This window comes from Sebastes umbrosus, chromosome 4 (assembly GCF_015220745.1).
Source record: "Sebastes umbrosus isolate fSebUmb1 chromosome 4, fSebUmb1.pri, whole genome shotgun sequence".
NCBI classification, from domain to species: domain Eukaryota; kingdom Metazoa; phylum Chordata; class Actinopteri; order Perciformes; family Sebastidae; genus Sebastes; species Sebastes umbrosus.
Genome location: NC_051272.1, coordinates 32720536 through 32849673, shown reverse-complemented (window position 1 = coordinate 32849673; position 129138 = coordinate 32720536). Strand labels below are relative to the sequence as shown.

The following is a 129138-nucleotide window of genomic DNA, read 5'->3' as shown; positions in this document are numbered from 1 at the left end:
GAATAAAGTCATAACTTAACAAGATAAAAAAGTCGTAATATTGCGAGAAAAAAGTCATAACTTTAAATGAAAAAAAGAAAAAACACGTAAAATTACTTCTTTATAATATTATGGCTTTATTCTCATAATATTATGACTTTATTCTCGAAATCTCAGATTTTTTTTTTCCCTCAATGTGGCCCTAATACTCTGTCGTACCGTCGTACCATAGACCTACAACAATGATAAATAAAAATGAAAATGTAAACAAAAAACAGTTATTCATTTCCATTTTTAAAAATTCACAGGGAGCCACTGAAGAAGGGCTGAAGAGCTGCATGAGGCTCTGGCGCCACAGGTTGCTGACCCCTGGGCTAGAAGAAGCTAGCCAAGCTCACAGATTGCTGCTGACAGGTTAAAGAACCAATTGTAGATATAAAGATATTTTCCTTTTTATGCTCATTGTGAATCTGAAATACAATCACGTAGAAATACCTGTGAGTATAATGCAATACAATTCAACAGCACTAGTTACCTTCTAAAACAAGGCAAGAGTGAGCATGGCTCACATACCCCCGCGAGCTGCGTGACCCCTACTAAAGTAGGGCCAAAGGTTTTGCCCTTTTTGAAAAATGTAAAAAAATGTGGGCACCCTGGGCTACTATCCCCCAAAAGGCACAACTAGACCACACTGTCAACCATCATACCAAATTTGAAGTTCCTAAGTTAAATAGTTTCCAAGTTCTGTTCCGTAAATGAAAGTGTGACACGCAAATGGACGGAAGGACGGACATGCGGAGCGCTACCCCTGACTACGTTGTTGCAGGGGTATAAAATGATACCGTTATCTGCTTCTGGTCACTGGATAACAGTCAACCCGAATCTATAACAGGTTTGGATTTTTGGGTCCATGTATGAAGTATAATTCATCTGCAAAAGTTCACGTTGTATAATGAAAAATGTCAGTTTAGGGGTATTTTCTAATTTCATTGTCCTACTTGTGCAAAGGTACGTTGATGCGTATGAGCTTCTTCTTCAATAGCTGATGCTGCCTAAACGCTGTTAGAGCGCTGCCTGTGTTATTGTTGCATTCAATGAAGACATGCAATGCAATTCAGCGCACCAAAGTATGAGGGGCCGTACAAGACATTATTCATTCTTGCACTCACACACACATACATTCTCCTTTCACATACATATATTTATATTTTCACTCGCACAAGAATATATGTATGTGTGAGAAGAATATAAGTATGTGTGAGAAGAATATAAGTATGTGTGAGAAGAATATATATATGTGTAGGAAGAATATATGTATGTGTGAGAAAAATATATTTATGTGTAAGAAGAATACAAGTATGTGTGAGAAGAATATATGTATGTGTAAGAAGAATATATGTTTGTGTGAGAAGAATATATGTATGTGTAAGAAGTGTGTTTTCCTGAAAAGTCGCTTACAAATATTGGTAGTTGCGGGTTTTTGTTTCTAAAGTGTAGTTGCTTATTTGGGCCCCCGTCTCTCTCCTGATGCCTCCTCTGTTAAATGGTAAATGGACTTACATTTATATAGCGCTTTTCTAGTCTTCCAACCACTCAAAGCGCTTTACACTACATGTCAGCATTCACCCATTCATACACTGATGGCAGAGGCTGCTAAGGTAACTTTGCCCATCAGGATCTAATCTAAATACTCATTCACACACCGATGGCTCAGCCTTCAGGAGCAATTTGGGGTTAAGTGTCTTGCTCAAGGACACATCGACATGTGACCCGCAGCAGCTGGGGATCGAACCTTCCAATTGGTGGACAACCTGCTCTACCCTCTGAGCCACAGCCACCCTCATGTTGCAGGGCGGTTGTGGCAGGATGTCTGCTACAGGATCCGTACACAACCCTGATACCACACACACAGATGACAGTCGCTCACCGGCGCTCAGACACGCTGCTTTATTTCCTCGTTCATTCAGTCCGTATCAAAGCGTCTGAATTTAAAGATATTAGTTACTCAGTACTATCTAAAGTTACCGCTTTTCTGCGATGTCAGTCTTTTCTGAACAGCTGTTTTTGCCCTCACATTCAAATATCACACAGCATCAAGTCACCGTCATCTCAGAATAAAACCTCTGCTTGTTCTTCTGTTTGCAAAGTTCTTTTTTTTTTTCATTATGTAAGGTGTATATTATCATCTACTATATTTAACCTTTAAATCACCAAACACATTATTACTGGATCAGACTGTGAGTTTACAATCACGTCTCTATGTTTAAATACTGTATATCTTTAAAACTTCAACTTTATTTTTCATCTTCAGTGTCTGCTCCTGTGTTTTGTCCCCATCAGAGCTGAAAACATATATTGTAGATGTAATGTAGGCTACAGTCTAATACACAGTCAGATTCCACCACTTTATTATTAAGGAAATGTAAGTCTGGTAAAAGATGAATTAATGGACAACACTGAATAAAACATATTATATTATTGACACTTTTCCCCGCTCTGACTTTTTTATAGATAAATGTGCACAGTCAGCATATACTGTACGTACATGTGCTACAATCTCTACGTCGACTGGATTTAAATGGAGGTTCTGCCTGTTATTTACTTAAAATTTACTTTTGGGCTTACTGCAGTAAGCCACTGGGGTATTAAGAAATATTTTATCATCCCCTGAAACTGTCGCATCCCTGTCCTCGTTCCTTGAGCGGCAAAGGACAGGCTCATCTGCACCCAGCGCTATACCCACAGCACGGTGGAAAGTGAGGTGAGGGCACTTTGTATAATATATATGACATACAAACATTAGGAACATAAGAGCACATCTACTGTATCAAGCAGCACTGAGCCCAAACATAAAACGGAGGTGCAAGTGCAAAATAAGAGAAATAACTAAATAAAATGACATGACACCGTGGGAGTCACCAGCCACCACTGGTGAGAGTAAAGAATACATATACAGTATGTGTGTAATGTGTACGTGAGAGTGAAACTACATGTATGTGTTGAAAAGTAAAGTGTATATGTGAGTGGAAATATATATATGTGAAAGGAGAATGTATGTGAGTGTGAGTGGCAGAATGAAATCTGGCTTATACTGTACGGCCCCTCATACAAAACACAATGTTTTTCCATAAACTTAACTAAGTTTAGGGATTTTGTTTGCCTAAACCTAATGAAGCCTTTCTGTTTGTGTTTAAAAAGTGACGTTTCATTACTTTCACTTTTGCAACGTAGTAGGCATAGTAGGCCCTTAATGACCCACATCTATGGTGCTTATAGCGACTGATAAAGCCTATTTAATGGCCTGATAACAGTTGAATCGGCTGTGCAGCAGGGTTCTATGGGTAATTAAGTAGCCGTCTGTCTGCTTGGGTTCTGCGTTGTGATGCCTATAAGTTTTCTTCGTCTGATATATATTTCAGTAAAGTTACTGCAACTGTGCTAAACCTTCCACTAGTCTACTATTTGAGACTGACGTGATATTATTCACATCACAGAGGGCAAAACATGGTGGATATTGCTTCTCACACACATTTTTGAATAACAATAGGTCTGTTTGTGCTCACCTGGCTGCAGGACAAATTTTCCCTTGGGAACAAAGTTGAACTGCAGGATATAAATTGTTCTGTGCACGGCAGCCCATTGACAGAGATATGCAAGTAAGTTACAGATGATGATCATGAAAAAGTTGATGGGGTTGCAAATGCACGCACAGAAGTGATCTAAATAGGTCACAGCTGCATTGCTAATGTGTTTGTGTACACGTCTGAAAACAGCTGCGATAAGATCTTGTGAACATCATGCTATCTCCATCACTTCAGTCTGCACCGCATAGATTTGCATGAGAGGGGAACTGACTCATGGTAAACTTACCGTGGAGGAGGCAGAAACCAGAGGTGTTATTTGCTTGTATTTATAATCCCACTGCCATCTGATTAAAAACAATTTTAGGAACAAAACCCTGACTCTTTAAAGGCCAAAGTATTTTAAGCATATAGTTTTATTTTTCATTTATTGTCAGTTTGCTGTGCGCGTGTGTTTTGTATGCACACTGTGTCAGACAGAGAGCTCAATGACATTATGTGTAACTTTAAACAAACGCACACAGTCAAAACATTTCCGTCACAAACAACTAAACTAAAATTGTCTATTCTCAGTGAGAAATCACCTGTACAGTTGCTCCTATTAAAGCAGCAGTGGGTAGAAATGGAGCAAATACGATTAAAAAGAGTTATTCTTATAAAACGGTCACTATATCCTGACAGTAGTGCATGAGACAGGTAATCTGAAAAAAAAATCATGTTCCTCTGTGTCCTCCGGTGCTCCTAACGGCATCTGCAAGATTTCACAGACCGGAGGAAAACAACCAGTCAGAGCTGATCTGGAGTCTGCCATCCAGCTGCCATCTATGAGAGCCGGCTGTCAATAACTCACAAACTCCGACCAAACAGTCAAACTAGGCAGCGCTTATCAAATATGAATCAATATTCTGTTACTGTAATGTCTATTTCTCTCCTCAAATGTTCCCAGAAATATCTTGTAGTGTACTGTTTAGCTGTAAAATGAGAAAGTTTGTGACCTGGCAGCCATGTTGAGATCTGCTGAGGAAATACCAAGCACCGCCCACCAGCCGGAGCATAGCCAATAGGAACGCACAGGCTAGATTTTTTAAAGCCAGAAAACAGAGCCATGAGGAGGAGCAGAAGTCTAGTTTTCTCTCAGAACACTTGAATTACAATTTGCTGAAAGGTTATTATTGGATTTTTGCCCAATGATGCCAAATATATACTGCCTACTGAAGCTTTAATGTACAAACACATCAACCCCCACGCATACAGTACGTATTTCATGGTCATTTTGTCCTGCAGGCCAGTAGGAATCATACTTATTGAGAGGTTGACGTAAACATTTTAGATCATCATACATTACACAAAAGTACTAAGAGAAACGTTAAGAAACTTTAGCTGTAAGATTAAAGATAATCTAAAGCATGTTGTCATGTTCTGTGCAATTCATTGAAGGAGTAGTTAGACGTTTTAGGAAATGCGCATAGATGAGAACTACTCTTGGCCAGAAAACTAAGAAGCATATTTTTCTAACTATTGCTTTAAGGAATGGTTTTGACCAATTTGGCTCTTTTGTGTTATTTGGATTGTGATTAAAGTTGTTCTTTTGCTATATGCTTCTGGAAATGTGAAAGCTGAAATATGTGAATGTGAAAAGAGGAAGATGATGAATTTAAGCTCATTTTATGAGAACATTTTGAACCAAAAGTCCCTTTAACTTGAATATAAGCGTATAATCAACTAAAAATGTGTTCATGTTTGTGTTTTTTTCTGCACTGTTTAAAACTTCTAAATGGTAGTAGTAATAGTATGACAAACTTAAACTCTCATGAGACCTTTACACTCTCTAAAAATGCACCAAGATGTAAAGATAAATGCTCTTCTGTTTTCTGTGGTAGGCGAGTGATTTTAATCTTTACACGATCACTGTGGCCTGTCCCTTCACTGTCACTTCCTTCCCCTAACTAGACTTCAGCAGGCGTTTAATTATTTTTTCGCAGTGGAAGTTCTGACGAGGTGTGGGGGAATTTTGCCTTGATGTCTCATGGCAGGATTAATTTTAGACGGAAAGCCTAACGTCACACATTTCGTTCCCACGATGGACAGGATATATATTGGATGCAGTGCCCAGAGTCGATCACAGCAAAGGGAGAAGAAGAAGAAGAAGAAGAACATCATCAACATCATCATCTTTTCACTGACAGCATCATGAAGACTCTCTGCTTCACTCTGGGGCTGCTGCTTCTCACGGCCTGCTGCTGCAACGCCATGCGTGAGTGATCTGTGTTTGTTCCTCATCATCTTCAGAGTTTTTCTCTCAGACATGTTTGACTTTATCCCTTCACCTTCCTCACAGCTAAAGCCCTGCGGTCCATGGCACCTGGAAACTGTTGCTTCAAAGTGTCCACAAACAGTTTACCATTAAGGCTTGTATCCGACATAACCAAGACCCACAGCTCCTGTCCGAAGAAGGCATTCATGTAAGTTTGTGCCTCGTTCTCCTACTATTTTTGTCTTGTAACCGGTGATGAAATGATGAATAGAAAAAGGTATAACCTACAGTATGACCTCCAGACAGGCATCATCACAAAGCCACAGCATCCATTAGAACTACACTTCCTTTAAAACAAAACTGAGTTTCAGTGGGTCCTACTGAACTACTGATCATCACTGTCCATCAAAGTATTATTAGTACTTCAGTTACGATATTGACTGGTATTTATATCTATCATAGTATAATCCTATGCTGCAGTTTCAGTGGAATGGAGTGGAGATTTCATCAACCAATACATTAACTTTAATTGAAATGGCAGTGCTGATTTTACGTTTCCCTTCTGTATGTTTTGCAGAGTCCAGACTATCAAAGGAAGAAAGATCTGCTACAGTGGAACTTTCCCTTGGGCTCTGGATGTCTACAACCAGCGGCACAACACGGAGGGCAGTGGTCAGAAGCACTGAAGATGTATTATTGTATAGTACTGTGATCAATCAGTGCCTGGTTTTGCAGGCTTAAATATGTGAATTGAGGTGTCTTTTAATAAAAAAAATATTTAATATATTGAACTATATTGCTGGTTATGTGTATTTTCTGAGTACAGTGTGTATTTATCAGAGACAACAAGTCTCCCATGTCCAATTTAGGCCTTTTATGAATTATCAGGTAACAATCGGTCAATGGCTGACTTCACCTAAAGAGATGCAATCTAGAAAACACTGAAGATTCATTTCCACTTCCACATTAAATTATTTGTTAAATTTTGTTTCCCTACTTGAATATATGCGGCCTTATGCATCCCTCTCTATGACATTGAACACACATTTAAATGGTGTTGACCATGATCCAACAGATTAGACCTGATTCTCTTTTTAGATGTGTTTTGGTCTTCACCAAATCTACAGAGAAAAACATATGGCTCTGTCAGCTGCTAGGGCTTTCTGTACTGACCGACTTTGTCTATTTGCTGGTTGAAGCTGGACAGGTAGTGTACTGTGGGTTAACCTCTTAAACCCTAGGGGTGTGGTTCGCCTAGACAGACAGACCCAAAATAAATCAAGAATAGCTTCACAACTACCAGGTCAATATGCATGATCTTGGTCTCTATGGATAGGTAAGACCTCGGAGAATTCATCCTCAGTAAACATTGTGACTGTTACTATGCCTGAGTAAATTGTGATGAACCAAAGGAAATATTTACATTTTTATCCTCTCCTAAAATGTTTTCTAGATTAGACAGTGGATAACACCATTATAGCAATGATGCCTTGCACAGAGATGCCACTGAATTCATTCAGCAACTCCTTTACTACAACTGTGCCAAAACAGATATAAATAACACAAAGCACATAGATTCTACAAAGGTTTTAGTAAGGATAGGAGCAGGAGGACTCTCCATTTGGCCTTTTGGATACCCAAAGTGTGCCAAATGGGTTTTCTACCTCTTGAAAGGGAATCTGGGTATAAAATACTACTGATATCCACTATAGGAGGCTATGTGCACACAATGGAGCCTTTGGCCATGACATTTACCCTGTGCATCATCACATTCTACCATTGTGCACAGTATAAAATCAATAAAAAACAACTAAACTGTATAATTTTGACTCCAAATGGAGTAGTTTTATTATAATAATGAAATATGATGAATTAAAACTTAGATGATAACAAATAAGATCAATAACAATGTAAATAAGATAACAAATCCAAAGTCAAGTATGTACATTAAATATAAAAATGGTCAAAAATATTATAAAGTAAAAATTCAATTTCTCGTGTGTTGATTTTGTAACTAAAATATTGAAATCATAGACAAACAAACATTGTTTGGACAAAATACACTTGGAGTGTACCTCGTCTTTTAGAAATTATTCAGAAAAAAGACCACCACAGCATTTTATGAAGTTTAGTGTGTTTGTGTGTTTTAACACACAGCTCAGCTGAACCCAGTACCAGGTCCGTCTGGTAAAAGAGGTTAAACAGAGTTATTTTACTGGGGAAAAACAATCACATGGGGTTGATGAGAGCAATGACATTGAGCCGTACAGTGAATGTTTGGGCCATTAAACAAAACAATGAGCTAAAAGAGGCCAAAAAGTGCCTTAGAGCTGCAGTTTTAGCTGATAATTCTCTGTTTGTCAGTCACACATTACATGTTATTGAGTCAAAGTTCATCTAAAATATATGTTATATATCTTTAATGCAGCTTTAATCCTTCATCATCACCATGCACAGTCTGCAACTGTATACATATGTACAAGATATATTACTGATAAACATAATTACACACATAAAACATGTGCCTCTGTCCATGTTATTCTTTAGCTGTCTCGATGGACTACTTGTGTCAGATGTGAGTGACTATTGCAACGTCCATGGTTCAAGTCTTACCAGAAGTATGTATACTAATATCAATGTAGTAGTAGTAGTGTACTTGTAAGTGTACCACTTTAATACTTCTTGGGACTATATTGGCCCACTTTTTAGTTTATATAAGAATAATAAACATGGAGTACACAACTAGTTTACACCTACATTTTATTTTGTACTGCAACTACACTATAAGTATACTGATAGTTTACTAGTTTTATACTTGTAGCCCACTTTATAGTTTATGAAAGTGCACTTTAAAGTATACTCTCAGTTATCTACTAGTTTAATAGTTTTTATACTGCAAGTACACTTCTAGCCTACTTTTTAGCAGAGATTCGAGTCTGACACTCAAGAATACTTAATCATACCTTTCTTAGGTATATCTTGATCAATAGATTAAGTACAAGTAAGCATATAAGCCAAATATACTTAGACTTCTCTGTATACTTGTCAGTATGAACCAAGTAGTATACTTTTGTAAAGTATATCTCTGTAGTATACTAATAGCACACATGAAAACAGGGGGTTTAGAGTACTAGTGCCAGGTGTTTATATTTCTGTCTGTCTGTGGACCAATTTTCGTCTTTGATGATGAGGTTGAGAAATATGCAAAATCAGATCTGTTCATCATCAGACTTGCAAATTTGTGATATTATATACAATATAGGCTATCTATTTACACATTTGAACAGAAAATTGCAAATGCACAATGTGCACAGTTCACATCATTTTCTCTAGATGTGCTGTAATGATTATTTTTTTTCTAACATTTAAAAAATCTGCAGCCGTTCTGTCGGCGCTCCTCTGCACGACACTTACACCACAAGCTGTTTTCTTGTTGTGACAAGATCAGTGTGGTTTAAGAATGACTCGCAAACTTATCACAGATCACATTGGTTCATACGCTTAATATCTCACAATCTATTCTTTCTGCCTCTGTGTGACCACACTTGACTTTATGATGTCAACATATGCTAAACCTCTATCTCCTGACAGCATCAGGAGAGGCTGTTGGTCGGTTGGTGGTGCAATGTGCAACTTTATCTGCACGTACCTTCATTTACTGTAGGCAGCAGGGAAACAACACCGCCCCAACCTGGTACTGAAAAGGTGGTCAAATTTGACTATGAAATTTTATTTTTTATGGTAATTCTGATTAGATTTCATTACATTTACTTTGTTCAGGACCGCAGAGTAATGATATGATGATATGATGATATGATGATATCATATAGAATGGCCTAATGTAAAACATTTAGCCTGGCATACAACCTTTAGTGGTTTATTGACACACGTGCGTTTGTCTTCATATACTTGTGGGGACCCTCATGAACCTATTTCTAACCTTAACCTTAATAATGTAACAGTTGTCGGTTGCTGAAGAGAGGGAGCGGCATTAGTGAGAACAAAGAGAAATAAAACGTTACTGCTGACACCCAGAAACGTCCCGAACACAGCAGAATGATAAGAGAAGAGAACATCCAGGCAGAGTTCTGCAGGGTCTCTGTAGATACAGACACAACCACACACTTCTAGTGGGAGAGGGATACACAGAAGGCACACAGAAGGGCCCCAAGCCGGATTCGAACCTACGACCCTCTAGCTGTGAGGCGACAGCGCAAACCACTGCCTTTCAAATAACAATTTCAAATTTGGGAACACAGGCCTTCATAATAACAGCTTCCTTCTCTCTTCACTCTAGTCTTTTTCAATGGAATTCAGTCTAAAGTTACTTATAAGTTAAAGTTGAGTTCTCAGAAGGGATGCACGGATACCGGTAGCGGATCGGATATCGGGCTTGGTATTGACTCAAATAGCTGGATCAGGTATCGGTGACAATGTGGCCGATCCATTCAATTCAATTCAATGTTGATATACTCCATACATTATATGCTCAAATTTTAATTCCTTATTAAGCTTTGACCAATTTGGTGCTGCATTAAAACACACCAGGTTTACACCTGAATTGTAATTCCTGTTAATTTTGAAGATTTTTTTGCGAAGTTGATGTACAATTTATTATTTTAATAGAATAGACATATTTAGAATGGACATCTTTATTGTCCACTTGTGTGGAAATTTGTCTTTGGCTTCACAGAAATACATACACTTAAAAACCTCCTTTGCCATGGGTTAAATTACATGAGATTAAAAAAAAAAGGAGAAAAGAATAAATAACTAAACTTCACTAAATTTATGTTATGTTGTGTATTTATTGGTAACATTTTGTTTTAAGTTAGAAAAGCAGTGTTTAAGTCCAGTCTGATGTTGCCTGACACATAAAAGAATGATCCCAGTCATTTCCACACGGTGAGTCATACAGCTTATTAATTAAACACTGGTATCGGATTGGTACTCAGTATCAGGCGATACCCAAAGCCCAGGTATCGCTATCGGTATTGGGACTGAAAAGGTCAGATCGGTGCATCTCTAGTTCTCAGCTCAATCAAGTAAATGCATATCCTGATTATTATCTGTTGTCTTTTATCAACAGATCAAAATGCAGAACAGTTTGCAGCAGTGTGATTTCTAATCTCTGACCCTCAAACTTCCTGTCACTCAAACTTGTGACAACACCCACCATGTCAGTTTTCTCAGAATTGCTATATATGTGAACATGAGAACATATAAACCACTATAAGTGATCAGAGCAGATCACGTCAGACAGCAAAGACAGAAGAGCGTCATCACGTCTACACTGAGGCCACCATGAAGACTCTCAGCTTCACACTGGGACTCCTGCTGCTGCTCACTGTTTACTGCACTGCCATGCGTAAGTCTGTCACTCTACTTTCTGGACCACACTGAAGATAAATGATCTCTGGATTAGTGATTTTATACTGAGTGTATAGAATACTAGAATCAGCCTATAGAAGTTTTCATTTGTAGAATAATAACCCAAATACTTGTTAAAACCCAGAAAAATACAGAGCACGTCTGTGTCCTTAGTGGTATTATACAGCCCTATACACAATATGACAAAAGGCTGAAATATGAAGCAAATATACTACACATTTTTAAAGGATGTATTTTTAATAACTCAGAGAATGAATATGAATCACATGCATTTAATCTCATGTTGTTGTTTCTTTCTCTCTACTGTACTCAGTTCTCTCCTACAAAAGAGATTTTGATCTCAATGAGATTACCTGATTTAACAAAATTTATATAAAGTCATGTAATTTAAAAGGTTGCACTAATATTGAACAAGTATGTAAAACTATGGAGCCTAATATCACAGTTAATAGCCCTAAACTGACAAAGCTGTCTTATATTTTCTATTAAAATCTGTATTTTGCCATCACTGTTTCAGCAAGGATACCTTGAGCTAAATTTAGTTGACTGAAATTCCTGTAGTAACTAAAGGCAAAAGTTAAAGCACAGAATATATAGTGTTTACTTTAAGGGTGAATACATCAAACATTACATATTCATTTTTATGCCTCTGCGCCGGCAATTTCTAAAGTGCCGTGAACAGAAATGAAAGTTTCATCAACATGTTTCTTAGCTATTCTGATAGATGACAATCTCTCTTGGAGAGCTTTTGTCCACAATACATGTCTGTTAACATTATATTATAGTTTAATTTATCCATATTTAACATACTGTCATATTGTTTGGGCAAGTACTTTTCCAACTTATCTGAGCAAAATATTTTTAAAACAGTTTATTAGATTAGCAACTTTTTCGAATGCTGTTTTACCAAATGCACCACTTCATTTTTTTTATTTGCAGTTATTAACTTTATCTGGCATCAACATTCTTCAGACATGTACATTTGTCTTCAAGGCGAGATATAAGGATGCAGATTTACCTCATTGTTTTAGATTGTTGTTAACGACTCTCAGTTCCATAATTACCAGACAGGCTGGTGATCTTCATCTTCCTCCGTATAAAACATCCCATAGTCAGTTTTCTATCAGATTATCTTATAGAATGAAAATGTCCATTTAATGGATTCCTCTGTGTCATTGTCTGTGTATAAAAAGAGACTTGGAAATGCTCTGAAACACAAAATTATTTGATTTGGGAAAAAAAGATCACTTTAAGAAACTGTAAATATGGCGATTACTGCTGCTTCTTTGTATTATTATTATTATTATTTTTTTTTTAACTTCACTTCTACACTTTACATCTTATATGTGAAATGTCTTGAACACTAACATCTAAATGCACTGGTGGTTTTTGTCATGGTAATATTTGTACCTATTGTTTGTCCTTTGGACACACCCAAACCCTTACATGTATTTTACATTCCTTTCATGTGAGTTGTATTTTACTGTCTTTTTATACATGTGAACAAATGAAATAAACATCCCTAAAAGCCTATACAATGTGATAAATAAATAAATAAATAATAAAATATTACAATAATAATAAATATAAAAATAATGGATAAAAATAATATTACAAACTTTGGAAGCCTGATAAAATGTGTCTCTGTTGTAAAGTTGGAAATTATGAACCACTTTAAATTATTTCATTGAGTTCAGTTCAAGACTCATAGTCACTGACATGATGTTGCCAGCATGCAGCAACACACATGCTGACTTGTTGTGTATTGAGCTCAGTGAATGATAATGTATGGTGTGAAATGATCCTTGTTTTCTTTTGTCTTTCCAGCTCAAGCAGTGAATGCAATAGCACCAGGATCGTGCTGCTTTCAATTCTTTACCGGACAGGTGCCGCAGAAGCAAATTATCTCTGTCGTCAAGACTCACAGCAACTGTCACGAAAAGGGATTTGTGTACGTCTGTGCTTTACTCCTTTACAGCTGACATTTGTTTATGTCACTAGAGTGATCCTCACCAGAGCAATGATGTTTAGCCAGTTTTTGTCTGAACACAAAACAGAAAGAATGAAGAAAATAAGCATTTTATTTCAAGGAAACGTGACGAATGTATTCTCCAGTCTTAACTCTGTTGTTACGGATTTTTTCTGCAGGGTCAGCACCGCCAGAGGGAAGGAGATGTGCGTCAGCCAGAATTTGGACTGGGCACAGAAAGCTTTCAGGACACAACAAGTCATCACTGACTAATGATGGTCCTCATGATCAGACATCTCCAGCTTCTCAACCTGCAGCCACAATAAAGCTCTGTCGCATCATTTTTATGACAAGAAGCTTTGCATTGTGTATTTTCATGCAGCTATTAACCATTTTACTGATAAAGCCTTGTTTTGCTTCATTCTTAATAATTACATTTTCATTTTACAAAATGTATTGATGTATGCATTCATGAAACGAAAAGGAAAAATAAATATATATGAACATTGTGTTGTATATAACTTAATCTGGCTGAGAACTGTCACAGATTTGTGACATATTGAAATGTATCCTATAATGATTATTTTTAAATTAGCAGTGGGTCCAGGAAGTGTAACTTTTCATATCTCACAAAGGAGAGAATCTGCATTCTGTCAAGTGTAACTTTCTATTCATGGTGATTCAATCCTGCAATTATCTTGCTCATGTGAATAAATAAATAAATGAATGAAAGACATGACATTATTTAAAAGAGGTCACAAAACACCAGTCAATCAATGAGGGCCCAGTAAGTCTATAATTGGTCACAGTATATTCAGAAAAGTAACCACAGGAAGTTTGTAATGAGTAAAATGGAAAAAATACACATGCATAATAGTAATACTGCAGTATATTAAAATGTTCCCAGCTTCTTTCTTGGTTTCCATGGTACAACATTTCAGTATGCCAATGAGCCTGAAAAATGTCATGAACGAATTCATATGACACATCCCACCAGGGCAGGACTTTCCATGAGGGCCATGGCCGCCCTCTCCTTCAGTTTGGCCTTCTCGCCTCAAAAACGTACAATATATGCCCTGCGACCACAGTGGCCTTGATGCCTCGCCTGCACTGTCCAAGCTGATTTTGCTGTTTTCTCCTCTGCCTCTTTCCTGTCAATACTGCGTTTGTAGATACTTCACTGGTTGAGGGGATGCTCCTTCTCCTTCTACCCCCCCTTGTTCATAACTGGAATTTTAACGGTATCAACAGTCTAAGCTACAGCACAACAAAGCAGGAAATAACAACACAATTAAAAAAACTAAAAGGAAACCATTTAAAGCTGCAGTGGGTAGAAATGGAGCAAGTCTATTTTTTAAAAACATATTAAAAAAGTTATTTTTATAAAACGGTCACTATATCCTGACAGTAGAACATCATGAAAAAAATCATGTTCCTCTGTGTCCTCCGGTGCTCCTATTGACATCTGCAAGTCAGAGCTGATCTGGAGTCTGCCGTCCAGCTGCCGTCTATGAGAGCCGGCTGTCAATCACTCGTGAACTCCGATCAAAGGCAACACTGATCAAATATGAATCAATATTCTGTTACTGTAATGCCTATTTCGCTCCTCAAATGTTTTCAGAAACATCTTGTAGTGCACGGTTTAGCTGTAAAATAAGACAGTTTGTGACCCGGCAGCCATGTTGAGATCTGTTGAGGAAATACCAAACACCGCCCACCAGCCGGAGCACAGCCAATAGGAACGCTCTCTCTCTCTGAAATGACCTGTGATTGGCCAAAGTCTCCCGTCACTGGCTAGATTTTCTAAAGCCTGAAAACAGAGCCATGAGGAGGTGCAGAAGTCTAGTTTTCTCTCAGAACACTTGAATTACAATATGCTGAGAGGTTATTATGGCATTTCTGCCCAATGATGCCAAAAATATACTGCCTACAGAAGCTTTAATAACAGTATTCAGAAGAGTAAGTGCATTGACTCTGCCAGTCCCGCACAGTAGGAGGCAGTATACACCTTTAGATGTGTTTACAATCTACCATGAGTGGCGACAAAGAAGAAGAGGAGGAAGAGGAAAAGAGGAAAGAAGAAGAAAAGAGGAAAGAAGAAGAGGAGATGGCTTCAGCTGACAGTGGGGCTAAGCCCCTTCAACACGCTATGAAAATGGCAAAAGTAGCGATACAGCTGGACGGAGAGAACAAACACCAGGTAGAGTTTCTCCACGGTGTGACAGCAGGATGAGAGGACAGGAGACAGAGTGTGGTGATGTAAACAGACGGCGGGCAGGGGGCGGGGCGGGACCGTTAGCTAGCTAATCGCTAACCTGTCACTCACTGCTCAAGGCCTATAGAAGGAGGCTGGGACACGCGTCATCAACGCGCCATATCTTCGGGGTACCACACATGCGCAATAGAATCTGGTCTGCACTCGTCTTACACTGCGCATGTGTCGTAGTCCATACCGCATGATCCATGTCCTATCCTCCTTCAGTAGGCCTTGCTGCTGGGTCAGGGCTAGCTATCCGCTAACCTGTCACACACACTGCTGGGTCACACTCAACAACAACAACAGGCTTTCAAAGGCTTTTCATTTGTTTTTTTAAGTTTATTGTACAAATTTCACTTATCATTAAACCTGTACACTTATAACTTTACCTTTTTAACTGACTACTCACTATTCTTGTAGTTAATATCACTAATATCATTTTAGAAAGCTTTGTTATTCCAAAAGCACGAGCGCAGTTTTAATACTAAAACTTAATAATAAAAAATATTTCAGACTATAATAGTGTTAGATCACTATAGATTTGTACAGCTAGTAAGAATACAGACAGATACATATTAACTTCCCTAATAGGCTAACTTCTGTCAGATATAATAGGGTGAGTTGCTGTAAAGTGGTCAGTGTAAAACCCTCATCAACTTCAACCAGTCCACAACAGAAAGCATCTTAACTGGATGCATACTGGTGTTGTTTGGCAACATACATCATATGACCACAAACTCCTGATGAGGACAGTGCAAACAGCATCTAAAATGATTGGATCACCATGACCACAGTTACAGGACATTCACACCACTCACTGCACTTATCTCCCTGAAGGGAGATAAGTGCAGATGAAGCGCCTACAGAGCATTAGAGTTCAGACCTCTTGCCTCAGAGACAGTTTTTACCCCCAGGCAGGCGGTCAGACTACTGAACAGTAGCACTAAATGAATGCAGAGCTGTGGATTGTTTTCTGGATGTTTTTAGGTTGATTTTAATTTTATTCTCAGGTAATATCTTATTTATTGTAGTATTTATCAACTGCACTATTTATAGATTTTAAGGGCTGAGAGAGATTCATTGCATTTCACTGTACACTGTACTTTTAAATGCATATGACAAATAAACTTGAAACTTGAAACCTGAAACTAGTCAAGTAAGTCAAGTAAATTCGTAAATGCAGATCTATACATGAAGAACTGGAAGAACTTGCAAGAACAGTAAAGTCATGACTGGTACCTGAGAGAAGAGTGACTGACTAGTCAGTAAAATTAGATCTGGTGTTGAATTAACTTGTAAAATGTAGGAAATAAATGTTGAAATGGCCAGACATAATCATCAGAGTGTGTTTTAGAAAATCTGGCATTGAGACAATTCAACAAGCAACACAACACAAAAATGTTATCACATTACCATAAGGTTAAAGAACATTGTGGAAATAACAATCAGCCAATTCTAAACTTTGACATTTTATTATACTTATGGGTTGGGAACCAAATTAAACAGAGACCATTATGCCTCTGTAAAAATCTGTTTTGTCAAATGTATTTTCTTTGCTGATAAGTGTCCCGACAACTTTTTGATAAACATGACATTGACGAACCGTTGTCATTATACAAACTACACCTGAACTGATTAATGCATTGCATGAAAATCTCATTTGGTGCTGCATCCTTTATTACTGGCTAATGCTATTTTTAATTCTGACTTGTTACTATTGCAATGTCTCATTGGCAGTAGCTATTGTTATTATGTTGTTTACTCTATACCACAATAATAATAAAATACTACATGCTTATGGTCTTTCTACAGGAAGCTTACTGTGAATACCTCCGGACGATCAACTACATATCGCAGGCACTTTTGGAGGAAGCTGGGTCACAAGGTAAGATCTGAGTAGACTGACGATAACGATATATATTGAGATGCTTTACTATATATTATGATAAATATCTAATCTCATGATTTTTTTCTCTTTAGTATATATCCTCTTTTACCCGATGAACCGGGTTCAGCTGAGCAGTGTGTTAAAACACTGCCTTTAAAAACTTCATAAAATGCTGTGGTGGTCTTTATTCTGAATAGTTTCTAAAAGACGAGGCCTTAACGCTACTAAAACAACACTCCAAGTGGATTTTGTCCAAACAATGTTTGTATGAAAATTATTTCAATATTTTAGTTACAAAATCGACGCACAAGAAATTGTATTTTTACTTTATAATATTTTTGACTGTTTTTATATTGAATGTACATACTTTTGACTCAGGATTATTTTTTGTTATCTTATTTACATTGTTGTTGATCTTATTTGTTAATATCATATATATAAGTATAAAGTTTTACATGACAATTTTTCATTATTATAATAAAACTACTCCATTTGGAGTCAAAATTATACAATTTAGTTGTTTTTTATTGATTTTCTACTGTGCACAATGGTAGAATGTGATGATGCACAGGGTACATGTCATGGCCAAAGGTTCCATTGTGTGCACATAGCCTCCTGTAGTGGATATCAGTAGGATTTTAGAGCCAGATTCCCTTCCAAGAGGTAGAAAACCCATTTGGCACACTTTGGGTATCCAAGAGGCCAAATGGAGAGTCCTCCTGCTCCTATCCTTACTAAAACCTTTATAGAATCTCTATGTACTTTGTGTTATTTATATCTGCTTTGGCACAGTTGTAGTAAAGGAGTTGCTGAATGAATTCAGTGGCATCTCTGTGCATGGCATCATTCGTATAATGGTGTTATCCACTGTCTAATCTAGAAAACATTTTAGGTCAGGATAAAAATGTAAATCTTTCCTTTGGTTTATCACAATTTACTCAGGCATAGTAACAGTTACGATGTTATGGGGGATGAATTCCCTGAGGTCTTACCTATCCATAGAGACCAAGATCATGCATATTGACCTGGTAGTTGTGGAGCTATTCTTGATTTATTTTTGGTATGTCTGTCTAGACGAACCACACCTTCCAGCACCCTGGGGTTTAAGAGGATAAAATACATTTTTCATACTATACTGAATTATCCAATGGGACTTAAATACATGCAACATTTCAGATTAATAAAAAAAACTCACTTTTGAGGGCCCATAACCTGCTTAATTGTGAGTTTATACTGGACTATCATTTGTAGAGACTGTGAAATGGGCCTTTATTTATAGATCACTGCTATAAGTTATAGCTTACATGGGCCCTTTCATTGGATAAGTAGCTTGGACCCCTTTTCAATGGTGCTGATTCACATTTCACATTTGATTGAGTTAGAAAGATGCTGCAAATGCAATAGAGATTATTAGTGGTATTAAACCTGCGTCAAGACTTCTCAGCTCTCTACCAACCCCTAGTGGCAACCAATAGGCACTGTAACATTATAATACTTTTCAAACAGGCACACAGTAGTATGTTCACCTTGAACCTTGATGAAAACATCACTGCTAAACGTGGGTCATTCTGCTGAATTATCTCGCTGACTTTTTGATTCAGTTAAGATGACTTTACCCAAATATACATAAACACTGTATATGCTAGCATATTCATAGATACACACAGTTGTTTTTTTTATTAAACTGTTAAAGAGTTGTTGATCAAACTTTATGATTTGGATTTTGGAGGATGTAATTTGTGGTGCCGTTGAACTGTATTGAATCATACAGAGAGGTGTTTTATGTTATTTGGCTTACTCTCATTGATATAAATGGGGTGCACAAAATAATAGAAACACCTTTCAGTAAAATGCAATACAATTCAACAGCACCACAAACTGCAGCCTCCAAAATGATCATATAGTTGAATCAACAATTCAACCAAAATTGAACATTATAACTTTCAGAAAAGTAAAATTTATGGCAGGGCTGTATTAGTCTGCGTTAGTTTTAGCTAGGTGTACATAAGTGTATGGTATGTACATACATATTAAAAGTACATAGAGTAAAAAAAGGGGGACTGTGAGGGGGTGGGGGAGAGGGGGGAGAATAAAGGGGAAGAAAGGAGCAACTTAAAGCTGCAGTAGGCAGAAATGTTTTGGCATTATTGTGCAAAAATTCCATAATAACCCTTCAGCTTATTGTAATTCAAGTGCTCTGAGAGAAAACTAGACCTCTGCACCTCCTCATGGCTCTGTTTTCAGACTTTAACAAATCTAGCCTGTGACGGGAGACTTTGACCAATCACAAGTCATTTCAGAGAGAGAGCGTTCCTATTGGCTGTGCTCCGGCTGGAGAGCAGTGCTTGGTATTTCCTCAACTGATCTCAACATGGCTGCCGGGTCACAAACTTTCTCATTTTACAGCTAAACAGTACACTACAAGATGTTTCTGAGAACATTTGAGGAGAGAAATAGGCATTACAGTAACAGAATATTGATATTTGATCAGCGCTGCCTAGTTTGACCGTTTGGTCGGAGTTCGCGAGTGACTGACAGCCGGCTCTCAGAGATGGCAGCTGGACGGCAGACTCCAGATCAGCTCTGATTGGTTGCTTTCCTCCAGTTTGTGAAATCTTGCAGATGCCCGGAGGACACAGAGGCACATGATTGTTTTCAGATTACCTGTCTCATGCACTACTGTCAGGTTATAGTGACCGTTTTATAAAAATAACTTTTTTTAATCATATTTGCTCCATATCTGCCCACTGCAGCTTTAACTGTATATATTTGTAATGAAATCTCACATGCCAAATGATCATCTGATATATTGTAATTATGCAGATAACCAGTTATATGCTGTATTTTAGGGTGGGGGTATCTTTAATTGACCTGCAAGTTGTGATATTTAAACTATTCAAATTTGTGCACATGGACCATGAGGCTGATAAGAGATTAATAGACCAAGAGAAAAGCCTATGAGGTTTGAACATACAGTATATCAGTCAATGGATTGGTGGATGGGACCAGTTCAGACAAGCGGAACCCTGCCGACACAGTTCATCTTCTAACCAGACTTGAACTAATCAACTTGAATACAGTAGATTGTTAGCACAAAATTGAATCAGATCTCAAATGTCATATTTGTTTATATAGTAGTATAGTATAGTACATCATTCAGGAGTAACTTTCTCTGTCTTCTCTTTCTTTCTGTCCCAGCCTCAGAGGAGAGGGATACGGTGGCGATGGAGGTGGAGCGGATGTTGAGGCTTGCTGAGCAGTGTCTGGAGCGAGCCAAGTCCTTTATAGGGAAGAGAGCTAACCCCTCTGACCTTTCTGCCTCCGTCTCTGCTTCCTTTTCCTGTTCACCTGGCCAGTCAGAGCTCCATCAGACTGCTGTCCTCCCAGCCGCTGTTGCTGCAAACACTGGTGAATACTTCCATTTCTTTTATTAACATACCGTTCAGTCACTGCTAACTTGGAACCTACCCCAGGGGTCACAAATCATACAGCCACATGATTTTGTTCTTTGAGCCAATCGCCACTTTTTGTCTGTCTGTTTCACCTCTGCTCGCACAGTCTCTCCATCTGATACTCCTGTCGACGCAGGGCGTAAAGCAACCAGCCCAACAAAGACCGGTCACCGCAGGGTGCTGTCAGATGGTAGCGGGAAGCTCTCCCCTTTTCTGCCTCCTGAAGTCTTCCAGAGACTACAAACAGTGGAGTCACAGGACACAAGCAAAAAGTAGGGGCCGTTTTTTTTTCTTTTTTTATCAAGGAGGGCAAATATTGCTCCATTCAATGACAGATATCATCTGAAGTGAGCAACACAGAGATAACAGGGATAACAGAGTTTTCCAAGAACCAGTTACTTCAAGTTTCCATTTAGAGCACAATGTTTTGATCTGACCAACCAGGTCAAAATAGCAAACAGATTCGGCGGCTGTGGCTCTGGCCCTGTTCAGACCTGGTATTAACATGCGTCCTCAGTGATCCGATCACAAGTGGACAGCTCTAAGTACAGGTGTGAATGCATTCAAGACGCATTGAGGACGCATTGAGATCGGATCTTTCAGACCACATTCAGAGGTGGTCTGGGCCACATATGGCCACGTTCTTTTAGCAGTGTGTAGTGAATGTGTCCTGGGCCACATTAAGGACCGCCTACTCGACTGACGTCCTGCTGGGATCTGGGGGTCTCTGCTCTCCTCAGGTGAATAAACAGGCAGACGTGAACTTGTCTGCCTCGCAGCATGGAAACGGTTTCTGTGCTCTACTGTATTCTGTCGGTACAACTGTATTTTATTAGAATATATCTTATCTATAGGCTACATATCTACTGACTATCAGACTAGGCACAGGAAGTGCATTATTATCATACTGTCGGAGACAATAATAATTGCAGGTACAATAACCTTTTATTTTAATAAAATGCAGCCAAATCCACGAATATGTGGGATATTACTTATGACATTCACGTAATGTCACGTCACAACGTCTGCTGTATTAGCCATGTGTTTACTACGTGTTTAGTTGCATATAGAGCGGGGAAGTGAGATCGGATCACAAGTGGCATTCTAATGCCAGGTGTGAACAGACACACTGGAAGCTGTCCACTTGTGTTTGGATCACTCAGGAGTTAGGACGCATGTTGATACCAGGTCTGAACAGGGCCTCAGAGGTAGAGTGGGTCGCCCACCAATTGGAAGGTCGGCAGTTCGATCCCCGGCTCCTCCAGTCCACATGTCAAAGTGTCCTTGAGCAAGATACTGAACCCCAAATAGCTCCCGAAGGCTGAGCCATCAGTGTGTGAATGAGTTTTTAGGTTAGATCATGATGGGCAGGTTGGCACCTTGCATGGCAGCCTCAGCCATCAGTGTATGAATGTGTGTGTGTGACTGGGTGAATGCTGACATGTAGTGCAAAGCGCTTTGAGTGGTCAGAAGACTAGAAAAGCGCTATATATAAATACAATTACCATTTACCATTCTTACACTCATTGATAACTCTTAAATTCAGTTATCTAAATTTTAGACCTTTGGTTGGAAATACAAATGCTAGCTGCTCCCTCTCACTGCCTTCTTCACACTCAGTTCTCTTTATGCCTCGGAATATTTTTTGAGTTATAATCTGTCAAAAAATATTACATTTGATTTACAGAATCTTGTCGTTGCCATACAGTATGTGAATGTTGCTGGTGGTTGTAGGAGCTTTTTATGAGAATGCCAGCCATGTTGATTTGAAATATTCAGCAGTGAAAGCAAGTATCTGAACGGCTAAAGATAATGACACTGTCATGCTGACAGGTGTAAAGACAGATTGTTTTATTTGCCTTTGACACACCCCCTTAAGTGACATATTGCATGTTTGTATGTTGTGTTTGTGTGTGTGTGTGTGTGTGTGTGTATGCTGCAGGGAGCTGACACCCATTGAAGAAGCAGCACGTGTGAACCAGAAGTTGAAAGTCAATTTTGAAGCTCGTCTGGCAAGGCTCACACCTGGTCAGGCCTACCAGAAGACGTCTTTGGTATGTGTGTGTTGATTCACCTACCTCCCGATTCGATACTATCACGATACTTGGGAACCGATTCGATATGTATTGCGATTTTTAAGTATTGCGATTCTACAAGTATTGTGATTCGATATTACGATTTATTGCAAGCTGGACCATGGATGTATAAAGACAACTGGATACAGCGTTGATGGACACGGAAGTTGTAGTACCACCGTTTGGCCCAAGCCCCCGGGAAGAGCGCCGGTCGTTAATCCCAACTTTCGTAGTGGCCAAATGGCGGAACTTAGACTTACATTGGGAGAGAGACGTCTGAAAATCAGCGGATAATTTTTTTTGAGGTGAATCAACTTCCCAGTATGAACACTCTAATAGCCCTTATTTACATCATTAGGTCCTAAAAGTTGTAAAACGCGTAAAACACAAGTTATTTTCCCTCCTCCGTTCATGTGAATTAGACCCAGACCGTGACAACAGCGCAAGCCGTGACGACGAGGTAACGTTAGGACCCCGTGACCGAGCGGACGCTACTGTGCATGTTCCATGTACCCAAGATCCGGGTACTTTTCCAGGTGGAAGTCGAGCCGTTTTGTCTTCATGCGCCACTGAGCAACTTTCATAGGAATGAATGGGGCCCCGCCTCCAACGCTGTATCCAGTTCTCTTAATACATGCATGGTTTGGCCGCTACGGAAATTGGCATCAACGACCGGCGCTCTTCCTGGGGGCTTGAGCTGGACGGCAGACTCCAGATCAGCTCTGACTGCTTGTTTTCCTCCGGTCTGTGAAATCTTGCAGATGCCACTAGGAGCAATGGAGGACACAGAGAACACGGAGGAACATGATTTTTTTCAGATTACCTGTCTCATGCACTACTGTCAGGATATAGGGACCGTTTTATAAAAATAACTTTTTTTAATCATATTTGCTCCATTTCTACCCACTGCTGCTTTAAACCTAGATGTGATGCATGTTTCGCAATAGCGACATCGTGTGTGCTTTTATTTTGTATTTCTCGTAGTACTTCCGGTCTGGTATCTACGTCAGACAGCTTCACACATGTGGTTGATGCTGAATGAGTAGAGTGAAGGAGGGCTGTGTACAGATCTCTGGACAGAGTTATCTCAGCTTAGATAACGTCTCAGTTAAAAAGCTCAACTTGCTCTACTCCTATTCATCTCTCTGGTGAAAACTACCTCCGGTCAGAAAACAAGATGGTAAGCGAGAGACATTTAATTCTGAACGTTAGACATTTTGTAAGACCTATTTTATTCCAATATCAGCTCTGTGTTGTGTTGGAGGTTTTTACATTAATGTTAACTTGTCATTCAGATACGTAAAATGTTTCGGCGGCGTCAGGTGGAGCTCCGAGCTTCCTGGAGGAAACTAAAGATGTATTTAAAGGTAAAGTTAGCAGCTAACGTCACAACCAAGACCTTTAAAAATACTAAAAGTCACTCTGTAGAGGAGAAACGTCAACACCAGCATCCATCAGTGACACGAGCTGTAACGCAACATGCATGTTTTCATATAAGCAGAAGTAAAAGTACAGACTGGAGGAGGCTTAGCCTGTTGAAGTGGTTCTATTTCGTTCTTCCTGACCACCAGAGGCAGTGTTTTAACACTGGATGTTATCCATCTCGCGCACGCGCAGGTCGAGTATTTAATATCAACAAAGTCACATGTGACCTGGGATGACATAGCTTATATAAGCCACGTCATCATCAGAGATGTCCCTTGAATCTTCTCGCGGCAGGTAATCCGCGAATGCAGGTTGATTAAAGAGATAAGCCGTTGACTTTTCGCTGGAAGCCCTGCAACCGCATGGTTGGAGCTACGGTTTCGTCCTCCAAGGGCTGCGATTAGTTAATCACGGCTACACTCTAACACTTTAGACGCTGTAACACCGGTGTTTTCGCCGGTTCAATTCAGCGAGGCTAACGACAGGTGAGCTAGGATAACAAGGTGAGTATATCCTCCCGTCGTTAGAGTTTAAGTTACGTTTGTTGATAGGAGTCTGTTTTCGGTCTCCTTTATTGTTTATTGCCGCCGAGCTAAGTGTTTGCGCTACAGTATCGGCGAGCCTCCGTCGGACAACGAGCCCCGTTGGGCTGTTGTCGGCTAATTCATTTCCTTTTACAGTGTGTATTGCTCAGCGGCGAGAGATTTCGCTCGTTAAAGCAGACATCTCCTTTGTTGATAGATAGAGCGACCGCTCCCCAGTAAGTGATTTCGCTTGTGGGTTAACTTATTTTGTGGCTGCTGTTAAAGGGGAAGTTATTATCTTCCCTGTCTTTTGTATAATAACAGTCCTAGTTCAAAGCTAGTGTCTAGTTACTGAGACAGTTTGCTGTTAAGCAAATTGATGTAATTTTTTTTTTTTCTCTCTGTTACTAGAGAGTGCTTTCACTCCAGTGTAACCAATGATTTGCATAACTAAGTAAACACATTATATAAGTAAGATAAATACATTATTTAATTAAATATAAGAGTATAAAATTAATACTAAGAATTATTATAAATATCAGCAGCACCATGTTAGGAGAGCATGTTTGCTGTGCCTGCATGGCTCCACTGCTAGCTACTGATGGCCATGATGAATGCCCCACATGCCTCGGTGTTGTACACCTGAGGGAGGGGCTGTCCGACAGTCAGTGCATGAATTGTAGTTTTATGCCACGGGAGCTGAAGATAGCTCGATTAGCTGAGCTAGAAGAGCAGCTTGAGTGCCAGTTGCCCCTATCGGGTGTACCTTCAAATGCACGGAGTGGGCGGAGACGCGCCCCACCTGAGGGGGCCCCACCTACAAAAAAGGCACGGAAAGTGGACTGTTTGGCAACTAAGGTCGACACGCTAACATCAGAGTTTGCTGAGATTAAAGCGCTGCTCCTTAACCTTCAGCCAGGCAGGGTGAACGCAACCCAGGGACCGGCCTGGACAGGGAGAGCTAGTAGCCTCCTCCCACGCTTCTGACACCTGTTCCCAGCAGTCAGGAAGTGGGTCCAGGGCAGGCTCAGAGTCTGCTCCAGCGACAGTTAAGCCAGTGGTCCGTATGGCTCTGGCACGCTTAGGCTTGGATGAGGCCCCGACTGCGGGCACCTCATCCAGTGCATTTTTTAGGTGGGCTCCGCCCCTGGCGGGTTTCTCTGTTCCACCCTCCCAGCCATACATTGAGGAGCTCCACAAATGCTGGCCAGACCCGAAATCGCTTTCCCACCACACCACTGACGGCAGGGCCTTAGCTTCAATGCAGAACGCTGACACTTACGGACTGGGTAAGATGCCAGCAGTGGAGCCATCTATTGCCGCCCTTATTGTGTCTCCCAATGAGGTCTTGAGGCCTGATGCTCGCTGTCCCAGGCCCCAGTGTCGCATCACAGACGACTTTCTAGTCAAGGCTTATGAAACAGCGGCACGCATGGGCCGTCTTGGAAACTCTTTCCCACCTGATACTATCCTTGTCCCAGTCCCTGCAAGCTGCTGGCGTGGATGCTTCCGTCCAGAGCCTCAGTGATGCATCCCTGCAGGCGTTCGGTCTTATCACAAGGGAGCTTGGCAGACTAATGTCGACCCTTACGCTGACTCGCCGGCAGGTATGGCTGGCCCAATCTCCGCTTTCGGAGCCGGTGCCTCAAGCGAGAAGGGGTCGGGGGTCAGGGTATCGCCCCCCCCAGGTACCCAAAGGGCCAGAGGGGAAGATCCTGATGCCCCGGGGCCGGCAGTCGGACGCTTCTCCCAGCGGCAACTCAGCTGCTGGGAAAGCAGCACTTCAGACCCTTGGGTGGTGGCTACGCTTTCCCAAGGGTACAATCTCCAATTCCGACGCCGGCCCCCAGTTTTCAGTGGGATCAGACTGACCACGGTCAGAGATCCCACAAAGTCCCAGGCACTCAGACAAGAAATATCCACCCTCCTGGGGAAGGGTGCCATCGAAGAGCTGGGGCAAGAGACACAGCAAGGTGGGTTTTACTCAGTTTATTTTCTGATTCCAAAGAGAGAGGGTGGGTTTCGCCCTATACTGGACTTACGAGGGCTGAACACATTTCTGAAGGTGTTGCCCTTCCACATGCTGAGTACAGCAGATGTGCTCCAAAACGTGACACGGCACAGTTGGTTCACATCCATCGATTTGAAGGACGCATACTTTCACGTCCCAATAGCACTACCTCACAGGCAGTACCTGCGCTTCGCATTCGAAGGCAAGGCCTTCCAATTCAAGGTGCTCCCATTTGGTCTTTCCCTTGCCCCACGGGTCTTCACAAGGTGCATGAGGGCGGCACTCGCCCCGATGCAAGTCAGGGGTATGCTTATCCTCCCATACCTGGACGATTGGCTAATTTGTGCTCTGACCAGGGAACAGGCAGAGCGGGACACTGCGTCCCTTCTGCATCACGTGACGAGGTTGGGCCTTACCGTCAACCATGCCAAGAGTTGTCTCATACCCAGCCAAAGGGTAGTGTTCATTGGTTTAACTCTGGACTCCCGCCATATGCTGGCCTTCCCAACACCAAGACGAGTAAACGCCATACTCCAGCTCCTCCTCCGGTTCCGGAAGAACAGGAGGTTGAGGTACAGCCTGTTTCTCAGGCTGTTAGGTATGTTGACGTCAGTAACATCAGTAGTGCCACTGGGCCTCGTGTACTTACGGCCATTCCAAATTTGGATCAATGGTCTCCAATTAGATCCAAAGTCCCACAGATCCAAGAGAGTCAGGGTGTCCAGCCGATGCCTCCTTGCATTGCGGCCATGGAGAGCCGGGGCATATCTGGCCAGGGGCATCTCATTGGGTTCGATTCCCTCACGTCGCGAGGTGGTGGTGACCGATGCTTCGCCCTCCGGCTGGGGGGCAGTATGGCAGCACAGAGCGATAAGGGGGCTCTGGACAGCACAGGAAGCGGCGGAGCACATAAATGTGCTCGAGCTCCGTGCTATATATTTGGCACTTCGCAAATTCCTACCACATTTGAGAGGCAGGCATGTTGTTGTACGGTCCGACAACAAGTCAGCTGTCTACCATGTAAACCGGCAAGGGGGCACCAGATCAACCTGGGTTGCTACAGGTGGCACGGAGACTTCTGGTATGGATTTTCCCTTGTTTTTCCAGCCTCAGGGCCATGTATCTGCCAGGGCCACAGAATGTGGTGGCAGACTTTCTCTCCCGCCAGAAACCCCCCGCGGGCGAGTGGAGGCTCCACCCAGAGGTGGTAGAGGAGATATGGCGCAGCAGAGGTGGACCTGTTTGCCTCAGAAGCCTCAACGCACTACCCTCTTTGGTTCTCCCTGACGGAGACAGCAAGCCCGTTGGGACAGGATGCCCTGGCACACCCATGGCCAGATTGCCTCCTCTATGCCTTCCCACCATTCCCACTGATAGCAGTAACGCTACACAGAATACAGCACGGCAACAACAGACTCCTGTTGGTCGCCCCAAACTGGCCAGGGAGACCCTGGTTTCCGGGGATGCACAGGCTTCTGGACGGAGTTCCATGGTGCCTGCCCAAGAGGCAAGACTTGCTCTCACAGCTGGGGGGCCGCATCTGGCATCCGAACCCGGATCGCCTACAGCTTTGGGTATGGCCCCTGAGGAGCCGGACCCACTCCTAAGGGTATGTGACTAGGCGGTAATTCAAACCATTTCTGACTCAAGAGCACCCTCCACCAGGGCACTGTATGCCAACAGGTGGAAAATATTCTCAGAGTGGTGTAAAGTTCATGAGGAGGTACCTCAGAGTGCCTCTGTGCCAATAATACTGAGATTTTTGCAGTCTTTGCTGGAGAAGAAACTCTCTCCTTCTACCTTGAAGGTCTATGTAGCTGCTATTTCAGCTGGGCATGTCAGAGTGGATAACCAGACCGTGGGGTCTCACACTCTGGTGACCCGATTTCTTAAAGGAGCCCAGCGGCGGAACCCCCCGCAGGCTGTCAAGGTTCCCTCGTGGGAACTGCCTCTGGTGCTAGAAGCCCTTTGTCTCCCCCCCTTCGAGCCTCTGGAGCAGTCGGGGCTGGAGTGGTCTTCAGTAAAGGTTGCTTTCCTTTTGGCGATGGCATCAGCAAAACGTGTGAGTGAACTTCACGCCTTGTCAGTGAGTGAAACGTGTATTCGCTGGAACTCGGATGGCACAGGGGTAGCACTTTGGCCTAACCCATCATTTTTCCCAAAGAGGTTGGCTCCGGCCCACTCTAATCAGGTCATTGAGCTGGCAGCTTATGACCCTTCATGCCTACAGGGTGAAGATGCTAAGTCAGCAGAACTGCTCTGCCCAGTGAGGGCCTTAAGGCATTATATACAGGTGACTGCGAGCTTTCGCTGCTCTGATAGTCTGTTTGTCTGCTATGGGGGCCATAGGAAAGAGCACACCCAGTCCAAACAGAGGCTTTCCAGGTGGATTGTTCAGGCCATTGAGGAAGCATACAGGTCAAAAGGACTGCCTTTACCTCTTAATATCAAAGGCCACTCCACCAGGAGTGTCTCCACTTCCTGGGCAGCGCTACGGGGGATCCCCCTAAGTGATATCTGCGCTGCGGCCAGCTGGGCTACTCCATGCACCTTTGCCCGTTTTTACAGGGTCAATGTTGCTGCTCCCCATGCAGTAGCATCGGTGGTCTTTCAGGAATCCACAGGCCGTTCCCGGTGAGGTGGGTTTTCCTCGTGACTACGTTGGTAGTCGTCATCCAGTGTTAAACACTGCCTCTGGCAGTCAGGAAGAACGAAATAGAACGAGAGTTACGTATGTAACTACGGTTCTATGAGTTCTGGATGACTGCCAGAGTTGGCTGTCACTCGGAATCTTGGCGAGAAGATTCTGGAGGGACATCTCTGATGATGACGTGGGCTTATATAAACTACGTCATCCCAGGTCACATGTGACTTTGTTGATATTAAATACTCGACCTGCGCGTGCGCGAGATGGATAACATCTGGTGTTAAACACTGCCTCTGGCAGTCATCCAGAACTCATAGAACCGTAGTTACATACGTAACTCTCGATTTAGTGACTCTGAACGGTCACCAAGGGATGAACAACAGTACATGACATGTGTTGCATTCACACTAACCTTTATGTGTGTTATCTGGAAGTTTGGAAACGTTCATGGTGATTCAAACTACTGTAGCAGACATCACTATTGACTTAAAGCAACAGTGGGGAGACTTGGAGCAAATATGATTTAAAAAAAAAAAAAAGTTTTTTTTTTTTTCAATTACTTTTTAAGTTAAAGTGCGATACAAGTGGACAACATGAAAACAAATAGTGCAGTACAAGCAACCTACAAATAGTGCAGTACATGAAAAAACAAAACACACATAAACATCTGATACAGCAAAGGACAAGCCAGTGAACTAGAATCACTCTAGCCAGAAAAGGAAGTGGCAACAATAACTCGAGACAACGACAACAACAACAACAACAACAACAACAACAACAATGGTCATAAACGGTCACTATATCCTGACAGTAGTACATGAAACAGGTAATCTGAAAAAAATCTTGTCCTCCGGTCAACATTTCACAGACCGGAGGAAAACAAGCAGTCAGAGCTGATCTGGAGTCTGCCGTCCAGCTGCCGTCTATGAGAGCCGGCTGTCAATCACTCTCAAACTCTGACCAGACGGTCAAACCAGACAGCTCTGATCAAATATGAATCAATATTCTGAAGACAATGGAGTAGAAGCGCTGCTAGGTCTCTGTGGTAATCACATACAGGTGCTCTTTGGATCCTTCGGGTGTATTGGGCTCATTCAGTCTTGTGAAGCGCTCATTGCATGGGTGGAAAAAAGCACAAAATGAGCAAGCCTAGGCTTTCTCATTGATGGATGGAGAACCACCCTCCCACTCTGCTGATTAGTATACACAATATAGGTATGCAAGCTACTGCTGAATGCTCACAGTGACCCTGATGAAGACCTATGTTGGTCGCAACGCGTTGGTCATTTTAAACAATTATTGCCATGTAAAATAAAGGCATTTTAATTTTGTTCAAACACATACAGTGCGTCTTGGATTATTTTTGAGGGAGACTTGCATTTTGTACTTTTTTCCACCCATGCAATGAGCCCTTCACAAGACTGAATTAATCAATATTCTGTTACTGTAATGCCTATTACTCTCCTCAAATGTTTTTAGAAAGATCTTGTAGTGAACTGTTTAGCTGTAAAATGAGAAAGGCAGCCATGTTGAGATCAGTTGGGGAGATGCCAAACACCGCTCACCAGCCGGAGCACACTTTCTCATTTTACAGCTAAACAGTACACTACAAAATGATTTATAAAACATGTGAGGCGAGAAATAGGCATTACAGTAACAGAATATTGATTCATATATGATCAGTGCTGCCTAGTTTGACCGTTTGATTGGAATTTGTGAGTGATTGACAGCTGCGTCTGTTGAATGAACAGCCAATAGGAACACTCTCTCTCTGAAATGACCTGTGATTGGTCAAAGTCTCCCGTCACTGACTAGATTTTCTAAAGCCTGAAAACAGAGCCATGAGGAGGTGCAGAGGTCTAGTTTTCTCTCAGAACACTTGAATTACAATATGCTGAAAGGTTATTATGGATTTTTAGCCCAATGATGCCAAAAATATTGGATGCAGGTTTAATGCAGTCTTGTAGTAATGGCTGACAGTATGATTTAGGCTTCTGGACCGTGTGTTGTCCCTGTCCATGTTGCAGTGCAGGTTGTAAGATGGCGGCGGTTCTTTTTCAGTGACATAATTTAAAGCATAATTTACTAACTTTGTTAATATATTTTGTACATTTCCTGATGGGAATTGGGATGGGCCATGACATAGTGGCTTCACATTTCACTTCTTTCACTTTTACCTCAGTATGTTGGTGTTAACTGCCTGACTTCTTGTTTCCCCTGGTAATATTCAGAAATTGGTCATAAGATAGTTTCTAAGCATAACAATTCACACTTCAAACTTTACGTAATAGTTTCCTTGGTCATATTTTGCATGTATTTAAAGTAATTTCCTCTTCTGTTCTGCAACGCAGACGCTCTCTCTCCAGCGGCAGATGATGGAGAACCTCATCATAGCCAAAGCCAGGCAGGATGCTGTATCCTTCTAATGTCAGCCTTGTTCTCATTAAGTCTCTGTCTTTGTTGCTGGATCAGTGAAGGGTAGCTTTACAAATCTAAATGTTTTTCTTTAAGGCAACGTGTGATGCATTATTCACATATCGTTTTTGACTTGATTTGTCCTAATCGATAACATTTTCCCAGCTTTCCAAGTCCTGTTAATCAGAGTGATGAGCTGTGTGGAGAATTGGGCATATAGCAAACATTAAACAGGTGATGACCCAGTGACCAGCTTGCAATAACGATTGTAGATGATCATATCTGGCTGTGAAATATTGATATTTACAGAATGGAATGTTTATACTTGCTGGTCCTTTAACTCAAAGGTATCCTCACTTATAGGCAGGGTCTGAAATTAACTTTTTTCACTTCCTGCCACTGTGGCAGTCAAGTATTTTTTTTTTCTGCCACTTTTGAAACATTGAACATTTGAGATCTGGTGTCATTCAATGTTTGATATATTTTACATAGAAAACATTATTTACATGGTAAATTCCAGAGTTCGAATTACACAGTAGCTTCTGGGGGAGCCCTATTTTCGGGGGGAGGGAGGATACTGTACACAGTACTGTACTGTACTTTGTTATTGTCATCTATTCTGGTTATTTGCATAAAAACACAATTAACATGATTATGATAATTAAAAATTTGCTATTTAATATATTTATCTTGACATTAGTAGTTTAAAAGAGGTATTATAAACTGTTTAGAGCTAGTGTTAGGAAGTTAAAACAGGTCATAATTCCCTCTTTAATAATTTATCTATTTTATATTGATGTGAAAACATCCTTCAAACATCTGGATTTATTCGAGTTCCTCGCCAAAAAGCTACATTTTACAAGATTGCATTTGAACACATCATGATAACTTTGTTATTTACCTTAACCCAGCAGTCATTTTTACTGAACAGAGCTTGAACGTATCTTTAATGTAACTCAACGGCATCTCCGTGACTAACGTTACTAACTCTCCTCCTGCTGGTTTCAACATAGATTTGTTGTTCACAGTGAAGCATTATCAGGGACAAAATAGGGTGCGTCCCCTCAGGTTTAGTAGTAGTAACGCCACGCTTTTGAGCGTTTTTTTTTCTCTCCGCCGTGGCTCCGGTCCAAAACAAACTGAAACATGATGAACATGAACATGATTGTGCATGCGTAACTGTCGGAAAACATCAATACAGAGGGCTCGATATTCCCGGAGGCATGAGATGCCAAGGAGTCAGACAGCTAGGGACCGGTTCCATTCCCATCCCCAGCGTTTTCCCTGCCTGCCAAAGTGGCGGATGGCCTGACAATTTGACCCACCACTGCCAACAATTTACCCGCATTTGGCGGGTGGCGGGTGCTAATTTCAGACACTGCTTATAGCTGATCCATGTGAAGACTATGATGTTTGGAGGTTTCCTTAATGTTTGCCGTGACATTAGCTCCAGCGAAAGATGGAGGAGAGAAGACTAAGGCTACAGGAAGAGGCCAACAGGTACATCACAATTTTCAAACAAACACACTGAATTAGGTTAAAACATAAGTTTGTTTTTAGCTTCTGCCTTTATTCTTTAACCAGTTGAGATGTATAATTCTACAAATATTGCAAATGCTGTAGTTATATTCAATCTATAAAAGATCATACAGAATTATCAGGTTCTTTTCCTCTAATTTTTCCTCAAAAGCCTGTCTCAAGTTAGTTCCTCCCAGCGTCTCTTAAACTTTGAAATGAAATTGATGTGCTTACACCCTCTTAGTGTCCCCTACAGACCCGGTGGTATTACCTGTTTGTGTTGTTATCTGAGGGGAAAGCACTCAATAAATTCTTGGAAAGGGTTAAGTCAGTTTTGGAAATCATTTAGAGCCACACAATTTTAAAGATGGTTTACAGTCTCTTTTGGTATTTCACCAAAAAACACACACACGGAGAGAGGGAAAACTCTCTTTGACATCTTCAAATTATGATCGGTATTGTAACAACGACTTAAGTTGGATGTGAAGTGAGATATGATGGTATAGGACATGTACTGTATGTGGCATTTAATTTTGCATCAACACAGATGTGTGAAATAAATCAGCATGTCCTTCCTCTGTTATTTGTGTGTATAGTTCAGTGGTCAAAGCAGTAAACATACTGTATAACTTATAACCAATTTATTAAAAAAATATATATTCAAATTAACCCACGTAGTGATGTAATTTGAGATAAATTGGCTTTCTACACTAAATCAATCCACAAAGATGCAGGTTTCATACTGTGGGTCCTCACTGAAGGCAAAAAAAACATCAGTGACTCTTGATATATTCATACATTTATGAGGGTGATGCTTCCAAGTTTGGCAAATTCAGTGTGCCAGCAAGTATAGATGTACTGTACATACTGTAAATGTGTGTTTGTCATTACAGGAGATTTGCAGCATCTGGGGCAATGACTGCAGACGAACAAGAGCAGCGTATTCTCTATACCAATGTACTGGAATATGAGCAAGACCATGTAAGTTTGCAATGTAAATCCCATAAATATGTCAAAACTAGTGGAAGATGTCATTAGAAGTTACCAGAGCACAAAGTGCTGCCTGGACCTGGAGTATTCAATATATGTTTATATGAAAAAAAGGCGAACAGCTCAATGCTTATGTGCTTCTAATAAATCATGTTCTTGCACAACTGGAGAAAACAATTGTCAAATTTGGTATTGAGCAATTTTATCAGTTGGTTTAAAATGAATCCAATAACCAGCATTGTATGAAATTATAGATATAGTTGCCAACAAGTCATTTATTTATTGTTATTTTTTGTCACTTTAGGATTGGCCCAAACTGTGGAAAGCCAACATGAGGACGAATCCTGATGATGTCACATTAGTGTCAGGTCTAGTCTCCTACCTGCTCAGGTAACTGACTGCAACATGAGCATTTTAAATGGAGTTTAAGGTTATATTTGTGCTTAAAGCTGCAGTGGGTAGAAATGGAGCAAATATGATTTAAAAAAAAGTTATTTTTATAAAACAAATTAATGAATTCATCAATATTCTGTTACTGTAATGCCTATTTCTCTCCTCAAATGTTCTCAGAAACATCTTTTAGTGTACTGTTCAGCTGTAAAATGAGAACGTTTGTGACCCGGCAGCCATGTTGAGATCTGTTGAGGGAATACCAAGCACCGCCCACCAGCCGGAGCAAACCTTCTCATTTTACGGCTAAACAGTACACGATGGTTGTGACCAAAATTCCACACTAACATGCTATTGAGTACGCTAAAACAGAATGTGAGATATTTTAATATGTTCGAAACCTTAGTATGAACCAGTAGTACGCGAATTACATACTATTTCCGGTGAAATATTGCAGTATGCAACGCTGGACACTACGGCGGCGTAAATATCCCACAATGCAATGCGGTGGTGAAGACAACGTTCATAACAGACATGGCAAGCAGCTCTGTAACATCAATAACGCTTTGATTTAACTGTAAGTAAGTACGATTTAACTTTGTTAAGCGTAATTCATTCATTCATTATCCGTAACCGCTTATCCCATTCGGGGTCGCGGGAGCCGATCCCAGCTGACATTGGGTGAAGGCGGGGTACGCCCTGGACAGGTCGCCAGACTACCACAGGACTGACACAGAGAGACAGACAACCATTCACACTCTGAATGAACGTGTAAATGATACTACGACGAACCGAGACTTTCTTGACTTGCATCAAACATCATATGTGTGATTCATGGCACAATTCAAATGGGATCAAAAAAATATTTGTCTCTCGCTGTTGAATATATCGTCCTATGGTGGTCCACCGGAAGGGGGCGGGACTTCCCCTCTGTATATGAAGAGGACTGGAAATTGTTATGATTTACAATATATTATAATAAGCTATCAATTATATATAAATGGGAAAAAACATCAACCTATATCCCCTAAACTGCCCTAATTGTTGTCTCTTACTATACATCTGATTGGAATTTGCATAAAGTAGCTCTGGGATGCTGTCATCACCCTGTCATCACGCTATTTGTAACATTCAACATTTTCAGGCCAAATGAGGATTGACTAATATTTGCACATTGTGACTAACTTGTGTCCTCAGCCGGTCTGACCACCCAGTGGTGAAGCTGCTGAGGAAACATCAGTACCGGGTTTACAACATGCTCTATCCCATCATCAGTAAAGGCCTCTCCCACAGTCCTGCCCTGCCACTGAGGCCGTCTCGCAGCATTCACAGCCTGCTTCATCCAGGTAGGGCCAGAGCCAGGTGTTGTGAGGTGGATTGATCTGCCAGTAGATTGTACCATGACTGAAATGTAGTTATTACCGCTGTTTCCGTTTGGATGTCAAGTGAATATACAATTAGAGCACGGGGGTCCTTCCCCATGAAAAAAGAAAACAATGATGAAGTTTTCACTTAATCAGTTTTTGTAGCTCAGTAATCTCCCATTATTAAGGTAAATACTGTATATTATTTATTGAGTGATTTCCATGTCAATTATTTGTACTGTTATGGTTATTGAAAATGACACTCACTTATTCACTCACTCGTACACTAGCTTCTACAGTGTTGCCACTTTTCTTGAAAAAACTAAATCTTGTCTGCTTCACCCAAACATTTTAAGGGGCATAGATTCACATAAAGAGACTATATCCACAATGCATATTTATTTAGAGAATATAAAAGCCATAAAGCCAGATCACACACACAGATCAGCAACTCTTACTGCCTGATCATCCTCCTCATCATCGTCATCACCATCCTTTGATTGGTCTGATCATCACTATAATGCTCATCTCTTTCACTATCAACCTCCTGATTGAGGACAGGGCTGGAGCTTTCTGTTGTTTTTTTAAAAGAATGATGAGATTTTCCCCTGCATTTTGACCAGAGGCCTGTACTACGAAGGGAGTTCAACATCTATCTCGGTATCTTCTCGTTAAACGGAAGATACCGCTAAACGGTTCTTCCTTCAAGCATGCTGTTATCCAACCTCTGATCAAAAAACCAAACCTAGATCGGACCATACTCAGTAACTTCCAACCAATCTCAAAATCATCATTTGTATATAAGTGCCTGTTGTCTTTTCACATGGCTAGGATTCATGATACTATTGTAAATGCACAAGTAATAGCAAAGGAGCCATGCTGTAGCCATGTGTAGCTATAGATCAAATCACTGAGTGCTACGTTAGCATTATTACATGTGCTTATGTGAAAATGTTATTGATCATACAGAGACCCCGACTAGGCCAACCAGAGGCGGTAGCGTTGGTGGCCAGAGCTTCAGCACGGGCTCGTCGCTCTCCCCCTCACTCTCTCACGACCTCCACTCCAACTACGACGACGAGGATGGGGAGGAGCCTCACGCACAGATGACGGTGGATCGGGAAAACTCGTTTGAGGACCTGGAGCAGTTCCTGACCCAGTTGGACTGGGCCCCGCTCCACGGCAGCACAGACGACCCTGGCTCGGATTCAGAGCTGACCAGTGATCCCTCGATGCAGTCGGAGCAGGACGAGGGAAGCATCCAGGAGCTGGAGATGAGAGCGCTGACGGAACACCTGAAGGCCGTTGTCAAAGACATTCATATTGCAATTGGTGAGCTCGATGATAGAGGACGGTTTGTGTTTGCATGCTTAGAAAATGTCTTACTATGTTGATTTTCAGCAACAATATCCTGCTGTTGAAAATGTTTAAGGCTGAATTTTGCATTTTAACCGATCAAATGTAAAAGTTGTTTCTTTATGTTTCAGATCGACTTTTGTCACTGTGTTTGCTATCCTTTGAGTGTCTAAACACCGCCAACTCTAAAGACCTGTGCCTCGCCAGCATAGAGGAAGCCTTCTTCACACCGCTGTGGAGCGCCCTGGTTGCCCTTTTCAGGTACTGCAGCTTAAATCCTTGTGACCTAAAACATGTCTTCATATTTTTGTGTATGTCTGTTCTACTCCTATTCTATTTCTATGGGAAAAACACACCCAAGTAGTACTGGCTGCAAAATCGGTGAAATACACTTAGCGCAGGTATTAATTTCCAAATAGGCATATTAGTCGCTTGCTTTGACATAACCACTGCGGTCTCTCTCTCTCTCGCTCTCTCTCTGTCTGTCTCTCTCTCTCTCTCTTTCTGTCTCTCTCTTTTGCCGTCTCTCTCTCTCTCTCAAAACCCAACCGGTCGAGGCAGATGGCCTCCCACCCAGAGCCCGGTTCTGCTCGAGGTTTCTACCCGCTAAACGGAGAGTTTTTCCTTGCCACAACGCATTACCATCACAATGCAATGCTCAAGGGGGATCTCTTTTTGGGTCTCTAATTTATAGAATGCGGTTTAGACCTGCTCTATATAAAAACCGTCTCGAGATGACTTCTGTTATGATTTGACGCTTCATAAAAATAAATTGAATTGAATTGAATTACTAGAATGGCACTCGGAGAGCGCAGACCTCCGCCCCCCTCTCCTTTCAGCTTGCACCATCATCCATGTGTATTTTTGTTTATGTTGAGATCAGCTGTTTGTAGCGGACCATCATAAAACACTTCATTCAAACTGGACAGAAACAAAATAAAACTCACCTAAACCGTCGTCGTTACTCTTTCCAACAATCAGCAAGTGTGCTTTGGTCGAACTCAACTGTAATTTCACAGAGTTTAATGTGAAAAAACGCAGATTCTACAGTTGTACCCCCCCTCCCTCCACCCCCCGCTCTCTCTCTGTCTCTCTCTTTCTGAAGGAAAGAGGCTGGGTGACGCGTCATGAACGCGTCATCAGTTACACTGCGCATGTCTTGAAGCCTGTGGTGTTAATGCTCAGGCTGAGCGGAGTTATTAAAAAAAATTCCCGAAGCTGGATCATGATCCGGATTGCAAACAAAATCGAATAGATTGTTCATTGTGCCACACCCCACCCCTCCAAAACATTTCATTCAAATCCATCGTGGACTTTTGGAGTAATCATCCAACCAACAAACCAACGCCGGTGAAAACATAACCTCCTTCCTAGGCGGAGGTAATAAAGTAGTAGAGCATGGATTTAATGAGTGGAGGTGTTTTGCCAGCGGTGAAGTTATGAGTTAGTATGACAAAAACTTTGAGTTGCAATGGCAGGGTGGCACTGTTCCTGTAGGCTATCTGCTCATGCTCATTTGGTTGTAATGTTATCCAGCATCCATGTAGTTTTGGCAATGTATTTCCAGGATCCAGCAGCAAAAGTAAACTGCAGTCAATGAGCTGGTAGTTCACGCTAAAGTCGGTGTCTCCTGGACCACCTTTTGCCGTGATGATCAAACACAGACTCACAAGGTGAAAACAATACCAGGGTCGCTGTCACAGCTGGTTACAAGAATTAAGAAATGAGCTCACACCAGTGGCTGCTGATAGATTGGAAATTAATCTACAGGATGTGGGATGTGTTCAAATAAATTCAAATTAAGTGTGTGTTATGATGACAGCACTAACATATTCATGGTGGACTTCGAGGACGTCAGAGGCTTCAGGCATTTAGTATTACTAAGGTTTCTTTTTTTTTATACTGCATTTAAAGCAAATATTTAGGGTTGTCATGAACTGTTTGCTAGAAATACAGTATGGGTCATGACCAGCATGTGGCAGTGCTACTCCAAGTATGTCAGCCTCTTCCCAGCTTCCATTCAGAGTCCAATTTATTGCCAAGTAAGTTTTCACATACACAGAATTTGCTATGATGTATTGGTGCACGAAATACAAACAGTAAGAGAAATCAAAATTAAGAATAAAATCAAGTATTCAAGACAAAAATCAAGACGCATAAATATAGAATAGAAGAAAATACAATAAAATCTGAAAACATATCTAAATTAAAAATGGAAGAGCTGTGCAGTTTTTAGAAGTGGTGGTTTTGTGCAGGAATGTGCCAAATTGTCCAAGGAATGGGCAAAGGTTCCCAGTACAAAGTATAAAAATAATACGCAATGTACAGAGATATAGACCCAAATATGTGCATTGATGTAACGCATGTAGACAGATGTGATGTAACGTGTAAATATAGAAGATATCTATTTTTTAAATATCCTCCGATCAAATTGCTACGGATGCTTTTTCATCTTGCCAAAAAATAAAATGTGGAATGCTCGACTCCTCTGCACCCACGAAATTCTTCAAAATTAATAGGCCTAGTCAGTCACTGTAAGTTCATCACAAATACCATTCTTCTTCCTAAATGCCTGGTAGGGTTCCTCACTTACAAACGTCCATCGTTGAAATGTTTTCCCTGTCTGGCTTTTCAGTCTGGTAACCTTGTGTCTTTCTTTCTCAGGAGGGTCCACAAGGAAAGGGAGCAAGCCTTTGAGACAAGTATGAAGCTGTACGGGGATGTTTCACCTGCAGATGTTGGTGTTCCCTTGAAACTGTTTACCCAAGACCCTGGCGCACTGCAGGGTTCCTACCCCTACGAGTCTGCTGTTCAAGAGCTTAAGCTACTCATCAAAGACTGCTGTCCACAGAGGAAGTTGGAATGTATTGGTGAGTCAGATTGTGTTGTTTGAGGCTCTGTTCAGACCTGGTATTAACATGCGTCCTCAGTGAGCCGATCACAAGTGGACAGCTCTTAGTACACTCAAGACGCATTGAGATCCGATCACTCAGACCACATTCAGAGGTGGTCTGGGCCACATATGGACACGTTCTTTCAGCAGTGTGTAGTGAATGTGTCCTGGGCCACATTAAGAACTGCCTACTCAACTGACATCCCGCTGAGATCCTTTGGGTCTCACTGAGCTCCTCATGTGAATAGACAGACAGACGTGAGCGCTTGTCAGCCTCGCAGCATGGAAACAGCCTCTGTGCTCTACTGTCTCCTGTCGGTACAACTGTATTTTATTACAATGTATCTTATCTATAGGCTACATATCTACAGACTATTACACTAGGCACAGGAAGTGCATTATTATCATATTGTCGGAGATGTGTCGGTGTTTTTGTTCCGGTGCTCTGCATGGAACTCATAAACGCCCGCCCACCCGCTCGCTCTCTCATCCCCGCCCGCCCGCCCACCCGCTCGCTCTCTCTCGCTCGCCGGTATAATGACCTTTTATTTTGATGTTAATAAAATGTACCCAAATTCACGAACATGTAGGATATTACTACTGACATTCCTGTAATATTACGTCACAACGTCTGCTGTATTAGCCATGTGTTTACTACGTGTTTATTTGCATATAGAGCGGGGAAGTGAGATCCGATCACAAGTGCCCACTGGAGACGCATGTGGAAACGACACAACAGGTCATTTTATACGATGAAGTCAAGGACATACCCAATTTATGCAATTCTAAGACTGTATAGGGACCCCAGTATGCAGAAATATTCAAACACACCATTTTAGAATAAGCGAAAATAGCGCATTAATATTGCATTAAAAAAATGGCATGTTTTGCCACAAACTGCATGTGATTATCATAAAGTGGGCATGTCTGTAAAAGGGAGACTCTTGGGTACCGATAGAACCCATTTTCATTCAGGTTAAGCTGGTTAAGAGGGTTAAGTTGACGTATAACTGCATAGTATCTTAATTACTCAAAATTTAAGATTACTAAAAATGGCAACCATATTTTCAGTTTTGTCAACTAAACCAATTCTGATCCCTAAGTCAGTGTCAACCCCTGCCTTTTCCTTGGATTGCTGATAAAAACGTTTCTGTCTTTGGTGTTCTTTTCTTCGTGGCGGTGGCTGCTTTGTATACAACATTTTAAAAACATTAGCCATCACATCTGGTGCATCCATTCCATGGACCTCTGACTGCTTTAATTTGCCATTTATTGACAAAACATGGATCATTGGTTGGTGTGGGCAGAGAGCAAATGATTCATTTGGTATTTGATTGAACAGATTACCTCAATCAATCCAGTCCTTTCCTCCGTCATTTGGAACCAGTTAATTTTGTAGTAGTGTTTTTAATTACAGCTAGCCATTTTTCTACACTGCTCAGCTGCAGACCATCATTTTTTTGTCTGTATCTGCATATTGTAAATTTGTTTCTTTGGACTGGGGTTTTACATGGTTTGTATTTATTTCTTCTGCTATGTTTTGTTACAGTTAGGACATTACGACTGATCTGTGCCTGCGCTGAGGATTACAGGTGTCTTCATGATTTGGACTCCACACCAAAAACAGCCGCCATGTGAGTAAATCATCAGCTGAAACAAGTGCCAACTCTTTGAGGCTTTGGTGTTTCACACTGCAGCAAATGTAAAATCACTCACTGAGGGATTTTTACTGAGAAATGGAAAAAAAACAGTAAAAATAAGACTCATAACATTAAAACTGATACAATAGAATACAACATTTTGATGATTAAACCTGCAGTAGGCAGTATATTTTTGGCATCATTGGGCAAAAATTCCATAATAACCTTTCAGCATATTGTAATTCAAGTGTTCTGAGAGAAAACTAGACTTCTGTACCTCCTCATGGCTCTGTTTTCAGGCTTTAAAAAAATTGACTAAGGAAACTATTACGTAAAGTTTGAAGTGTGAATTGTTATGCTTAGAAACTATCTTATGACCAATTTCTGAATATTACCAGGGGAAACAAGAAGTCAGGCAGTTAACACCAACATACTGAGGTAAAAGTGAAAGAAGTGAAATGTGAAGCCACTATGTCATGGCCCATCCCAATTCCCATCAGGAAATGTACAAAATATATTAACAAAGTTAGTAAATTATGCTTTAAATTATGTCACTGAAAAAGAACCGCCGCCATCTTACAACCTGCACTGCAACATGGACAGGGACAACACACGGTCCAGAAGCCTAAATCATACTGTCAGCCATTACTACAAGACTGCATTAAACCTGCATCCAATATTTTTGGCATCATTGGGCTAAAAATCCATAATAACCTTTCAGCATATTGTAATTCAAGTGTTCTGAGAGAAAACTAGACCTCTGCACCTCCTCATGGCTCTGTTTTCAGGCTTTAGAAAATCTAGTCAGTGACAGGAGACTTTGACCAATCACAGGTCATTTCAGAGAGAGAGTGTTCCTATTGGCTGTTCATTCAACAGACGCAGCTGTCAATCACTCACAAATTCCAATCAAACGGTCAAACTAGGCAGCACTGATCATATATGAATCAATATTCTGTTACTGTAATGCCTATTTCTCGCCTCACATGTTTTATAAATCATCTTGTAGTGTACTGTTTAGCTGTAAAATGAGAAAGTGTGCTCCGGCTGGTGAGCGGTGTTTGGCATCTCCCCAACTGATCTCAACATGGCTGCCTTTCTCATTTTACAGCTAAACAGTTCACTACAAGATCTTTCTGAAAACATTTGAGGAGAGTAATAGGCATTACAGTAACAGAATATTGATTAATTCAGTCTTGTGAAGGGCTCATTGCATGGGTGGAAAAAAGTACAAAATGCAAGTCTCCCTCAAAAATAATCCAAGACGCACTGTATGTGTTTGAACAAAATTAAAATGCCTTTATTTTACATGGCAATAATTGTTTAAAATGACCAACGCGTTGCGACCAACATAGGTCTTCATCAGGGTCACTGTGAGCATTCAGCAGTAGCTTGCATACCTATATTGTGTATACTAATCAGCAGAGTGGGAGGGTGGTTCTCCATCCATCAATGAGAAAGCCTAGGCTTGCTCATTTTGTGCTTTTTTCCACCCATGCAATGAGCGCTTCACAAGACTGAATGAGCCCAATACACCCGAAGGATCCAAAGAGCACCTGTATGTGATTACCACAGAGACCTAGCAGCGCTTCTACTCCATTGTCTTCAGAATATTGATTCATATTTGATCAGAGCTGTCTGGTTTGACCGTCTGGTCAGAGTTTGAGAGTGATTGACAGCCGGCTCTCATAGACGGCAGCTGGACGGCAGACTCCAGATCAGCTCTGACTGCTTGTTTTCCTCCGGTCTGTGAAATGTTGACCGGAGGACAAGATTTTTTTCAGATTACCTGTCTCATGTACTACTGTCAGGATATAGTGACCGTTTATGACCATTGTTGTTGTTGTTGTTGTTGTTGTTGTTGTTGTTGTCGTTGTCTCGAGTTATTGTTGCCACTTCCTTTTCTGGCTAGAGTGATTCTAGTTCACTGGCTTGTCCTTTGCTGTATCAGATGTTTATGTGTGTTTTGTTTTTTCATGTACTGCACTATTTGTAGGTTGCTTGTACTGCACTATTTGTTTTCATGTTGTCCACTTGTATCGCACTTTAACTTAAAAAGTAATTGAAAAAAAGAAAAAAAAAAAAACTTTTTTTTTTTTTTTTTAAATCATATTTGCTCCAAGTCTCCCCACTGTTGCTTTAAGTCAATAGTGATGTCTGCTACAGTAGTTTGAATCACCATGAACGTTTCCAAACTTCCAGATAACACACATAAAGGTTAGTGTGAATGCAACACATGTCAGCCATTACTACAAGACTGCATTAAACCTGCATCCAATATTTTTGGCATCATTGGGCTTTGGGCTAAAAATCCATAATAACCTTTCAGCATATTGTAATTCAAGTGTTCTGAGAGAAAACTAGACCTCTGCACCTCCTCATGGCTCTGTTTTCAGGCTTTAGAAAATCTAGTCAGTGACGGGAGACTTTGACCAATCACAGGTCATTTCAGAGAGAGAGAGTTCCTATTGGCTGTGCTCCGGCTGGAGAGCGGTGCTTGGTATTTCCTCAACAGATCTCAACATGGCTGCCGGGTCACAAACTTTCTCATTTCACAGCTAAACACTACACTACAAGATGTTTCTGAAAACATCTGAGGAGAGAAATAGGCATTACAGTAACAGAATATTGATTCATATTTGATCAGCGCTGCCTAGTTTGACCGTTCGATCGGAGTTCACGAGTGATTGACAGCCGGCTCTCATAGACGGCAGCTGGACGGCAGACTCCAGATCTGCTCTGATTGGTTGTTTTCCTCCGGTCTGTGAAATCTTGCAGATACCATTAGGAGCACCGGAGGACAAAGGAGGAACATGATTTTTTTCAGATTACCTGTCTCATGTACTACTGTCAGGATATAGTGACCGTTTTATAAAAATAACTTTTTTTAATCATATTTGCTCCATTTCTACCCACTGCAGCTTTAAAGTGTAAGAACATTGTACAGAACAGTGTAGTACTATTAGGGGTTGTGTTATCCTTTTAGTTGAATTCCTCCAAGTACACCTCATTAAACTTCAAAATAAGAGCCCTTTCTCCATTGACTCCATGCTTATAGGGAGGGAAAGACCAGTGGAAGTACACAAACATCATTTAAGGACTCTGCCTTGGTAGCTGCCCTGTCAGGTCTCATCAGTGCTCTGTTAAGTCTGGCACAGCGTGGGCTCTTCTAGGTCTATTGCCCCCCTATAGAGTGCCTCTTCCTGACCAGGCCTAAAAGTGGGTCGTCTGGTCTGGGTTTGGAACAGACCCAGGGCCCAACAAGGGGCTCGGGGAAGAGAAGAAAAGAGATGGAGTTTTGGGGAATACATGATGATGCACGGAGAGTCAGACAAAGGCTCAGTGCGTTGTAGCACCTATTGTGAAGAACATTCAGTACGTTGTGAACTCCGTTTAAATTGGTTTGTGTAGACAACGTTTGACTAAAAACAGTTTCCTCTGCATCCATTTATGTGTGTTCCAATGTGGATCTTCTCGTTGTGGCTTGACAGTATCCTGTGAACCACATCCAGGAGAGAAAGCAGTGATGTGCTTATGATCAACCTCATCACTGTCTAGTTTAACTCTCATCTTTATGTTAGTGGGCGGAAAATACTTTTACATCAATATCGTACAAGCAGAGATCGAGACTTCCAGTAAACATACTAGTAAACAAACTGAGAGACAATATGTTTTCCAAGATGGATGTGGGTTTTAGGTCTAGAATTGTATCTTTTACTGGGTTGTTTGCAGAGCCAGTCTCAAGTTAAGGTAAGACACTTTTTCAATAGGGATTGAAAGAGTTACCATAAAGCAAATGGGATGTGTCACCATCATCAAAGGGTTTTATGTGTGTATATGTGCACATCATTACTGCCCCCCTCCAGCCAGTGTCACTTCCTGTGTTTTGGTTAACGTTCTCTCTCAAACAGAGAATCGGGGTGTGGTTGATAGACAGACGTAATTCATTACCATGATTACATAATTTTTCAACCCAGTTTAGATGAATTTACTGTTTATCAGACCACTAATGAGACCAGAATTAGCGCAACACGCCGACTCTCTCTCACCCGCTCTCTTCTTCACCGTCTCCGAAGAGCCGAAACACCCACAGTGTACCGGAGGACGGTTAGACATGTTACTGAGGTCCGCCGTTTGAAATGCAGTTTTGGGATGTTTTGGAGGTGTACCGTCCACCAGCACCCGCTGCTCTCTACTCAGCTCCAGCACCGACACCGCACCGGGCTGCACTGTGATTCATTTATTTCTCTAACAGGACTTTTCTATGGTTTTCTTTTGAGCTGAAAGTTGCGCTCCCTATCGTTCGGACCTGTTAGAGGCCCGCAAACGTCCGGCATCGGCTGCTTTCTGTTAATTTATCTCCAGCAGGAGGAGACGGTAAAGAAGAGAGCGAGTGAGAGAGACAGTCAGTGTGTTTTGTTAATTCTGTGGGTGGGACTTTGTGTAATTCAATGTGTTTATTGCACCGGTTTACCGTACACACAAATGGCATGGTGAAAATAAACACACTAAACTAAGGTGGAGGAAATTAAACAATAAAAGGAAACCCCTCAGTTAGATAATGCAACACGTTGGGCTAACTAACAACACCTAACTAGCTAACTACACATAACTAGCTAACTAACTAGAAAGACAAACTGACAGATAAACAGATTTATCAGTTTGCTGCTCAGACTCAAACGAGCATGAGAGTGCCTGCAGCTTGGAGGATGACCTTTGACCTGCAGCTTCTACTATAGTCAGATGTCATATTATCACGTTTGAAATATCATAGAAAAGCTAAAATACACTGGAGGGGGGGCTTTAAAGCTTGTAAAAGTCCTCTGTAGTGCAGCCCACAAACACCCAGTATCAGGGAACAAAACATACAGAAAATCCTGTTCCTTCCCCAAAGAGTTCTCTGATATCTGGTCCTTTTTCATAAACTCTTGACCTCATCCCTTTTTCTCTTTTATTGGATCCACTAATCATTTTCAAGAACGGCTGAGGCTATGTCTCCTGCTCCATATCTGTCTCTTTGTATTGGAGTATGTATGAAATGATCAGAGACGGCAGAGTAGAAGAGTTGACCGGGCACTGCTCTTCTCAAAGCTTTCTACCTTTTAGGATTTTTTGTTTGTTCTCTCAGTATGGTTAAAAATAGACGACTCGGTAACAACATCTAGTTCCAAGAAATGAAAACTGAATCACGCTGTGTGGATTTTGTTTCGTTACCTGGAAACATCAGTCAATATACACTGTGGCCAAACCCAGGAAGGAATGCGAGGCGATGCTTCGTTTCTTCTTGTTTATATTGTAGAGACCGAGAATGCAATCATGTCTGACATCTCCGGATCTCATCTGCAATCATCTTTGGTGAAAATCATTGCAGCTTGGCCAGAATTCAAAAGTATTTCAAAGGAACAGCTGTTTTTAAATGGCAAACTCTGGCCAGTAGCCACTGGCAGCTCTAACTCAATACAACTTTCAAAAGCTCATCGGCTCTTAACGAAGTGAACTTAAAATGTTGCCTCTAAACTTGATCCAGGCTCCTTGAAGAGGGTAAATTTGGACCGTGTACTCGCCTGCCTCCAATCTGCCAGTGAACATTTTTTCTCTCCTGATTGTGGCTCATATGTGACTGCTTTTTTTAGTACATCTAAGTACAGGTTTCTGTGTGGCACTGTGACCTACGGAAAGTGATTTTGTGCTACAGTGTTCTGCTGACAGACAAGCCCGTCACATTTGGGCAGGAATTAGTGTATTTTGTATTTACATTGCATATCCAGCTCTCCTTATTTTCTTGCCGCACCCTTTCACTTTAGTTTCTGATTTACAGTCTCACACACACACACAAAACACACTTTATTGTACTCGCTGCCCTCTTTTATTCATTCAACAGCATTTCCATTTTCATCAGTTCTTTGTCCTTGACCAACTGGGAGCTCATTTGTTCTCTTGTGCGCTTTTGTCCATATCCCTTTCTTTTCTCTCTTCTATTGTGCTGCTAAATTGGTCACCACTTTCCCCCTGTATCCTGTTAATTAAGATTCACCCCCCCCCCCTTGCCCATTTCTGCTGTTTTTTGACTTGTTTCATCCTCCACTGAATTGGAATGCATTGCAAACCCACAATGGAGCCTAATCTTCTCACTGAAATCAGTATTTACGTAGTACATTGTATCCTCGGAATGCAGGGACACCAGTTTTAGTGTTTTAGAGGATCAATGTCTGTGTTTACAGCGGTGAACTCAGAAGATTATAATTCAGGGTTGCGATTGTGTGTGTGTGAGGTCCGGCTCTCAGTGGTTACATGAGCCTGTCCACACCTTCCAGAATCCTGCAGGAGGAGAGTATCTAGTTGCATGCGGCCGGGTCAGTCGAGGGCCAGCAACCTGCCTTCTCACGCAAACTAGCAAGCAAGCAGTTGGCCCTGCGTGTGAGTCCTGATAAACAAATGGTCACTGTCTGCACACAGGGAGAATGCTATCAGGCTGTCATCATTTCCAAGACTGCAATTTGTCCTCCCAACAGATCTCAGGGAGAGAAAAAAAAAGCTTTATCATTTCCATCCCTGAACACGCATCCCATTAAGAGCTACATTTTATTTAGTTTCCGTCCAGTCCCCTTGGGAGCACAAGCCATCATACTCTGTAAATGTTACTCTCTATTTTTTCCCCTTTCTGATGTACTTATTTACATCTGTTTTCCTGTTCTACTTGATCTCACTGCCTCCTCCCTTCTTTCTTCTGACAGCGGTGCAGATGACCTGTTGCCCATCCTGTCCTACGTGGCTCTGCGGTCCCAGTGTCCTCAGCTGGTGTCTGAATGCGCTGCTTTGGAGGAGTTCATTCATGAAGGGTGAGTCGTCATGATGGAAAAAAGATGGTGAATGACGATCTTTGTTTGCACCAAATACACAGAAATTTGTCTCGAGTAGATTTGTCACAATTTTGAAGGAATGTGTACCCCCCCCCCCTATGTCGAAGAAGTTTACAAATGGCCTTGTACTGAGAGTGAACATGCGTAAAGTTAAACTAATAGAAGTCTCAGCCAGCTTGCAAAATACAAATTTAGGGGTGACCCCGAATAGTCGACTATTTGATGATTCGATCTGAGGAGCCTGATTTAACTGCCAATCTCACAGTTGAATCGTTGCAGTGGCGATGAAACAAAGGATCATTCCATTCTGGCTATATGGGGGGTGCTGGATGTCTGATTTTACATAGAATTGCGTAGTTTCTCCCAATAAATCATGATATATAGCCTATTTTGGTGTAAATAATCAGACTATTACTGTTAATACAAATTTGAGAATAACTCGTGCTTTCAGTCAACCACCTTATTGTGCTGCAGCAACATCTTGGTGAAAGCCTCAGAAAGGTTAACCCTCTGAGACCCACAATAGACCCGTTTTAGTCTTTTTTTTAGGGGGGTACAGGGGATCCTTCGGGGGGAGATAGCAGGTCAACAGTAAATGTCACATAGAAGTGGTGTACATCATCTGAAAGCTGGGAACCTGAAGATTAACTTCGAAATCCGGTATCTGTGGCTGTCGCAGGACTGTAATAATAAACCTGCTTGTCTGCCTGCAAACAATCTGCTCGTGCACTCATTGCGCATCACCGTAGTCTTCCACAAGCTGCTACCTTGACAGCTGTGGGTACTAACAATAGCCATGTTCGCTGTTCACGTTCATTATACTGTATGTTTATGTTCATAATGATAATTGTGGAGGAGCGGCATTGGAGGGAGGTCTGAAGTGACGGACTGTCAGTATTGCTGACTTGGCGACTTCCTCGCTAGATTTAGCGACTTTTGTAGCTAGTGCTCATTGGAAAAGTTGGCAACACTGAGCTCGGTTTTTCGGTCAGATCATTTTAAAAAATCTAGTATATTCTTGCTAGTTTATCAAAATCACTGCCCCCGTCTCTCTCTGTCTGTGGATTGGGGAGTTCTACTGTATATATACTGTATATATACAGTATATATACAGTATATGCTGTCAAGTAGGACAGTTGGGGAGGGTTGGTGGTCTTGAGTTGAGATACTACATACGGAGTATCGTTGCGTGTGAGTTCAGACCACACCCAAGAAGTCTACTCATGGCCATAAAAACAGTGGGTTGTAAAAGCCAGCTGGTTAGATTGGCAGTGACCAAGGAATGTCAGGACATTTGGGATTTGGTTTTTCGTCTCTATAAAAATACAAATAAAGTCCCACTTGATGTTTATGTAGTTCAGTGGGTTGGAAAGGTTCAAGTGAAGGGAGCGGAGGAACCAAAACCAACCACAAAGCTATGAGAGGGTGGATATGTTCTTATTCACCACAGGCTGTGAATGAGATAGCAAGAGTCTTTAAAATGAGAGGTTGAGTCGCCTGGCAGTCAATGGATTTGGGATTTTATCTCCAAGAATTATAATGTCATGACTACAGTTTGCACATAAACCAGTCAAGGTATAAAGCCTTTAACCCCCACAATAGACCCGTTTTAGTCTTTTTTTTTTAGGGGGGTACAGGGGGTCTTTAGGGGGAGATAGCAGGTCAACAGTAGATGTCACATAGAAGTGGTGTACATCATCTGAAAGCTGGGAACCTGAAGATTAATTTAAGATGCAGTGACATGCTGTGTGTCAAGTTCTTCTAGTCATAAATCAGAAATAAACATGAATGAATTAATACATTTTGAAAGTGTATAAGGGTTTAGAACATTATGATAGAAGTATATGATGGTCATCTTCATGCTCTATTATGTCTCATAAGTTGTTGCTGCAATTTTGGGTTGATACCATTTGTTACACAGATTTGGTGCTAAATGTAACCTTTTTTACCACTTGAGAATTGATTAAAATGATCAATAAAAACCAAAATACCACATTAAGACACCAAGACCTTGAGGAACACCATAGAAAAAGTCATGCTGCGATTTGGGATAAAAAAACTTTTGACATTTGGAGATTTCTGCAAGAATTGCATTTTTCGACGATTGGATGGCGAGCACTTCTGTTGTGTAAACTGCTCAGAAACCCCCTTATTGTCAATCTAGCTAGGAAAGCCATCCATCCTCTGAATGCTCTAGGTCTCTAGTTTGTGGCTGTAAAGTTTCATGAGGCTGTGATTATCCTAGAGGTCACCACAGGTCATTTTATACAGTGAGGTCAAATAAAAAAAAATGGTCTTACTACAATTAAATGTCTACTATGGGGACTAACATCATCACACATGAATACAGTTGGGCTCATTGGATCCACAAGAGTCTCAGCTTTACAGTGATACCCAATTTATTTACCATTTTAGAATAGGAGAAAATGACACATTTATACTGCATGAAAAAAACTGCATGTGATTATCACGGGTCTCAGGGTGTTAAAAAGTACATTAATTAAGTAAGCTAGGACAAAACATTTATTTTAAAAAACTTTATTTGATATGATACAAAATAAATGAACCTAGTGAGATTGAATGGAGTATAACGTTTTATTTTACTTTGATATTCTTTTTTATTCTTATCCTTTGAGTATTATGTCAAATTGAAAGCCCTTCAAATAAAAGCACCTTTTGCTTTTTCTGCTTCTCATTCCTACCATGCTTGGTCAACAAAACTTATGCCAGTAGTGAAATTCACTGTAGATCAACTGAGGTGGACCAGCCGTTGTCAGGCCCCTCAGTACAACATCAAACCACTGTTTATGTTGACACCTGATGTGATTTAGTTTGTCTGTTGATAAAATGTTTATTCATTTAAAGTGGCAGTAGGCAGTATGTTTTTGGCATCATTGTGCAAAAATTCCATAATAACCTTTCAGCATATTGTAATTCAAGTGTTCTGAGAGAAAACTAGACTTCTGCACCTCCTCATGGCTCTGTTTTCAGGCTTTAAAACATCTAGCCTGTGACGGGAGACTTTAACCAATCACAGGTCATTTCAGAGAGAGAGAGCGTTCCTATTGGCTGTGCTCCGGCTGGTGGGTGGTGCTTGGTATTTCCTCAACTGATCTCAACATGGCTGCCAGGTCACAAACTTTCTCATTTTACAGCTAAACAGTACACTACAAGATGTTTCTGAAAACATTTGAGGAGAGAAATAGGCATTACAGTAACAGAATATTGATTCATATTTGATCAGCGCTGCCTAGTTTGACCATTTGGTCGGAGTTCGCGAGTGATTGACAGTTGGCTCTCATACAGTAGACAGCAGCTGGACGGCAGACTCCAGATCAGCTCTGATTGGTTGTTTTCCTCCGGTCTGTGAAATCCTGCAGATGCCATTAGGAGCACCGGAGGACACCGGAGGACACCGGAGGACAGATTACCTGTCTCATACACTACTGTCGTTTTATACAAATAACTTTTTTTAATCAGATTTGCTCCATTTCTACCCTCTGCAGCTTTAATCATTAGTAGAGTTAGATAATTACTTACTTTTAGTCTGGCTTTAACCAACAGAAACAACATTTTAGTCTAGTATGTAAGTATCGTATACTTCAGTGAAATTTTACTCTAATTTTCGTTGTACTTTTTTTTCTTTTTCTTTTTAAGTTTTTGTCATGTTTTTTTAGGGGGGAAGAAATGTTGCCAACAAATATTTTTCGTCATAGTTTTTGTTGATGAAATGAAGATTGTATCAGCGACAATGCTTGATGGTTGCTTGTTTAGGTTTGTAGTAGCATTTTTATATATTAAACTTAGCACAAACATTCTGGTATTGTGCCAAGCTAACACCACATTAGCTGTTTTATTCACAATCTCCAGACCACAGTCAAAGGATAAGCATCTTCTTATCTCCTTTACTTTCTGAATCCCTCACTCTTTGTGTCCATCCGTGCCGTGCAGCATCCTGGCTGCAGTCGCTCTCGTGTCTCGCTCTCGTTAGTCAAGGGTCAGTCGGAGTTGACTTGCTCTCCAGCCCCCTTCTGTCTCTACTTTGCTGTCTCCTCCTTTATCACTTGTTCTTCTCACGTATCAACGCTCCATCCGACGCTCCCCTCTTTCCTCATGCTGCCCAACCTTTTAAGACATGTGTACCGACACTAAAAGTGGAGGAAACAAAAGGCAGATCTCTTCCGCTAACTAATGTGTTCAAGGTTTAGCAGAGATGTTTGTTCCTTTACTCACTATTGGAAAATGTTGATGTTGAAATTTCAGTAAAATGACTAAATTGGATCTCTATTCTGCGCTCGGATCTTTGGGATTTTTGTGGGCAGTCATGCCTTGTTTTGTTAAGTTCTGTTAAAATGAAAAGGGTTTTCAGTTTGTGTCCTTATTTGACTTCTTACATTTTTCTTTGACATCAAAAAAGTTCAAGTAAATGGAAGAACTCGCCACCATGTTTATTGCTTTAACTTAAAGTTGTCTTGTTATCAGCTAACATTCGCTTCTCTTTTTCAGCTATTTGATAGGAGAGGAAGGCTACTGTCTGACCTCCTTGCAGAGTGCCTTGGCCTATGTTGAGTCATTACACGGAGGAGAAGCTCCCCTTCCTGCAGGCAAACTCTTTTGAAAAAGGTAAAGGAAAGTCCAAACTTGACACTCTCTTTTGTGTAAAGTTAGCTGAAAGGGTATGAAAACCAAGAAAATATAGTATTAGGATGGAAAGAAAATCAGTGATGAAAACTTGCATATAAAAATATTATTAAAACAATAACAGTGATTTTCAAAAATGATGTGCCCATATAGAGTGAGGTCTATTTTCAGTTTGTCCGATCTGGTGTACGAGCTTTAACCGGTTTGATTTGATGCAAACAGGCTGAACCGGCATTTGTCATTATGGCACATTCTGACAAATTAAAAGAGTCTATGAGAGCCGGCTGTCAATCACTCGCGAACTCTGTTCAAAAGGTCAAACTAGGCAGCGCTGATCAAATATGAATCAATATTCTGTTACTGTAATGCCTATTTCTCTCCTCAAATGTTTTCAGAAACATCTTGTAGTGTACTGTTTAGCTGTAAAATGAGAAAGTTTGTGACCCGGCAGCCATGTTGAGATCAGCTCAGGAAATACCAAGCACCACCCACCAGCCGGAGCACAGCCAATAGGAACGCTCTCTCTCTGAAATATCCTGTGATTGGTCAAATTCTCCCGTCACGGGCTAGATTTTCTAAAGCCTGAAAACAGCCATGAGGAGGTGCAGAAGTGTAGTTTTCTCTCAGAACACTTGAATTACAATATGCTGAAAGGTTATTATGGAATTTTTGCCCAATGGTGCCAAAAATATACTGACTACTGCCACTTTAATGTCTTCAGACAGATTAATATGCTCTAGGTCAGCTATTCTCAACCACTGGGCCGGGGCCCACCGGCGGGCCTCAGAGCGTCACCTAGTGGGCCGCGGAGGTACTGCCAAATGGTTAGATTAACGTTTCAAAATCCGACAACCACTATTCTGTCTTTCAGAGGTTGTAGCGGGCTCAGTTTTAAAGCTAGATACTGAAGATACTGGTATCATATGAAACTACAAAAACTACATGAATCCATTGGTACCAACCACGTCATACTAGCTTGTTGGGAAGGAGGCTAAATAACGCTCCAACGTTATGCTAAAGTTTGGCGAGGAAAAACTGTCATGGCAATTATCAAAGGGGTCCCTTGACCTCTGACCTCAAGATACCTGAATGAAAATGGGTTCTGTGGGTACCAACGAGTCTCCCCTTTACAGACATATATGTCTCGGATGCAGTGACACAAAATGGAAAAAATTATGTTGGAGACAACCCTGCACCAGTAAAAGCTCCAAAGTGTGTGGTGAGGAAATATGAACCTGAATAGTTTGGATTCATAATGGCAGGCAGTGATGAGGTGAGGGTAAGCTGAATAATTATGCGGGTCATTACACATGACAGTGGCATAACACATATTTATAGCCCAGCTTGTCATTTATTTGGGGAGGTGGTCCTCTGAAATTTTTTAACAATCAGAAGTGGGCCTCAAGTAACAAAAGGTTGAGAACCCCTGCTCTAGATTCTAGAACACATGATCACCCATTCATGGAGGCAGTGTGCCCTGGTGTTATAACTTTGGACTTTGTGCTCCTCCACAAGCTGTTTTTACAAATTTGAGGGATAATTGGTGCATTTTTTTTCTGAGCTATTAATAGTTTTCATCTGTGGCTCCATCTCAGCCACCTCCCAAACTCCCCAGTGTTTTATTTTTTACAAATTACAATGTCGACGCAGCTGACATGGAGGTGACTAAATGAATACATATTTGGTTTAGACTGATGTGCTCTTTTTTAAAATGACTTGACACGATGACCTGTGGATGGAGTGAAGTAGACTGAGATTGATGCATTACGCTGAGGGATGAGTGTGTCGCTGAATGGCTTGTCTGGCGCCCAAGGTGATGTTTCTACACTGCTACTCGGCGGAACGCGGTGTGATGACATTCTATGTTATAACATGTGACATCCTCAACTGGCATTCCCCGAAACTCCTAGTGACACAATGATTCCACTACAGCCAAATATTTAACTTTGCAGATCGCTATGCTCCATAGAGCTGTTCCTCATCTGTCAGGTGGCTAGATGGAGACGTGGAAGCATTCTGAATATTTCATACTGGATGAACAGATATAGTTTTAAAGGTCTGGTTTAAACAAAATGTAGACAGCAAAATAGATCTGGACCACATTCATATCTAATAAGGCTGTTGATAACTAGCAGAGCTTCAGAAATCTTTGAAGTCATTCAGGGTAAAAAACAATCCTTAAGTTAAATTAATTAATGTTTGAACAGAATATATACAGACAGGTGATAAATTAAAGGAAAAAGCTGAATGAATAATTGGAGAAATGTAACTGATGCAGATGAATCCTTAAAGCTGCAGTGGGTAGAAATGAAGCAAATATGATTTAAAAAAAATTATTTGTATAAAACGGTCGCTATATCCTGACAGTAGTGCATGAGACAGGTAATCTGGGAAAAAAATGTGCCTCTGTGTCCTCCGGTGCTCCTAACGGCATCTGCAAGATTTCACAGACCGGAGGAAAACAACCAATCAAAGCTGATCTGGAGTCTGCCGTCCAGCTGCCGTCTATGAATCACTCGCAAACTCCGACCAAACGGTCAAACTAGGCAGCGCTGATCAAATATTAATCAATATTCTGTTACTGTAATGCCTATTTCTCTCCCCAGATGTTTTCAGAATCATCTTGTAGTGTACTGTTTAGCTGTAAAATGAGAAAGTTTGTGACTCGGCAACCATGTTGAGATCAGTTGAGGAAACACCAAGCACCGCCCACCAGCCGGAGCACAGCCAATAAGAACGCTCTCTCTCTGAGTCTCCCGTCACGGGCTCAATTTTTTTAAAGCCTGAAACAGAGCCATGAGGAGGTGCTGAAGTCTAGTTTTCTCTCAGAACACTTGAATTACAATATGCTGAAAGGTTATTATGGTATTGTTGCCCAATGATGACAAAAACTTGTTGCCTACTGAAGCTTTAAGTCAAAGTGTTGAGAGACAGATATTATTGTTGGTTTTGGTCTTTTCATGAGATTAGAAAAGAGCAGAGGGAAAAAATATAGAATGATCGTGGCCTTCTCCTTTTTAATAAAAAGACAAAATCAGCACAACCTAACCATGAATACATGTTTTTTTTAAATGTATTGCCAGTGCAGGGAATAATATATTCCATTTTGTGTTGCAGGCTGCTGCAGTCACAAGAGACCCTCCTGATGGTTCATCCCCGCTGTGCTACAGAGAAACCACAGCTGAACCTGCAGCTCCCTGCGAGTTGAGCAGATGCATGTTAGAGACATACTCTATATTTATAGTTCCTTTTGCTCTGTTTCCAACCGAGGACTGAACCAGTGCCTGTGAGTTGTTACTAACTAAATCCGAAACTGGGCTTTGCTGGGACCTCTAAGCATGTGTTCTCAAACTGTAAAGCTTCGCTGCATTAACTAACACTGGATTGTTAAAGGGACTGTATGTGGTTGAGATTGGAGTTGTCTTAGGGAGCCTTTGGAAGTGAAGCCATTGATAATATGAATGCTTACAGAGGAAAACCTGCAATTTGGTTTACTAACGATGGAATATATTTGTAAACCATATTGTGGGTCCTAAGATTTTTTTCCGTGTGGAAAAAGTCAACCATGTGTGCTTTGACTGATATCTGTCTTCCTTAGTGTAGGGTCATAGTATTTCAGTGTTTGGTTTGAAATACACCTGGTACCCTGAAAGGTTCTGGTGGCGTTCTTCTAATTTTTTTATCCCGTTACCTGCAAATCATGTTGACTTGAGTGACCGTTCTTTAATGCGTGCTGTTTTGTTTTTTTACCCTTTGAGTCTTAAGTGTGCATATGTCCCTACCAGGCAGCCATTGGTTTCCATTCATTCTACCATGGTGTACAAATCAACTTGCAAATTCTGGAAACTTTTCTTCGAATTGGTCCCTATTTGTGTCCAAGTTGTGTTATGGTGGCATTGATGCAGTGAAACATCAAAATATATATTTAAAGTGTGCCCGTTGTGGTGCATTCTTGTGCATTCAGATAGCTTTAATCATGGTATCCTCCAGTAGATGATGTAATAAATGGGCAGCTAAAATATGCAAAATGATTGTTTGTTTTGTGTTTTGAAGACACACCTGAAGCAGACAGTGTCATGGACTGAAAAAATACAGTTTTATAAATTGTCATTTTATTTAGTTTGTTTGCTTGGATTTAATATTTAATAACTTATTTTTATTTTGCATGGGTCCAAAAGATTTGAAAAGATGTCCTGAGAACTGTTTTGGATTTACTACTTACTTTTTGTGACATTAACACCAAAAACAGATTCATGTCTATGTAATAAGTTGTTATGTAATTATCATAAAAATAACAGGTTGCTGTGATATTTTGCAAAGTGGATTAAAGCCACTATATACATGTAAATGATTTGTTGCACATTTTGCATTGCTTTTGAAAACTGAATATGAATGTGTTATATCATTATTGAACTGTTTTACTGTGAAAGGTTGAGAATGTAAGAATAAGAATGATGAATGTGTATGAGAGATGGGTCAGTAAAGAGAATAAAGAATATTTAAATCAATTCATGTGTGTTGTGGTCTGACTCGACGTCTGACTTCAGCCTGGGGCCTGTGAGTCCAACATAGTGATGCTGTCTCTGAGGTACATGTCTTACTAAACTGAACATTGATGATCCTGGATCACTGGTCTCACAGAGCTACGCCCTGATCTTCATACAAGGATAACCAAGTTAACAGGTCACTATATCCTGACAGTAGTGCATGAGACAGGTAATCTGAAAAAATCATGTGCCTCTGTGTCCTCCGGTGCTCCTAATGGCATCTGCAAGATTTCACAGCGCTGTTCAAATATGAATCAATATTCTGTTATTGTAATGCCTATTTCTATCCTCAGATGTTTTCACGCCCTGGACAGGTCTCAAGACTATCACAGGGCTGACACATAGAGACAGACAACCATTCACACTCACATTCACACCTACGGGACATTTAGATTCAACAATGAACCTAACCTGCATGTCTTTGGACTGTGGGAGGAAACCGGAGAACCTGGAAAAAACCCACGCTAACACTGGGAGAACATGCAAACTCCACACAGAAGGGATTCAAACCTGCGATTCTATGTAATAAACCGGATAAATACATTTTAAGTGGTGTATTTGACCCAGGGATATGTCATCAAGAAAGTAACCTCCATGTGAAAACTAGTAGGAAACTGAAACTTTTTTTTTACATGATTTGTATCACTTATTTTATACATTTTTTTAATGTAATTGTTGATAAACATGCTCCTTTTAAGAAAGTTAGGGTAAAAGCTAGGTCCAGTCCATGGTTTACACCAGCTGATCTTTTTAATTTTCGAAACAGCCTGGGCTCGAGCTAGACGGTCCAAAAACCCTCCAACATGTACTGCTGCGCTGAGAAACAAAGTAAGTCTGAATATACCTACTCTCATGATCAAAGTGAAATTTGGAAGGTTGTTAAATCAATATTAGCTCCTTTCGAACTCATGTCAATGACAAAACTGGTCTAATGACAGACCCGAAAGACATTTGCAGTCATGTGTTGCCTCTGAGCATCTTTCTGAGAACAGTGAGTTGAATAACCACCAACCACAGACTGAACTACAGGGTAATACTTCTCCACAAAGCTTCAGTATGTCCTCTTTTAGTCTTAGGGAAGTTACCCATGCTCTTCTTACTACTGATACTAGAAATCTGATCATTTGGATGCTGTTTTACCTAAACATCTCAGTGCCACTGATGGCAGAATGCATCTCATATCTTCAACTTGGCCATCTCCTCTGGAATAATCCAAACAACATGGAAAACTGTTTATTACCTTTACATAAAAGTGGAGACAATACCTATCTCCCTATCTCCAAATTGTGTTGCCTGGCTAAAATCTTGAAATCCTTGGTTAATAATCAGCTTTCTCTCTTTGTTTTCTGTACTCATCAGTCTAGATCTAGGCCTATATGCACAGCTAAAAACAAGTTTCCTTACAAATATTTGTAGTGAACAGCAACTTAAAGTCTCTTGAGGTCACCTGGACATGGCTCACAAAACAGAGGGTGTAACTAGGGGACAAAGTTCTTCTGCAGATTGAAATGGAAGCAGATGTCATCCAGGAGTACTGCCAGATCAAGAGGGTCAACTACTTCCCACCCTGACGCTCCACGGCTCGGCTCATCTCCAGATGGGGTTGTCTTATTATGACCACCTGCCTAATACTGAGTAGGTCCCCCTTTTGCCGCCAAAACAGCCATGACCCGTCGAGGCATGGACTCCACTAGACCTCTGAAGGTCTGCTGTGGTATCTGGCACCAAGTCGTCAGTAGCAGATCCTTTAAGTCCTGTAGGTTGCGAGGTGGGGCCTCCGTGGATCGGACTTGTTTGTCCAGCACATCCCACAGATACTCGATTGGATCGAGATCTGGAGAATTTGGAGGCTGAGTCAACACCTCCAACTCGTTGCCATCCACATGATGTAAAAGAAAACGTGATTCATCAGACCACCAGGCCACCTTCTTCCATTGCTTCGTGGTCCAGTTCTGATGCTCACATGCCCATTGTAGGCGCTGCGTAATAAAATGTCTCTTGTGAAAAAGGCGTATGGGTCTCTTTTCAATGGTAATAAAAATCTTCCTCACTGAGGTTTCATTACTTCTAATTGGTAACAAGGACAATAGCTTCAGATACCTTCAGTAGGAACGGACAGAAGATGACCATTATTACAGTGGCACTTCAGAGAGGCATCACGTGGGATGTCTGCTCTTTACTGAGAGAAAAGAATTGTGGAACTGGACACTGGTTTGATTTTCCACCAAATGTAAAGCGAGACAAATTCAATATCCTTAAAAAAAGAAAAGAAACGGACTCTTTACTAACAGGAACTGATGTGACATGTTTTTCTTTGTTTTTTTATTCGTCTGTCAGCTGCTAGGGTGTCTGTGTGGGGATGATGCCTGGGTGATGCAGGAGGCTGTGATGGGCACATGGCTGAATAGCAGCAGAAGCCTGTGAACTTGAAGAAAAAACAACATGCCACTCTGAATCAATCAGAACAGCACCAGGAGCAACAGTCTCTGGCTCCTTCTCTCCATGAATGTTCTTTTTCTGTCTCACTGAGTGTTCTTTTTGTCCCTTTCCAGTTCACTTACCTTGTCACCCGCGTACCAACTGAAATGCAGTTTCAGAGTTCCTTGGGTCCATTCCAGGTCAGCGGGGTCGTCGCCTCCTGCTTCAGGTTTACACAACTAGCATACAGTGAACAGTTTCAATTATATTAGCTGTATATTTAGTAGTAACAACTAGCTTAAACACCTTTTCACATTTTCTCTTTTTTTATTATTTTGCAGGACGCTTCTGGCCATCAGCAAAGATTCTTTGGGGCCCCACGTGGCTATCTAAACACCAACCAATAACAGCGTGCAGGGTGTGCAGCCCGTTCAGGACATCAAATACCGCCACTTTGTCACGCACCTCGATGTAGGATCCCGAGGCACAAGGCCCCCTTTAGCTCTATCAGATACAAAGCGGCCGTATTTGATGGATGAGAACAGGGTTGCTGTATGTTGATGAAGCCTGCCCTTCGGCTGCATTCATTCAAAGTCCGGTAACGCGGCACCTTCCCACAGGGGTGAGCGGAGGTGTATGGAGGTGTGCGTGTGTTTATTTGTGCTTTAGAACGTTACAGTCCAAAAATAATGTTTTAATCAGAAAATGAAGCTTTATTTCTCTGATTTACTGCTTTGTTCTCACTAACGCCGCTCCCTCTCTTCAGTCACTCTATAGCTTGCTTGTCCACAACTGCTGTCTCTCTCTCTCTCTCTCTCTCTCTCTCTCTCTCTCTCTCTCTCTCTTGAACCTGTCGCTCGCACGCAATCCAGCCTGGTACATGTAGGCACAGCCGGCATGGCTCCGCAGCGAGAGAGATCAGCTTTCCCGGGAATTTATTTCTTCCGTGGACTACATTTACCATCAGCACTGATTGGACATCCACATAGAAGGTGGTGAATTTTCCCTTTAAGTCTGCAAAAGTTACATTGTTTATATTTAAAATGGCCTGGCTATGATTACAGCTTCTCTGCTTCTGTCCCTCCTGCTGCTTGTGCTTATTTATTAGGGCCTTTAACTTCCATGTTAAAACCCAACTTAGATCTTTATATAAGAGACACGAGTGGACTTACAGAAGTGGGAACACATTTTTTTTTTTAAACCTTTCTGTCCTGATAGAAATGCGAAACATGGCGAAAGGAATAAATGCTCCACTTTTGCTCCTCCAAACATGGCAGGTGCAGTAAAATGTTCTCTCACCCTGTTGTCACACCGTGTAATCCAATTTACAAGATCACATTTTGAACCAATTAGTTTAGAATTGAGTTACTCTGAATGCTGGCATACATCTGTGTTTATGTTGTGTTTTACTGCAGTGTCGGGGATTGTGGGACACACCCTGGTAGAGATAGCGTGACTTGAGAGTTCTGACTCGGCTTCCCTGACCTCAAAGCTGGCCGCTGATATGACAAAAGCCTCTGGAGTGTGTAAGCCTATATCAATCATTTCCAAAGCAACAAGCGTGCAGCCAGCTGTTATGAAATAGATACTATACATTTATGGGCTGATCGACTTTCTATCCCCTTTTTCCACAATGCTATAAACGCCTGCCCCGCCTCTCTAACTAAACCATCTGTCAATCAGCCTGTCTGACTGCGTCTTGTGGTGTGGCCTGGTGAGTCAATATGTGGTGTGTCGGTTTTCCAGAAACTGAAAGCTTCATCACAGCTTTGGTGAGGTCTCGCTGCTTTCTCACGAAAGGCAGAGCGCCATACTGCTTGTTTTTCCATCTAGTTTAAAATTTTAATCCGTCTCGTCTCAGCTACTCCAGCTTTTAATCAAAAGCAGAGGAGCTATTTGACACCCGCCTCTTGAACCGCTCTTCCTCCCTCGTTGCTATCATTTACGTGTTCGAACAATAATCTGTTGTATCATCAGGTGAAGAGCAGGATTCGACCATTTTAGTGCTAACGTTTGATATTTAGCACCAAACACAAAATACAACTGAGGCTAATGTCAATGTCATCAGTTTTGAACTTCAAAACTTCAAAATTTGACCTGATGATGGCGCTAGATGGAAAGTCAGAGTGATTACAATCCATCCTCAGGGGAACAAGAATATCTGAACACAATTTCATGACAATCCATCAAAAAGTTGGCAAGACATTTCACTAAAAAACTAAAATATCACATGGTGGAGCTAGTATAACCCGACCCACCAGACGGTTTGTTTCACAGAACCATCTGAGAAGCCGTAATTGGAAACTGTTTGGAAAAAAGCAGACAATTTGCAAAAAATACTTGGCAGGTGACTGGATGAACTGTCCGCCAACCAAACTCGGGAGAAGAGCGAAAAAAAGATTTCCATTGAGAAAAGCCTTTTGAGCCGTTCTTTGCTCTTCCTTCAATGAAGAAATACTCTCCAGTTCTGATATAACCGATGCTATTGCAGCATCTACAATAATCTCTTTAGGAGCCGCCATTGTTGTTTGGAACGAACAGTCGCCTCTCGGTGTCGTCACATCACACACCTTAGCTACACCTGAAACTGCCAGGAGATCCACACTGCTCTCCTGTTCCTACATCAAAGCCAATGTTTCACAATGTTTTTCTCTCATTTCATTTAATTTGTTCATCCACATGTCCTTTCTGACTGATCCCCACTCCACTGAGTCTCGTTTAGAAGACCTTGGCCCCTCGATCCCTCTTAAACAAAAGCCAGTTTTCTTTTCCTATTAGAATGAGATGAGTCATCATCAGAGGGCGAGCATGGCCGTTTGTGTGGGTGTGTTTGCCTGTTTCCGTCCTTTTCAGGGGGAGAGAAAGGGAGGGAGAAGGAGGAGGCAATGAAGAGGAAGAGAAAGTGGGGCCCAATGGGTTCTCCCTCGCGGTTTAATTATAATTTGGCCTAATTGAGCTGTCAGGCGACAAGTTCAACACAAAAACTGTGACTGACAACCCCCCCGTACTACCACTACTCTCCCTTTCCCCACTCTTGATTTCTTGTCTGATCCCAGTCATCATCCTATAGGGACCAAATAAAGCCCAAATCTTCAGTACAGGCATCTATGAGGGGCCGAACAAGACATAATTCATTCTTGCACTCACACACACATACATTCTCCTTTCACGTACATATATTTTCACTCGCAAAAGAATATATGTATGTGTGAGAAGAATATATATATGTGTGAGAAGAATATATGTATGTGTGAGAAGAATATATGTATGTGTGAGAAGAATATATGTATTATATATATTTGAGTCACCAGCCACCACTGGTGAGAATAAAGAATACGTGTGTAAGTGTAAATATGTGTATGTGAGAGTGAAAATATATGTATGTGTTGAAAAGTAAAGTATATATGTATGTGAAAGGAGAATGTATGTATGTGAAAGGAGAATGTATGTGTGTCCGAGTGAAAATATATGTATGTGAAAGGAGAATATACAGTATGTGTGTGAAAGAAGAATGTATGTGCGAGTGAAAATATATGTACGTGAAAGGAGAATGTATGTGTGTGTGAGTGCAAGAATGAATTATGTCTTGTACGGCCCCTGATAGGCATCTTCATGACAAATTTACATTCTTGTTGTAGCAGCATGTATGGATTAACCAGACAGTATACAAGACAACAATGCCCCTTCTGATACAGCAGTCTGCTGTGGCCTCCAAACTTCTGTTTAGTTTATCTAAGGGACATGCTGGCCCAAATAACGGGCGGCAGATAAAGGGGCCTATAGGGGGTCGGTGCTTGTGAACGGGACAGAGAGTCACGCTAGGGGGATGTACGGTAAATGTGTCAAACCCGCATACTTGCCAACCTTGAGAGGGGGTCCGGGGGTCATCCCCCAGGAAAATGAGAGTTTCAGAGACTTTGTTTCCTGCGTTCTGGTGAATTTTAAAGAATGAAAATAACAAAATATTAAGTACACTGCAACAGCATTTTTATGTCAAATAGGCCAACTTTTAATTTTACTTTTAATTCTCAGGAAAGAAAACTGAATAATTTGTCCCCTCTGGTGAGAACTTGTGTGAATCTCTGGCATAAACTAATATTCATCATTTTTTATTATTTGTTTTGCCCCTGCTTTAGTATTTCTTTCTCTTAGTACTCTCCATTTATCTCTCCTTCTCTCACTCACTGAAGGTCCTTTCAGACACAACGTGAGAGGTAAGTGTCTCAAACCTGTTATTTCTGCTTTTCACTGCGTCGATCAAAGCCCAACTTTGGGTGCTGCGCGCTGTGATGTGTGTCAAACTGTGTTGTGTTGCAAACAGCTCTCTTCCACCGAGGAACAGCATTAGGTGTAGCTGTATTGTCGTCTGGGTGGAAACAGTAGAGCTTATACACGCTGTACAGAGCCAGAAACAGGTTGAGATAACGAAAAGAAAAAAAAGGTGCGAGTCTCATGGAAAAATCGAGAGAGTTGGCAAGTATGCAAACCCACCCCGCCCCAAAGATAAACCTTGCTCTGTATTATTTGAATTATTTTCATTTCAGTGCTGCAATGTCCCCGTAGAGACAGATAACCTTGTCTTTAACATTGCTAAAATGACACATTTCCTGCCAAATGAACACACAGGATCAAAAACGTGGCACATATCTTTTTTATTGGTATTTGAATGTGAAAACACTGTATGTGAAAGCTCTACAAAGAGGCTAAAATGAGCAGTGAACATGCTGTGTTACCTTTATATCCGTAATGAGTCATGCCATGACAACGATTCTCACTATTCAGAGCCATGGTCTCCATCCGTGAGGGGTCAGTTAAAGGAAGTGCTCGTCTGAGAGTATCTGAAACCCCCACTCTTCAACAAAGTGTAACCTTTTTTGCAGCACCATGAATGTCTTCAAGGAGAGACTGTGAGACAACCCAATTTATAGAGTTCAGACAGATTCGCTGAAGCCACAGAGTTCTTGGAGAGAGACTGGGGAGGCAGTGGGATGCAGCCAGTGGAGGCTATGATGGCAGGCTTTTTTTTTTGCTCTGCCATTGAGTGTGACCTTCAGATCAGGTGTAAGCAAATTGGACGACGCCATCGAGCAAATGTGTTCGTTTCAAGCATACTGCAACCGTAAAAGGTAACAGGATGTGAAATGAATTCATCATTTCCCTAACATTTCAATGTCCCCAATACAGAAGGTTGCAAATGTCTGTTTTCCTGACATGTCAGGTCCTTAAAGAATGCACACTCCACATCATCTCCAACTTTTTAAGACATTTCAAGTCTGCAACATCTCAGGACTCAAAAAATGTCAAATCCTCAACGTACAAGTTCCCCATCAGCTACATCCCCAGTATCTCAAAGTCCTAATCATCTCAGGCCACAAAGTGTTCCTACACTCTTCAACCATGTTGCACTTTAGCCTTTATGCCAACATGTTAAAGGTACCCCATGGAGTTGTCTTGTAAACACAGTTACACTTAAGCTGGGCATACACTGTACACTTTTAGACATGTTGTTGTGTACTTCCTACTCCTACTGTAGATTGTTTGGGATGTGAAGCCAAAGCTCCCAATTTATGTGCTCACACTGTACGGTCCGATCTGCAGTCACGACCTGAGTGATCACACTGTACGGTCTGATCGTCAGCCTTGACCTAAGTGATCACGCTGTACGGTCCGATCGTCAGCCACGACCTGAGTGATCACACTGTACGGTCCGATCATCAGCCTTGACCTGAGTGATCACACTGTATGGTCTGATCATCAGCCTTGACCTGAGTGATCACACTGTACAAAGTGTTTTAAATAGTGAGGTTTTAGCAAAGACGCATGTGTTTGGGAAGTAGTGAGCATATGACTGGATAAATGAGACTTTGGATTGTGCTGCACAGGTTGTGTGAGAGTTCGTAAACAGAGGTTCTGATATAGTTTTGCTGTTGTTAAACGCGGCCCCCATTTACTTCAATTCATCAAGACTTTTCTCTGTTGTTTTACTCTTCGTTCACTGTGGAGGCATGCCAGAAAAACTATGTTTTCTTCACAAATTCAAGGTTACACGGGCTGAGTAATTGATATAAAAATGGTCATTTTGGGGTAAAGTAGTCCTTTAAGAGATCTAGTTTTATACCAAGTATACAGTATTTAGCAGATCCATGGAAAATTGGTGGCATTACATTGGGTATAATGTCTTCCGACGATAGAACAGAACTGCGCGATCATTTTTGTACAGAAGCAGGCAACAATGAGAAGGTGTGTATTGTAAATCCTGTATGCATGTTTTTACAGACAACAGCACATGCAGAGAAAACAGTCGCTAACAATCTGAGAACAGGCAGCTTAATATACGGTATTAGTTGAAACAACAGATAATTTACATAAAGTTGGGCATGAATGGGGTACATGTGTTCAGTAAGAGTATAGGAGCAGAGGGCGTGTAGATGTGTCCCTGTGACAACAAGGTAGGGCCGGAGCAAGGGGTTTCCAAATCTAAAGGTTCCCCTCCAGAAGGACAGTTTTTAAGTCTGCAGGGCAGCTGACGGTGAAGACAGTGTGGGACGTGTTTCGTCTTTCCACAAGGGTGGCAACAGCCTCGCCAAGGTCCAGGTGGTTCAGGTAACCAGGTGCCATGCGCTCTGGAGTGGCTACACCTGTGTTGATTTTCACCTGCCAGGACCAATCAATAAAGGAGTTACTGACGTGATAGAAAATAATTCATTTATCAGAAGGAATTGTTAAAACTCACGTTTGTATGGCTTTGGCTTATTTTCCTTGTTTAAGGCTAAAACTTGTAGACAGGTCCCTTTATGATATAATATAATATAATATAATGAAATGTCTTCCTTACTAATAAGAGCAATCAGAATAATAGGCAAATATTACTACATAAAAAAATAATGGTAATAATAAATATTAGTATAATAATATTAGTTATATGAATTTATTGAAATAATGGTGATAATACAGCAATTATAAAAAACTAAATAATCTAATAGCGTAATTGTTAACCAAGACATGCCATCAGTTTTATTGTTTGCAATATTAGACACATATTGTTTTTAATACGTATCGTACATTTCATGTTTTAAACACATAGAAAATGTTAGATATGAACATCAATAAGCTAACATTAACTGATATCGATTAGCTAACAATAAGGAACGTTAGCTAGCTCTCATCTGATGTTAAAGAAGCAAATGTTTTGTAAAGATGTAACGTTAACTTGAACAGTTGATAATGTGAAATATGATTAAAGGAAAATGTGATATGATAGTACTAGTTTTTAATAATGACCTAATAATTGATTGAATCCCACCATATCGAAGGACAGACCGCTGATCCATGAACCGTTAACGAGTTTTTCACCAAAATCTTTGGGAAAATAAAAATAAATCGTAACGTTAAATTAACGTTACTCCTCGTAGATCATAAACATTTGTATATAAAACGACTCGTTGAAATCGGTTGAGAAATCGGTCCAGAAAAACGGCAGCTTCCCCGTTCACTTGTATGTGTTTACGGGCCAGTCTTGCCTGGTCCAATTTGGCGCCCACGTTGACGTACAACCCAGGAGTCAATGCAACGTCTATGTATATATGTCTATGGTGATGATGGCGACAGCACAGAAGACCAGAAACGCTGACCAATCAGAGCAGACCGGGCTTTTTAAGGAGGGGGTCTTAAAGAGACAGGCGCTAAAACGGAGCGTTTCAGACAGTGGCTGGATAAAGGCATATATAGACAGACAGTATGAGAGAAATAAAGTGTTTTTTGAGCATTAAAGCATGTAAACATGTTTTAGTAGAAACCCAAAATACAAGTATGAACCTGAAATTGAACATAATATGTCTCCTTTAATTTCAGATTGACTTTAAGTGTTTAGAGAAGTCCTTTACAACTTGCATTATGTGAAAAGACAAATCAGCAATTATCTAGCAAATGTCATGTTTTTAAAAGGTCTGAATTCTTTATTTAAAGCCTCTGTGGGAGAACGGACTGATCTTGCTGCTTGAAACCACAAATGAAATCGGAAGGATTTCTTTTATGATCTCGTACTGAGCTGCGAAACCTAAATAAACAGGTCTGAGGCTATCTGCCGGCGGTCAGGTAGATATCTTACATTAGCTTCGGTGCTTTATTAATTGAACTCTTGCTGTGTAATCCCATTAAAGTCTCACCTGGTTGAGTTTGCAGGGCACCTCGGGATACTCCTCTCGTAGTACCTGGCAGAAGGCCAGGGTGCTGGCAGCTCCTACTGTCAGAAAGCCAGTACCAGGCATCAGCAGCTTCTCACCTGCTCCTCCTGTGGCACAGAGCAGCAGAGGGCATACAACTATATCAATACACAGCTGGGCAGAGTGTGCTGGGGTTGTGGTTGAGGTGACTAGAGGCCACAACACACTCCTCCTTATTGACTATGAAAAATTGTTCTTGTTTTTTGTCGGAGAAAGTAGTAAAAATTAGTATTATTTATGTTGTTATGAAGACTTAAATTGGCAACACTTTTTTGGCATCAGTGGGCAAAAATTCCATAATAACCTTTCAGCATATTGTAACTCAAGTGTTCTGATAGAAAACTTCTGCACCTCCTCGTGGCTCGTGTGCGTGGAGGCATAAAAAAATATGGCGGTTGTCCCCAGGTGGCCTTAACATATGCTACCTGCTTATTATTAGTAGCCTAAACTATACTGGCTATGGATTGCCCCCTCACTCTGCATCTTTGTATCTGGCTTCTGTACGTAGAAAAACCAAACAGCAGTTCAGTTCTCTCAGTGTTTCTCACCTCCTACACCACATTACACACACTTGACAGAGGCTCTGCTATTAGTAGAAATAACGAGCTAAAGGAGTCACCTGTTATGAAGGTGTAGGTACAGTTGGAGTCGTCCCTCACCAGGGGGAAGAAGGACTTCCATGACACAAAGGTGCTGAAAAGTAATGTCTCAATTACCTGGAGAGTTGATAGGAAATGAAAAGAATCAGAATTTCATTCTTGCAACAGAGGAAAAGCTTCTGCAACAACATTCAGACATAATGTCACAGGAGAACCAGGACATGCCTATCACAACTACTAAGACTACTCTTACAACTGTCATTACTGTCACCAGTATAATTATTACAAGTAATAAAATGTGAATATGCTTTCCTGAATATAAGAAAAACCTATGTTTAATCAAACAGCGGTCTCATGTATTGGACTAGCCCAGGGGTCAGCAACCTGCGGCTTCAGAGCCACATGCGGCTCTTTAGCCCCTCTCTTTATCATTGTTGTAGGTCTATGATACAACGGGGTATTAGTGCCACATTGAGGAAAAAAATAAATCTGACACTTCGAGAATAAATTCGTAATATTACGAGAATAAAGTCATAAGTTTACGAGAAAAAAAGTTGTAATATTACAAGAATAAAGTCTGAAGTTTAAGAGAAAAAAGTCGTAGTATTATGAGAATAAAGTCATAATATTACAAAGTATTAATTTTACGTGTTATTTTCTTTTTATTCTCGTAAATTTATGACTTTATTCTCGTAATATTACGACTTTTTTTCTCGTAAAGTTATGACTTTATTCTGGAAATCTCAGATGTTTTTCCTCTCAATGTGGCCCTTATACTCCATAGTACATTTGCTCTTTGGCCCTCACTGCATTAGACTTATATACTATATACTTAGACTATAAACTGTGTTACCTTCATCACAATGCTTAAATGTTTTGCAACTCCAGACAGATTATTTAATTTGCCTAAAATGGCTCTTTTGATAGAAAAGGTTGCTGACCCCTGGTCTAGCCGATGTCTGGTTTATGTTTGAGTGCTCACCCAGTGTAGTTCTTTGAGAGACTGGGTGTGTGGGGGTCCTCCCTGCCACCAACTGAAGCCCAGAGAGGAGACGATGTCAGTCACCTTCCCCACCGCCTTCAGCAGGTCCTGCTTTGCCTGCTCTGCTCCCTCCTCAGACCCTGGAACAGAGAGAAGAATTCAGGAGAAGAAAGGCTTCCAGGTGGTGGTCCAGCTAGACTGTAAGTAGAAAGGCCTTCAAAACAGCATTTTAGATCAATATGTGTGACTATGGTTCGACTAATATAGGGTTTTAAAGGCTGATTTTGATTGTTTTTGCTCTAAGCTGCTATATTTTGCCAATAGAATTTGGAGTATGATGTATAACAAGTTTGGCGACCCCCTGACCTCACTGTTTCCTCTTGACATATTAAGTCGAGGTAAGGTAAGGTCATTAGGTGCAGAAGTGTAGTTATCTCTCTCAGAACACTTGAATTAAAATATGCTGAAAGGTTATTATGGAATTTTTGCCCAATGATGCCAAAAACTTGTCGCCTACTGAAGCTTTAAACATAAGGATGTCAAAATTGTCATTGTGAGAATATTAGTATGCTGATGTTTGCAAAGTACAGCCTCACAGAACATGACTTTAGTCTCTACACTTGTTTTACTACTGGTACTGTGCTAATGTAATGCATAGTAAAATCATCTTTATTTTTCATACAACTGGATCCATCAATTTTGTATTGATGTAATAAACTTTGCAATGCAGCCATGATACAGTGTGTTGCCATATCCATTACAGTCTCCCACGTGGGCAGTTTGAAATAGTGAAGCCTCTCAGTGAGACTGGTGTGAAATTCAAAATAGATGATGTTTATATCTCTGTTAGAGGAGCTCCAGAGGACAGCAGGGCTTCAAATAGATGGAGAAGAGCAAACAACCCCCACCTCTCCACTCACAGAAGTGACTGGTGGGTTCAGTGGATGAATGGATAGATGACAAACAGCTTTATATGAATGGGAGGATGCGTATAACCCAACTTACCCACATTCCCCACTATAGTGGTGAGGTTATCCTTTGTGCTGGGAGAGACCAATGATTGGAGCCTCTCCAGACGGCTGCTGTCCCTGGCGATCACTGCGACTTTGAAACCTTGACACACACACACACACACACACACAGCAGATACTACATTAATCTACTGTGCAGACAGACAAAACCATCACCTTTAACACATACACATAGAGTAATCCCTTTCACATGAAAATGAACATTCACTAATAGGCCTACATTGTCCAAATCTGTTTATCAAGGTCATCAGAGGGATAAACACCACAGAGCAGCAGATGGTACATTTCTTCTCAATTCAAGCAGCAAAGCTATGGACGTGCATGGTAAATCCCAAACCAGTGCACTCTCATCACATGCAGCATCCTGCACTGTCTCCTCCGCTGGTTCATGCAGAGGCAGCAGATCACAATGAATAAGCCAAATAGATTGCAGCTTTGGAACTGAAACAGCCTCTAAACAGGGATGAAGATAGTAAAACCAAAATTACACTCAACTACCTCCAACCATAAAATGTAATTTATAAAAAAAGAAGAAGAAAAAAGATGATGATAATACAGAGTCTGAAACCAGAGCTTGGATCAATTAATATAGATAGATAGATAGAAAGCTTTATTGTCATTGTATTAAATACAACGAGATTCACAGTTGCCACTTCTGGTCAGTGCTTTAAAACATATACTTGACAAGACTAAAGGAGGCAGATAAAACATATAACAGGTAAAACACACACAGTTATAAAGCAAATAAAACAGGTAAAGTAGATGTAATAAATAAATATAAACAGAAGTGTTAAACTAGAAGCATTAAATATAAAAATAGATAAAAATAGATGTAATGTAAACATAAAAATAGATGTAATGTAATATCAGAGTGTATGGGACTTTGTTGATCAAGCCACCAGCAGAAACATCAAACCAAAAAGCACAAGTTATCATAAACTCACAACACACACTTAAAACACAAATATTAAACATTATTTAAAAGTTAGATTTCGAGAATCCAACCGGCACACTACGCACCAGGATGTACAGCAAATCAAATACCTGATTATTGGATCTATTCCGGATTATGGGAACAATTTACAACTTTACGCACGCAGATAGACGTCGGATTAAAAGTCAGTCATTTTACAATTCAAAGCCAGAAAATGCTCATAAAGTACTAAAATACCATGCTAATATAGTTTATCATGATGGAATTCTCCCTGCGTAAAATCCACCAGACAGTCACCTGTGCGTAAAACTGTTTAGACAGTCTCCAAATGAATTCGGATGTCAGAGTAATAACTTCATCTGCTTCAAAGACTATATTGTGAGCATTTTTGGTAAACAGCCTCTTAGCAGTAGAAAGGTTTCCTAGGTTTCTCCAGGTGGCCCCTGGGCAGCTTACCTTTGTCCAGCAGACCTTTAACTATCCCAGAGCCCACTGTGCCTGCTCCTCCTAGAGCCAACACAACCCGGTCCGAGTTAGACATGCTGGCTGCAGCTGCACAGGCCTGCTGGAGGGTGGAGGATGGAGGATGACTTTGTGTGTGCGAGAGTGTGTGTGTTTGTGTGTGTGTGTTTGTGTGTGTGCTGAAGTGAAGCTCCTGACTTGTGCAGAGCATCTTGGCCAACCCAGGATGCTTTAAACTAAACTCAGGGGCCACAGTTCCGCCCTTCTACCAGTGTCACTGAAGCCACGCCTGCAGCTCGACAAAACAGGCTCACTACTCTGAGTGTGTGTGTGTGTGTGTGTGTGTGTGTTTACTCGCTTATTAGAACTGACTTTAACGACAATGCAATCACGTTGAGGCCAGCAGGGCGCTTCAAAGATGAAATGCTGCCATCTAGTGGATGATGCGCTTTTCGACAATATGAGAAAGCTGGTATAAACTCTATACAGGCAAATTGGTATTTTTTTATTGATTAAAGTGGCAGTAGGCCGTATATTTTTGGCATCATTTTGCAAAAATTCCATAATAATATTTCAGTATATTGTAATTCAAGTGTTCTGAGAGAAAACTAGACTTCTGCACCTCCTCATGGCTCTGTTTTCAGGCTTTAAAAAATCTAGCCTGTGACGGGAGACTTTGACCAATCACAGGTGTTACCACCTGGCTCAAGGCTGGCAACAAAAAGGGAGGCCACACAGATATATCAATATCAAGTAATTAACAAACATATCAACTAACTGGTAGGGTGTGTAAGTAGAAGAGAGATCAGTCATGTTAGTAGTGTGTGCATGAGTGAAAATATGGTGTAATGTGTGTTGGCTGGTGGGAGAAACCAAACAAAGAAAGAATGGTGAGGTAGATGCAGCAGGCCCAGCTGAGAGAGTGAGACTGTCAGAAGGCAGTCCTTTTATGGCTTCTCGACAACCCAGATGGGCAGGTACAACAGACGACCTTCCCAGCTACACCAACCAGCTACTCCCTGGATCTGCAAAGGCTGCAGCAAAGCACTCAGTCAGTAGAGTAAGAGAGAGAGGTCGTCACACAGGTCATTTCAGAGAGAGAGAGAGCGTTCCTATTGGCTGTGCTCCGGCTGGTGGGCGGTGCTTGTATTTCCTCAACAGATCTCAATATGGCTGCCGGGTCACAAACTTTTAAAGCTAAACAGTACACAAGATGCTTCTGAAAACATTTGAGGAGAGAAATAGGCGTTACAGTAACAGAATATTGATTCATATTTTATCAGCGCTGCCTAGTTTGACCGTTTGATCGGAGTTCGCGAGTGATTGACAGCCGGCTCTCATAGATGACTGCTTGTTTTCCTCCGGTCTGTGAAATCTTGCAGATGCCATTAGGAGCACCGGAGGACACAGAGGAACCTGATTTTTTTTTCAGATTACCTGTCTCATGCACTACTGTCAGAATATAGAGACCGTTTTATACAATTTTTAATCATATTTGCTCCATTTCTACCCACTGCAGCCTTAATTTCGTAACACCATTACTAGTAACCGTCTATTTCCCTTTATCTATAATTAAAATTAGTTCTGATCCAGCATTTAGTTTTTTTTATACTTTATTTTTTCGAGGTTGTTTTCATATACGCAATTTACAGTTCTTAATTACAATAGTTTATAAACCAATTAGTTGAGCTTATAGACGAACTCATTAAGTACACTAGAGAAAACAACTTCAACATTAAAAATGAAATAAAATGAAGAAAATAAATAATAATAATAATAATAATAATAATGATAAAAAGAAAGAATAAAACAAAACAAAACAAGAAACACAATAAAAGAAAAAAACAACCACAATAATAATATAAAAATAAGAGAGTAATAATAAATTAAATAAACAAATAAGTAAATAGAAAATAAAAAGTAAAATATATAGTAATATCATTGATCCAGTATTTAGAGTTCATATGTTTATGTTTCCGCTGCAGACCACCGGCCCGCCCTGATATTCATACCACGCGCTCCCGTCTGGGAAAATCCACGCCACGTGACATTGTTTACCTTATCCAAGACAATCAAGCAGCTCTCAGCTGCGCGGAGACTGAGTGACCGGACATGTTCTAGTGAGGCTACCTGATCCATTGATAAACATCTGAGTGAGTGCCTGGCACAGGTGAGTGTGTGTGTGTATCTAGTGTGACAATCTAAGCTCGAAGGCTTTGATCAAACTTCCATCTGTAGCTGCGAGCTAACGTTAGCTTAGCTCCGACACTAGTGATGCTCTCTCGGACCGAGATGTCATGCTTCATCTACCAATTCATTGTTGCTTTGTATGTCGGCAAAATATAATACCTTCTACAACCCAAGCCACAACGATATCTAAATAAACGAGAGTCAACCTTTAATTCGGCGTATGTCTAAAACAACATGAAACTAATCTTCGTATGATTTTGTAACTATTGTGAGGAGATGTGCTGTGACTTCCGGGGTCTTTCCCTCAGATGTAACACGGAGAGCCGCCTGACTCTACTCTAAAACTAGACTGGTTGTTGGTTTGAGGCTTGTATGTTAACCGAATTGAAGAGCAGCTCGCACATTTATGAAAACGTTTGAGTTGTGTTTTATATCAAATATCAGTTAAAAAAACAAGTTAGAGAGTTTAAATGGGCTCATATTTGTTAGAAATGTGGTGTGAATGTCTCGCCATTAAAACAGAGCAACATGTAGCAGTCATGGTAACAGCAGGTAACCTAGCAGCAGGGTAACCTAGCAGCACTAGCTAGTCCGTTATGCTAATGCTAACGTCTAACTGATGTTTCTCTGACGGACAGTTTTTAACCTTTATAATGTTATAACGGTGTTGATCAACACGTTTGTTGGCTCATTATGAAACTAACAGTAACGTTTCATTTTCTTCTTTAACTTAGGCCAGGCTGTGAGAAGTCTCACTTTCGGTTTAACAGATTCTAGCTAAGCTAACGTAGTTTGTAATAACTCAGCAGTGTCTGCACATTCTCCCCCTGTGGGACTAGTGAAGGGAGATCTGATCTGATCTGATCTGATCTGATCTGATCTGATCTGATAGTTCCCCCAGCTTACTGGACATTTCCACGACAACACATTGCTATAATTGGCTGAAAGCTGTTTGTGTATTTTATAGAAGCTCTGTTCCCAAAGTTAGTCCACTCCTCAACCAACACAATGATGAACCCACAAGTTAACACAGTGAAAGGATGAAAGTTATAAGCTGACAAAACAAACAGAAACTCAAAGAATAAGTACATAAATAAATAACCATATGCAGTTTGGGGTAAGTCAGCACACTGACACACTGACACACTGACAGCTGTTGTTGCCTGTTGGACTTGAGTTGGCCATGTTATGATTTAAGCATATGTTTTATGCTAAATGCAGTACCTGTGAGGAACATGTGTCATTGTTTTGTGTTGTTAATTGATTAATAGTAAATATATACTTACATTTGCATAAAGCAAGCATATTTGTCCACTCCCATGTTGATAAGAGTATTAAACACTTGAGAAATCTCCCTTTAAGGTACATTTTGAACAGATAGAAAATGTGAGATTAATTTGGGAATAATCGCAATTAACTATGGAAAATCATGCGATTAATCACGATTAATATTTGAATCGATTGACCTGTGAAACTATTAAATTAATCGTCAACTATTTTGATAATCGATTAATCGGTTTGAGTAATTTTTAGGTTAAAAAAAAGTCAAAATTCGCATATTCCAGCTTATTAAATGTGAATATTTTCTGATTTCTTTACTTTCTATGACAGTAAACTGAATATCTTTGAGTTGTGGACACAACAAGACATTTGAGGACGTCATCTTGGGCTTTGGGAATCATTGATTGTCATTTTTCACAATTTTATAGACCAAAAAACTAATCGAATAATGGAGAAAATAATAATAATAACAGATTATGAATGACTATGAAAATAATCGTTGCAGCCCTACCAGACACTTCCTTCCCCAACCAGTGGACAGCTCTTTCTACAAATTACTCTGTTGCTACACCAAAACGTTACACATATTCAACCTTCTGTGCTGCAGTGTTTCTGTTGTCAACATGGTGTGTCTGCGTGCTAGACTACAAACCCAGCTTCTCCAGTGCTTCTCCAGGCTTTTTTTCTTTAACTTAGGCCAAGTTGTGGGAAGTCTCACTTTCGGTTTAACAAATTCTAGCTAAGCTAACGTAGTTTGTAATAACTTATGCAGTGTCTGCGAATTTCCCCACTGTGGAACTAATAAAGGAATGTCTGCTAAGGAGATGTAAATCCAGAGGACAGATGGTCATTTTGTAATGGGTTATGTATGAATAATTGTGATGTGTTTTGTTTTTTTGTCTGATGGGTCTCACTTGTCTGTCTGTTTATGGTAACAGTATGTCTATTGGATGTGTACTTTTTCTCAAACTGAGCTGCCTATGGATGCAAAATTTATTTCAATGCAAACTGACAATAAAGCTGTATCGTATCGTATGTGTAAGGCAACCTCAGGCTTCACTTAAACATTACTTTCTCAACAAAATGTAACAAATAAATGCATTAAAATTAGTGAATTGTTATTTAGTATTAAACTAATAAATCATACACCAACAACTTGGCAAATAAATCTTCAAAATTAACAGGAATACTACTCGGGTAATACTATACTTTATAATACTATACTACTATAAGAAAAATTGGATTTTCTTTAGAGGGAATACTGCAAAATAAACAAAGAAACTGTAAAGTAAGGGTTGGCTAAATATGAATTATGTTGAAACAGTTAATTCATGAACAGGGGAGAACACGTGCAGTAGTTTCAATCTTCATTTCAATGTTCCTATCTGTCTCCCTCTCAGCTGAATGAAAGAGATGAGCGTCTCCAGGCAGAGAGCCAGAGATCTAGTGACCACCTACGGTGACATTTTGGAGCAGCAAATTGTGGGACGAGGCTCCAACCTGGCGTGTAGAGATGAGGAGCTGTGGAAGCAGGTGGAGGGCCTGCTGAAGGACGGAGAGGCCCAGGAGACACACTGCCTGGGTCTGGATCCACTGAGGGTGATGGAGGACTCGCTTGCAGCAGCAGCAGCAGCAGCAGCCGATGCTGGGCGGGTCAAAGCCAGAGGGGGGCTGCAAGGCCTGGCTAAAGCTTTTGAGGTCCTGGAGCAAGCGGCCCTGAACCTGTACCTCGGCCCATGGAGGGACGAGTACCGAGTCGTCAAGGTTAGCTGAAAAAAGCTGAAACAATGGAGTCAATTATCAAGTTTTTGATTTCAATTTGTGTTAATAGTTTTATGAGTTTATTTAATTTGTATTTATTTATTTTGAGTTTGTTCTCAAAATATTACACACAATATTTCAGCACCAACTCCATGAATGTTATTTATTCACATATTGTTTATAAGTCCAATGTTTTCTTTCAACCCTGACAAGAATAACATCCAGGGTTAAACACTCAGTAATTTTAAAGCTATTTTATTTTATAGCTTGTATTTTATACCGATAGCGATACCTGGGCTTTGGGTATTGGCCGATATCGAGTGCCGATCCGATACCAGTGTTTAATTAATAAGCTGTATGTCTCACCGTGTGGAAGTGACTGGGATCATTCTTTATGTGTAAGGCAACATCAGGCTGGACTTAATTATTGCTTTCCTAATTTTGTAAAACAAAATGTGACCAATAAACACATATATATGAATATATTTAATTGTTATTTATTATTAAAATAATAAATCGTACACCAGAAAATTGGAAAAAAAAATCAAAATGAACAGGAAGTACCGCTTAAGTGTAAACCTTTATAATGCAGCAACAAATTGGTCAAAATGTAAACATGATTTATAATTACAGTATATAATGTATATAGTATATCAACATAGAAATTGAATTGAATAGATTAGCCCCATTGTCACCGATACCCAATCCAGGTGTTTGAGTCAGTATCCCATCCAGTATCAGTATCGGTGCATCCCTCATTTTTGGCATGTCACATGAGGACAAAATCCTAACATTCCCCATTTTCTCTCTTGTGTTCCAGATGTACTCTGGTATGTTCACCCACCATATCAAACCGGTGCTGTCGATGCCACAGATTGAGAAGCTGTTTGGCCTGCTAGGATACCAGCCCAGCTCGTCTCGGCACGAGCAGCTTCGTCTCCAGTCGCCCAGAGTCAGTCCTGCCTCTCAGGATGACCTCCTCTGCTTGTCATGTGCCTTCTTCCTGGCCCGCTGTGAGTGTCGCCTCCTCTTGACGGCTCTGGGGAAGCACGTCGGTGAGGCCCAGTGGGAGCTGAGTGTGGTGAGGGAGAGGCAGAGAGGGAGCAGCTTACAGGTATGTCTGCCTGCTATTTGACAAATTAATGAATCAGTCAATCATGGGTTGAGGTCTTTATTTTGAAATGAGTCTATCGCCTGTTTTGTGGAGATGGGATGCTTTCGTGTTTTGCAGCCCCACTATTCAAACCAACTGACGGGTCGGCTATTTCAAACTCATGCTGTGCTGCTAGACATTGTTTTTTTCTAGTGGACATCCCACTTTTCCAAATATACCAAATAATTTAGGCTGATTTTAGGGAAATGTGTATAAAAGAATAGGCTCGTTGGAGATGAACTGCGCTTTGCTTGGAAAGTAGACGAGATCTGGCGGCAACAGCAGGGGGCGGTCAAGTCGGACAGTTTCCAGCCGTTTCCAGCAGCCTTCAAAGGATTCACAGGAAGTTACAGAAGTAATTACATCCTGTTAGATCTGATCTGTAGGCCACTTGTAGTTTACAGACCATGTTCGGATTTATTTATATTAGTTTGTAAATATATGTAGAAATGTGCGTGTATCTGGCATTGGATTCTATCCTTTATTATTTTGATGTCCGCCTTGAAAAGCACATAATGAGCACTCATTTTGATAAGTGCTATATAAATAACCTTCATTATTATAATTATTATTATTATTATTATTATTATTATTATTATCAACCACACAATATTTGTTTGATAACAGATGAAACCTTCAGTACACAACATGAGACTAATATCCTACAATCTAGCGTTAAATATTACAATTACACAGAAAGTTCTGACTTTCTACAACAGGTGATCAGGGGACAGTCGGGCGTTTCCCATAATGCCATGGGTCTTGCAGTCGGTGGAGAGCAACTGTGGCACCTGTTTTGTGATACTGTATCGATTCTCAGAAAAACTGTATTGATTTTTAAATCAATAGTTTACATGCAAAGATGAACTCAGTCAATACTTTATTTAATTTGCAAAGAGATGCACCCTCTCAGTGTATGTGCCCTCTCAAAGTAGAGCTATGATGCTGGATGTTACAGGGACTGTTATAAATGCAAATACAGATCTCACTGTTCTGATTGCATAAAAAAAGTAAACTTTTTTGAGTCAGATTTTATGTTTATGATGGTGTGTTCTTTATACTGTGACAGTTTTCGGAAAATTTGATTTAATAAATCGCAGTATATCGCAATATATTGAATCGTAATACTCACGTAAAGTGCAAGTACCTCAAATTTGAACTTAAGTATAGTACTTGAGTAAATGTACATTGTTACATTCCATTACTGATAGTGTGAAACACCCAGCCCCTCATGACACTCATTGCCATCTTTCAGTACAGACAGTTTTAGATTCTCACTGCTGTGGAAACATTTGTCAGAACCAAAAGCAGATCGAGGTTTGAAACTCAGCTCTACACCACTGTCTGAGAACAGCTGAATGCACCGAACATCAACTAGGTCTAATCCTAGTGAACAGTATAAATACATTAAAACAGTTGGGGATTCATTGTCCATTCATCTCAACAGGTCGCCATGGACAACACCATGAAGACCCTGGATGTCAACCAGCCACCGATAGAGCCGTTTGACGGCGAATCGGAGGTGGATCTGTACACGGATGAGCATGTTAACGGGGGGCAGAGGAAGGCGGTTGTCAATGACGACGAGAATCCCCACTCTTTAACCTGGGCGGCTCAAAGCAGTGCATCACCCCCTGCTGTCAAAACACACAGCAACGGAGTGACGTCCTTGTCCTCTTCATCCACCTCCGTGTCCGCCACAGAGCACGTCTGCATCTCTACACTCAACTGCCAACTGACCAAGATGTCCCAGCTGGAATCGGACACTACCAGAAGCTCCTCAGCCAGCATGAGGCATGGCAGACGTCCCTGTGAAGAGTCGAGGTTTGACATAGCGGACTCTCAGTCACGCAGTCTGCAGGTAGAAGCCATGGGGCTTTGTAAGAGCGAGGCTGAAGCCGACCACCTTTGCAGCTGTCTCCAGTCTAATCCTCTTTGTCTTAAATCCTGTATTGAATGCGACATCACCCACGACATTACCTGTGCCTCGCTTCAGCACTGCTACACGGAGAAACACCACATGGTGTTCCCTGACCATGATACTACAGAGGAGATGACAGAATTGAGAGCGTTGTCACCGCAGGGTGGAAGCCTCAGTGCGAGGGATATGAGCGTATCACCAACTCTCTCCAGCGGCAGCGCAGCGATGACGTCCTTAGCTCTGTGCGATGACCCTAAATCAATGATGCCATCTCTTCATCCAATCGCCTACCATAAATGCTGCGACCTCGCTCAGCTGGACCCCCAGGTCCTGTGTCTGAGCTGCGGTGTCTTCCACTCTGGTACCTGCAGAGAGATAGACTTCTGCCAAAGTCACCATGACATCAAGCCACTGGGAGTGTGCTCGTGTGGGAGGGCATGCTCCAGAAAGCCTCTGGTTCTGTGCAGATATTGCGGAAACGAGTATTGCAGCGATTGTTGGTACAGAAATCCTGTTGTATGCACCTGTGGCCAAACTTTTGACCAGTCATCTTCTGTGTGATTTGTATTTGCACTAATTAGTCACAACTTAGCCAAATCACAGTGCCTTAAATCTGTGTACTGGAAACAGAATTCATTTTTTAAAAATCAAGTACAATAAATGAAATAATTCAGATGTTGCCTTGACACAGTACTGAAATGCAGTATCGAGTGTGATCCCATTTTTCTATTTTGGTCTTCTTTCTGAGACCCTCATCACTCTGCCATCCAGTTATTCTGTAAGTGGCCATATTTACCATTATCAGCATTTTGAAAACGCTGTGTATTGTTGAGACTTGAAGTTGTGATTACAGTTTGTGCTCTTGGGTCACTTAAATGTAATTTAGTGTGAAGCACAAGAACGTCTGTTTTCATCTGTATTTGTTGCCTGCACACAGACTGGAGTAAAAAAAAAAACAGGTCAATAAGTCACTTGTCTGTGTTAAATGTGTTTTATATAATACATGAGAAAATGACTTTGGGGCCAGTGGAGTTACTGTATAAGTATGTACCAGTATACCTATTATTGAATCATAACTAACACAAGCCCTTTCAGAACATTAAGAACATTCCAAAAGGTTTCATGCCATTATTTTCTGGCTGAGTATTTGGCTCTGGTATCTTCCTTTATGTATTTATGTGCTGTGAAAATGAACTGAGGCTGCGACTAATGTTCAATTATGTGCAGATTGTTTTCTTGATAAATCGATAATCATTTGGTTTATAAAATGTCAGGAAACTGTAAAAAAAAAAAATGGCCATCCCATTTTCTTTGGGGCTACGTTGACATGTTTAAATTGCTTGCTTTGTCCATCCAACAGTCTAAAATCCAAAAGTATTCAGTTTAGTGTCGTGGGGACTATGGAACCAGAGATTTGGGGGGACTTATAATTAATGGACTGTTAAAAAATGTTCCTGATTGTCTGTTAACCGATTAATTGTGTAATCGTTTCAGCCCTAAAACAAAATACTTTTTGAAAAGATTTCAGGATAAATCGCAGAGAGAAAAAAAAGTGCTTTTAAACACAAGGATTGGTAATGTAAGGATGTCTGCATATGATGGACTATTTATCAAAATTTACCTTTCAAGGAAAAGTGGCCTTTTTAAGATTGGTGACAGAACAGTAGTGGGGAAATTTAATGGGTTCCAAAGGTTTTATGAGCATATCAAGTGAAATGTTCTTAGAAAATCACCGAGCGGTGCGTGCTTTTCATTGGATGGATGAAACCCAAGGAAAAACGGTCCCCTAAATTTAATTTAGTAAGAGACATTTAGTGTTTTGAAAATACCTCACTGACATAACTGCAAGCAACTGACATACCAAAACATTTTAATAACACAAACAAATATTGTTATGGGCATGTAAAAGTCAGAGATTGACATACAGAAATGTGAAACCTGAATGAAAGGGACTACATTATTTAACAATTTCAGAGTGATTTTGACATCTTATCCTCTCTTCACTTTCTCTTGCAATATAAATGCAATTTTTCCGCTTCGCTCACAATGTCCTAAACATCAAGACAGATCTCTGAAATTTTAACAAAAAATAAATAAAATAGGGCTGGCCCCTCTTAGTCAACTAATCAATCATTTTGATCTCGGTCGACTGAGATTTTTTTCGTCGATTAGTTATTTTTTTATATGCTTTTTCATGTTGAATGACTTATTTTGGAGAAACCTATGAGCACATCTCATAGAAACACAAGTTTAAAGTGGTGCTTTTGTGTGACTCTTTGTGGAGAAACACAGTTTTACAGATCTGTCCATCAAATCAACTAATCGATTAGTTGTCAGAATCGTCCGAGTGTTAGTCAACTAAGAATTTTTTTGGTCGAAGACAGCCCTAAATAAAATGTATCTTTCAGCTGTTGGAGCCACTTAACGTTTTTCCTGAGTCATGCCTGCTCATGTCCCAGACATGTCCCGATTCCCCTGTCCAAACTGGATAAAGATCATGCAGATGAATCTACTTCCCCATTCTCATGTAAAACCAGTAGAACAAAGGGAAGACATTGAGACAAATTGGTCCATTTTACCCCAAACTGTGTTAAATACTATCACAGTTGTATATATTCATTGTGATGGTGGCAGACGGGTATGATTCACTCATTTTATCATGAACACATTGGCCTCTTTATTCATCAAACATAGACCTGAGGTCCACAGAACATGGCTCCCTTGGCTTGCACTTTAAAGTGATATACTGCAAGACTGCAGCTTCGAGCAATCACAAAAACACTTCTACTGATGGATTTTCAGTTGAAGCAGTTCACGATGACCCTGATACTGAGCTGTTATTCCATCCAGAACCAGATACCAAAATGCATCACTTTCTGCAATCCAGAAGGTTTTCCACATGAAAGGTTAAGCAGACACATTGTGCTCAAAACAGCAGATGTCGAAGCTTTCAACACAATGTTGTGTGGAGTAAAACTTAAAATCACTGCATGTCATCAGTAGCTTCTTATGTAAATGCTTGTGGTCTGTCCTGAGGATCCTCTATTCATTGTGTGCCTGCCAGTTGATGTTGATGAAGGTCTTGCTGTCCATACGGTCGATGTAGAGCACCCCATCCAGGTGGTCCATCTCGTGCTGGAGGATACGAGCTGGCCAGCCGCTGGCCTGCCACGTGACGGCTTCACCCTTCTCATTCAGACCTGCAGGGTGAACATGCAGAGGGACGAGAAAATATACAGAAATGCATTAGCAATTGCCTTTTTGATGTGTCTACTACTTAAGAGACAATAAAATGAATTCCCCATGATAAATGTGGTGTAGTATCATCATCCTCATTAACACTTGTGCACTTGTTTGTATTCTTAAATGAAATGCGAGGATACTCTATTTTGAAACTTTTTTCTTGTTATGGATGAATCATAGAGCCAAATTTTATTCCATGTGCTTAGTATTTTATAGCCTGAACAGTCTCAGTCTCAGAAAAGGAGACTTGGCATTTGAAACACATCACATTTGAGCCACAGGAACTATAAACATGCATACCAGACACTTCCACAGACACGTAGCGTGAAACTGTGGCAGAGAAGCCCGAGATGCTCTCACAGGCCTCTTGAAAGGGCACCGTCCGTCCATCGAGGACCATCAGCTGGGGGTTGATAAAGATCCTCAGGGGCTGGATGGAAAGACCAAGGAACTCCCTTGATGCAGGCGAACTGTCTTTCCACATCTTCTCGGGATATTCCAGGGCCAGGATGCGGAGGGGCACCCCAATCTGAGGCGCACTCAGTCCCACACACTCAAGTTTCCGCATCACTTTCACCATAGTGCTGACGACCTTTTGCACGTCAGGGCCTGTTATATCTGCAGGGTCAACGGCAGCTGCATGTGAACGCAGCACTGGGTCCCCTACCTGGCACACGTGACTGTACGGAGGACTGGGAAGGGGTATGATCTTGCGTTTCATGTACTGAAGATAGGGGCGCACCTTGACGCTGCTGGAGTAGTAGTGACTGCAGGGTACAGGCGAGTAGGATGAGATATTTGGAAGACAAGTGGAAGTCACCGTTGTTAAACTCAAGGCTCCAACACCGCAGCGAGGGGATTTGGATGCACACAGTCTGAACCCCATCCTGGAGAGGCGGAGCAGAATCACACATGATTTTGTGTTCATGGTGGAGCTGCAGTCGGGACGATGCGTCACACGTAAGGGGGTCGATGCACAGTGCTGTAGGAAACCTATACAAAAGAAGGACATTTAGTTGAGTTCTAACCATGTGTTATGAAGACCCAATGCCACATTTTGAGATTGTATGAGATCACTGCTTTGATGACAATGAGGCATTTTGTTCAGGCCCAACCTTGCCCCGATGCTTGATACACTGTATGTCCAAAAGTATGTGGACAAACAATACATCTGCTTGTGAATGTAGAACATGTCATTCAAAAACCATGAGCCATGGTTCTTTTCTGTTATCTTATTTACATTGTTATTGATCTTATTTGTTATTATCTAAGTTTTACTTGATCATAATTCATTATCATAATAAAACTACTCCATTTGGAGTCAAAATTATACAATGTAGTTGTTTTTTGTTGATTTTCTACTGTGCACAATGGTAGAATGTGATGATGCACAGGGTAAATGTCATGGCCAAAGGCTCCATTGTGTGCACATAGCCTCCTGTAGTGGATATCAGTAGGATTTTAGAGCCAGATTCCCTTTCAAGAGGTAGAAAACCTATTTGGCACACTTTGGGTATCCAAATGGCCAAATGGAGAGTCCTCCTGGTCCTATCCTTACAAAAACCTTTGTAGAATCTCTGTGCTTTGTGCTATTTATATCTGCTTTGGCACAGTTGTAGTCAAGAAGTTGCTGAATGAATTCAGTGGCATCTCTGTGCATGGCATAATTGCTATAATGGTGTTATCCACTGTCTAATCTAGAAAACATTTTAGGAGAGGATAAAAATGTAAATTTTCCCTTTGGTTTATCACAATTTACTCAGGCATAGTAACAGTCACAATGTTACTGGGGATGAATTCTCTGAGGTCTTACCTATCCACAGAGACCAAGATCATGCATATAGACCTGCTAGTTGTGGAGCTATTCTTGATTTATTTTGGGTATGTCTGTCTAGACGAACCACAGCTTCCAGCACCCTGGGGCATAAGAGGTTAAAGGGCCTAGTACAAATGATAAAAACAGGACCAGACCAGAAGTCTACTGGGGTATCAACACACTTTTGGCCATGTAGCCCAGTGTACCTCCATCAAGGTGTAATTTAGTGGAGGTTTGAATGACTTACTTTTTACATTACCATATTTATTTATGAATTTAAAGCCAATGTGTGTGGAACTGTAGGCTAATGTAATTAAAACATCTTTCTGATTTGCTTTTAGAGAAACTGACCCTCCAGTTCCACAGTGTCTACTAACAAGCTTCGCTCAGCAGCACGTTAAACACCGCCGACGGGGTGCGCAGGTGCTATGAAACATGCGCTCTCATTCAATAGCTATCACAAACCGCAGAGCTAGGTCGTTAGCATATTGGTGTAGTTATGTGTGTGTAATACGCTCTGATACTAGCTGGCCTAGCGGGCTAGTTACACACTTAAACAAGGTGCATAGTTCCGTTACCTTACACTAATGAGTCCGCCTCCATGCTGATGAAAAGGACCACATATTCACATATTCAGGGTTGAAGGTGGAAGCAGGTGAAGCGATGTCTACAGCTGTGTCTAACTACTTCCAGGTCATCAAACTTCACAATAAAAGCCTACACGGTTTATGCGCATCGTTATCTCATAGGGCAGTTCCTCTGCAAAGCTTTATTTTGACAGCCAGTGAATTTGACAAAGGAAGTAGTTTGTACCGTTTTCAAACAGTCCCAGAACAGGGACGTTCAACATCTCAACATGTATGAACTTGCCGGTACATGTCCCGTCAGCTGGGTGATCGCAGCCCGGTCATGAGGGTGATGAGCGGGAGTTATAAAAGGCTCAGCGGGCTGCCCGGTGCCGTGCTGAGCGTCCTCTGATGGAGGGAGCAGAGCTGCAGACTGACAGTCTGTCATGTTTACACAAGTTCCCCAGGTTACCTCTGTGGATCATAGAGTATGTGTGGGCTCACAAGATGATGGAGATACATGAAGGTTGGTTTCATTATTATTATTACCCCAGTTACCTATAAGGCTGGATTATTATTACATCAATGATAGTTAAAGGTCCCATATCGTGCTCATTTTCAGGTTTATACTTGTATTTTGTGTTTCTACTAGAACATGTTTACATGCTGTAATGTTAAAAAAAACCCTTTATTTTCCTCATGCTGTCTGACTGAATATACCTGTATTTACCCTCTGTCTGAAACGCTCAGTTTTAGGCATTTTGACGGAATTGCAACATAGTTGTGTTGCTAGGCAACAGCTTGGGTCCATGTATACTTCCTGTCAGCTGATGTCATTCACATACACTTCAACAGGATATAAACTGGAACACATTTAGAATGTCTACATTTAAAATTGTGTCAAGGGTCTAAATATTGTATATTTGTTACATCACAAATGGGCAGAAATCTTGACGGCTTGTTTCAAATGCAGAGTTTCTGAAAGAGGGCTGTGTGTATTTCCCTGTGTATTGAGTGTTTCGATACGTTCACAGTATTTATATAGGACTTAAACCTGCTTTATAATAAAGAAACATGAAAATCTCACTTTTTTATAATATGCGACCTGTAAACTAAGTAGGGGAGACTGGTGGTAATTGTAACATTTTTGGGGGGTTTTGATGTTATTACTCAAAAACCTCTTGAGCTATTTGGATACAATTTTTATGGAGGTAACTTGTATTTGTGTTCTACTTGTTAACAGTCATCAACTGTGTTTACAAGCAATATTAGAGTCACAATATTGATTTGACTTCTAAACCCTAGAAGTCAAATGTTACATCCGTCCCCGCGTACAAGGGCGATTGTAACAGCATATGGGGGCAACTGAAAAAATATAAGTAATACCGTCATATATAAATAACAAGGACCACAATAAACAAAAAAATGTGATAGGGTAGCACATCCTAGATTTCAAAATCAAGGAGGACAAAATACAAACATTTCACTTGTTTAATTGGCTCACATCACAATAAATTTCGCTTACGCGTTTCAGCACGAAGTCTTCTTCAGAGCGTGCGAAGTATACAGATTCAGTTCAATAATATACACAAGGGCAGAGTTAACACATCTGGGAGTTGGATCCAATTATCTGGGAATCGATCACTTTTTTTTTATCACATGGCTCTAGATACAGGGACCAATCACAGACATAGTTAAATCTGATCCAAACCTCATTACATACAATGTTGAGCTGCACAAAACACTGTTCCTGGCCATGATTGGTTAACTATTGAGACAATACACTAGATGGCAATAGAGCCTAGACCACAATAAACTACCAAGAACTTAGATATAGTTAAAACAATTTAATATTCACTGAACAATTAATAACTTTCATATCTAAAAAAAAAAAGTTTTGGCAGAAAAACTTTGAAGAGTATGAGACATCAGTTTGTCCTTTGGCAGGCAGAGAGGGATCATCACAGACCATGTGCATAATGAGTTTCATGGTTCTGTCTCGTTTCTGATTAGAGATATTTGAGATGTTACAATTGCCCCCGGTCTCCCCTAAGTTATATTCATTTTGCATAATTCAATGATTGAAAACTGTCGTGAATTTCGCAAAATTGCAGATGCAGATCAAACACACCATTTCAAATATCGTATTCATTTTACATGTAGCGTTGATTTATCAGTTGACGTCAGATGATGTAATGAGTTTGGGCTGCTTTTGCTTGTTTTTGCTATAATTGCTTGCAGGCGCTGGGAAGGATTCTTTTCAAACTGTAAACACTTGTGTTCTCTGGTGCGCCTTTGTACTATAGCCTATTGAAGGCCTTTCCTCTACACTGGTCACTCTCTTTACAACCATCTGAAGGCAGCAGGGACGTGTTCCATCTGCAAACTTTTTGTCCCCCCACTTTGTTCTTTCAGGCCAGGCTCACTTGGTGCACCTGTGGCGCCGGGTGTGATCACAAAGAAGGCATTATTATCGTTGGGTGTATTAGAGGCTGTGACAATCATGGCTTTTCACTACTTTCACCCCCTTTTGTCACGGAGCTCTCCCCTGTGAGAAGCCGCCTAATTTCATGTCACGATTATCCGATTCACAATCCGATAATCATCAAAATATGCTCAAAACTCTTAAAATGGCACTTTGGCACAATGGCATTTTGTTAAACATGCTAAATTAGATATTCAGATCATTAATATAGCAGCAAACAACTATTTACAATGTAAATATATAGAGGAGTAATGTCTACCTGAGCGAAGAAGGACGCCACTCTCCCTCTGTGTGTGTGTGTTGTAATCAGAGCTTCTCTGTGTTTTGTTGACATAGCCGGGCCGGCTGCGCGTGCCTTTTAGTGCATGTGAGTGTGCCCCACTGGCTAGCTCAGGGCTGCTGCTCTGTACTGCTCTCATACGGTGGTCGTCTTGAGCGACGGCGCCATCGCAGAAGAGTAGCACCAACCCTCTGGTTCCCTCTAAGGTTAACACTGTTAGTTCTGTCAGCAGTGTTGCCGTTGTGTTTCACTGTTCGCGCTTTTAGCACCGTTAACTACGAGACGCCAGCTCAGCTTTCGCCAGGCTGAGAGCTGTGCATAGGCAATAAAAGCTCTCCCAATCTCACATTTAGGACCTTTAAGTAAACTTTTACATGCAGGACTTTTCACACTGTATTTTTACAAGTGCTTATATAAGATCTAAATACTTATTCCACCACAGGTGAAGTACATGCAAACTACTTGCACAAAACCTGAACCTAACTGCACTTTAACGTGTACTTCAGATTAAATAAAGAACCTTTTAGGCCAGTCACAGCAAAACGTAGTAGATCACTCTTTTGAAATTGACAGTTGTAATGAAAGTAAAATCAGAGGAGGATGTGACGTGCTTCATGTTGGTACTTCACAGTTGTGGACCCTCCCAATTATCCAGAAGTGGACTCCCAGCCTCTGAGCCTTGAAGATTCGTGGAGGCTGCGTGTTGCCTCTGCCCAGGTATACTCCATGGTGAAGAAAAGGGACATGGAGCACTTTGAGAGAGTCATGAGCTTTCTGGAAGACACTTACAGACTTCTACCCAGACTGGTGGCTCCCATCAAACACATGAAGATCATGTTTGGCCTCAAGACCATGGTATGGAGATGAGTGGTGGTAGCATTACTTACATGTTCCAGCTACAGTTGATCCATGGCTGTGTTTTTAAAGTTTATTTATATTTTTTTAATTTAAATTTCAGTTTCACGCTCTATATTTATCTTCATCTTTCTCGCTCCCTCTATGCTTCCAGGTCATTATGAGGATGCTCAGGGAGGGCCGAGGAATGGGAATGGTTGATACTGTGTTTAAAATCAACCAGTTCTTCCCAAGTAAACTCCCTCAATACCAGGATCAATGTGTAAGTATCCAACTTTGGAACTATCTGTTCTTCATATTTTTATATCTTTGAAACACATTTAACATTTGTAGGTGTGCAGGAGTGTCTAGGATTTAGTGACATCTAGCGGTGAGGTTGCAGATTGCAACCACGCCCATGTGCCAAGCGTGTTGGACAACTACAGTGGCCGATGCAAAAACGTGAATGTCCCTATCTAGAGCCAGATGTTGGAATTTGCAATTGAGTGGTGAAGCAAGAGAGAGAGAGCAGCAACGGCGAATGTGTGTGAGCGAAACAATAGAGTTAGTACAGCAGAAGACAGACTTAGTTCAGCTTTGAGAATATCAAGTGAATGTAAAGTGGAAGTTGCAGTTTGTGCAGAAATAAATTCTGCAGCTCCTCAAGACCAACAGAGGTTTCTTGTTTCTTGTTTCCCGGCGGCTGAGTGGAATGGCTCTGGAGCGAATAATATTATTAACTCCGGGCCAAGCAGGAAAAGTTAACACAGGGGTTTGGTTTGTCCGTTCTGGGCTACTGTAGTAAACATGGTGGCCAGCTCCATGAAGAGGACCTGTCCCTATGTAGATATAAACGGCTCATTCTAAGGTAACGAAAAAAACAACGATTCTTATTTTAAGGTGATTATACACTAAAGAAAAACATACTTAATAATATTAATATTAATATTGTATTCCATTTCTACCAATAGATCCCCCTAATTGTTACACACTGTACCTTTACAGCTGCATTAATCACTGTTTTTATAGTGTCAATGCACAAAATGACTAGTTGTAATGTGAAAGGGGTCACCTGAGTATCCCCTGACTCTGCGGTTCCCCTCGACACTATAGAGCATTTTTGCGACTTTTAGCTCATTGTTTTGATTTTACTGTCCACAATTTTACTGTCGTGGTTCAGCTAAAAGGACAGTGAATATTGCACTTACATTCATTAGGTGGATGCAGACACAACTCCAAATGAATGATAATGTTGCCCCATGTCTTCTATATCTGAAAATATGCAGCTGTTTGCTGACGTTAGCCATATCAACTTCATGAGAAGATAATGTTTGAAGTTATTGTTGAGTTTTTATGGGCTAGACAAGCATGTAACTTACAGCATTGTCCGGTTAATTATGGCAGCTATGAAAAGCTTACCAATTTGTTACCAAAGTTTTGTGTCCTTTTTTCCTGCACAGAGCCAACGTGAAATGTTCCTAATGAGGGAGAACCATCTGGACTTCAAGGCTCTGGCACAAGCTCTTACTATGGACAAGAACAAACTTGAAGATTATATTAAGGTTAGTTTACTTCACTACACTGTCTTATAACTGTAGAAGTAACTGCTAGAATGAAGGATGCAAGAAAGGATACAAGTTTAAAGGTTAATTTTTAAACAAATCCCGGGAAGAACCAGGAGTAAACGAGTCACCATTACTGCGGTGGCGTCTCCCTACAATAGTTACGTGCGTGTTTGAATGCAAGCTGTCTTAAGAAGTGTACAATTTCAGACTTTTACCTTTCCATATTTGCATCAATAAAAATGTTTAGACTCATTTCAGTTTATCTCCTTAATTCTAATATTTCTATTGAAGTGATGCCTAAGTTGTAAATATCTGTAGAAATAATAGTGAGTGTCGGTAAGATGTTGGAAGCTTTATAAGCCTGTATCAGGCTATCTTTCTTAAAAATTAAACAAATTCAGTGTTTATCCTGCAGTGATTGGTTGTGCACTTATGGCAAGCCGTTTTAACATTTAATAGCTAAGCTTTACTATCCGGAATTAACATTAGAGATATCCACAATTACATTTTGACTAGTTGTAATTACATTGTGACAAGTCAGAATTCTTATTCCAGATATCTATAAGGTCATTGTGACTAGTCAAAACAACAGTTAGAGATATCTGTAATTCAGTTCTGACTATCGTAAATAACAGTTACAGATATCTCAAACCTCAGTATGACTAGACAGAGTTGTTGTCATGACGTTGCTCATCAAGGCTTCCCATTGGATAAAGGCCCAACAAAGCATCTGAACAGTGTCAGCAGAAGCTTTTGCTAACTTGGATAGTTCGGTAAAGTATTAAAGATATTCACAGATTCAAACTTCCCGGATCAATAACATAAGAGAAACATAGTTAAAACATCAACGAGGGCTCTTTCTAACCGTAGTAAGGTAGACAACGAGCTACAGGCTCATTTTAATCACAACAAGCCTTTAGTCCTCCCAGCTGGAAACATAACGTCGGTCTCTCTGTGCAGTCGGCTGTGGGACGAGTGGTCGGGGACCGCTGTGGATCAGATAGTTAGAAAATGACATGAAATAGAAAGAGCTCATCATCAAGGATCATTTGTGGACAACAAGAGCTTTGTTCACTAGAGAGTTGTGGTAGAAATTTACATCGTATTGTAGATTTATTGTCTCCAGACACACTTTATAAACCCACACGGCTGCAGTGCAGCGCCATAGTATGTTTGAATAGCTTCACCTCCTGTCCCATCCCCCCTCTTCTGACGTAATTACAGATATCTGCAAAGTAATTTCACCTAGTCACAACTCTAATTCTAGATATCCGTTAATACCTTCTGACTATCCCTAACTCCAGTTAGAGATATCTACAACATCATTCTGATTAGTCAAAGTTTAATTTTAGATATCTAAAAAGGATAATGTAGATATCTTCAGTTGAGGGTAAATAAAGATATCTTGAACTGGAATTCTGACTAGTCAGAATTCAGTTGTGGATATCCGCGATGTGAATTATGGATATCTGTAATGACAAACCCCATACACATGAATGGCAAAAGTAGTTTGAATCATACTAGTCAAAATATCTAAAATTAGAGTTTTGCCTAGTCAAAATAGAATTAGGGATATCTTGAATTAGAGTTTTGACTAGGAAAAATGACGTTGCAGATATCTCTAATGAATATCCTGTCTAGCTATTAAATGTTAAAACCGCTTGCCATATTCACTGGGATCATAAGAGAATGATGGGTCCGTGTTGTGCATGCATGTAGTCTCTCAGTGTGTTGAATAACACGTTTTTTTCTCTCAGCCCCTAACTTTGCTATCCAGCAGGGTGCACTAGAGATCCACATTTAAAAATATATCCTTATGCATACCATACAAATATACAGTAGAGTTGTCCATGTACTGAGAACATACAAATAGTGATGTAATGAGGAGTAATACATGCTTTGCATCATCTAATAAACAGTGTAAACTATAAACTGTAAACCTTGTGGGGAAACATGCTAGAAAATTCTTCCCTAGACTCTTCAGAGGGTGCTTGAGCAGAATTAGAAACATCTGGAACTCAGACAAAAAAAACAGACAAATGGAGAGCAACATTGTGGATTAAAAATAGTTTTATGGAAACCCACACCATGATTTATCATTTGCAACCGCGGTTATGTTTCTTAATGACCTTTGCTTTCTAGATTTTTGGTATGTATGATTAAACCCAAAGTACTAAACTGCACGCAAATTACAGAACGTGTGATGGAGGGTTGTTTCCAGGTGTTAAGTGCTTGCTGTCTCTCAGAATCAGATGGAGCAGCAGTATGGTGAACATTATGCCCAGAGAGTAGAGGACAGACTGCTGCACTATCTACACGAGTTGGAGGCTGTGTTACCAGGAGATACCTACATTGACAAGGTGTGTGTTCTATGGTAACGCATACTTTAAACTGTGCTTGCTGTTTGGTGGCCCCTTTTGAAAGAGTTGCCAAGAACATAATTTTGGTAGATGAGATGCACGATCCGATGCTGTGATGATGTCAAATTTTTTATCTTGTATTTCAGAGAATTGCTGTAAGTACTGTTACTGTAATGCTCTTTTAAAGATGGGTTTTTGTCTCAGTAAGTAAGGTACCCTGGAGAGTTTTCTAGTAGAGTTGTGTTTGCATTCAATGTCTCTCACCAAACCACACAGTGTTCATTCTTGAGGCCCGCTCATCAACACATTGCGCAATAGCGAAACAAGCGGTCACAAACTCCAAAGGGTATCTGAGAACACTGAAAAAAAACGAAGGGCCGTAAAAATGACATGATTGGAATTTCTCATTGAATGCATTTTTGCCATAATACAAATGTGTGATCTAGATACTGAAGAAAGAAAGCCCCATGACTGAGGAGGAGAAGCTATTGTTGGGAGTCATTACGTCTGACTCCACCAACATAGCAACAACTCTAAAGAAACTGCTGCACTGTGGTAAGAAACACCTCCCAACACAAAACACAAATACCATACAAATGTCAACTTCATATACATATGTATGGAAAACAAGACGATATCTCTTTGTTGTAACTTAGAATTTTACCTTTAGTATTTTACTGTTTATTGTTGTTTTTACCGTTTCATTCCCTCGTATATGGAGTACTGCATATGCGTACCTAGTACTGTAAAAACGATATAGAAATTGATGGATTTAATTTCATGACATCATCCCCTATTTTCCCATATCAGCTCATCTCATAGTTCATTATTGCCTGGATAACCCCTAAAAAATATGAATATCCAGCAAAATGCTTGACACAAAACGTGAGTGAGAGTACCAACTTAACATCTTGTTATTGTATGCCGGTGCACTGTCAGACTTTATAACATAGGCAGCAGAATTCTCTAATAAATGAATGAAAGAAAGAAAATGTATTTGTCATTTTCAGTTGACATAGTGGTTGTAAGGAGCAGTTAATTCAACTTTTTTTTACATTGATTAATGAAATATATAGATTTAGATATATAGAAAATTACTCGTCAAAACTTGGTGTCTACATTACCTCAACCGTCAACAGTTCATTAGAGAGGTTAACGGTTAGTAATCGGTTAACGAGGGTCGGTGACAAAAGATTGCGTTTACATTTAGCCAATAATGCATTTCTTCTTCTGATGATAATTATTACATTTGTTAATCAAAATGCGCTGCCTTTCTGTTCCTTTTTAGATGCCGCTTCCTGTCGTTCGGGCAGTATTTCTCAGTCATTAGCACACAGAGAGAATGGAATGGAAAGCTCTCAACTCTCAAAGTCTGTTCTGTATGGCAGCTCTTCAAACGCTCTCCTCAAGTCAATGGAAGCCAAGACTCCCCTACGGTTTCAGCCAGAGGTTTTTGAGGGAGGAGAGGATGCTGATCAAGATGTGCCCAAAGACAGAACTCTTTTGTTGGAGAATGACAATGTTTCAGATGTTAGCAGACATCGACAAACAGAGGAGGATAGTGAGGTAGTCAAGAGGGTGGAGGACGACAGCAGTGACAAGGAAAAGGAGGAAATCAGTCAGAGAAGCAGTGAACGTGTTCAGGAGGCCGCCTCCTCCCCTCAGTTCTGCTCCAAACACCAACGATGGGTGGAGAGCATCCTGCAGGAATGTCCTGACGAGTGCTCAGAAGAGCTGCTGCTTCAGGCTAATGTTTCTTTGTCTCCCCCACTGTTCCAGTCTTCCTCATCAACCTTTTCATCACAGGACCTCACACCCTCTGACCTCATCTTATGCCCCCCTGACCAACAACATCCATCTCCAAAGACCTCCACCCATCTTCAGACAGCAGCCCAGGCATCTGAACAAGCAAACCCCGAAGATGAGCAAAGCTCTGGACCAACTGTATTAGCAAGTGATACGTCTCAAATCAAACTTCTACCACAGCCCTCTTCGTCCAGAGACACTCAGCTGTCCGTCCTGTTGTCGCCGGTGGTCCGACTGATAGACATTGCCTCTCTCAATAGGATCTTCCCTACCTTTAAACCCCATCAAGCACCTCTCAATCGCTTCACCATGTCTAGTAACAAACTGCCAGCTTCCGCTTCCAGTCCTCAGGTACTAATCTCTCGACACCACCATACCTCAGGTAACAATGCCATACCTCGAGGAACAATGAAAGACATTATGTTTGACCAACCAGACACAACGTACAAAGTGCAGACGGCTCCTTTATCTCAGGATGCATCTAACTCTACCAGCTGTCAACCACCAACTCAAGAATCTTATTCCAAACTTTCAAGAAAGTTCAGACAGGGTGGTACAACCACCAGACATTCACAGGCTCTGGACGGATTCAGTGAAAATCCTTCAGCTGAGCAGTTCGAAGAGGCCCCCACTACCTTGTGGACAAGTTGTCCGCCCTTACCCAACATCAATGTCTCTGGACCTCCTACAGAAGATGCTTCAACCTCTACTTCCCAGTCCGGGACGTTATCCTCAGTCTGTGCTGCTAACCAAATCCCTTTATCTACTGAATTATCTCAACAAGTTGTCCCTCAGAACTTCATCAAACCTCATCCTCATACACGTAACATCAGGTCAGGTGTCACTGTCAGGTTTGAGACCAGCAGAGTCAGAAGAGTCCAGCTGAGGTTATCACTGCCAAGTCAGGCTGTGCTGCTGCAGTCCAAGCTGCTACAGCCCTATGTGACTCTTAACAGACTGAGCTCTCAGGAGTGTTACAGAGTGACAAAGGGGAGATCCTCCGCCAGATATTTAGAGCCTGTGTTACAAGGCGGCAATGATGACAATGATGAGGACAGGAGGGAGGAGGAGGAGGAAGAAGATGATGATTCTTCTTTTGATGTGAACACTCTTTACTCCAGTCATTCTTCTGGTGACGGTAAGGACTCGCCTGATTGTGACCCTGATTACAAACCTCGCCTTCACACGCCAAGGGCGTATTTTTTCGTATAATTAATTTGCACGTTTTTTGAACTGTTGTTTTTGTCATGAGTATTTTCACACAGAAAGCAAATATTAAGCAACGAAAAAGCAGACGTTTTTACGGAACGTGGTTGATTTTTCTGAGCTTTCGCACCTTAGAATAAAGGCATCAACCAATCACGTGGTGCAAAACAGAGATATTTAATATGTACACTAGTGTAAAATAACACAGAGGCTTCGTAGTCCGAAGCAACACTGCATTACTGTTTACCAGAGGGAACTCAAATTCACTCAGCCTCGGAGACTTTTGCTAAAAGGAAACTCAATAAAATAGCTTACAGTAGCTTAGGCTATACAACATCTTACCTCAGATAGACTGCCAGACACTGCTCTGGGTCAATGGGATCCCGGTAGTTGGTCCTCTGCCTACGCAAATTTGAATAGATTCGTGTAGGCAGAGGACCAGCTACCGGGACACTCTCTTGAAAAAGTGTTGCAAATGCGCATCGGTGCCAGTATGAATAGTTTTGATGCAAAACTATTTGCAAGCGAGTATATTTTTGTGTTGGTGTGTAAAGGCTTTTAGAGTATGAGACTGCAAAGAGCCTGGATCAGATATGCGAACATTTGAACATACAGACTATAACTAGACCTATACTGGCTTTTTGACCAATACTGATAACCATATATTGGCAAAGACTAATTTTTTTTTTACATAAGAAATCTTCATAGAGATCCATTAGATTTGTTTTTTCAACATCAAGTCTGAGGGGAATGCTACTTGCTTTGACTCATCCTCTTGAACAATTGTTGGATCGAGTTGGACTCACGATTGTGTTACAGACAAACTGTGACATTAAGAAATGAAGACGTTAATATGGATTTTCTTTTAAGTTAAAGCCCCAGTTTGCTTTCCGAATGGACGGTCGCACGGACGTGACAAGGAAACGTTTGGATCTTTTATACTCCGTGCGGGTTTCTCCTCGCGGCAAACCGATATTCTCACAAATTGTAAGGGGGCAGTGTATCGAAAACTTGTGTCTACAACATAGTTTCGGCCAAAGTTGGCAACTAGCCAAAGGACCAGATATTTTTCTCAGTCGTGGAGTATAAAAGAAGACACACAAATAGGTGGATACAAACACGACTCCAAATGAGTCAAAGTGAGTTAATTGTAGCTTGTTGTGGAGTTTGTTTTGGCCCCCAAGTAGCCAAAAAACTTCTCAATGCAGCTTTAAATAATCTGTAAACACTTTTAAAAGACTGCTTGAGTTTTAAAGGACATACAGTACATAACCTTAGACCTCTGGCTTCCAGCTCTGATTGAGGGCTGGTGACTGCACTATTGAACAAAAAATGCTTATTGTAAATATTTGTATCTTGCAGCTGTTACATGACCATATGGATTTCAGTGGGAAATTCAAGTGTTGCCACTGGAAAGCCCATAATTAGAAAGATCTTTGATACACATTGCTGTGCTAGAGCTAGAAAATCACCATCTTGCGTCTGTTCTCAATTATTATCGTAGCATTTCCTCTAGCAGGTGTTTCTTGAATGTTTGGGTATTTTGTGAAGTTACAGAAGTTTAGATTTGTTGACAAATCAATGCCAAATGAGAATAAATAACCCAGTGGGGTACTCGACAGAGCCTTGTGATATGTTCTTTTGTTGGTTGGTCGGTCCAGCAAGACTTTGGTGCAGACAGAAATATCTCTACAACTGTTGAATAGATCGCCATGAAATGTTTTTAAAGGCTTTCGTGGTCCCCAGGGGATGAAATGTAATGATAATCCTAGCACCATCAGCAGATCAAAGATTACACATAAAAAAGACGGATTGATACACCATTTTGTACAGTCATGAGTCCAAGATGATATACCCTTATGATTGGTGATCCACTAACTTTTCCTCCAGCAACACCATGAGGTTGATATTTGTGGATTACCGTCATTCATTATGTTCAGACAGAATTAAGCTCATTTGTCCAATACCTTGTTTTTTGACCTGCAACACTAATGACATTCCCATCGGCCTCAGCTATGTTCAGTTCTAATCAGCAAATTTAACATGTAAACACGCTAAGATAACATGGTGAACATTAGTCAAGTCAAGTCAAGTCAAACTTTATTTGTACAGCACATTTAAAAACAACCGCAGTTGACCAAAGTGCTGAACATGTACATAATAAAAATGAATACAATTCAAACAACAATATGAACAGAGCAAGAACAATAACCATAATCTGCACATTACAGCAGTAAAAGAGCAGCAGCACAACAGAAAATGAACTTAATCGAACGCCAGCGTGAAGAGGTGAGTCTTTAGCAGCGACTTAAACAATTCTACGGTCTGATCAGTTTTAATATGAAGAGGTAAACTGCTCCAGAGATTAGGGGCGGCCACAGCAAAGGCTCAGTCGCCTCTGTTTTTGAGTCTAGTTCTGGGGACATCCAGGAGCATCTGATTGGTCGACCTCAGTGCTCTGACCGGAGTATGGAGGTGCAATAGTTCTGATAAATAAGGTGGTGCCAGCCCATTTAAAATCTTAAAAATAAGCAATAAAATCTTAAAATCAAACTGGAAACGGACAGGAAGCCCTTGGAGGGAGGCCAGAACTGGTGATATGTGATCACAGTTTTCTTTTTCCAGTGAGAAGGCGAGTAGCTGCATTTTGTACTAACTGCAGCCGGTGAAGAGACGACTGTTGTAAACCCACATACAAAGAATTACAGTAGTCTAACCGAGAGGTAATAAAAGCATGGGTAACTCTCGCAAGATCCCTGGAAGACAGATACGCCTTAACCTTGGCCAAAAGCCTTAACTGAAAAAAGCTGTTTTTTACAATTTTTTCAAAATTGAAGGTGCTGTGCTCCACTAGTCGTCCTGCTTGTGGACAATTTGGGCATGTCCCTTTAAGTGTGGTTAGTGCAAGTTCGGCTTCAGTGAAGCAGGATGGGGAGCAACAATTTTTCTGACTTTAAGACCTAAATTCTAATGTATGTCAAACATTTTAATGGCATAACACAATATACCTTTTAAATGATAATCAAATGCAAAAACCTGTAAACAATACAATATGGTTCTTACAGGTGCTGTCAAAGATTACGCCAAGATTTTTTACACAAGTCTGTTTTTGAAAAGCCAAAGGGCCAAGAATACCAACCGAGTTGTCTAATAGGTCTGGGTGTCCAAACGTAACGATCTCAGTCATATTTTCATTAAGATTGAGGAAGTTCAGATCCATTCAAGTCCTGATATCATGTAGTTCAACAAAGGCTGCAATGAGTCTTTACTGGTTGTTTTTAAAGGCAAATATATTTGGATGTCATCTGCAAAACAATGAAAAGTTATATTTCTTAAAAATGGACCCCGAGGGCAGCATATACAAATAAAAATTACACCTGCTAAACATCTGCATGCACTCTAAAGTTAGAATAAAGCACCAGTATGCCTAAGTACAGCCTCATAGAGCCGTTAGCATGGCTGTGAAGTAGAATCCTAAAGGGATCCAATGTAGAGCCATTTGGGTTCAGTGCTGTAGAGATAAATGTTCTTTAAAGCCCTAAAATTAGTTCAGCTGTGCATCAAGATCCATTTCATGGTGTTATAAAGAGCGTGATTTTAGTAAAAGTCAGTTTTTTTGTCACAAAATACTCCCATTTTAAAAAGTGTAGCGTTTAGTGTGTGTTTACAAAGCAAAAGGGTGGACTAGTATCCACTTGCCACCATTATCTTATTCGATGATGTCAAGAAGAGTTGGACTTATACCCCATGGGCCGCCCACTGGGAGTCACGTCTGCTTTTCTTGGTGCCGGTCTCCTCTCAGCCAATCAGCTTAGTGGAAGACAGCTCTGTATGGCAAGGTATCCAGTGGCACGACTCAACACCAAATGTCCGCCCGCATGATAGTGAAATGGATGTAGAAGACTGTTAAAAAACTGGTGTAGACCTGAACAGCATGTCACCAAGGGTCATCCCTGAGGCCCACAGTAATGCCCTCTGTTTGCACATGTGTATTTACACAGTGTTGTTGGAGGGAATAGTTGATACATCCAGCCTGTGTTGTCGAGGTAAAATCAAGATACTGGTTGGGCCACTTTGGATTTAATCCAATAAACAAACAACCAAAACATACACGGACCCACGGACCAACGTACCTTCAACGTGAGCGTGACTCACTGTAACACCATACATAGACGCCTTTGACATAACATCAACACTGTAACCACCTCACATTTTGTTCATAATGTTAGTTCATTTGTATAATGTTTTAAACAAAAATTCTGGCCAGATCTTACACATTGTACCTTTAAGACCCAACAAAACTGGTACTGCCAACTTTGAGACCTGAACCCGACCCGAGACCCGAAGCTATAGTTTTGCTTTATTTCATCCATTAGGCCTTCTGACTCCAATGTTGTAGAAGTGTGTACCCAGTTCTGGGAACAGGGTGTGATATCACTGTTGAGTGTGTTTACAGGTGCACCAGAGCAACACACCCTATACACTAGGGGTGGGAAAAAAATCGATTCACCTATGTATCGCCATTCTTTTATTTATTTTTTTTTTACGATTTTGACATTCATTTTTTAAAGCCAGAATCCATATATTTGCTTCATTTGACTTTATGCAGAGGTAGAAGGAAGGTACTACTTTTATTGTTGTAGTCAGAGTAACGTGACGTCATATCCGTTTCTTATCTTTCAACCAAAACAAATTGCGGCGAGCCGAAACAAGAAAGTAGAAAATGTTGGAGGGTCTGCGTGGATACGACCTGCACCCTCACATGTTAAATCCAGCGTGGTAAACACTACACATCCAGTAAAGTATGGAAACACTTTGGGTTTCACACATTGACAGGAAAAGCAGAGCTAGACATCATGGCTAAAGCTGCATGCTAACTCTGTCACGGACAGGAAACGTTATCGTATCGCGGTAACGTGCGGTCGAGCCGGCCGTCACTCTCACCTCCGTGGTGAAATGGGCCCACGCTACAACTGTAGAGCACACATATACTGACATTTATGTTAAATGCATTCATACGGCCCTGATGGAGCTGACCATGGATGTATAAAGAGAATGGAGCTGACGGGAGAGCTAGAGACCACCTTGGAGAAGTTAGAGGAAGTAGACACGAGGGACTACGTCCGGTTTTCAAAATAAGGTGATGACAAAGGGAACTGTATATACAAAATACATATATGGAAATACGGATTGGATTATATTCACCAGAAGTATAAAACATTACATGTCCCTTATAAATTAAAAAGAAAATACCACTGATTTGTGAGGGAAATGTCTTTATTCTTTGATTTTTGGGTTGCTGGAAAAAATGTAATAAATAATTCCTGACAATATCCTGACTGATATAGTTGACTTCAGGACATCTCTGACTATATACATGCTGAAAATCAAACATTTTTACTGTATTAATTTAGATATTTTTCAAAGTAAAAGTCCCTAGAAGTGTATGATTCAACTTTTTCCCATGGTCTAGTGTTAAAAACGTTAACAAAAATCGCATTAGTATCGGAGTAAGTGCCAAATATCGAATCGGGAGATAGGTAAATCGTCCCAGCCTTACTATTCACACCATGGTGCTAATTTACTCTTTGAATTACTTTTTAATATAAAAAAACATTATGCAAAACATTAGTTTCTATTATCTGCAACACACACACATGCACATGTAATCCATCAAACTGCCTACCCCTAGCTAATCTCCAGTAATGTAGCCCCTACAAAAGGAAGGGGTTGCTAAAAGTGTTCTTTGCTCTTCTTAATTCTCTTTATTATCTTGATTTCTTGGGATTCATGCATGCTGTTCAAATAGCATGTGTTTTGTTTGTGCACAAATGCGATCACCAGCAGTGAGAGACAGAATGACCCAGGCTCTTTGCAAAGCAACACAGTGCTGGTTAAATGGCAGGGTACAAAGTTCCCAAGGATATACTGTGTTAGTATTGACTTATTACATAACTCCCTACTAAAAGGGACCCAAAAAGCAGAATTTATCTGATGACATTCACAGTATTTTAGTCAATAAAGTTAATATATTGACATGCATAAATAAAATAGAAATCACAGCATCGTGCTTGAATTGATGATATCATCCTGTTATTAGTTACTGATTCGGCAGACACATGGAATTTCAGTTTGAGCTGTTACATGTTTCATTAGAATTTATCAGAAAATACCTTAAAATGTCAGAAAACAATCAATAATTCTATTTTAGGATGCATTTTCAGAAGAACACTTGTATCTTTTTATTTTCTTATTCTCCGGTGTACTAGCTGTGAATGTTTACTGGGTTTCTCCTCGTATCAGTGTTGCGTCAGATACATGTGATGTTGCATGTTCCCACCATGAGGCTGAAGAGCAACAACTGATGAAGTAACACTAGCATTGTTTTTTCTTTGTTTTTAAAGACAACTGATTTAGCGATTGGTTTCAAAGTCATCTTTTATGTGAGCACAGCAGCTTTTAACCCCGAAACCGGCGATCCTGACGGACTTGACTGTCTTTTAGAGGCTCTAGTAGGTTGGATGGAATCACATAAATTGCGTATCACTGTAAAGCTGAGACTATTGTGGATCCAATGAGCCCAACTGTATTCATGTGTGATGATGTTAGTTCCCATAGGAGACATTTCATTGTAGTGAGACCATTTTTTGAAACTTGACCTCACTGTATAAAATGACCTGTGGTGACCTCTAGGATAATCACAGCCTCATGAAACTTTACAGCCACAAACTAGAGACCTAGAGCATTCAGAGGATGGATGGCTTTCCTAGCTAGATTGACAATAAGGGGGTTTCTGAGCAGTTTACACAACAGAAGTGCTTGACATCCAGTCGTCGAAAAATGCAATTCTTGCAGAAAACTCCAAATGTCAAAAGTTTTTGATCCCAAATCACAGCATGGCTTTTTCTATGGTGTTCCTCAAGGTCTTGGTGTCTTAATGTGGTATTTTGGAGGGATTATTGATCATTTTTTATCAATTCTCCGGTGGTAAAAAATGGTTAAATTTAGCACCAAATCTTTGGAACAAATGGTATCAACCCACAAATTGCTGCAACAACTTATGAGACATAACAGAGCATGGGGATGATCATCATATACTTCTATCATCATGTTCTAAGCTCTTACACACTTTCACAGTTTATTTTGAATAATTAAATAATTAATTAATTCATGTTTTTTTCTGATTTAGGACTAGAACAACTTGACACACAGTGCAGAGCTGCATCTCAAATTAATCTTCAGGTTCCCAGCTTTCAGATGATGTACAACACTTCTATATGACATCTACTGTTGACCTGCTATCTCCCCCTAAAGACCCCTGTACCCCCCTAAAAAGACAAAAACGGGTCTATTTTGGGTCTCAGAGGGTTAAAATAAGTACACTACTTTTTGGTACAGGAACACGCGTTACAGGAATACTGGTCTTGCTGGGTGAAAGCTACATGTTTAACCCATCCATCCATTGAATCCCTGACACTGGGGAGCTGTCCTGTTGGCAACTGCAGTGGTGAAATGGTTCAGTGTCTTGCTCAATGGCACGTTAATGGTTTCTGTGTAGGTGACAGAGTCACTCATCTGACTTCATCACACACATTTACCCTAATTACATTTATCAGTCTGGGGATTTGTACCAGAGACTAACCTCCAAATGACTGCCAATGAAATAAGAATCACATTCATTAAGATGCACTGCACTGTTAATGGCCTTGTGCTTTGCCTTAAATCTAAATTTGGGACACTTTAACATTTAAATGCAAGTTGCAAGTAAAACAACTGAAGGCAAAGCTCTGACTCTTTGTGCTGAGTGCATTTTGACACCCCCACCATGCTGATTTATGAAACTGAGCTGGCTCCTCTTGATGGAGTAGCGTACTAGACAATGACTTTGCAGTTTTGGAAGAATGCCGAGGTCAAACTTAAAGGCCACATAACAACTTTCACAACATCTTGAACCAGTCCTTTGCTCGTGTTGTGGTCAGGAAATACCGGATACCTATTTGGTCTTAGACATGTTTTATATTTGTTATCGAGGTATAAAGGACAATAAAAGGGTCCACAAAAAGGTTGAATGAATGGCTTTATATTAAAGGATAATGCTGGCGGCATTTTTTTTATTTTTTTTTTTTATTTTTTATTATTCTTATTAAATCCCATTGAGAAGAAAACCAGTGATTATTTTATGCTTTTAAAAATAATTTTCTATGTTTCTGTAAGCCAAATATAAGTTATGCTCTTGTGCTGTAACTGTATTGTGGGGATAAATTAATGGTTGGTTTTGTTCCTTTCATGCAGGGTTTGTTTTATGACAAAAATTACATTTTGTACTCGTGCAAAAATACCTTTTAGTTTTTATTTTTTAAACCACTTTTCATGTTATTACTCTCAGAGGACCTTCTTACCGACACTGGCACTATTTCACTCAAAGGGACTGTAAAATGAACTGATGCTGAGCACGGAAACCCCACAGTTAAAATAAAAACAAAAAAAGCTTGACTGATTGACTATTATGTAAGGAGTCGTTTTCCACAGATGTTGTCTAACTGTGATTTACTTGCTTTTTTTTGCCTCAATGCCACCCTTAGGCTGCTCACTGTAATCTCTGCAAACAGCAGATAACTGGCCGGAACTGAGGGAAAGATGCTTTTCCCTTCTTTCTCTCCCATGCACCATGAGAGTGTTTTGTCGAAACTATGTTTGTCTGTCTGACCTATTGACTTAACACAATGTGCTCGGACAGTCTAGAGGCTGCACATCACTGTCGCACTGTGACACATGAAGACATTCATTTGTTGACTCAGGTATTAGTATGTCATACCCATCATGAATAAGTAACTTCTTGTTTGGGCAGGGAGCACCATAAAAGCATGGGGCTTATGACTTCCAGTTACCTTTAATGTATGCATAAGTGTACTAAAGTAGTGAATTAAACATGTTTACATCCATTACATTAAGTCTAATTTTATAGAATATGTTTTTTACAATATGTCTTTTTCACAGCAGACAGTTTGACTTGTCATAGTTACTGATAACATCGAAGCAGCTATAATCTTTATATTAATAATGGATCTCATAACTACTCTTTATTTTTCAGCAAAGCAAAAAATACAAGCACTATTTGAATATTGACATAGTTTCCAGTTTCCTCCCTGCTACCGTTTATATTGATGGACGAGCACTTTGCGCCCTCTCTCTCTTTTGATGTCAGTGCGCGTGACGCACAGATGTTGTCGCCCGCGTGAAACCCAGCCGGTGATTGATACCGTCAAAGGTCCGAGTCGGTATGGTTCTTATTAGTGATGTAAGAGGGGTGTAATGGTACAACCCTCAGTCTCCACCAATGGAAATATGGGCCGGGTTCAACACCCATGTTTGAGGATCTTCCTATATAACCGGGAGTAAAACATCCGAACCATACAATATATGCTCCTGTTCATCCTGTGGAGAGATATAAACCTGCGCAGCTGCTTTCTCTTCAATATTTAATGAGGTGAGTACAAATATGATTTTTTAAATGTCATTTTAAATGAATGGTCTGACATTAAACAAATGAACTATGGATAGAGCTGCATGATAATTACATGAAAATCATCAGTTTTGTTAAAAAGCCAAATAAAAGTTGAATAATGTAATAAGGTCAGCTCGTTCATTTTAATAATTTGTAATAATAAAAAAAATACATTTTCCTTTTTGTTTTTGAGTGTGGGAAGCCTTTTAGGTGATGCCAGAAGTTATTTAGTGTGAAGCCGATGTTTACTTTTTAACGTGTTTTCTGTATAACCAGAAACTCAAACAACCCAAAAATATAAAAACACACAGAAACACAATTACTAAACTCTGAAACTGAAGCTCAGTGAATGTCTTTCAACTAAAGGGACATCATATAATGCAGAATAAAGTAAGTATAATCTATAAACTAAATAAAAAACATGGTTATAATAAAACAGAAAATAAAAAATACAAGGGCTCCTATGATTTAAGAAGACAAGGAGAGTGCTCTTTTTCAAAATGATTACCCTATATGCCCTGAATTTATTACATTATTCAACTTTTTTAGCTTTATTTATAATGTAATAATGTTCTCATAATGTAATAAGTTATTATATTATTACACAAAACTGTTATTACGTTATGCGCTCATGCTTTCTTATATTATTATTATTATTATTATTATGATTATTACATTATGAGTCAAGGTCAAGGAAAACTTTATTATCCCCTAGGAGCAATTTGTTGTACAGTCAGCTGTACCACACAGCCATTAAACAAAAACAATAAACACAATAAATAGACTATTAAAAGCAATAAATACAAAAAGGCTTACGAAATACAACATTAGAGGTCATTGTTTAGGAAACAAATGGCAGTCGGAACAAAAGAACAACCTGAACTCATTGGTCAGGGGATCAGCTATAGGACCGACTGAGATTTCTTCAAGGTCCTGCTTTGGAACAAGGGAGTCAAGTCAATGAGGGGGTTGCCTGCAGTTTTGCTGCACACTTTGATAATGCCCTGCAACCTGTTTCTGTTTTTGAGGGTGAGCGACACATACCAGCTGATAAAAGAGAAGGTCAAGATAAAACAAGAATAAAACACTTTCCTAAAAGTGTAGTCCACTTTAAAACTACAAAGTTTACAGTAAGAATACATCCACTGATGAGCTTTTTTTTACATACATCATCCACCTGAGGCTCAAAGGTTGGTCAGGCCTGTCATCTAGTATAGTGCCAAGGTATTTGTACAACAGCCTGATCATTAATCCTTACAGGAGAGAAGACTGTAGGATTCTTCCTGAAATCTACTATCATCTCTTTTGTTTTGGACACATTTATATTTAAATAGGACGTCCTACACCAGTCAGTGCATTCTGATCAGGGTCGTCATTACTGAGGAGAGACACAATCCCCGAATCACAAGTGAACTTAAGGACATGTCACCTCGAGTATTGAGTTTGGCACTCATTTGTATAAAAAAACAAAGGAGCCCTTGTGTTTTTTATTTTCTGTTTTATTATAACCATGTTTTTTATTTAGTTTATAGATTATACTTACTTTATTCTGCATTATATTCTGTCCCTTTTGTTGAAAGACATTCACTGAGCTTCAGTTTCAGAGTTTAGTAATTGTGTTTCTGTGTGTTTTTGTATTTTGGGTTGTTTGAGTTTTTGGTTATACAGAATTAAGACAGAAAGTCTGATAATAATCTTTGAATATGCAGAACCAGATGTGATCAATAGCATATTTTGATGATAATCTCTATTCTGAGATTTTTATGCACAAAACAACAAATATGAGGCAGATTTTTTTGCAGTTGTACATCAGTATTTCCAGAGTGAAATCTCCACTGTTGGGAGATCTCTACTCGAGTAAAAGTAGCAACTCCCCAGTAAAAATCACTTTGGTACATGCAAAAGTACTACATTCAAAATTCTACTTTAATAAAAGTACACAAGTATTAGCGACAAAATGTACTTTAAGTATCAAAAGTAGAAGTGCTCATTGGGCAGAATGACCCCTTTCAGAGTGTTATATTTATATAAATATTGTATAGGCTATTATTGGATTGTTATTATTGATTAACATGTAAGGAGCATGTTAAAGTTGTAGCTGGTTGAAGGGGAGCTAATTTTGAGTATTTTATCTAGCGTTTAAATTATTTAAAAAAAAATCATTATATTTTATAAGATGATCTTATGTTAGTGAAATCTTCATGTATAAAGTAAGTATATCTGTCATAAATGTACTGAAGTAAAAAGAACCACTGATGGACTCCTGATGTGGTAGATAAAACAGGTTGCAGGGGTTTCCCTCTTGGGTGGTCGTAAAATTGAAAAGACGCCATGCCGAAACATTCTGCGCACTAGTGCTCCACTACATACAGCCAGTGCTCTTTTTATTTCTTTTGCCCCTGCCTGTCAGACAGCCTGAGTCCGCCACTGCTCTGAACAGTAGTGGAGGAGTATAAAGTAGCATAAAATGGAATACTCAAATTAAGTATATGTACCTCAAGATTAAATTTAGAGCTGCAGTGGGTAGGAATGGAGCAAATATAATAAAACAAAGTTACTTTTATAAAACGGTCACTATATCCTAACAGTAGTGCATGAGACAGGTAAAAAAAATCATGTTCCTCCGTGTTCTCTGTGTCCTTCGGTGCTCCTAATGGCATCTGCAAGATTTCACAGACCGGAGGAAAACAAGCAGTCAGAGCTGATCTAGAGTCTGCCGTCCAGCTGCCATCTCTGAGCAGCTGTCAATCACTCGCGAACTCCAATCAAACGGTCAAACAAGGCAGCGCTGATCAAATATCAATCAATATTCTGTTACTGTAATGCCTATTTTTCTCCTCAAATGTTTTCAGAAACATCTTGTAGTTTACTGTTTAGCTGTAAAATAAGAAAGTTTGTACAGTTTTGAGAAAATGTATTTTGCTGCTGTAACACTCATCGTCCATCATCCTCATTTAGTTCCATGATGGAAAACAAGTCTTACTTGGTTCAGATGAATGGGAACGGAGTCCACGGCAAAAGCACCGTCAATGGCAAAAGCCTGAATGGGACCGGCGTCGGTGGGAAGGGAGTGCACGGGAACGCCATCCACCACGTCAGCGTGAACGGCAGTTTGTATCCGACCAAAGCCAAGAGCCGCAGGCAGAAATGGGAAGTGAAGCCCTCAGAGATGGCCAACAACACGCTCAATCCCATCAGATCCATTGTGGACGGGATGAAGCTCACTCCGAACCCGGATAAACCCATGATCGCACTTTCCATAGGTGAGAGGGGATTCTGCATGACTAAATTGACGATGCCACTTTGTCGCTTACATGCAATGCATAAACAATAAACAATAACTTTCAGATGAATCTAATAATGTGTGACTATAATCGATAAAGAATACTTCCCCCCTTATATTTCCAATTAGTTTCTAAGATTGGAAACAAACCAGACTAATAAATTACCTAAATGATATGATACTACTAACACAAGCTTGGATGAATTGACTGCCATATACTTCTACTATCTTTTAGAGATATATGGTTGCTTACACATGTGTGTGCCCTTTAGTCCATGACTCGTATTTTTTTTTTATGTGTAGAGGGATACTGAGTTTTCACATTCGTTTAATGTCTAATCTGACTGATAGTTTACAATCTCCTGTTGCCCAGGGGATCCCACTGTGTTTGGAAACCTGCCTACAGATGATGCAGTGCTGCAGGCCATGAAAGACGCCATAGACTCCCACAAATTCAACGGCTATGCTCCTTCCGTTGGTGAGTCACTAACCGACAAAAAAAATCCCAAGAAAACATCTTAAACTGCACAAATGATAGAAATGTAATTTCCCGTTAGCTCTAAAAGCAGAAGTACAGATGCGTGTAGTTGAGATGTCTTGATGGTTTTACAGCTTCATTTGATGACTACATGTTGTCATCCTTCAACTTGTATTGTGAAATTTAGTACTCAGATATTGTCTGATGTCAGTAAATCACTTTCTTGTTTACCAACACCAACAGTCAGTGAAGGGAGCAAATGAAATGGCAATTAAATGAGTTGAGTGTCTATCTGTGGGTCTAATGTTATATTATATTAAAATATTTCCTCTGTGTCCACCGGCAGGTTATCTGAAGAGCCGACAGGCAGTGGCCAACTTCTACAGCTGCCCCGAGGCTCCACTAGAGGCAGAGGTGCTTATACTCCCCCAAACACCTCATACCTCTGCACTGATTCATTCAGTGCTACATTTAAATCTGAATCACAGCATATGACAAATTAATTGCATTGAGAGTAAATGAAAATTACTCAGTCCTTGACACAGTCCTTGCAATATTATGCTCATAATAAATAGGCCTATAATAAGATTGTAACACATGAGAGTGTATGAGGGGTGGAAGTAACGCAAATTAATTGATAAAAATGGAGGTGAAGAAAACGCATGTGAATTGAAAAACGGAGTGATAAATTATCAGGTGTCTTGCTTAATTTATATATGATTTGACTAAAACAGTCGTGATATGATGAAAAAAGAGCCATGTTTCGTCATTTTCCCTATCTTACATTCATCATTCATCATTCACAACACCCGACTGACACTCCGCCCTATCAAACACTCTCGACTTTGTGCAGACATTCGCCTGCACTGTAGTCAGTGGACGTGGTTTTTGATTTATATTTTGGTGTAGAAGTAACAAAAATTGCGTGCTGTAAACGATAAATGCCAGTTGGGTGTTGTTATTGGTTAACGGTCGACAGTTGATTATCAGAATAACGCTGTTTCAAATAAAATGTCAATCAAGTTTAACAAGTCAATTGACAATTTATCATTCTATTTTTCAATTCACATACATTTTCATCACTTCCATTATTAATTTGTAAGAATTTTCATCACTTCCCTTTTCTTCAATAATCTTTTGTCACTTCTTTATCTACTGTATTCTAAGTCAAAGACTAGAAACGGTTGTGTGTTGTTGTTGTTGTTAGCATTGGATATGTGGTTTTTGGTGTCCATTCTTTTTAAAGTAAAGTGCACCACCCTCTCATCTAGGATGTGATGTTGACCAGCGGCTGCAGTCAGGCCATTGACCTGGCTATCAGTGTCCTGTGCAACCCTGGGGACAACATCCTGGTCCCATGCCCAGGGTTCTCCTTATATAAGACTCTGGCTGTCTCCATGGGCATCGAGGTCAAACTCTACAACCTGCTGGTAAGTAGGAGAGGGGTACCATCCCTAGCCCCCGCTATACTGTTTAATCTCTTTTTGCTCTAAACACAGACACTTACTGTACCTACCTGTCAACCCCGTTATATTAATATTAAACATACAACGCTCTCATACGTTGATGGCATTTAACAAAACTGAGCTTTGTCGAATGTCTTGTATGCAAACATGTACTGTACTACAGTATAATCTACATTAATGTGTCGTGACCAACTTGCTAACTAGCAAAATACAACATGTAAATAAGAGTTTTGGAGGTGTTTTTGTCAATCACCACCACCACAAAAGTATATAGAAACCTAAATAACTGGCCATCAGACACATTATTGAATCAGTGATGTGCACTCATTTTAATTAGAGTTAATTTCTCTCCCAAACATCTCTACACAGGGAATGATGGTTCACAATTAAGTAGTAAGATAAAAAAAAATGCAAATAAATAAATAAATAACAAAATCAATAAATGAACAAATAAAATAAAATAAAATAAATAAATAAAATAAAAATTAAAAAAAAATTAAAAAAATAACAAAATAAATAAATAAATAAATAGAACACAAAACAGCAAACACAAAATCAATAAAATAAAACAAACATATAGATTAATTAATTTAACATTTCACATAGAAAAAGATACATATGCATGCTTTGAAATGGGGGGTGGCCTATATATATACAGTATATATATATATATATATATATAGGATAATATATATATATATATATGTGTCTTATATATAGGATATATATATAAGACATATTTTACATGTTTAACTGACCACAGGCCAATGAAATGACACAGCGGTGTATTAAACCGTCCTATACAGGCATCATAGGAGGAGAGATGTGTGAATGAGGCCACTGATGGGAGGAGGATGTGCTGTTAAAGACGTGGAGAGAAAATGTTGTTGTAAATAATTAGGGAGAGGACTTGTGGGATTGAAAGGGTTTCTATGTTGGTGCACATATTAATCATCTTGCTTACACCTTAAACAGTTGATTACAATGAATGAGCAACCAGAGGTTCAACGACTTGTACAACCTTGTACTGGCTACCTTTCACCTTCCTGGCACACTTCCCAACACTACATCAACGTAACCTCGCTGCTTTCTCATATTTGCATTAGTAACTAACTACCCCTGAACATCATCAAGACACGGGTGGATTATCATGCACAGTAAAGTTCCTGCCCTCACCCTGACATCTTTAATTTGCAGCCAGAGAAGTCATGGGAGGTTGACCTGCAACACATGGAGAGCCTGATTGACGAGAGGACGTCCTGCATGATTGTTACCAATCCGTCCAACCCGTGTGGCTCTGTCTTCAGCAAGGAACACCTACAGAAAATCCTCAAAGGTTAGCTGCAGTCTGCTTTAGTAGGAAAAGGAAGTTCAAATTCCTCAAAGGCTTTGAATTGGTATCACAGAGAGGCGAACATTTGGACTCTCACACAAACACAGCATTTGCCTCAGCTAATTGAAACAATGAAATGCTTCTTGTTTATTTCAGTGGCTTCCAGACACTGCGTTCCCATTCTGGCTGATGAAATCTACATCGACATGGTGAGTACAACCAGAGCCTGGCCCTCTTTAACACCAGCGCGGCACATTTTTCACCACAGTGACAGCAGAGGTTGTGTTTCATTTGGTGGTATTTGGCTGGATGATGCGTGGACAACTCCACATCAGCACGGGGGGGATTAGGGGCCATGTGCTTTGAATCAGCAACCAGTAAGGTGGGTATGTTGGATGAGCAGGGGTCATGGAGGTCAGCGAGGGCAAGCAGTGGGCGTGGGCCAGGGTGATAGCACTGGATACGTTCATAAAGGAAAATGCCATCAAAGTTGAGTTTTTTCACATGATGGCCTAAACGCAAATTCCGAGGTGCTGCTCTGCCAGAAAAAAAATCCTGAAACAAATTTATTACCTCAAATGGTATCGTACAACTGGATATTTTATTTTTTATAATATCATGACTTCTTTTTGTAATATTAAAACTTAGTTCCCAAATTATTACAACCTTCTTTTTCATAGTATTATGACTTATTTTTTTAATATTACAACTTAGTTCCCAAAATATTACAACTTTCTTTTCATAGTATTATGATTTATTTAAAAAAAATATTACAACTTTTGTCTCCGACTCTTGTTACTCAAAATATTTTTCTTTATTCTCAATTTTTTTTTCTCAGTTTTCCTTTTCATTTTAGTTTAAATTTGGAGAAAAAGAGAGAATTGGTATTGGTGCTCGGTATCGGCAGATATTCTGCATTGAGGTATCAGAATCGGTATGGGGAGAGATAAAGTTAGATCGGTGCATCATCCCTGATACAGAAGCAACATGTCTTTCTCAGAGACAGTGAGTTAGTTTTAACCATTGAAGTGTTTTCTTAGTTTGTATTTATTCTGCGGAAACGGCCTGTAAGGTAGCTTCAGTGGAGTCATACAGCCTTGCAAGAAAAACAAACAGGAAAAAGCAAATACAGAGGCGGTGCAGACAAAAGTCAATAGAAAGAAATGAATGCAATCTGACATGACAAACAAGCTGCTGAATACATATTTTAAAGCGCATGCTAAATGCAGTTTTCTCCATGTTCTGCACTCAAATCCTCATGAAAACTGCTGGCAGTGTGTTCTTATCCTGAATAACATGGCTTATGAATGGAGATGTTGCCGACGGAGTTTGTCAAAGCTGTGAGCGCCGTAGATGTTAACTCCACTGTACTGAGGCAGAAATCAAAGAGACAGATCGTGAGTGAGCCAACAGGAAAATGACCAAATTGAACTGTCGACTCTCAGAAAACAACATTGCCAGCACATTCAGTCCAAAGCATTGCATCACTGCCGGCCTTGAAAAATCTGCACTGGTCAAACTTTAGTTGAGGGTCATGCAAACACATATACGTACATACACACGCACATAGACTCCTGTACACACAGACACACACGTAGACAGACAGGCAGGCGGAATATTGTTGCTCAATAAAACAGTGGAGATAAGGTAGGAGTTGAATCGTGCAGTAGTTTTCCACCTCGGTAACATTCCGATCAGGTTACAAAAGCAGTTCAAATCTCTGAACAATTAGTTTGTTGCTGACAACAGATTATAATTTCTCATTTAATCAAGCAAATTGCACGTGTTTTGGCACATGTGCAAAAGAGTCAGCACAATAACCACTTGCACACGTCTTGCTGATCAAAACTGATGAGTTGATTCTCAGTGAAACTGTCGTCCTCTTCACAACTTCTCAACATTATGTCATCGTTTGAGCTGTCACATGCAAAATGATCCATTCAATTATCATAATCTGTCAGACGTACATGTATATTCCATAAATATCTCTGACATGGAGGAGGTATTTTGTTTTTTGCTTTTACTTATTTTTGGTATGGATGTCATTTTGTGGTCGATTTTCTTTTCACTGTATATGACTTTGAATACTTAAATGTACTGTATACATACAAATGTGCATATCCTTTTTATGTGCACTACAGTAGGCCTATTGATTTTCAGTAAACTTTTCCCTACTGTTGAAATGGGAATCTAAAAAGCTCACTGCGATACACATTCAGATAGAAAGAACTGACATTCTGGTATCGTACAGTAAGCAGTCAGTGTCAACAAAAAGTAGAACAAAACAGATTTGTATATGAGATCAAAATCATTTTGACCAGTCTGGCTCACACGATGACAAATAACTTTTGATTTTGGTGTCGTTGGCCAACTCACTGACACAATAACTAGTTTAGAAGCATGAATGAAGTGTTTTGGGTGAGTTACTACCTTTTGCAGATGTGCAATAGTGATGTGATAACCCATCAAACAGATCTGACAATTGCACTGACAGTTTAGAGATAGTTAAGACTGTTTCGAAAACTGAGCCAAAACGACTGAGAAACCGTGACTTTGTATTCTTTTCTGTTATCTTATTTACATTGCTATTGATCTTTTTGTTATTATCTAAGTTTTACTTGATCATATTTCATTATTATAATAAAACTACTCCATTTGGAATCAAAATTATATAATTTAGTTGTTTTTTATTGATATCATACTGTGCACAATGGTAGAATGTGATGATGCACAGGGTAAATGTCATGGCCAAAGGCTCCAGTGTGTGCACATAGCCTCCTGCAGTGGATATCAGTAGTATTTTATACCCAGATTCCCTTTCAAGAGGTAGAAAATCCATTTGGCACACTTTGGGTATCCAAGAGGCCAAATGGAGAGTCCTCCTGGTCCTATCCTTACTAAAACCTTAGTAGAATCTATGTGCTTTGTGTTATTTATATCTGCTTTGGCACAGTTGTACTCAAGGAGTTGCTGAATGAATTCAGTGGCATCTCTGTGCATGGCATCTTTGCTTTAATGGTGTTATCCACTGTCTAATCTAGAAAACATTTTAGGAGAGGATAAAAATGTAAATTCTTTCTTTGGTTCATCACAGTTTACTCAGGCATAGTAACAGACACAATGTTACTGACACTGGGGATGATTTCTCTGAGGTCTTATCTATCCACAGAGACAAATATCATGCATATAGACCTGGTAGTTGTGGAGCTATTCTTGATTTATTTTGGGTATGTCTGTCTAGACGAACCACACCTTCCAGCACCCTGGGGCTTAAGAGGTTAAGAACTGGCAGTTTATCATGAATGTAGTCCGCATGGTGCGTGGTCGTATTTCTCAAAAAGTAAACTACCCAAATACTACATGTTTCTCAGCCAGGCCACTACATCACGTTTACATCTCTGTTGTTTCTTCTGACGGAAAATGCTTTCATATTGGGCTCTCAAATCAGGATTAATGCTGTTTTCTATTAATTTCAAGAGTCTCTGGAACCTGAGTTGAGGTGTTATAGTCAGCAACATGACGCCTTCTTCTTCCTATTGGTAGAGCTAAAGTTTATCAAGTGTTTTTATCGACACGTCTCCTGGTTAAAACAAATGAGTCGGATTGTCACTGGGCTGAGGCAGATTTTCATAAAGCTCCTCATTATATCTTTGCAAAATATATATTTAATGATTTGTTCATCTGTCTCTGTGAGTTGTTGATGATGGGCTTGTTTTCACATTGTTGAATAAGAGGAGCTAACAGAAAGGTCACAGAAGTAGCTGAAGAGAGTTCAGTAGAATACCAGAAAAGAAACTCACAGCTACAAAACAAGAAAATGCGCCTTTCCATCAGTTGCACAAAGAAAAATGAATTTTGAAGGCTAGCATTTGTGCTTTTCAAATGTGTTGAAGCGGTGGGTACGAGTGGAAAAGTCAGGGTTATTGGGTGCATCCACAAACCCCCCCACCATCTGACCATTTCACACTGAACCCAAGCAGACCAGAATGACTTTGCATTTTTTTTGGCCGCATGTGTTTGCAATTAATGCAGATGTCGGGTTTGGCGCAGCAGGAACAGGGGGCGTGTGGTGGGTGGAGAGCTGGATTGGGGGTGGGAGGGTGAGGTGAGGCCTTTCCTTTATGACCTGAGATTTTGGTCTGTAAGGGGCCAGGGAGTCTGTGAAACTGCACCAGCCAAGCAAGGCTCAGTCGGTGGGGCACTGACCCTCTGACCCTCAGCAGTTTATTATGTGCTTACAACGCATGTCTGCACAGTCTAGGTACTCTCTGCTCATGTAAAGTCAGTCAGCGTTATTACAAACTTGCATATTTAATTGATTTGTACCAGTGGCTAGTGCTGATATAGTTGGTAACTGCTCCATGGTTACCCAACTGAACGTCTCTGATCGTGCTGATCGTAATGTTTTATGTCATCCTACTGGGGGTGGACACACAAGCCAAATCGAACTGTTTTAAATTGGAGAGCTATGCAGGCGCACGTCAGATGTTTATTGCTGTGATGTCATTCATAGCAGTCTGGCCAATAGGACGCAGGGCAGTTCCCCACTCAGCTTTAATGAAAACCAGCTTTCTCTGTGGTCACTGTATATTAGCCTTTCCCTTGCAGCCTCTCTCTCTCTCCTCTTGTTCTACGGTTATCCCTCAACTCCAGAATAAATATTATGTAATCAATAAAATGAAAATGAAAATATTATTCTTAATAATAAAACTATTTAAAAATGAAATTATATTTAAAGCAGCAGTATGCGAGATTGGAGCAAATATGATTAAAAAAAAAATATATTTTTATAAAACGGTCCCTATATCCTGAGACAGGTAATCTGAAAAAAAAATCATGTGTCTCCGGTGTCCTCCGGTGCTCCTAATGGCATCTGCAAGATTTCATTCAAACAACCAGTCAGAGCTGATCTGGAGTCTGTCGTCCAGCTGCCGTCTATGAGAGCCGGCTGTCAATCACTCGCAAACTCTTATCAAAACTGTCAAACTAGGCAGCGCTGATCAAATATGAATCAATATCATGTTACAGTAATGTCTATTTCTCTCCTCAAATGTTTTCAGAAACATCTTGTGAACTGTTTAGCTGTAAAAAAAAGTTTGTGACCCGGCAGCCATGTTGAGATCAGTTGAGGAAATACCAAGCACCGCCCACCAGGCGGAGCACAGCCAATAGGAACGCTCTCTCTCTGAAATGACCTGTGATTGGTCAAAGTCTCCCATCACGGGCTAGATATTTTAAAGCCTGATAACAGAGCCATGAGGAGGTGCAGAAGTCTAGTTTTCTCTCAGAACAATTGAATTACAATATGCTGAAAGGGAATTTTTGCCCAGTGATGCCAAAAATATACTGCCAACTGAAGCTTTAACAGCTTGTTCCATTTTATCCACTTGAATGCCAAGCATGTTGTACTGTACTTGACTTTACATGTCGAAAATATGGCCTCCATTTCAAAATGAGCTCCGTTTGAAGGCAGCATGAACTTGCATTACCATCAAACCCACTACCACTCAACATAATGGTGACCTGTGACTACGGATGATGTTGCCATCTGGATGTATTTCATTTTGTTCCTGCTCCTGTCTTCAGGTTTTCCCAGGTTGCAGTTGTCCCTCCATGGCGTCTCTCAGCAGTGACGTTCCCGTCCTTTCCTGCGGCGGCTTGGCTAAGCGCTGGCTGGTCCCCGGCTGGAGGATGGGATGGATCCTCATCCATGACAGGAATGATATATTTGGATCCAAGGTACGTAGGATTTCTTCTTTTAACAGAGAGAGAATAGGAAGACTCTGTTAGATTACTGTTACATTCACCTAGTTGACACATGCAGTATGTCTCCTCTGCAGATTCGACAGGGTCTGGTGAAACTGAGCCAACGTATTCTGGGAGCCTGCAGTATCGTCCAGGGAGCCCTGGAGAGCATCCTCAACAACACACCTCAAAGCTTTTACAACAACACCATCAGCTTCCTGAAGGTAAACAGAGGGGATGATGAGTAATATATTTCTATATTCAATATATCTTCTTACCATCTCTATATTTTACTGGGATGGTATTTTTAATGACATGTTGAGTATTAAAATTTGCAATTGTTCACTTTGTGCAGCATATGTGAGTTTAGAGGCACAATATAAAAACATAATCCCTTTAAACGTATGTGACCAAACTATTTCATGTCTTCAGTTCTCTTTTACTCTGTTTAACATTTTTTACTTGTTTTATGTATTAGTGTATTATGTATTATGTATAGTAATATGCATCAAATGAGACTGATTGGATGGTTTATTGTTTTCTTCCTCAGAACAACTCTGAGATTTGTTTCAATAAGCTGTGCACCGTCCCTGGCCTGAACCCTATCATGCCCTCAGGAGCCATGTACCTCATGGTCAGTACTAAAAGTGTGTGTGTGGTTTATTGTAATTTATTTATATTTTTGACAAACAATCTCAAGACGTGGTTAACCTGAAATCTAAATATCCAATTTATCCTATAAATAGATACCAAAAATGTATTGCTGTTACATTACAGCATCTCAAAATTGATATTTATAAATAAGTGGAAAAAAAATCAATAGAATCATTTTGAGGAAGTCGTTGATGATTAATTTGTACTTTTTTAATGATGCATGTGTTATAATAATATGATGCTTCAGTTGTTTAAAGGGGGACATATCATGCTCATTTTCAGGTTCATACTTGTATTTCGGGTTTCTACGAGAACATGTTTACATGCTTTAATGTTAAAAAAACACTTTATTTTTCTCATAGTGTCTGTCTGAATATACCTGTATTCACCCTCCGACTGAAACGCTCTGTTTTTGCGCCTGTCTCTTTAAGACCCCCTCCTGAGAAAGCCCAGTCTGCTCTGATTGGCTTGCTATAAAAATATGGTGCACGTTTACAAAGGTGGTTCTCAACCTGTTGTCGGTATATTCTAATGAGCCTGCATGTGACATAGGAAGGGGAGCCAAATCTGAATGGCTTGTTGAATCACATGTTTTCTGATCTAGGCAGCCTACAAACAAATCTTATTTCACAGTCTGAGGGTCGGTAGACACTCCAGACACCCAAATGTATGTTCACAAGCACTGAAAAAGTGAGCCTGATATGTCCTCTTTAACGGGAAAAAAACCCATCTTAAAATACACCAGATGAGCCAAACTTAATGGGCAGTGTAACATGTTACATTATAAATATTTCACATCCATTCATTTCAGATTCTAATCTCACCCATCCATGCAAGTGAATAATAATTATACAGTATTATATTACATTAAACAAAGTTTGAATATGAATTTGAAGTTCTTATAAGAGGAAATGTGTGTGTGTGTGTGTGTGTCCAGGTGGGGATCGACATGGATCACTTTCCAGATTTTAAGAACGATGTGGACTTTACTGAACGGCTGGTGACCGAGCAGTCCGTCTTCTGTCTGCCTGCCTCAGTAAGACTCCTTTTTCTGTCATCTATCCATTTGTCCCTACATCTGTCTACACATTGACATTTAGGATAAAATCAAAAAAATGTGTGTGTGACCCCTTTAATGCCTGACAGTCTCCATGTTCTGCCATCTCGCAGGCATTTGAGTATCCTAACTTCTTTCGCATCGTGGTGACGGTGCCGGAGGAGTTGATGGTGGAGGCTTGTAGTCGGATCAGTGAGTTTTGCCAGCGCCACTATCGGCCCCGCAGCCGCGACAGCAATGATCTAGACCAGTGATGCGGCTGAGCTGGACCAGTCTGACGGCATTGGGCTTCATGAAGACCAAAGCCTAGAGGATGGTCACATATACATATATATATATATCAACTTTTAAATTCTATTCCACCATGTTATGAAGTTAAAGATGTAAAAATCTGATGTCAAAACTGTGTTAATATTGTCACCACTGTGGCAACAAAAAGCTTGGAAGTGACATATCTGATGGTCCGCTGATGGTATAATTTTTGATGTAAACCGTATGAAATGAGCGGACCTAATATTTATATTTTATACAGGCAACGTATATTACTTATTCTTGTGTATTTATATAATTTGTGCAATGCTTCGTATGTCTATGTAATGTAACTTCTTTGATATCAACTGCAGGATCATAGACTGTGCATACTGTGCACACCAGCTGGCTTCTTTGCTGTCACAATTAGGGGAAGTGAATATATATATATTCAAATATCCATTTTTATAAAAGTTATGTTTTGATAATCTCATGCATACTTTGCTTGTGCTAGAAAACGACTTTCAATGCAGCGTCACTGCACTGGCCTGCTCTTTATCAGAACATTATATGTACATTGTTATTATGTTAATTATGTGTCATATTGAATCACACACACATATATTTACAAACCAAAAATTGTATTTAGTAGTTTTGTTAATAGTTACCTAATAAAAACATGTTGACATGACTCTCAGAACAAAGCCTTCTGCACACAAAACACGCAGACCCATAAATAGACTGTACTATGTACGCAATACATACTGTACATAGATGAGTGATCAGTAAGGAACTGATCAGAATCAAAAGAGAACCCCCGACACAAAATACAAGAAAAATGTTAGACAGGCTGAATGTTCCTCTTAACTTAAAATACTACTATGTCCACTTTAAATTGGTTGTTAAATCTTATTTTTATATCCCTAAATCATGAATCAGAGCATCAGAGGGTTTTACAATCTGTGGAACATACCAGACATTCTCATCTTTAGACCCTCCTATTCTCTTCTTCTACTTTATACAGGGTATTTGATTCTTTTGTAACTTCCTATATGACTGCACACATACTGTACAAATACACAGTACACACATACACCGATCAGCCATAACATTAAGACCACTGACAGGTGAAGTGAATAACATTGATTATCTCGTTACAATGGCACCTGGCAGTGGGGGGGGGGATATATTAGACAGCAAGTGAACACTTTGTCCTTGAACTTGATGTGTTGGAAGCAGAAAAAATGGGCCGGCATAAGGATGTGAGCGACTTTGACAAGGGCCAGATTGTGATGGCTAGACGACTGGGTCAGAGCATCTCCAGAACTGCAGCTCTTGTGGGATGTTCGGTCTGCAGTGGTTAGGACCTACCAAAAGTGGTCCAAGGAAGGAAAACCGATGAACCGGCGACAGGGTCAGACCCAAGGCTCATTGATGTACGTGGGGAGTGAAGGCTGGCCCGTGTTGTCAGATCCAATAGAAGAGCCTGTAGCTGAAATTGCTGAAAAAGTTAATGCTGGTTCCGATAGAAAGGTGTCAGAACACACAGAGCATCGCAGTTTGTTGCGTATGGGGCTGCGTAGCCGCAGACCGGTCAGGGTGCCCGTGCTGACCCGTGTCCATGCCAAAAGCGCCTACAATGGGCATATGAGCATCAGAACTGGACCACAGAGCAATGGAAGAAGGTGGCCTGGTGGTCTGATGAATCACGTTTTCTTCTACATCATGTGGATGGCAACGAGTTGGAGGTGTTGACTCGGCCTCCAAATTCTCCAGATCTCAATCCGATCGAGCATCTGTGGGATGTGCTGGACAAACAAGTCAGATCCACGGAGGCCCCACCTCGCAACTTACAGGACTTAAAGGATCTGCTGCGGACGGCTTGGTGCCAGATATCACAGCAGACCTTCAGAGGTCTAGTGGAGTCCATGCCTCGACGGGTCAGGGCTGTTTTGGCGGCATAAGGGGGACCTACTCAATATTAGGCAGGTGGTCATAATAAGACAACCCCATCTGGAGATGAGTCGAGCCGTGGAGCGTCAGGGTAGGAAGTAGTTGACCCTCTTGATCTGGCAGGACTCCTGGATGACATCTGCTTCCATTTCAATCTGCAGAAGAACTTTGTCCCTTAGTTACACCCTCTGTTTTGTGAGCCATGTCCAGGTGACCTAAAGACACTTTAAGTTGCTGTTCACTACAAATATTTGTAAGGAAACTTGTTTTTAACTGTGCATATAGGCCTAGATCTAGACTGATGAGTATACAGAAAACAAAGAGAGAAAGCTGATTATTAACCAAGGATTTCAATATTTTAGCCAGGCAACACAATTTGGAGATAGGGAGACCACTTTTATGTAAAGGTAGGACATAAACAGTTTTCCATGTTGTTTGGATTATTCCAGAGTAGATGGCCAAGTTGAAGATATGAGCTTTGCTCATGAGTGTAGGTATATTCAGACTTACTTTGTTTCCCAGCGCAGCAGGACAAGTTGGAGGGTTTTTTGGACCGTCTAGTTCGAACCCAGGCTCTGTTTCTAGAATTAAAAAGATCAGCTGGTGTAAACCATGGACTAGACCTAGCTTTAACCCTAAATGTCTTAAAAGGAGCATGTTCATTCACAATTACATAAAAAAAATGTATAAAATATAACTTGATTTAAAGCAAGTTCTACATCAGAGATGTTGGTTACCTCAGATGTGGTAGTGGGAAACAAATCATGTAAAAAAAAAAAAAGTTTCAGTTTCCTAATAGTTTTCACATGGAAGTTACTTTCTCGATGACATATCCCTGGGTCAAATACACCACTTAAAATGTATTTATCAGGTTTATTACATAGAATCGAAGGTTCGAATCCCTTCTGTGTGGAGTTTGAATGTTCTCCCTGTGTTAGCGTGGGTTTTCTCCAGGTTCTCTGGTTTCCTCCCACAGTCCGATAAATAGGCATTACAGTAACAGAATATTGATTCATATTTGAACAGCGCTTCGAAATCTTGCAGATGCCATTAGGAGCACCGGAGGACACAGAGGCACATGATTTTTTCAGGTTACCTGTCTTATGCACTACTGTCAGGATGTAGTGACCGTTTTATAAAAATAACTTTTTTTAATCATATTTGCTCCATTTCTACCCACTGCTGCTTTAACTGTATATTTTGCAAGTTTAAGGTTCTGTGGGAGGAAGCCAAACAAATGCATGTCACTGCGGTTTATTACCACACACTGAAAAAAAGGGAAACAGCAGGTCTTTGAATTTACAAAAATGGAAATAGTATATGCAACACAATTAATTTATATTCCTTGTGTCATGTAGACTTCAGTTGTTTATGGAAAATGTTGAATATATGAGTTTCTCTCGCATTGATTGAAAGTGGTTGAATTTAAAAATTGAAATCAATGTAATTGAGTTTTGTCACCACCGGAAATGGAATATATTCAACCGCCGCAATACAAGAAGAAGAAGAAGCGTTGAAGTTTATCATATTGATTTATGTTCGTGTTCATGTAGGCGACATTTCCACTAGATTGTTGTTTTTTTAAGTATTAATTACAACAGTTTGTCGACTTGTTTGTGTATGTATTTTAGCCTTTTAGCTAGCTAGCTAAACACCAACACACACGAGCGGCGGTCGGTTATGCAGTTGGTGGGGGCCGGGGTCGCATAAATTAATCCGAAGTTTAGAATGGTGTGTGTGTGTCGGTAAACGCAAGTGATTGATTCTCAATTGTTATAAGCTTGTGTGTGTGCGTGTGTGTGTGTGTGTGTGTGCAAGCACAGTTTTGTAGAAACTGTGTTTATCTTGTCAGTTTCCTCATCCACTCTCTCCTCACATACACATTAGCTAAGAGTTCAAATGAATGAAGCAACGTTCTTAAAGTCGGACTCAAACTGTATTTAAAAATATTTTCAGCTTGCCATTGTGTCATATTACAGAAAATACTTCAAAGTTAATGTCTGTTGGATCTTTGCTTTGTGCTTTTGTTATATTTGTTTGTGATCTTTTAAGTAATTGAGGCAATCCACTGAGTTCACCTCACTGATTCTTAATATTTTCTTTCATAGGTCCATCATCCTATTTGTCCTTTATAGTGGTGGGGTGCTGTCATATTTCTTTTATTTTGTGTTGCTGATAAATCCCTAAATATGCATTATTGTGACTTTTTGATATATATGTAATACTTGTTCTAACCTACTCTATTTCATGATTATATTCCAGGGTGTCTGCATGTCCTTAAACATTTGTTAAATGTCTGAAATTAAATGTTATAGTATTGGGCTTAAAACTCATTAAAAAGTCTTAAATATGAATTCATGAGGTCTTAATTTTATCATAAACCTTTTTAATTTATTTTTGTCAACATTTGACGTGGACCGGATATACAGTACTGACCTGCAGTGATGGTTTGAATTGGGGAAAAGGTGATTTGGCCAAAAATCAGCCTAAAATGTAGTTCAAATTTGTCTTTAAAAAGGTCTTTAAAAGTATTAAATTTAACTCATTTTTTTCCTATTCTACTCGATTTTATAAAAAAAAAAATTATTAGAAATTTGCATACCTGTTGCACTAATTGCAGTAATTGAAACGTAGGCTTTTACCGTTGAATTTGAAATCTATCAATTTTGGACTTCAATATATGGATTCCTTGTTTGGAAATGAGTTCCTTAACCTTAACTCAATTTCAGAAGTAGAAGACAAAGCTACTCTAATCAAAGGTAACTATTCATTTGATCTAGGTATATATTTCCACTCTTTGTTGCTCATCTTTTATTTTATTCTTTAATATGTCATTCTTTTCATTTTGTTAAACAGCTACACAGTTCTCTGACATGAGTAAAGCAATTGAAAAATAATTTTTAAAAAGTCAGTCGCCAATATGATGATCAGTTTGACTGGCAGTATGGTGGCCATAACAGGGTTCATGTGATTTTAAACATCATCTGAATAACCTATTTGTTTTAACGTTCTACCGTAGTTACTTGTATATTGATTTATTCTTTTCTCGATAGGGGCTTGGTTAAATAGTTCTTATTTACCTTCCTTTATTCACCTACCTTTGTCTGTTTTGTACAGGGCATGGATGAAAACGCCATCAACGAGGCCATTGAAGACACCACTGTTGGGATTTATGTTCTTAAAGAACATGCTTCAAGTGATGAACCTGAGGACATTGGAATTGTCCTTGACGGCATCAAGATGATGCAAGATCTGGATAATGTAGCATTAGCTGTTGCTGTGCTGTTTGGACTCATGTACTGTATGCCCTGAACCTCAGCTCCCCTGCTGACCTCCGCTTCACCTTTGAGGTAGTCCAAAAGACTTTCATGGAACTGGATGGAGGTAAACTTTCTAACAAAGCACTCACTCTAAAAAAACAGGCTCTTTCAGTGAAAGGGTCAGAGACACTGCACTGCCAGCAATAAACCAAAAAACCAAAGGACATTTGAGTTATCCTCAAAGGCATCTTGGGTAATGCTATACCATTTGGACTGCTTTTTCATTTTCTTTTGTGAATCCACTGTTGTAAGTTGACACTATTTTTTCTTATGAATCCATTATGAAGACAGTTTAAAGAGGGTTTGTAACCATTTTAGTTTTCTGCTCTGAGTGAACTTAAAAATACAGCAGCTGTTTTTAATATGTTACTTTGAATCCTCTTTGATAACAGCTTGTACAAGGTTTACATATCTGTGTTTATTCCTCAGGGAAAACAGTCTACGCAGGGATGATATGTTTGTTTTTTCGCTTGTAAATCCACTTTGAAAGTACTGTTAAGCACTACCTCTAATTTGCCTTATTCACTTTGTGCTATATTTTTATTTACTAGTGAGATTATTCTAGTTTTGTATTTGCTCTTGAAAATGTGCTGTTTGTGGTAACAGTTGGCAGTATTTTGTATTTGTGTGGCCCGGGCCCAACAGCCAATGGCAAGGCCGCAACTTAAAGTACCAGTTAGATTTTAACAATTAATGTTTTTTGCTTAGAGCCGACAACGCCACCTAGGAAATACTTGGAGCCTAGGACTCTGATAAATTCAGGTTCTTTTACATCAGGTGAGTAGAGTTAAAAACACAGGCAGAAGTTTAAATCAAATTAAAACCAGATTTATTGCAATTAAAATAGCACGGGTCTAAAAATGAATGATTAATCTAAAAGCTAAAAGGAATAAAATGTTACTAGCAACAAGGTTAAAAACCCTATAAAAAGTCCAGTCCAATCTAGTGATATAGTCCAATCCGGCTCTTTAATCCAGTTCAGTCCACTCCAGTCCAGTCCAATCCAGCGCTCTTCCCGTACTCCAACAGCCGTCTGCCCGTCTCGGCCGTCTCTCCAGCACCGTCCGAAAGTTTTTTGAGTGAATCTGCGTTGGCGGACACGGTCTGCTGCATGTAGTCTCACAGGACTCTCAGGTCACTGGGCTGGTTGGTAGTAGCAGGAGGGCTTTTCTGCTGCACTGCTGTCTCTGGACTGTCTCTGACTGAAGATCTCCTCTCCTGCTGCCAGCCGTTCTCTCCTTTTGTGTCCTCTCCACCTGTGCTGCATCCTGCTAATTGCAGGTTCTCCGCCACACCTCCCGCTCCTCTCCTAATCAGTGTCTTTGATTGGGGGTGTGGATGTCCATGGGTCTCATTCCAGTTCATGACTTCTTAAAAACACTTCAATTTACGTATTAAAAGCAATCCAAACAACCAACATGCAGGGATAAAACACACAATACAATAAAAACCATAAAACATGCAAAATAGAATAAAATCAACCATAAAACATAAAACATGCATATGTCATTTTTGACCCTGTCACATTTGCACTTTTAAATCTACTGTGACAACAGTTTACACTGGGTTTATAACTGTATTTGCTGTTCTTAATCCACTCTGAAGATACGTTTGAAGTGTATATATGCTCCTATTGACTGTGAAAATGGTTAATGCAAGGTTACATTATATGTATTGTGAATCCATTGCACTTGTGTTCACTGTTCCACTGTTCCCTGAAACGACAAACAGTTGTGTGGTTTGCATTGTTATGTATTTGTGTTTGAATCCACTGCTGTTGATGCACGGCTCAATATAGCAAAAAGTTGGTACAGAACTCTGACTGCCTTTTCTTGTCAATGCAAATCAGTTTGTTAACTTTAACTTTAACTTTAACAAATCAAGTTAGATTTACAGACCTAACTCGGGTACCAGGAACATAATGGAATTGTTTTAAAGTTATACACTACCTTTGAATAATATCAGCATTAAGAAGTCAAGTTGGAGTTACAGTTGAAAATCAGGTACCCCGGACATGATGAAATTACTTTAACATTACACAATAAATTGGTATAACTGTAACTGAAAAATAATGTGTTGAATCAACTTGATTCTTTTAAACAGTCTAATGTGAATGAAATATGTTGGTTTGACAAGTAATAATTAATTGAGAAGATGAGGAAAATTATGTCAGTTGGCCTCATTCTGATCATGTGGGACCGATGTACACATTAAAATCAAGTAAATCCAAAGAACTTTTTTTTTCAGTAGCAAGATGTAGTAGAAGAACATGAAGTGTGGTTCAAGGCAAAAGTGTTGAATGTCAGTGATTTTATTGCTGATGTGAATAAGTGGTTGTCTAAAACTCAGAGTTGTCATGTTGCTGATGACATTGACAATGATAAAGAGGAGGTTTGCTTTGAACCCGATGACAACATCTCAAATGTAAAATAAAACAGTTACTCCTGTAAACACTCAAGTCACAAAAGCTCCAAAAGCAGCAAGTCTTCTGCTTCATCTGCTCGCATTAAAGCAGCAGCTGCTACCTGAAGGAGGAAGCACGCCTTGGAGGAGCGGGCAGATCTGTTAAGGAGGGAAAAGGAGCAGCTTGAGCTGGACACTGAAATAGCAGCCTCCACTGCTAGGATAGCAGTACTCCAGGCCGACGACAGCAACAGTGTTTCAGAAGGACAATCGGATGGAATGGAGTCGTGTGAGCCTTAGTATGAGCAATCCTCAAAGCAGCACATGTTTCTGCATACATTGGAGGAAATTGCTTTGTCCTCTAACAGCAGCAGTTTGGGGCTAGTGTGTAGGAGCCATTTATTTAATTTGAGGTAATTGTGTTAGGTGTAATATGCCTCCAAGCACTAGGGGGGTGTATGGTGTAGGGCAGGGGTCAACAACCTTTACTATCAAAAGAGCCATTTTTTG

General features: G+C 40.4%; 8 protein-coding genes across 11 annotated transcripts; 6 read left to right on the top strand and 2 right to left on the bottom strand.

Moving 5' to 3' along the window:
• Window positions 1-5593: 5593 nt before the first annotated feature.
• Window positions 5594-6600, top strand: LOC119487391 (C-C motif chemokine 4-like). Its single transcript, XM_037768231.1, has 3 exons — window positions 5594-5814; window positions 5899-6022; window positions 6392-6600. Exons 1-3 carry the CDS (start codon window positions 5661-5663, stop codon window positions 6498-6500), a joined length of 387 nt encoding a protein of 128 aa, XP_037624159.1. The 5' UTR covers window positions 5594-5660; the 3' UTR covers window positions 6501-6600.
• Window positions 6601-11029: 4429 nt separating this feature from the next.
• On the top strand, window positions 11030-13901 carry LOC119486186 (C-C motif chemokine 3-like). The gene is made up of 3 exons (XM_037766081.1): window positions 11030-11182; window positions 13033-13156; window positions 13354-13901. The coding sequence occupies exons 1-3, from the start codon at window positions 11119-11121 to the stop codon at window positions 13445-13447; spliced, it is 282 nt and encodes a 93-aa protein (XP_037622009.1). The 5' UTR covers window positions 11030-11118; the 3' UTR covers window positions 13448-13901.
• A 1300-nt stretch (window positions 13902-15201) lies between these two features.
• Window positions 15202-58028, top strand: vps9d1 (VPS9 domain containing 1). Its single transcript, XM_037767715.1, has 17 exons — window positions 15202-15374; window positions 17244-17316; window positions 20518-20727; window positions 20878-21043; window positions 22714-22825; window positions 31805-31867; window positions 33316-33368; window positions 34280-34367; window positions 34681-34766; window positions 35964-36112; window positions 37100-37462; window positions 37618-37747; window positions 40151-40356; window positions 41929-42013; window positions 48754-48858; window positions 53386-53502; window positions 56638-58028. The coding sequence occupies exons 1-16, from the start codon at window positions 15207-15209 to the stop codon at window positions 53495-53497; spliced, it is 2169 nt and encodes a 722-aa protein (XP_037623643.1). The 5' UTR covers window positions 15202-15206; the 3' UTR covers window positions 53498-53502; window positions 56638-58028.
• Window positions 58029-65122: 7094 nt separating this feature from the next.
• si:dkey-238o13.4 (uncharacterized protein LOC560780 homolog) lies at window positions 65123-72929 on the bottom strand. The gene is made up of 6 exons (XM_037768781.1): window positions 72710-72929; window positions 71294-71401; window positions 70289-70428; window positions 69327-69423; window positions 68651-68775; window positions 65123-67139 (listed from the first exon to the last, which is right to left on the bottom strand). Exons 1-6 carry the CDS (start codon window positions 72924-72926, stop codon window positions 66963-66965), a joined length of 864 nt encoding a protein of 287 aa, XP_037624709.1. The 5' UTR covers window positions 72927-72929; the 3' UTR covers window positions 65123-66962.
• A 1809-nt stretch (window positions 72930-74738) lies between these two features.
• On the top strand, window positions 74739-82481 carry spata2l (spermatogenesis associated 2-like). Of its 2 annotated transcripts, none has more exons than XM_037767007.1 (4): window positions 74739-74885; window positions 77587-77950; window positions 78768-79061; window positions 80548-82481. In XM_037767007.1, exons 2-4 carry the CDS (start codon window positions 77591-77593, stop codon window positions 81580-81582), a joined length of 1689 nt encoding a protein of 562 aa, XP_037622935.1. In that variant the 5' UTR covers window positions 74739-74885; window positions 77587-77590; the 3' UTR covers window positions 81583-82481. The 2 variants fall into 2 exon arrangements, with proteins under 2 accessions (XP_037622935.1, XP_037622936.1); XM_037767008.1 differs by having other exon boundaries at window positions 74764-74868.
• Window positions 82482-83673: 1192 nt separating this feature from the next.
• pdf (peptide deformylase, mitochondrial) lies at window positions 83674-86804 on the bottom strand. 2 transcript variants are annotated; one of them, XM_037767009.1, is made up of 3 exons: window positions 86659-86804; window positions 84565-85257; window positions 83674-84221 (listed from the first exon to the last, which is right to left on the bottom strand). In XM_037767009.1, the coding sequence occupies exons 2-3, from the start codon at window positions 85190-85192 to the stop codon at window positions 84064-84066; spliced, it is 786 nt and encodes a 261-aa protein (XP_037622937.1). In that variant the 5' UTR covers window positions 85193-85257; window positions 86659-86804; the 3' UTR covers window positions 83674-84063. The 2 variants fall into 2 exon arrangements, with proteins under 2 accessions (XP_037622937.1, XP_037622938.1); XM_037767010.1 differs by having other exon boundaries at window positions 86664-86795.
• A 98-nt stretch (window positions 86805-86902) lies between these two features.
• Window positions 86903-98806, top strand: LOC119486699. Of its 2 annotated transcripts, none has more exons than XM_037767006.1 (7): window positions 86903-87172; window positions 90043-90266; window positions 90421-90528; window positions 91706-91807; window positions 94063-94170; window positions 94617-94725; window positions 95459-98806. In XM_037767006.1, the coding sequence occupies exons 1-7, from the start codon at window positions 87058-87060 to the stop codon at window positions 97186-97188; spliced, it is 2496 nt and encodes an 831-aa protein (XP_037622934.1). In that variant the 5' UTR covers window positions 86903-87057; the 3' UTR covers window positions 97189-98806. The 2 variants fall into 2 exon arrangements, with proteins under 2 accessions (XP_037622934.1, XP_037622933.1); XM_037767005.1 differs by having other exon boundaries at window positions 86904-87172; window positions 94057-94170.
• A 7706-nt stretch (window positions 98807-106512) lies between these two features.
• Window positions 106513-121643, top strand: tat (tyrosine aminotransferase). The gene is made up of 12 exons (XM_037768638.1): window positions 106513-106669; window positions 109646-109950; window positions 110344-110448; window positions 110795-110862; window positions 111720-111878; window positions 113112-113250; window positions 113404-113456; window positions 118834-118986; window positions 119088-119216; window positions 119543-119626; window positions 120584-120682; window positions 120817-121643. Exons 1-12 carry the CDS (start codon window positions 106665-106667, stop codon window positions 120955-120957), a joined length of 1440 nt encoding a protein of 479 aa, XP_037624566.1. The 5' UTR covers window positions 106513-106664; the 3' UTR covers window positions 120958-121643.
• Window positions 121644-129138: the final 7495 nt, after the last annotated feature.

What these genes read in the sequence shown, in the direction of transcription:
- LOC119487391 (XM_037768231.1), top strand. Translation starts at nt 5,661, where the DNA reads ATGCAGTGCCCAGAGTCGATCACAGCAAAGGGAGAAGAAGAAGAAGAA. An exon ending in CTGCTGCTGCAACGCCATGC is followed by an intron (nt 5,815 to 5,898) that starts GTGAGTGATCTG and finishes CCTTCCTCACAG; the next exon opens with CTAAAGCCCTGCGGTCCATG. An exon ending in TGTCCGAAGAAGGCATTCAT is followed by an intron (nt 6,023 to 6,391) that starts GTAAGTTTGTGC and finishes TATGTTTTGCAG; the next exon opens with AGTCCAGACTATCAAAGGAA.
- LOC119486186 (XM_037766081.1), top strand. Translation starts at nt 11,119, where the DNA reads ATGAAGACTCTCAGCTTCACACTGGGACTCCTGCTGCTGCTCACTGTT. An exon ending in TGTTTACTGCACTGCCATGC is followed by an intron (nt 11,183 to 13,032) that starts GTAAGTCTGTCA and finishes TTGTCTTTCCAG; the next exon opens with CTCAAGCAGTGAATGCAATA. An exon ending in TGTCACGAAAAGGGATTTGT is followed by an intron (nt 13,157 to 13,353) that starts GTACGTCTGTGC and finishes TTTTTTCTGCAG; the next exon opens with GGTCAGCACCGCCAGAGGGA.
- vps9d1 (XM_037767715.1), top strand. Translation starts at nt 15,207, where the DNA reads ATGAGTGGCGACAAAGAAGAAGAGGAGGAAGAGGAAAAGAGGAAAGAA. An exon ending in CGCTGTTGCTGCAAACACTG is followed by an intron (nt 20,728 to 20,877) that starts GTGAATACTTCC and finishes CTGCTCGCACAG; the next exon opens with TCTCTCCATCTGATACTCCT. An exon ending in CTACAGGAAGAGGCCAACAG is followed by an intron (nt 33,369 to 34,279) that starts GTACATCACAAT and finishes TTGTCATTACAG; the next exon opens with GAGATTTGCAGCATCTGGGG.
- si:dkey-238o13.4 (XM_037768781.1), bottom strand. Translation starts at nt 72,926, where the DNA reads ATGCTCTGCACAAGTCAGGAGCTTCACTTCAGCACACACACAAACACA. An exon ending in CTCTCAAAGAACTACACTGG is followed by an intron (nt 69,424 to 70,288) that starts GTGAGCACTCAA and finishes TCAACTCTCCAG; the next exon opens with GTAATTGAGACATTACTTTT. An exon ending in TGCCCTGCAAACTCAACCAG is followed by an intron (nt 67,140 to 68,650) that starts GTGAGACTTTAA and finishes TGGTCCTGGCAG; the next exon opens with GTGAAAATCAACACAGGTGT.
- spata2l (XM_037767007.1), top strand. Translation starts at nt 77,591, where the DNA reads ATGAAAGAGATGAGCGTCTCCAGGCAGAGAGCCAGAGATCTAGTGACC. An exon ending in ACGAGTACCGAGTCGTCAAG is followed by an intron (nt 77,951 to 78,767) that starts GTTAGCTGAAAA and finishes CTTGTGTTCCAG; the next exon opens with ATGTACTCTGGTATGTTCAC. An exon ending in AGAGAGGGAGCAGCTTACAG is followed by an intron (nt 79,062 to 80,547) that starts GTATGTCTGCCT and finishes TCATCTCAACAG; the next exon opens with GTCGCCATGGACAACACCAT.
- pdf (XM_037767009.1), bottom strand. Translation starts at nt 85,192, where the DNA reads ATGAACACAAAATCATGTGTGATTCTGCTCCGCCTCTCCAGGATGGGG. An exon ending in CGTGTCTGTGGAAGTGTCTG is followed by an intron (nt 84,222 to 84,564) that starts GTATGCATGTTT and finishes TTCACCCTGCAG; the next exon opens with GTCTGAATGAGAAGGGTGAA.
- LOC119486699 (XM_037767005.1), top strand. Translation starts at nt 87,058, where the DNA reads ATGGAGGGAGCAGAGCTGCAGACTGACAGTCTGTCATGTTTACACAAG. An exon ending in GATGATGGAGATACATGAAG is followed by an intron (nt 87,173 to 90,042) that starts GTTGGTTTCATT and finishes GGTACTTCACAG; the next exon opens with TTGTGGACCCTCCCAATTAT. An exon ending in CTCAATACCAGGATCAATGT is followed by an intron (nt 90,529 to 91,705) that starts GTAAGTATCCAA and finishes TTTCCTGCACAG; the next exon opens with AGCCAACGTGAAATGTTCCT.
- tat (XM_037768638.1), top strand. An exon ending in CCTACAGAAAATCCTCAAAG is followed by an intron (nt 113,251 to 113,403) that starts GTTAGCTGCAGT and finishes TGTTTATTTCAG; the next exon opens with TGGCTTCCAGACACTGCGTT. An exon ending in ATGATATATTTGGATCCAAG is followed by an intron (nt 118,987 to 119,087) that starts GTACGTAGGATT and finishes TCTCCTCTGCAG; the next exon opens with ATTCGACAGGGTCTGGTGAA.